Genomic DNA, 142,790 nt, shown 5'->3' with positions numbered 1-142,790 from the left:
GACTATAACGCACAGCCTGTGCTCTGCTGTATTTCCAGCCTTTTTCTAAAACGAGGTGCCGCGACTTTGAATTCACCACGGCGGAGCTGTCCCTAAAAGTCTGCGTGTTTGCATCTAACCTGTGTTCTCATACGAAGGACAGGACACACAAGCTTGGCTCTTGCTGGAAGAGGCTTGGGAGCGTTATCTGCGTATGAAAGTGCTGAATTTCACAGCACCAGGAGTGAGATGAGGGTTGTCATTCGCACGGATTCATCAGGGGGTCAGTACTTGGACAAACTCTTAACAAGAGCTCTTGGTGCTTAGGATCTTTGGGAAGCTGTGGTAATTCCTACTTAGGTGCTTAAATATAGATTTGAGAGTTAATACTAGGCAACAGGATTTGAATAATCAGAGCTAGCTGTTTATATATGTGGGTGCTTACTGAGAGTGCTCGAGGCGCGGTAAGAGAGCCCAGGTGGCAGCGCTTGTATGTTTTTGGGGTGTTCGCAGCTTGGTAGTCCCAAAAGAGTAGCCTTGCAGGAATTTAAAGCATTTCTGACGGATTAATCAGCTGGAGGCATAAAAATCACCCCTTTTCTTTTGCAGCCCACAAGATAAAAGCTGTCTACGTTGTTCAGAGCGGAGCCGGTGCTGCAGCTACTGATTCCCGTGCTGGAGTCATTTGGGCTTTTCTTGTGACGGATGGTTTTCCCCCTCTTGCAACTGAGTAGGTGGCATTACCTGTAAATGGACTCTGCCTTGGACAGATCCTAATGCTAAATGATGTTTATTATGTTCTGCAGTCCTACATTTCCTTCTTCATGCACGAAGCAGGGGTCTTGTTAACGGGCTGCTAATACGCTGCCTCCCTGCCACCTGCACTGGGAAGTTGTTTGGCTTTTTGGAGGGGCTTGGGCAGTTGATGCTGCCCTGAAAAGATGGAGCAGACTGACCTGGAGGTGTAATCGTGGGGAACATTGTCTGTGGACTCTTTTGAGGTGGAGGTTTTTTTTAGCGGGAGGAGAACATCTTGCTGAGTGGAGATGGCTGAACTGCCGCGGAGTTGCGCGCGGAGGCGTAAGGGCTCCCCGTTGGCGACGGTGGTGGCTGTTGGTGGCACTGTGAGTGATGGTCGCGGCTTCTCCAGGTTGGCTGCTACACTGTGAAGAAGTCCGAGCCCCTTTTTCCCCCTGCTTTCCATCCCACCTGGGCAGTCTCAGTTCTCCACCCATCCGGTGCTTACCGCAGTGGTTCCAGAGGGTCTCTGGCCGTCTGGGAGGAGGAGGAGGCACTGGGGTGGGTAGGAGACCTGGCAGAGGGCAGTGACCCCCCATTGGCAGACCGAGGGAAGAACGGGGGGGAGCGGAGGGGGCCCGTAGTGGGGAGAAGCTCAAGGCATAACATTTATTACCTGCCTGTCGCTGTTCCTGCAACTTCATTTCTGCTTCCCAAGGGCCGATCTTGCCCTGCTCTGCCAATGGTTGAACTGGTTATTGAAGTTCAGTTAAATCCAAAGCACTTGCTCACAACCCGGCTTGAAGCCAGCTCTGCGTTGGCCACCTCCTCAACTGGACAAGTCAGAAACGGGGCTGGAAAAAAAATCAGACCTCTCAGAGGTGTCCAAAGGGAAGGGCAGGAGTGAGTTGGCTGAAAACCCCATGAAGGGCTGAATAATTTATTGTGTTAATGCAGCGCAGGTAAATGCCAGCCCCTTGGGTTGTGCACCAGCCCAAAGCTCATCTCTGACATCTGATGGCACCTTCAGTCTTCTCAAACCTATTTGATATGAATGATTTGCTAGAAATCGGACTTGATGAAGCGCTTTTTGCCACGCTATGGAGCAAGCATGAGTGTTTGCTCCCCAGTGTGGTATTAGGAAGAAGCCGGAGCAATGATTGTATGGTTTGGTTGCAAGATTATGTGTGCTGGGATTTCAGCTCTTGGCATTAACCCCTACCAGGCAATTATATCGTGGCATTGATGTGGCCTGTGCCTAACAGGGAGGTGGTTCTCCCTGAACACTTAACAGAGCAGTGTAAAAAAAAAAAAAAAAAAAAAAAAAAAAAAAAAAAAAAATGACAGTGGCTTAATTTAACACTTCTGACCCAGCAGAGGAGGTCAAATGAATGGGGTAAATAGGGAGGAAAATCTTGAGCGTGTTCCCAGACTGCATTCAGTTTTGCTTAAACCATGGATTTTTACATGAAGAGGAGCATTAAACAGGTCCTGGACTGCTACTTGGGTCCATTTTCTTCCAGTGCTTATAGAGATATTAAAAATCCAGGATGAAGCTAGCTTCTCATTGGAAGCTTGTGCTGTGATGAGAAGCCTGAAGCATCACCGCATTTATGCAAGAGGGGTCACGGTGTTGCTTCCAGTGAGGATTGAAAAGTAAATAGTCTGATTTTATTTAGGTGTGGGAGGGTCGCTTAGCAAAACAACGCTAGTGGGCACGGAAGGACGATTTCTGAGATCGCAGGGCCTGGTTTTCACCAGGGACACACCTGTGGGGTGCTTTGGAAGCCTGGCTGCTGGCGGGGGTGTAAATCCCACCCTGCGGAGAGGCTGCGGCGCTCTGGCCTCATGGTCTCCACAAGATGTCAGTGTAGATTTATTGGATTAGATAGAAAATCCTTGTGCTGTTCCCCCCCCCCCGGCAGATTAAAGCAAAAACTGTTTTAGAGCGGCACAATAGGTTTGATTGTGCCCTGGAATGTGTGGCCCGTGGAGGAGCGGTGTGGTGAGCGCTGGCGTCTGGGGAGGGGTGCAAGTGACACCCCAAAATGGGAGCAGAGCTCCTGGCAAAAAAGGGGCAAGGCTTTGCTCACATCAAGGTGCCCTAACTCCCTCGGGGGTGAGTTGCATACGTGTAGCATCCAGTGTTTCACTCGTGCAAGAACGTGTGCTCTATATTTACTCAAAGAAAAGCTGGAAGCCTGAAGGAAAGCTAGAAGGGCCGGCCTGAGTGGCAGGAAGGATCTGAGGGTGGTGGGGTCGAGCCATGTGTTGGAGAAGCTTAACTGCTGGCATGTGGTATCCAAAGCCCGCTTTGTTTCTTTACCTGCAAAAAGTCGTCTTGCAGCCTTGAGCAATGAGCTGTGCCCCTGCGAAGAAACCAGGATATAGCATCCAGCCCCGGGGAGTTCCCCCTTCGCCTTTTAGCTCCGTCGCATAGCAGTGCCTGCTTGTCAGATGAAGTTTTTAATGCCTGTCGAGGTGAATTCAGATGGATGGCAGCAGCCAGGGGGGTTTCGCCGAGGGAGAGGGTACGGAACGCTGGCAGTGGTGGTGGAGATGCTGACCCAAGCCTAGGTCTGGCCCTGGGGGGGGGGGGGAGGAAGGAGTTTCCTGAGCCAGGCTGGGCTTCTGCGAGCCCCGGTGCTGCTCCGGGGGCGACCCTGCCCTGGCCATCACTGGGCCACCCGAGCTTCCCCCGGGGTTGCCAGCTCCTGGCTGCTGCGGCCACGGCGAGGAGAAGCAGCAGCGTGGCCAGCAGCCGTAGGGTTCAGAGCCAGCTGCCCTCTCTTCTCCCTTGCAGCCCCAATAAAAGCCAAATGCACGGCAGAAACCACACCACCACCACCACCCCCCCCCTCTCTTCTTGCAGCTGGGCTGTGGCACTGCCCTGGCGTGGGTGGCCCCGCTCCCAGAGCCGCCGAGCGATGATTCATTTACGGTCCCTGGAGCTGCACCCTGTCACCCGTGAGGGAGGGGAGGGAGCGAAAGGTGACGGTATTTGTCAGCAGTGGCAGAAATAGCCACGTTTCAGATTTCACTGGGGAGGCAGGGAGGGAGGGAGGGAGGGAGGGAGGGAGGGAGGGAGGGAGGGAGGGAGGGAGGGAGGGAGGGAGGGAGATCAAGGCCAGTGCGGTGCTCAGCCCTGTTCCCCGGGCTGCCTGGCAGCTGGGAGGGGAAAGCAGCACCCAGTTTTGCTGATGGGCAAGCATTTGCCCACCTAAGTTTGCCCGAGAGGATCCCAGCCGCTCCGTAGTGTTTGCGTTGTGCAGCTCAGCTAGAGCTGGGGGCGCAAGCTCCCTCTCCCCTCAGTGCAATGTGTACCAGCTCACGCTGGGGACAGCTGAGGCTTCCTGGGGTTAAGGGGCTCCCGAGGAGGCACTTGTGTTTTCCTGCCCTCCGTGCCACGGCAGACCCTGGGATCCACCTGAGCAGTGGCCACACTGCATGGTTATTCTTATTTTTCTGCTGGCAAAGGGGTTTTGCCTGTTGGAGGGCCGGACGCTGCCCACACGCTTGGCGCTGGTATGGGCCAGCGGCTGGGATGTGCTCCCGGGCTGCCCAGGACAGGGGATGCTCTGCAAAGCCAGGCAGCTTTCAAAGATAAGGGATAATTTTACTTTTCAAGCTGATTTTTAAGTAGTAGGAATCCTGATGCTCAGCACTGCAGCCACGCAGGGTAAGGGAAAAGGTGCAAACAAAACAGCTGCCCGGATTTGAGGGCGAAGCTGTGAGCTTGTTCCTCCGGTCAGCGATTCCCCCCTGAAATCAATGGGGTTGCTCAAGCAAATTGGCATTTTTGGGTATAAGGAGACTTTACTGTGAACTCGCCCAAAGCCTCCTTGGTGAGGGGATGTTTGCTTAGTGCTTTCCAAGGGGAAAAATGGAACTAGAGGCACATACCAGAGCTGCTCCTGAAAGCCTCCCAGACCCTTAGAGCAGAGTGTATTCCATTATTTATGTATATATATATATATATATGATATGATAGCCATAACATAGTAGCAAATGCAGAATTATTTTATAAAATCAGATTTTATAAAGCTTGATTTATAAACCCACAAACTATAAGAGAAAAAGGGAGGAAATGAAATAAAATATAAGGAATACTTCCAATGTATCTCAATTTTAAGCAGAAAATGAACAGTTTGGCAGCATTGCTCTCAACGTGATCAGCGGCTGTGTTTTGCTCAAAAAGGCCCGGTGATCGTTGAGCTTAAAACCCTGGGAAACATTGCTCTTAGGAAATTATTGGAAGTTACTTTCCCCCCCCTTCTGAAAGCAACTTAATTTTGCAATTTTTGGAGAAGGGTTGTTTTGGGACAGTCACAAGGCCTCAGCGTGGCAGTGCTAGATCAGATTGGCAGCGCTGCTGAGCGGCACTATCCAGACCCGGATTGTGCCGGTATGGTGAGGGTGTAAATTCGAGTTTCTGATCGCTCCAAAATCAGAAGCAGCCGCCCGGCGTGCGGGAGGTTGGTTGCCTGGACTCGGGGCTGCAGCCAGATCGCTTCCTCGGCCGTTGCAAGCCGTGTGATTTACTAACCGCAGCGGTGAAGGGGGGTGAAGGGCGCCTAAAGCCGTCCGAGGCACCTCCACGGCTGCGGCGGGTCCTGCCGGGACGCCGTGGGGAGGAGAGGGGCTTCCCGCCGCTCTGCAGAGACCAGCCGTCCTACCCGCTCTTAATTTTCCTCTCCCAGACCTCAAACATCTCCGGCTCCTCCGTAAAGAGCCTCCTGCGGGTGCTTCAAAAGCAACAGGCAAGCTTCCCCGCTGCAGGGGCTGCTCAGCTTCTGTCCTCCCCCTCCATAGAGCAAAGACCCTCATCCGGGGGGCGTTTGGAAGGGTGAAAAATGAAGCTAGGGCTCCTTTCCCTATCTAATAATTTTTAAAGCCTTGGTGAAGCAAGCTTGGTGGTCTTTCCAGGTGTTGGCTCAGCCAGAGCCCAGTGCTGCTGGTTGTTACTCGCTTAGGGAAGCCCTGGAGGCCTGACCCTCTGCGTCCGCGGGAGCTTTGCGATTAATGTTCTTGCCCCCAGCATCAATCCCTGCGCGAGGCGAGACCTGTCCCCTGGTTCAGGGTGTGGGGCTGGGCCTCCCCGCCATCACTTTCCTGCCGGAGGAGACTTTGTGGCTGTGCATCTGCCAAGGAGAGATGTTGGAGGGGATGGACCTCCCACCGGGCTGCAACAGCTCCCTGGGTACGTGCGCACCGTAGAACACAGAGCTTTGGTTTGAGCGTAACTGCCACCCGAGGCAGTTTTTCTGCAGTGTGGTGATAATAGGACTGACCAAAACTGTAGCTACAACACCCAACCCCAACGTTTTGCTGCCGTGAACCAAGGGGCTGGGAATGGCTGCCTTTTCAAAGCCTCACCCTCTGCTGGGTCGCACAGCGGTTCATTTTCTGCGTGGAAAAAGCGCTGGTGAAGAGGGGAGGGGAGCAGGCCGTGCACTCTTGAGGGGGCACATTTCAGTTTGCCGCCGGGCAGCAGATGAGGGGGACTTGGGTGGGCTGATGCCCACCCCACAGGCCCCCCCAGACCTCAAGCCGTGGCATAGCTGGCTGCATGCCCACCGGCTCAGGGTTATAGCTCCTGCGGCTCCTTGACCCGGGATTTCACCAAATTTTAAGAGAAACCTGGGTTTCTGTCTCGGCAGTGGCATCATCTGACAGTTGGAAGGGTCTGCGTGAGGCTTGTTCCCAGTTCTCCACGGCTGTTGGCAATAACTCGTTCTTTGTCTCTTCTTCTGCAGCACATCCCCCAAATGGGCATTTAATCCGACGCCGACGGAGGAAGCAGGCAGCTTTCACTCACCTTATCACCACGGCCGAAGTATTTCAACTGTGCTGGGGTTCAGGGGGGGATTCTGCATCCCCCCCTGAGCTGCCCCCGGGCCTCCTTCACTTGCCAGAGTGCCATGTCAGGAGCAGGAGCAGGCTTGGGCACGGCCAAGGAGGCCAGAGCTGGAGCTAGTGCCTCGTCTGTAGGGGATGTCCCTGCTCCTTCCCAGGGTCTGCAGCACCTTGAGACCCAGCAGTATCACCTCCGGCCATCAGCCAGAGCCAAGGGGTGGGCGCTGCAGTTTTCCCTCTCGCCCAGCCCTGGGACAAGTGCTGAGACTGTGAATCAGATCTTCTCCCTCCTCCCAGCAGGTGGAAAAGCGGAAGGAAAAACCTGGTGCCTTCCTCCTCTGGCTGGGATGGGAAGGAGAAGCTGTGTTTCCTCCCCACTGCCTCATAGCTGGAAGGAGGAGGAGAAAAGAGGATGTGGGAAGGGAGAAGGGAAAGGCTTACGGCGTGGGCATCCCCATCAGCGAGCACAGTGGGGTCCACCAAAACCTGAAATGGGCGCACAGGGTGCGCAGGCTGCGGTGTGGCACCCCTGCTTGTGAAGAAAGCAAGTACCGAGTCGTGCAGTAACAGTACAGGGCAAACTGGGAAGGCGACCCGGAGAAAAATCTGTCCGATCTCTGATTGTGCTAGGGGTGTTGCTGGATGTTATTTATAACATTTCATTATTATGATTTTTACTTGTCCCAGTTCTTCCCAGCTGGAGAAGGTCACTCAAGACATTGCTTAAGGAAGAAAATGGAGTTAAGCTGGTAAAAAAGAGCAAAACTCGCATAGGTTTGTGGGTTTGTTGGTTGTTTTTTTTTTTTTTTTTTTCTTTTCATAATTTTGCCATTCTCACTTTGGTGGGCACTGAGATTTTCTACACACCTCGCCCGAACAGGAGCCGAGTGTCGTGGTTAAAAAGATAAGGAAGGGCGGAGCGGTGCAGAGATATGAAGGTGAGTCTGGGTTAATGCTTGCCAAATTAAAAACAAAAAACCCAAAAACCCAATTTCTGGGTGCCAAGCGCCAGGGAATGTGCCTGCCAGGGTGGTGGGTGCTGGGGCTGTGGCAGGGGGCGAGGGGGAAGCTGGCTGAGGGCGCGGAGCCCCTGCCCATCTCTGGGGGTTCCCCGGGGCGGCGTGAGAGCAGCTTGGGGATGGACAAACAGCCCTTCCACCCGGATGGGGTGGCTCTGGGCACCCCGCGGGACACGCTGGTCCTGGGGAAGGTTTGCTTGTGGCAGCAGCTCTCGGGTTACGGCCGTGGCTCCCCTCTGCGGTGCACGGGAACGGCCGTGGGCGCCGGAGGAGCGCCCTGTGCGTGGCCAGCACCGTCTTCCCGAGTCAGGAGGAGTTACTGCTGCAGAAGGAGACAGAATCAGGCGTGAAATGTGAAACATGGGGAGACGTTAAAATCCTGTGGCGAGTTTCGCCTACTTTTTTTGCTCTCCCTGGACTTAAAAAAGAGAAGTTGAGGGGCTTGAGGCCTTTACCTTGGGCTGTCGGCGCTGAACCTCCCCAGTTTTGAGCATAAGCTCCCCACTTTCCTGTGGGCTGGTGTAACAGTGTTGGGTGGGATGAGCAGTGCCTCCCCTGCTCTGGTAGTGCGACCCTGCTCTGGAGTAAATGACTGCAGCGGCTGTCAGGTAGCTGCAATAAAAATTAAATGGTTCTGTTAACACACCTCTTCTCACTCCGATTCTTATAATTAGGCCAGATAGAGCAGCAAGTGATTTGAATAGTTCCTGCAGCTGCCCTCGGACAGCCTTTGCAGCAGCAGTCCCTGATTTAAATTGGGCTTTAATATGGGCTATTGATATGGAAAGGCATCACCCTTTTCTGAACCGCTTGCTAGATCGGCTCATCCCCACAAATGGTGACACATGGTTCTACTGCGCAGAAGCCAAACATAACAAACCAACACATAACTCACGGCATCTGATAATCCAGGTGATGTAGGAGAATAATTGCCCAGAAACTTACAGGAAGACACTTGAATGCTGGGGGTTTTTTTGATGGTGACAAATGAACTGTGAGTGTCAGGCTGCATGCCTTGGCTTTTTGCAGTAACGGAGATAGGTCTGAGCCCAGGACAGCTGGGGCTGAGTGAGTTCAGAGGTCCCCGATGAGGGTTTGCCTCTGGGAGGGATGTGCTTTACTCTCCATTAACAAGGTCCTGCATGGAGACAGCGACGCTGCGCTGAGGCTGCCCGTGCTGCCCCGTGCCGCCCTACAGCTCCTCAGTCCTCCACCTGCACAAGAGCCGTCGTTCACGGCTCGTGAAGTCCCAGTGAGGTAACATAACCCTCTGATCTGATACCATGCGAAGTGCAAGGTGGGTGGCTTATTAATTTCAACTGGAGCATCTTTTATTTTTTTTTTTTTTTAAAGAAAAAACAAGCAAACAAGCCAAACATTTGGGATTTAATAATTTCCAGCAATGGAGAGCCCGCAGCATCGCTGGGTGAGTTGTTGCGGTGGTTAATTGTGCTGATGAAGTCAATGGAGTTACTGTAAACTCAAGCTATACCAGCGTGACTGAATACAAAATTTGGCCTAGTTACCCGAAAGGAGCAGCGCTTTGAAGTCTCTGTATGTCTTTAAATAAAATAATTCTCCAGCAGAAGATGTGGAAATGCAAAACTTTGCCTCTAAAGCATGCTACAGCAGTCAGTTGGTCTCCAGTATACTACTGGAATATTAATACAAAATCTAAATTGCACCCATGTTGAAGACAGTTAATTGGACTTCTTTTATGCATAAGCCTGTCTGTCGTTGTTAGGGCTATATTGCTGCTGGCTGTGATAACATTTTTATCTGTTAACTTCCAAGCTGCTACGACTAACACCAGCTACTCATGAAATGAGTCAGCTAACTTTCCTTTTAACCGTTTGTTCAGCTCCCTGAAGGTGTTATGAATGTTGTGGTATGACAAGCTGGTCGACACTCATTCCTTTAAAGCTTATGTGGCAATTTTATTGTCACAATAGGCTTTCTAAAAAATGGGGTCAGAATTTTGCAGCCACTGGGCAAGAAACATTTCCCGCCTCATTGTGAAGACCTGAGTGAAAACAATTGTTTTGATTTATTTAAAAAGCATCTTATGATGAAAATTGGTGTTACAATACCCAGGCATTTTCTGCCACAGGAACAGTTCTTACAGGCTATCTGAATTATCCAGAAACTGCCAAGGCAGATCTATACTCAAACTGGATTATAAGGAAATACACTGCAAACCACCGCAACAAATCATTATTAATCACAACCAATCGGAGTGATTAAAGCTTTGAAATCTCTCCTGAAGTTGCATTAATGAATGAGAAATTGCCTGTGAATGGCACTGTGGTTCTCAGTCCCAGGGAAATGTTGTGGCTCACGTCCCCCCTGTCGCCCAGCACATTTGAAGGTTTTCCCCTGAGCTGATGTCCCAACAAACGTCTTTTCCCTCCTGGGTGAAATTTCCACAGGAGGACTGGGGACATTTATCCCAAGGAAAGAAGGAACACTATAGCTTGCTACACCCTAAAAAGATATTAACCCCTATAGACTAGTCACGCCCTTACTCAGGTAAAATATTTTCAGACTAGCTAACTTATCTCTTCACATGTAAAATGTCTGTGGTATTCTTCTTAACTTCCTGTGCCTAACTGTTGGTGCTAGGGTTGCTATACATGGCCAAGAAGCTATGCTTTCCCACCCCAGATGTGAACAGAGAGCTCCAGCATGTATTTACCATTTTGCATACTTCACAGAAATATTTTGAAGCTTAAGAAGTCTCTCAGACTATGTTTGTTTGGTGGTTCAACAACGTCCTGTGAAAATGCTTGCAAAGGGTTATTCTTTCTGGTCCATGATGATTTACTTATTCCTCCACCCCAATGTTTGCTTCACGCTGATTGTAAGGGTCATAAAAACATGGCACTGAAATGCATAACTTTCAGGGGCTGCTTGCTCTCTTTCCTGGGAGAAAATGAGGACTCGCACCCCAGAGGAGCCTCCCAGATGGAGAATGGAGACTGCTCTCCCGGGGCTGCAGGAAGACGCAGCTGTGCCAGCAGCCCGCTGCCACCAGTGCTGACTGGGACTGGAGGGTGACGGATGCTCCCGGGGATGTCCATGGCTGACGGCATCTGGAGAAGGCCCCGTCAACCCCAATCCTTAATCTGCCTCTTGAGGAGCTCAGAAAGGCTGAGGTACCCGGTGGGAGGTGTGTGCATTTGAGCCCTCCAAAGACGGAGCAGGGTGGCGGCTCCTCCGCGCCGGTGTGAACCTGGCCTGCCTGGCAGCAGCCTTTGGTGACGTCCCTGCGTTTTGCCCTCGCCCAAACCAGGCAAAATAAAAACTGAAGCCCCCCGGCTCCCCGGGGCCCACCGGTCCGTGCCCCCTGGGAGACAGATGGGAACGCCGACGGCCTGCTGCAGCCGGGAGGCAGCGGATGTGCCTCCAGACGTGGTGCACGTGCCTGGGAGAGCAGCGGTGCAACTGCCGCGTGGTGAATGCCAGATTACCACGTTCTGGGATCCTTCCCCACATACACCCACTTCATATACTTCTTTCCTGTTTAGAGGGGAGATTATCCCGGCCCGTAAGCTTTGCGCAGGTCTCCCCTGTGTGGCAGAGGTGATGGTGAGGATGCCCAATGTAAGGAAGCCTGTGCACCACAGGACCCGTCCTCCGGGCTTGCTCCGCTTCTGAGCGCCCTTGTGAGGACACCTCCAGCTGCTGCGCCGCGATAAACCGTGTCCACACCGCGCCTGCAGCGCTGGGAGCGCCCTCAGCTCAGCGGGGCTTCACAGCCGCTGGAGGAGGCGCTCGTGGGAAGAGGTGTCAACACCTGCTGTAGGGTGCTCCCGTATCTCAGCACGGCACGGGTGTCCCTCAAAGGCTGGGAGAGGTGACCCAGATCCAGGGCACCCTACCTCCCCGAAGGGGGCTGCCGCGGAGCGGTGCCGCTTGGCGCAGGCGCTGTCACTCGGATTAGTGACAGGAACGAGGTGGTAGGTGTGTTTTATGGAACGAGGTGGTAGGTGTGTGTTGTGGTTTGGGCCTGATCGGCAACCAACCCCCGCAGCTAATCACCCTCCCGTCCCCCTCCCCACCTGGGAATGGGGGAGGGATTAGAGGGGTGAAGGGAGACTCGCAGGCTGAGATAAGAACAGTTTAATAATGGCAATAAAATGAGAACAATAACGATGATGGGGGAAAACAAAAAGAGATATATAAACAGGAATGTACAGCGTAATTGCTCACCACCCGCTGACCAATATCCAGCCCATTCCCGGCCAGCGACCCCGAGATACCAAGATCCCACAATCGCAATCCCGGAAGCGAGCGAGCTCCTTCCCAGCCCCCCCTTCTTTATATAGTGAGCATGACATTCCATGATATGGAATATTTCACTGGCCAGTTAGGGTCAGGTGCTGTGGCCATGCTCCCTCCCTGCTCCCTGTGCCCCTGCGCATGAGCAGGACATGGGCAGTCGGAGAGTCCTTGAAGTCTCGGCAGCAGCTGAAAACATCAGTGTGCTATCAGCATTCTTCCCATACCAAACCCAAAGCTGAATCCAAAACACAGCACTCATCTAGTCCCTGAAAAGGAATATTAACTCTATTTCAGCCCAAACTAAGACAGTGTGTTTTATGGAACGAGGTGGTAGGTGTGTTTTTTTATGGAGCGTGGCTTGAGCGTCGCCGTGAGTGCCCACGCGGGAGGATCGCTCCGCAGTGGGTCAGTGCCGTGGGGGGGGGGCTCACCCCGCTGCTCCACACGGCTGCAGCCCCCAGGATCACCCCTCTGGCTCTGGCCAAAAGCTACGCGAAACCTCTCCTTGCTGGTGGTGCCGGTGTTGGTGAAGGAGGCGATGAGCTGGGCTGATAGTTGTGTCTGCTGTAGGACAATAGATAAGCAAACATTTGAGGAGGAAGAAACTAGTGAGGGGAGAAAAAGAACCTGTATTTCTCACGGTATCAGGATACAGGGGCTTGGCTAACAGGCCGGTCTGAGCTGGGGCTGTTTCAAGCCACGGTGTTTTAACAGGGCAAAAGGGCCAGCTGGTCTTGGGGACTGATCATCCTCCTCCTTTTGTAAAAGTTGAAGGGCTGTCTCCCCGGTAGGTCTGCTTTGGTTTAATACTCACCTGAAAGGAATCAGGAGTGCCTCCACAAGCACCTAACGCTTCTGTGAGTCTGCAGTTCATCCCTACAGACCTGCACACGGTTCTGAGTGTGTCAGAGTTTCAGCTCGTGGGGTATCGCAGAGCATTTTCTGCTTAACTTTTTACATAGTCTGTGCAAGAATTTCCTATTTTTACCCTCAGCTGTTACTTACTGAGTTAAAGGGACGCACTTGCTGAGGGTTTTTCATCCCTGGCATTCATCCCGGGTTACCTGGACAGCCTGAGAGCCTTCATGTTTGCTCTTACCTTCGCGAGCCCGTGTCCCATGGTATACCTTATCCCAGAGAAACCTGGCACCCGGCCCTAGCACTGATCCTCCATTCCTGTAAGCAGCTTTATGGTTTGTGTGTTCGAGGCTGTGTTCTGCTTTTCTACCTATCCAGTTCCCAGACACTCACCGCTGAAATGATCCTCTAGCTCTGAGCTGACCACGAGGTGCCGCGTTCAGCAAACGCAGGCTCACTGTTCAGAACCCTTCCCGCTGCCTCTTGGTGCAATAGCACCTTGGGAGTCAGTGTCTCGCTTCTAATCGTGAAGAGTCCCATTCGCAGCGGAGATGATGTTTCTGGCACTGAACATAGATGTCTTCTGAAAAGTCTCTCCTGCTCTTCTTTAATCTTTTCCTTTCCACCTGTGCCGGCTGTGCCTGCTCCGCTTCTCAGTAGGTACTAGAAGCCCGTGTCTGAAGAGTGCAGGTGAGCAACGGCATAGTGCATTACCTCTTTGCACTTTCTGTTATTCTTTTATTTCATTACGATTATTAAACTGCTTTTATCTCAACTGACGAGTCTCCCTTTACCCCTCCAATTCCCTCCCGCACCCCCCGGGCAGGGCGAGGGGGAGCGAGCGGCTGCGTGGTGTTTGGCACAAACCACAACGCTCTTGCAAAAAGCTTTTGCTTCTTGTAAGTGAAGCAGATCTTTGGAGAGCCAGACACTGCCAGGGCGCGCGTGTTTCCACGTGGACGGTCTTCCACACCATTTTCTGTAAGCTCGTTCTTGATGCTTCTTGCTGGTGCCTCCCTGGACCCTTAGTTTGTACCCCCTTTCTGCGCACATTGCTTTAAAGTAGCTCTTCCTACCCTCAGGTGAAGACGGGAGAATAATCCCGCTGTGGTCAGTGCATTCCCCGGCTGCTTCGACACCCTGGGCTCCCTGGCTGCTGCTGTGAGGTTCCTGCTCTGCTGGTCGCCCTGCCTCCCCCTCGCTCTTTGCCCTGACTCCGCTTCTGATACGAAATCAGCGCTCTCTGTTGGCAGATAAGCTGAGCCCTGCGGCAGCGTGGTTAATGAAGATGAGTCTTTGTTGTAATAACAGGCTAATAGGTGAAGGGAGCACTAGCTTACCCTGTAATGCCAGTAACCAGCTAACTCCATCTGCAGCAATTCCAAACAAGAATATTCTGGTCTCCTAAAGGCCACTGGTAATTTTGACTATAATCCATGCAGGGGGATCAGATTTTAAAGCACTTGTCAATCTTCTCTCCCTTTCCACTGACACCAGCCCGTTTTCAGGTCGACATATTAATTTTTAAGTTGCTATTAAGTCTACAACACTGGCATGGCATTTTGAGGTAAATTGAGTAACAGAGGTTGAACAACGCTCACAGATTACTGATTTATGTAGCTTTTATCAAGGCAAAGTACAAAGATGCTTTTAAATAACAGTCTTTTATTAATACCATCAATATTATTATTACACGGTACTATCAGACATACGGTTTTACGTTTAGCTGTGAATTTGTTTTACAGAAAAGAAGATGGGTTGCAGTTCCAGCTGAAGATTTTTCGGGTTAAGAAGTGGTGTTGTATATAGAATGGCTGCTGCCTTTGGTTTCTTGTCTGGAACGACGCGATTCACCTGCGTACAAAGAAAAATAAGGGCTCTCTCAGTCTTCGCTGCTGTTGGGCACCTGTACGTCATCTCAAAATTTAGCAATAAGTGAAAGTTTTCCATCCAGAATTGGAGCGGTGGTGCTAGCCAACACATTGTCTTCAAACACAGAAACTGCCTCCGAAGTATCAGTCGATACTTGATGTAGATTGGATCAAGCATTCGACAGGCCTCAAAAAAAAAAAAGGCAGTTGATTGACAACTGTGAAGGCAGATTGCTTTTATTTTTTTTTTTAATACTGCTTTGAGGAAGGGCTTGCTCGGTCAGTGTCCTGTCAGTGGTGTGCCTAAAGTCTGCGCCGCAGCCAAAGCCGACCAAGCCTTTGGCTGTTGTTGATGAGCTCTGGTGCCTGATTCTGTGAGGCTTGGGGTGGCCCTCGGGGACGCAGCGTGGGCTCCTGAACCAGCTGCACATGCCTCCAGCAGCCCGCGGGGAGGGTGAACTTGGCACCCCCCTGCAGAGGCGTGAAGGCGACTCGTGTCCAGCTCAGCACTAGCTCCTCTACGTTGTTCCCACCGAGTCACAACAGAGGGCCACTCAGGTCCCCCCGCCTTCTGGACCGGGCTTTGGGTAAGTGAATTTCCTCTGCCTGCTTTCCTTCCCCAGCTACAAACGGAGGGGAAGGTGGTTGGCAAGGACCTAAGCATTAAGTTTTAGGTACCTGAGTCACGGCGGGTGACTCGTACCCACACGGTGCACTGCTGAACGAAGCCGCACGCCGGCTCCTCAGCGCCCATCTCCCCAGAAGCCTTGGCCAGCACAAAAACGACTTGAAAGCCGCTCTTCCACCTTACGACTGGGAAGATTGCAGGTACTTTCCCCTTTGCCTGGAGATATTGTTAGAAGGCAGCAGAGGCCTGTTTTACCGCCGTAACAAGTTAATTAACTTCATTTTTTCCCCAGCCAAGCTGAGCAAGGGTTTTGTGCAAGCCACATGCACTATATTGAGAAACAGGGCTTTTCTCCCACGTTCTTGCTGTGCCCGCAGTGATATGGCTAACAAAAGCTGTTGTCTTCTCAGAAGGGAAATCATACTTCTGAATTATTTCCAACGGCCTAGGTTGCTCTTTTGGTTTCTAACTAAACTCACGGCATTAGAAGAAATCCCCATCGCGAATTGCCCGCTTCCCTCACCAAGCCCTTGTGAATCATCCACGAGGGAACAACGTGGTGCCGCTACCGTGCTGAGCGCAGCAGCTGCCAGGCTGCTCTCCTCGTCTGCTGCAAGATGATGCCCAACATGAGCATCCAACAGCTTTCCCGGGTCGTTCATAGGACGTCCAAAATTTTTGGCCTTTTTTTTTTTTTTTTTTTTTTTTTTTTTTTTTTTTTTTTCCCCCCAGTTGATTCAAACAAGATATGCCACCACGGTTTTGCAAAAATGGTTTCCAGATACTTTTTTCGTAGCAGGGTTGCCTGTGAAAAGAAGTGTAAAAAGCCTTTGCAAATCAGGAAGCTTGTTCTGGGTGCAGTTGGTGTAGGAAAAAGTTCACTCGCCACTTTTTGTGCTTGGCTCTGCCAGTGCAGATTCAACATCTCGCAGCTTCGATTCCTGCGAAGCACTCTCAAAATATTTGTCACAGACTTCTTTTGCTCGAAATCTACAGGAGCAGAGCAAGCTGTGCAACACAGCATGCCAGCATGCTTGTGAAAAATCCCTTCTGGATGCCTGTCACTGCTCTGCTTAGCATTTACCTTTGCACTTGCTATAGCCATTTTCTTGACCTTGCGTTTACCTCCATGGCGCTTACCCACTTCCTTGCTCAGCTGCAGATCTCGTTGGCTGGCTCAGACATCGCTGCACATGCAGCAAGCTGTCAGCTAGACAGTAACCCCACGGAGGAAGAAATGTGCTGATTTCATCTGACATTGGCACATGAATTTGATTAAAATATCAAAGAATGAATCCATTGACGTAGGTGTTTTTGAGGACCTGCTTGCACGACTTCACAGACGTTACTCAAATAGATGTTTTTTTCTGATCCCCATAAGAAAATCTTGGGTTTGATGATGGAGGAGGAGTCGCTACCCATGCTGTAACAGCGGTGTTTGGGATGAAGACTTGTGTAACCGATGTGCCAGTGCTCCACAGCTGACGTTTTGCAAACCATCCGTCTGGCCACTGAGCTACTCTGGCTGCTGATTTCACAGCACCAGCAACCACTGAGCATCCTTCCTCACCTGCCTCTGGATCAGGCTGAAAAAACAAGGAGGGGATGAAGGTTGACCTGGGCAACTGCTTCTGCAGGGACTTTCCTCTGGGTTGCGTTAGGCCACAGAGTACTGTCTTGTCCCCAGAAGAAACAAGAATCGAGGTGAAAGATTGTAATGCAAACCCATAATGCTGCAAAACTGCAGTAAGGCAAAGACGTATTCCTGAAGATCTGTCGGAAAACCAAACAAAAATGAGAGCTGTTCTGGTGAGTCAGAAATATCCGGCCACCACTCTCTGCAAACTACAGCCTTTGATAACCAGTCAGCTACCGAGAAATCCGGTGTACCCAATGGTGAGTCTTACCACCGTCTCTCAGCTACCAGATATCGACGGCTTTTTAGGAGCAGGATATCTTTTGGGGCTTCTTTGCCCTTGCCCTCTCCCTGTTGTCTTCGCCTTTTCTTATCCCAGTAGTTGGGCCCATTCTTGAGCCACTTTCCCACCCTTCACAGAGGCCCCCGTGAGATGACCAAACTTCACTCTCCCTCCCTCTTTGCAAGCTGCCAGATGTTCAGCACCAGTTAAACAACGTAGATGCCAACACGGTAAGAGAAAAGTGTGAAATGCAGTTGTTGTCCACTGGTCAGTCCGCAGGTTGACAAGGCTGGGCTCTGTTGGTGACAAACCAAGTCACCTCCCCAGCCTGGGGGCTCTGGGGAGGGTAAGTTCTCTCCTCGCCTCTGTGGTTTTTGGCAGGCTGAGGTAGGAACCCTGCCTGGTTTGGGGAACTGACTTTGAAGGGGTTTCATGCTGCTGTGCTGGATTTCGAGTGCGGCTCTGGAGGAGGCTGTACTTCTGTTTCACACCCTAAGTGCCCTTCTGCTAACAGGGGGTGGAGGAAAAAAAGGTCTAGGCAGGGTCAGACCAGTGCCTGTATTTGCACTCCTGATTTAGTCCCAATATGAAAAAAAAAACAAACCCCAAACCAAATTCATTAGATTCACATGATGGAACGGCAAAGAAAGTGCCTATTTATGGAGTCTGAGGAGAATCCAGAGAGATGTGGGTTGCTGTTATTTGTCTGAACGGCGCCTCCTGACATCACGAGTGGCTGGAAATGCTTGTTCAGGAACAACAGAGAAGAAAGCTCTGCCTGGCTGCGTTAAAGCCTTGAGACAACACTTTCGACATCTAGAATTGCATTTCTTGTCTTTGGTGATAGAAGTCTTATTTTGCAGGCAGTTTCACGTGCAGAGAGGGTAATGGTTTTCGAGCCTTGTGAGAGAAGGGTCTTCCTTGCTTGTTTGTAAAGTGACTTTTCAACCACACCACGTCGATTTTACAGAGTAAGGTTAGGTGTATACGTAGAAGAGGAAAAAAAAGAAAAAAGCTGTTAAGAAAGATTTCACTAAAAAAAAAAAAAAATCATAGGAAGATATTGGTTGAAAGGAAGACACATCTGGCAGATCTGGAAAAGTAACAAGCAGTCCCGCTTTTCTACACTGAATTTCCTGTAATGTAAAAATGCAGTTTTGAACAAAACTACACAAGTCTCAAGTTTTTAACAAACCGACATATGGCAAGGAATTTTTAAAAATTCATTTTTGTCCATCCTCCATTTCATTTTGACTCCCGAGTCCTTCTCCAAGTGCCTATCCAAACACTCAGTGGCCACCACTGCTGTGGCAGAACACGAGGAGGAGAGGCCGAGGGGACCTTGGCGTTTATTCAGGTGGGTCAAGCAGAGAGCAGCTGGCTGCCTGATATGTCACTTCACCGAGAGCTGCCAGCCCCTGGCACCCCTGTGCCCGTCAGTCCCTACGTCGTGCCCGGCTGGGCGGGACAGAGCACCGCTGGGTGAGGGCTCCTTCGCCACGTCCAAATCTTGCATCTTTCTGCCTCACAGCCCGGCTTTTGGTGCAAACGTGGCTGGGGGGGGGGGTGGGGGGCTTGCTCCGGGCCTGTGGGTGCTGCGGGGCAACGTCAGCCGTGCCCCACGACCGAAGGGGAGGGACGCGCTGCCCGGCCGACGCGTGGCAGGGCGCGGGGCGCGGGGCCCGCTCCGCAGCGCGGGCTCGACCAGGTGAGCCTGTAAACTTTGGAAACGCAGGATTGCTTCCTGCTGCCCAAGGGGCAGGAGCGCTGGGTGCACTCGCCCGTCCCGGCTCGGCACGGCACGCGGCGGTGGGGATGTGCGTGTGGGCAGGGTGAGCCCCCCGGGGAGACGGCCGCCGGGGCTGCCCCTTCCCCGCGGAGGCACGGCTCTGGGATGGCAGTCTTTCAGTGCCTTTTAAGTATTCCTGTGGGTTCTTTGTCTTGCAAAAGCTCCAATTCGGGACACACGTCCTCTTTCTTCATCTACTGGCCAAGGCAGTTTATGTTTCATGCTCATTTTCCTCCTTTCTGTTATTTTCCTTTCCTTTCTTTCCGGTTTTCCCTTTGTTGTGAATTCTTCTTGTGATGTCCCTATCCCCCACCATTTCCTTCCTCCCTTGTTTCTCTCCGCTCACCCTTCCCCTTCTGCCCCTTCATCGTGTTTCCCGTTCTCCAGCGGCTCTGGGACCCGTCAGAGAGGACGAGGAGTCCCTGTGAGTCTGTGCCTTAGCGAGCCGATCCCCACCTCAGCAAGGAGGGGATACCAGAGAGTCCAGCTGCTGCCCGAGACTCTACTTTGGTTTTTGTTTGCTTGGGGGTTTTTTGGGTTTTGGTTTTTTTTTTTTTCCGACGCAAGCTGCTTCACCAGCCGGCAAGGTTGGTAGCCACAACTGGAGCAAAGAGTGAAAGTGGGTGGCTTGCAGGGAGCCACTGCTCATTGCTTTGCAGCTGCAGCAGCATTTCTGTAACGAGTGGGTGGACGGATCTGAGCGGTCCCACCACTTACCCCTTTGCACCCAATGCCCTCCTCTGCCTTGAGCCCCCTCCTAAATCTCATCGGAGATTCCCATCTCCTTCTTGGATAGAAGGAGAAGGCCCCAAGCTGCCGCCTGCCATGTGCCTTCCAATTATTGATCACGAGGCACGAGCTGGTCTGATCCTGGGTGAGGTTCACTATTCGGGGCTCGGCAGATGCAAACGTAAAATTGAAACTGCTGGTTGCTCTTCTTATCTGTTTTCAGGCCGGTGTGTGGTGCGCCTCTGCCTGGAGGCAGAACCTGCCGCTGGGACCGTGCTGGTTTCAGTTTCATCGGTATGTTCTCCTCGCAGGCCCCGGGTAAGCCAGGGTTGCATTTGCAGCACCAGATCTCAAAGCACTTAAACTGTTAACCAACCGGGTCGCAACGGACAGATGGGGTTTTATACCCATTTTACAGAGAGGTAAAAAAAAAAAAAAAAAAAAAAAGCACAGAGTTACTGTGTGTTACAAGGAGAAAGAGAGTGTAGCTGCCTGGAGTTGTCGTCCTGCTGTGGACATCGATGCCCTGGCCGGTATTTGTATACTATGAACCTTACCCATTGAGCACCCTGCACAAACACTGCCTTCTGCTATGTGTTAGTCACCAGCAGCTGAGGAATATGTGCATATATGTCAAAATACTGTCGTACCGTTATTGTCTAACCATGTTTGCATCTATATAAATCCAGCGTAAATTGTATATAACGATAGCATGCATATGCATTTGTGTAGAGTATACATAATGCACTCATTTGTATGCAAATACAGTTGTATACATATATAAATATGCTTTTCAAGCACGAATTCAACAATGGAAAAAATGTTTGTTTTAAAAACTAAGCCTTTATTATGCCTCAGCCTCTGTGCTGATTCTGGCTATAAACGATTTTTCTTGTTGATGACAGGTAGCTATCAGTTTTCCAGGGAAACAAAGGAAAAGAAGATGAAATAGTTGTCAAGCATTGCATTGTACCGTGCCATGAATTTCCCTTCCTACAGGCTGAAGAGAAACCACTGAAATATACCGTAACTGTCAAGCGTCCTGTTTTCAGTTTGTTGCTCAAACACAATAAAATTATTTAATATACAAAAGCTGCCATGCGAAGCCAGTCAGTTTTTCCTCCAGCAATATATGAAGGAAAACAAGAAATGAGAAACGCACCTGAAAATGTTGAAACATTGACCGTAGGATGTGGGAGAATATTGTAATAGATCATATTTACGACAAAACAGAAACCCAACACCCTGGAAAACATCCACACCACTTGAACTGTGTTTACTTCCAGGCACATTGGCCTTTGCATAGGGGTGGGCCGGGTGATTCAGCTGAATCTGAAACCTGATAAACTCTTGCCTTCTGTTTTTACATCACAGCCAGTGATTGCACATGACACATTAAAACCAGATATCACTACGCCGACACTACCTTTGGTATTTATTGTATTGATCCTGGTCAGGATAATTCCTCGGGCATGTAGTGCTTAGGTCTTTCACCTCTGGATGTGTCTACGTGGGTGCAACAGGATATGTGTGTCCATGGGAGGTCCTGAGCCTGGGTTGTGAGGGAGTCAAGAGATGAGTTTGTCTCAAATGTTTTCTTCCGTTTACTTTCTTCTTCTATTTAGGACCTGCGGCAGCAGACTGTGGCTCCCAGTAATGTACACCTCAGTTGTGCTCGGTCAGTGAAAATGGCTTTGTCCAAAGGCTAAGAGCCACACTTAATAGGAATCTGAGCTGCATTAATTGCAGCAACCAGTAAAGTTGTACTGTTCTTTCTTTTCTTTGACTGGAAAACATACAAGTGCTTCTGACATGAGCTCTTGCACAAGGGAATTTCAAATTAAATTTCAATTCCTTCAAATAGTGCAACCTACAAATGGTTTCCATGAAACCTTGCCCTCGAATCTTAATTGTTTACATTTTTGCAGATGCTGAGAACAAATGAGGTACGAACAACATCAAAGGAAATTGTCAGAAAATACATGGTAAATATTTTAACTAGTTATTTTTAATAAAAAAAATATTTCAAATACTAAATTATCTGTTGATTTATATAACTAAATATTTGTTGCAGCATTTCTTTTAAGTCAGGACTGTCCAGCCTCAGCAGCCACTAGGTCTGCAGGGAGATTTTGGTAGCCCAGCCCCCAGCAGCTCCAGCTCCCAGCCTGGGGGGCGCAGCCCCACCTTCGCCCCTCTTGACGGCTCCCTTCCACCCTTCCTCCCGACAGCAGCCCCCGCCCAGCCCTCCGGCCGCCCTGCGCCGCTGGGCTGTGATAGAGAAATTGGGGAAGGAGCGGGGAGTTAGCTGGGGGTTGTTGGTGTCCAGCTGGAAACTCGCTGTCGGTTGCTGGTGGTGGAGAAGAGCAGGAGGAGGAGGAGGAGGAGGAGGAGGAGGAGGAGGAGGAGGAGGAGGAGAGGAGGAGGATGCAGCAGCCCAGCTGTGAGGGTGAGGAGGTGAAGGAGACGGTGTCTGGCTGTACGGGCAGATCTGGCACCTTCGGTCATGGTCCCGCACCTCCCCGGAGAAGAAGGGCTGGGGGGCCTGGAGGTTTTCTGCAGGCTGGAGCTGCACCCCCCGCGCGAGGGTCTGCAGCTCTCGACTCTGAAACGCGCCCCGTGGGGCGGGCGGCCAGCCCTGCTTTCGGGCACACGGAGGTACCCCCAGCAGGACCTTGTTGCCTCTGTGGGGAGCATCCCGGCTCTCCCCGCGGTGTGCAGCAGAAGGCGGACGTGAGACGAGGTAACTTCGAATCCCACACCAGCAAGTACCCCGACAGCTCTTTGGGGACTTGAGTTATTTTAGGCCTAAGGACCGGGTATGGTTAGACCTGGCTCCGAAGTCTGTCTCTGTCCACGTGTCCTCTGCGAGGCTCTCTGCACATTACGTGAGTTCGTGGTGGCCCGGTTTCCCCTCTGCAAAGCAGGACTGATCATTTTGCCTTTTTTTTTTTTTTTTTTTTTTGCCCACAGTGCCCGGTTAGCCTGTCAGCTCAACGCTGTGCAGCACGGCCTTTTCTTACTGTTTTTGCTCAGGAGGGCTGCAGCCCTTCTGAGGAGCATAGTGCTAGCGTACATTGGGTCACAAGAAATAACGCAGAAGTTTCTGCCAGGCAAGACCAAGTGCCGCACGTTTTGCTCAAACAAGTGGTCCCTTTGAGATCAGCACCATCCTGCCCGTCACGTCTGGCTTGCACCGAGCCACCAGACACTTCTGGACCCTGGAAAACCCCGGGGATGCAAAATCAGCGATTATGCGTTTTCCAGGCACTACGAGGTGTGATGGGTGGGATTTGGTGGCCTGAAGGCAGCTGGCTGAAAGCGGGTCTGAACTACTCGGGGCAAGAGCCTGACAGCCCCATGGCCAGCGAGCTCTGCCACCCGAGGTGCCGAGTCACCCACGGAGGGGAACGTGTTTTCCCCCCCCATTGACCACGGCCCTAAACGTGACACCCACCTCTCCTTGGGTCAGCCGGACCCCCACCTGCCTCTGGGTGCCGGGTAAGAAGCCTCAGGCCAGTTGGGAGAGCGTCAGGCACCTCGAAAGCCCTTAGCTGGGCAGTGCAGATGCCCTGTCCGCCCGGGCCATGTGCCCACCCTGCGGTGTGGGGAGGATCTCAGCAGCCCCGGGCTGGGAGGGGATGTGGTTAAGGTGCCACACCACCCGCCGGGTGCCCAGGCTCATTGGAAATGCGGGCTGCAAACCAAAGTCAGTCCCTTCGGAGAGACTGACGTGGTTTAAGCCCAGCCAGCAACTAAGCACCACGCAGCCGTTCGCTCACTCGTCCCCCTGCAGTGGGATTCGGAGGAGAATTGGGGGAAAAAAAAAAATGTAAAACTCATGGGTTGAGATAAGAACAGTTTAATGACTAGAATAAAATATGATAATAGCAATAATAGTAATGAAAATTATTATAGAAAAAAGAGAGAGAGAAACAAAACCCGAGGGAAGGCAAGTGATGCACAATGCAATTGCTCACCACCTGCTGACCGATGCCTGAGCAGAGATCCTGGCCAGCTCCCCCCAGCTTATATACCGAGCGTGACATCCCATGGTATGGACTAGCCCTTTGGCTAGTTGGGGTCAGCTGTCCTAACTGTGCTCCTTCCCAGCTTCTTGTGCACCTGCTCGCTGCCGCAGCATGGGAAACTGAGAAATCCTTAACTTAGGATAAGCGCTACTTAGCAACAACTAAACCATCAGTGTGTTATCAACATTATTCTCACACTAAACCCAAAACACAGCACAGTACCAGCTACTGGGAAGAAGATTAACTCTATCCCAGCTGAAACCAGGACAGAGACATGGGAGGTGCTGAACTCCCCCATCCTTTCTCAGAAAATAAGCTTTTTCCCAGCTCTTAAGATACCAGGCGCAAACTGGTATTTCACTGTTGCTTTTTGCTCTGTTAAAACGTTTGTACTCTCTCAGTGCACACATACATGTGGAAAAAAGAGCTGTACATAGAGTACGAGTGCTTTCAGCTTCACATAATCTCCTGCTAAATTTGATCAAACCCTCAGAAAGTGAATTATCCAGACAGTAGTAAAAAGACAGCACAGATCCTTTATTTTGGCTGCCTTGAACCCAGAATATGAATAGAAGGCTCCGCTTTATTCCAGTGATGATAAAAGGCAATCTTCAGGTCTTTAATTTGAAAAAAAAAAAAAAAATACAAGTTGATGCTGAGGATGATAGAAGATATTGTATTGTAGAGGAGTGGAAAATGGGAGCAGGAGTAGGAGTAGAGAAATGAAAAGGTGGAGTGTGGGAGGAGGACTGTGGGAGTAGAAAATGAATTGTGGTGCATCCATCAGCATTTCGGCATTGTGGGAGATGAGATAAACTCAACGCTGTCATTTGTAGATGCGGTAAAATTTCTCGTACTGAGCCCTCGGCGTGCCGGTCTGTTTTAGGAGGAGGGAGCCCCCCTCCAGCAGCCGAGGGGGCTGGTTTTGCTCACGGCGGTGGGTCCGAAGGGTGGTCAGTGGGGCACCGGGGCCGTGGCGGTGCCGGGGGGGCGCCAGGGCATGCAGCTCGCTTGGCCCTCCTGTTGTGCACAGCGGGTGCGCCGCTCGCTCTGACCCCAAAATCAGTTGACGTGAAGGGCTTCGGTCCCCGAATACTCGACGGAGAGCAGAAATCCCCCGAGGAACGCAGACGATGGCATGCGTGTGGACCGGGGCCTCACAGAAGGGCTCGCTCGCCCCGAAGCCAGCGCGGACGCCCGGATTACTCATCCCAGGAAAGCGCGCGGCGTCGTCCCCTCGGCCTCCAGCCCTCCGGCAGCCCTGGGCCCAGCCGTGGGCGTGCAATAGGCAACCCCCCCCTGAGCAATGGGCAGAGCTCACCCCTGCCTCTTGCGCTGTGAGTCACTTGCCGAGCGAACGCCGCGAGCTGAAGGCGCCGGCTTTACGGCGCTCTCCCTCCCCGGCCCTCAGCCCTGACTGCAAACTGCTGTCTGCATTCACCCCTGCGTTCCGAGCTGCAAGAACGTCGGTGACAGGGGGCACAAACGTGGCAGAGCCCTGCCGAGGAGGGGAGGCAAGCGGGGCCAGGGAAGGGCAACCCAACCCTCCTGCGGCAGAACGAGCTGGGCTCAACTACAAACACACCACGGCTTCCTAAAAGCCCCAGCACCAGCTTTCTTCCCAGTTTTCACAGTTGGCATCTGACAAAGGAAAGCTATTTTTTGATCTGCGTATACCAATAGAGGTCAGGGGATAACGTCTCTGTTTTTGACAAAATGAAAAAGCAAGGCGTGCAAGATTTAAAAAAAAAAAATCCTTAGAAGCAAGCCTGGGTAATAAATCCATTTCCTTTAGCAGGATGGGTTCCAGTCTGGCCCTTAGATTTTTTTTTTTTTTCAGACACCAAGGAAAGAAAATGTTTCAGTGTTCTCGGGGACTTCTTTTGTTTTGCCTCCCATTTAAACATGTCCATTCGCCGCGCGTCCCTGGCTGCTTCTCACCATTATATAATCTCTGCTTCTCCAAGGCAGGGTGCTCTCCCCTATTGCAGGGCAACTACTGTAGTCGAGTTGTGTAACGCTGCCGGATAAAGCTGTTCCAAGCTGAAACGTGGCATGCAAGTTATTAGGTTGAACTGGGACTAATTTGCCTTTCCCTTTTTTTTTTTTTTTTTTGAAACTGAGGAAAAAAAGGGGTTTTTTTTCTAAAATCTGCGGGCTAAGCAATATAAATTTGTGGGTTGACTCCTCTGCAGGATTTGGAAAACACAGAAATTACTTAAAGGCAAAGCAACTCTGAAATTTGGCAAGCAGCCAACCTATAATAAGATATAATCACCTTTCGCATTTATTTGGAAAATAAACATGACAAAACCAGCGCTTTAAAATTTGATCAGTTGCTGTGCACTTATGCATATGTTGCACTAACTATATAGTTAGGTATCATTGCAAGTCTTAGAAAGTGTTTTCATAATAGACGGTATGTGTATGTAGATGTATGATCTGTCACTAAATTACATGCTGTGGGCCTAAATCCAGTCTTACACTTTCTCCTTCATTATTGTTACTCATTTTTGGGAAATATTTTCATAGGAACAATGAACCACGTTTAAATAACATTAACGCTCTCCGCCTCGATGCAGGGAGGAGGGAAGAGCAGCAGGTTTGCTGGCTCAGCGGTGACAGTTACCCTGCTCTGGTAGTTCTTTGACAGGCGACATCAAATGCCATGGCGGGTTGTGAATTCTGTGATTTATCAAGCCATGTCTGAAGCATGTTTTTTGCAAGCATTCCTCCTATTGAAAACAAAACAGATTTTCTAAAAAGTAGGGTTTGCCAGTTTGAACAAGGTGTTGAGTCGCGCCTCATCCCTGGGATCGTTTCCCGAGTTTAAGCAAGAGTCTTCCTTTTAATTTTAAACAGAATAACACTTCTGTGCTGCCTCGAACATGTACCTCTTTGTATGTTTATGGGCTCGGGTGGCAGAGGCGGCACGTCCTGCAACTGCTGCCTCTCTGGAAGCGGGGAATACAAGCCTTACTGAACTGTGTGGCCTTGGGGTTTGCCCGGAAAATATAAAGTACGTTTAATAGTTGACACAAAACGAAATTATCCCGAGCTCCCGTGACTGTCCACGGAATAAAACACCGCCTCGCGGTGTGAAAACACGCTCAGCCAAAGGGGAGGTTTATCACTTCGGGAGGCGCGGACACTTTTTGGCGAGGAGCCGGCCTGGGAGGGAGGGAGGGAGGGAGGCAGGGAGGGAGGGAGGGAGGGAGGCAGGGAAGCTGTCGCAGCCCCCGGTCCCGTCCCCGCGGCGCGGGGGCTGCCCGGACCCCCCCGGGGCGGGCAGACGGGCGGTAGCGGCGCTCCACGCGGGGCCAGCGCCGCCGGGCTTGCTGGTGAGACCCCCCCCCCCCCGAGCACCCCCCCCTTTTTCCCCCCAGTCGTCCCGCTGCAGCCGGGGGATGCCCCCAGCCCCCCGCCGATCCCCGAGGGCTGCAGGCACCGGGGCCGTCGGTGCAAGCGGCAACGCGCCGCCGGCAGCGAGCAAGGCAGAAACACTCGCGGGGGCGTTCTCCGTGGCAATCCTTCCCCCCCCCGCAGCTCCGAGCGGAGTTACTTCCTGCGCCCTCCGCAGCGCTCACTCCCCGGCGGGGCAAGGGAGCTCCGAGCCCCGGGGCTGCGGGGGGGCACCGCCCCCCCCCCCCCCCCATCCCCGCCGCCGGAAAACAAAAAAAAAACCCACCCCGAAAGAGCACGGGGGGTACCGGCACCCTCCTGCCAAACCGGCCCCGCGGCGGGAGGCGGGCGGGCGGCGCGGCGCTGCCATTGGCGCGGCGCGGGCCGTCCCACCCCGCCGGGAGGAGGAGGAGGAGGAGGAGGAAGGCTGGAGGCGGGCCCGCACGGGGCGGTCGTTCCAGTCGGGTCGCTGCTGCTGCCGCCGCTGCCGCCGCCGCAGAGGGCAGGGAACCGGGAACCGGGAGCCGGGCAGGGGCAAAGCGGCGGGGCCGGAGCCCCGAGGGGGAGTTGTCGGCCGCGCCGTCGGGGCCGCGCCGGTCCTTGGCCGGAGCCTGCATGGGGCGGCGGCGCTGAGCCCGGCCGCCCCCGCCGCCGCCGCCGCCGCCGCGCTCCCGCCCCGGCCCCGCCATGGCCGAGGCCCCGCAGCTGGTGGACATCGACCCCGACTTCGAGCCGCTGCCGCGGCCCCGCTCCTGCACCTGGCCCCTGCCGCGCCCGGAGTTCAACCCCCCCAGCTCGGCCACCTCCAGCCCGGCGCCGTCGTGCGGAGGGCAGCCCGAGGGGGCGGCCGGGGCCGCGGCCGGCGCTTCGGGAGGGCTCAGCGCCGACTTCATCAGCAACCTCAGCCTGCTAGAGGAGAGCGAGGACTTCGCGGCGCTGCCCCCCGCCGCCGCCGGCCCCCCCCCCGAGGCGGCCGCCTGCCGCTGCGGGGACTTCCCGGCGCCCGAGCCCGGCTGCCGCCTCCACCCGCCGGTGCCGCCGGTGCCGCCGCCCGTGGCCGGTCTGTCGCCGGGTCCCGTGGCCGGGCAGCCCCGCAAGAGCAGCTCGTCGCGCCGCAACGCCTGGGGCAACCTGTCCTACGCGGACCTCATCACCAAGGCCATCGAGAGCTCCCCCGAGAAGCGGCTCACCCTCTCCCAGATCTACGAGTGGATGGTCAAGAGCGTCCCCTACTTCAAGGATAAGGGCGACAGCAACAGCTCGGCCGGCTGGAAGGTGAGGGGCGAGCGGTGGGGGGCCCCGTCGGAGCGGGGGAGGCGCGGGGGGGGGGGGGTTCGGCCGTGCTGGGCGCTGTACGCGCTGCCGCCGGTCGCCTGCGAGCGGCCGGGCACGCTGCCCCCCCCCTCCCGCCCCCCCGGGCTGCTCGCTGCCCGCCGCGCAGTTTGCAGCGCTCCGGCTCCATGCTTTTTTTTTTTTTTTTTTCCCCCCCCCTTTAAAATTTTCACTTTTTTTTCCTCCCCACCCCCCCCCCCCCCCCCAAAAAAAAAAAATCTTACGAGAATAAAGCAGTTCCCCCCGCCCCCCCGCGGTGGGGCACAGGAGGGGCCGCCCCCCCCCCGCCCTCAACTTGCTGCAATCCGCCTTCCCCCCCCCCCCCCCCCCCCTTCTCCCCTGCCCTGCCCCGCCGAAAGCAAAAGTTCACGCCGTGTCACGGCGCCGTTCCCCGGGCGAACGCGGCGGGAGCGCCGCCGCCTCCCGCTCCCGCGGGGCTGGCCGGGGGGGGGGGGGGGGGGGGCTGGGGTTCAACACCTGTGTCGTGGGGGGTGGCCGTCGGGCGCTGCGGAGGCACCGCCGCGTCCCCTCGGAGAGGTGGGGGGGGGGGGGGGGGGGTGTGTGGGGGGGTGGGGGCCGTGCCGACAGCTGCCCCGGCGCGACGGGGTTTGCCGTCGGGCGGCGGAGAGGGGACAGGAGCAAACAGGGATGGGGAAAGAGCGGAGTCAGGACAAGGGTTGCAAAAATACCGCGTGTTTAATGAGTAAGCCGGTGTATTTGTCCTGATGGCTTTGTAAAAGTTGGGTTCCGGGGAGCGTCTTTCTCCTGCGAGAAACGGTGGGACGGAGCTGCCCCCGGCAGCCGGGGCAGGCTGGCACCGGTGGCCGGTTGGCGATGGGGGGTTTGTGCTCAGCCCGGAGCCGAGCCGTCGGGCCGGCTGCCCGAGCGCTGCCTCGCCCCCGGGGACACCCACACACCCACCCCCGCGGGGCCGCCACGTCCCGGAGAGGGGCCCCGGGGGCCCCGGCCGCCCACCCGGGCTGCCGGCGTCGCTTCGCGTGGGGCTGTGCGGCCACCCTGGCCCTCGCCCCCCGTGGCGGTGCCAGCGCCAGGCCTGTGGCACCCACCAGCTCCGCGTCCCGGCGGGTGGCGAGCGCTCGACGCGCTGCGAGCAAACCCCCTTCCTCCCCCTCCTCCTCCTCCTCCTCCTCCTCCTCCTCCTCCTCCTCCTCCTCCTCCTCCTCGGCCTCCGGTGAGACAGTGTCGCCCACCAGTGTCCCCGCTCGCTCGCGGCGGCAGGGCGTGTAGTTTCGTGGCACTGTTGCGCGGGAGCCCTGTCGGAATAAGCTTTAGCCGCCCGTGTAGAGGCAGAGCCTCTTCCCCCCCGCGAGGGATTAGGCGGTGGCGATAAACGTGCGAGGTGCGTGCACCCGGCCACGGGGTGAGCGTGTCCCGCCGTGTTCGTGACTTCGGTCCGGGTGGGGCCAGCCAAACCCTTTGCTTCGCTTTCTAGCATCTGTAATATTTGCCTTTTCTGAAAAAGAAAGTGTTGACTCAAATTGTGTATTTATATATTTTCAGTTGCACAGCTAGCAATGTTTGTTACATCCAATTGCTGTAAATTTATTTGTTTTTTTTTTTTTTTTTTTTTTTTTTTTAGAGGTGAGCAACATCCTGCTAAGGAAATGCAGATTAATCCTAAACTCATTTTTAGCTGAATGCTTTTAAAAGTAATTTGTTAGTTTCTATTGATGTTTGACTAAAAAATTTAAAGGATAATTCTCTGAAGACGTCTTTTATGAAAAGCCTTAATAGGAGTGGAATGATTGATAGCTGACAACTTTTAAATAAGGTAACTTGTCACTTGAAAATGCTGTTTTTTCTCCAGCGGTATTTCGGCCTCCTTGAAAAAAAGCAAGATATATCAATTTCAGAATGAGTAGAAGAGAACTGAAAACCAAACAAACCAAAATTAAAATCAGAGAGCCCCCGAATTCAAGCGAGCAAATAGGAAACTCTGCTGGCTGGGTAACTTATTAGGTGCTTCCTATTTTATTGCTGCTCTTTGTGTGGTGCTTCAGCAAGGAAGAAGTCTCGCACTCCTGGTTCTGAGAGGGCGAGCTCCTTCTGTGCCCACATACCTTCACTGTGACAGGGCGAGCCGTTACCTGGGTGTTTTTTGGCTGTGGTACCCTCTGGCAGAGTGCAGGAGGTACCCTGCCACTGCCAGCGGGTGGATACACATGTACTCTCCCACCATAATTAAATAGTTACTGTGCTCTGCATTGTACGCCTTGCCCTAATCCCTTCTTTCGGCCGCGTCACTGCCAGGCTGCTCGCAGAGTTACACGCTTGCAGATTTCACGGCCTGAGCCAGATAAACGCAACGTTTCTTACCCACCTTTTCAGGTTTAGTCACGGGCAGCCACTGGGTGTCAATGCTAGAATTGATCTGGTTGAGGCGCGCGGCCCGTCTGCCTTGTTCATCGCCATTTATCCACGGCTCAGCCTGAGTAGGGATTATTTTTCTTTTTTTTTTTTCCCGACTGGGAGCTGTTGGTTTGCTGGTGCTCGGGGGGGCCGGGGGGGCCGGCTGTGGGTGCGGGCGTGGGGCTGGGAGCGAAGCCGGAGTGCGAGGAGGAGCGTGGCTCCAGCGAGGGGCACAGATTAGCGCGACTTTGCTGCTGACAGAGGGAGCGCGGGTTCGCCGCAGAGCCTGGCACTGACTTGGGGCCGGGAGTACATTGTGCGCGGGCGTTTCGCAGCCAGAGAGGTGGTTTGTTGTTTTTTTTTTTTTTTTTTTTTTTTTTCTTTTTGCTCTCCCTTAAATAAAGCTTCGAGACACTTCATCATCTCGTTGGAGCTTGCATATTTGTAAGTGCAACAAGGCACCTTTCAAATTATACACAAAATCCATGAAATACACAAGAAATTAAAAAGAATGTGCCCTTTCTGCATAGTGTCAAGGCTGTGTTTCTCACCCAGAAGATGAGGGCTAACTGCTCTAATGCTTGTGAATACATACTGCCCTGATGTAATACCTGATGCTGAGCTGCTTTTTAATTTTTTTGATTGAATAAAGAAGTTCAGCGGTGTCAACATTATCCATTAGGAGCTCAAAATAGCATCCAAATTCTTCCAAGTGAAAATGGCTTTTTAAATAAGAGTAGAAGCTGAAGGTGGTAACATAAAATTCTTAGTAGCAGCTTGTTAAAGTAGGTAAAGCCGTTCCCAGTTACACATGCAAAGTTTATTCCAGACTTCCCGAGCACAAACTCTGCTTTGTGAACAGCCCCCCGGTCGAACTCGAGGGGAGCAAAGTCCGCGTGACCCCCTCTGCGCGGCGGCGACCTTGAGCGGAGCGCTGGAGATGTGCTCTGCCAGGCCGGCTGGGCTGCTGGTCGGGAGCGAGCGCGGACAGCGACCGGCGTCGCTCAGAGAAGGCTGAGCCACAGGCAAGATTCGGTTCAGAGACAACAAAAAAATTGTTGTGAAAGTTGCATGGAAGAACGAAACTTTTCTCCTACTAGCAGTCAAGTGAAAGCAACGGTCTTCCCTTACCTGTGCTTGTGGGAGACGTGGGGCTTAAGAGAGTCTGTAGTCCTCCAAGAACTTCACCGCAGCTGTAGATAACTCTTCTTTACTCAAATCTGACAGCTTTTTGGCTAATCATCATACATGAAATACAAAACGTAAAGCATCTCTGTGATGTGCGTATTTCATGATGTCTTTGCTGTGTGGTGAGACGGTTGAGATGTATTGTGTAGGAGCTATGGCAGTTAAGCTTCCTTGGATGGTCTCCTCCTTTTAGCTGGCTTTTGAAAATGGGTTCTAATCAAAACCTATAATGTTTCTTGAACAGAAAACAGAGTTTTGGTGGCACTCATCTGGAGGTGGATGGGTTGTTTATTTTTCACAGTGGCAGGCGTTAAGGTTGCGTGGGTATTTACACCTCCTCAACTTCTAGCCTCAAGGAAACTTGGTCACCTAAATTTATTTGTTGCCGTTGCTGAAGGAATGAGAAGAGGTGATATCTAGCTGCAGAACGATGAATGGATGTCAGCCTGAAAGCCTGAGGACAAAACAGGCGTGGGACGGGTGCTTTGGGTCGCCTTACCAAAGGAATACTCTGCGGTCATGACTCTATTCTGTAGTGAATTGGTCGCCGTGCAAAATAAATTCTGGGTTGTGGTGTGTTTGGTTCGGAAGCCACACATAGTATGAAGTGTTTGAGAGACTGAGAAATTGAAGAATAATATTTACAGAAGTTATCCGAAGCTTTTGAGTTTTAGGTCAATGAACAATTTAAGTAGTGGAAATGTATACCATTTTTCTAAAGTGAAATGCATACCTCTTTGTGAGGTTTTTGCCACACATTTTTTTTCTTCTACGTGGAAATACCACAATTGCTTTGAAGAGTTGCTGTGCATTCCCTCAATTCTGGTTACATATCCGTAGGCATTTACCTTTGTCCCTTTCGGTGCTTCCCTAGGTGATTTGTGGACCCCCTAGCATCGTGCATTGTGTTACACATACATACAGCGCACACACATGCAAATGCATATGGAAGTATTCAGATTTGGCTTTCTCTTCCGGGATTCTGCCAAGTGAAATGCAGTTACAGTTATACCTTCTTGAGGCACGAGTAACAGCCTCAACAGCTGGAAGCTGTAGTTGCATCTCCTCCGCAGTGACGCCCGATCTCGGAACACTGGCCAGACCAGTCCCAGCCTCTGCCCACCTCCGTGTGGGTTTTCCTGCATAGCGGCTTGCATACCGGCTCACTGCCGCCGAGGAGTCCTTTGCAGCAGCTTTCGTTGTCTGTCTGTGAGTCACCAGCTTGCATTTCACTTAATTTCAGGTGCGAAAGTTCAGCTTACTATTTGCAGGTGCAAGGTGCTCTCCTTGCTTGCCCCCGGATCACTCACGGCAAAGCTGTATCGCAGTGCCAGCCCTTAACTCTTCGTTCCTTTTCAACTTCATTTTGTTTCTCCTTTTACGTTTGCCCTCTTGGCCTGAGCCCTCGCTTGAAGGAAAAAGCCCATTCTGACCTCGAGCCCCTTCGTGGCCGCCCTGGTTTCGGGGCGGTGTGTGGGCTTCCCTGGCCCCAGCCCGCAGGCAGGTTGCGGCCGGGAGGGACCGAGCTGCCTCTCGGCACCCGGGATGCTCAGGGTGCCCCTGCTGCCGTGTGGCCCCGCGTTCGCCGGTGGTTTTGAGCTTCCCATCAGGGCCTTGAATTACGTGCTGGATATGCTCCTCATTTTCCTTGCCCGTTTTCTATTTGCTGTGGTGTCTGTTCAGTTAATTGTACGGCTATAGGTAAGACTAAACACCAAAGCAAAATGCCCGAGTGGCTTTGTGTGCTGACATAATGAACTAAATTTTCCCGAGGTGTCTGACTTCAAAGAACTTCAATACAAAAACTGCTCTCTTTTCCACGATATTCCTTACGACACGCTCAGCTGCCGCCTTAGGATTATTATTTTTGTATCTTTTACACGGTTTCACAAGTTGTCAGTGAAGTTGGTGGTTTAGAGAATTGGGGCGTTTGCTGCGTGGGATGGAAAGGGGAAGCAGTGTCATACAAGGGGATAAAGATGTTTAGGTAAGGTGTTTGGGTTTAGTGGGTTTTTTTTAATGCAATGATGAACAATAACATAGGCAATATTTTGGGTGTTTTAGGTCTTTTGTCAGACTCTAGAAATTATGTACTCTTGAGATGTCTGTTCAGACCTTTTTCAGTTTCCAAGGCATAATACTACCGAAATATACAGTCCTCTGTTTACACAACTGGTGAATATTTTGTAAAATGAGTGCTTGGCTTTTGGAACAAAAATGCTGATACAATTTGCAGCCACAGATTTGTGAAATATGTAGGGCTGTGGCTACAGAGATTCAACCTTCCGCCCTTTCTCTTTTGGGAGAAAGTTCGTATATGAAACAGGGATTTCTAATGGAAGTGATTATATAACCTTGAGTAACGAATACTGAAGCAAGACATAGTGGAGATACCTGGTAAATAGTTTATTGTTTTCCTCTTTCAGAAAAATGTGGAAGACGGATATGCTTACTTTACTGTCAACTCCTGTGAAGAAGGAACTTCAAATTCACTGATGCTGGCTGCAGCTAGTCATAGTTAAGCATATTACCACATGCATACTAATATTTTAATTAATTTTGTAGCATTTTGTTTGTAAGTCTGGTTGCCAAAAGGGCGTTTAAATATTGGGGAAACACTGCTCTTTGTGATGATGGGCTGCACTTCATAAATGAAGTGCACTGGGAAGAGCCACATTTTGAAGAACAGCATCTCTGCTGTTCCAGAGAGAGCTTCAGCATGAATTAAATTGATCTCTGAGGACAAGTGCTATTCACATTTAAGTATTATTTCTAAATATACTTAGTAAATGTTATTCACATGTGTTCATCAAACAAAGGCACTCCATTCCTGCACTGTACTTTGTGAGATGCAGACATCTTAAGTTAGCAGTGCAGCAGCTGTATCATTAAATTTCTTGGTAGGTCTCCACTCCTAACGGAGGATGTGGAGGAATAAAAAGAATGAAGTCAGCTGCTTTTACTGGATTGATGATTATCTGATACGAACTTCATTAGGCCTCATGCTTGTGCTAGATTTCGATAGTGGATACTGATCTTTATCAGATCACTTAAAATAATACCCAAGGAGGCAGATGTGTTTGGTTTTGAAGTGCTTCTGCAGTAAATGATAAAAGTTTAGCAGTGCTTTGCTTTGCGGTACACGGGACCAGAAGTGGCTAGGTTTAAAAATGTAGTTGCTGAAAACCTCCTGGGGCTCTGACAGCTGCCACATCCGACAGATTAGAAATTTGCTGGAGGAGCGGAGGGCAGCACTCGATTTGCTCGGACAACTTACTGTTGTTAAAGGCATCTTGCGTCACTGCACAGTATCAATGATGTTATAGTTCTGTTTGAAAATACGTCTTATTCTAGAGTTAATTAAACTTAAAGGTACAAGTCTTCTCTTGTTCTAGCCTTAGTAACCTAATTTTTGGGAATGTTAGGAATCCATGCAGCTGGAAGTGCATCCAGTCCCGTTGCCGCTTCAAGCCAGCGTGCCAGGGATGGCTGTGATTGCATTTCTAAGCGGCCCGTGTCTCCTTGCGTGCTTTGCTGGTGTGTTAACTGCAGCCCAGGCTCGCGCTGGTGTGAGCCTGTGGGGCTCCTCTTCCATTTTGTCAAGGCTGTTTTTGTTGCATAGGTCTAAGGGGTGTGTGTACTGGGGAGAATGTACTGCGTAAGTGTGGGACATGGTCTCTAAAATAGTACTTACTCAGATTTGAATTCAGGTTGATTGCCAAAAGAGTGCTTGCAAGCAGAGGTGCCCTTAACCCATAGTACTTCCAACTAAATTATATCTCCTAGCTATTCTTTGTAATAAGTAAGAGGTCTTATTTAATTAGCATCTTCATTTTCTTTTTTTTTTTTTTTTGAATATCTATCATTCAGAGGCTACTTCATGCCAGGTCTCCATGCTTCTCTCGTGTCAGGATGCAAAAGGCTGAAGTGGGCTGCTCTGCTTCTTGGGTGTTGGTGTATCCCTCTAAAAATGTTAGAAACACACCCTCCACCCCCTTTTTCATTCAGTTAGTACCAGAACGAAACTTTCACCACGTGCAGAAATCAGGAAATTAAAAACTGTTTAAAATTAAACACGTGGTGTGTGTACACGAAGGAGTCATACACGTAAGAAGCCTTTGTGCTTTCCACAGAAGCTGTGGCTTCGGGGAAAGTTGAAGGCAGGAGATGCAGAGGGCAGCAATCTGCTGGTGAGGCCGATGGGCAGCAGCCGGGGCACCGCTCGGTCTCTTGCTCCGCTGTTGATGTTGCAGAGGAGGAAGGCAGCAGGTGGGCAGAAGGGATCTGTCTAGGATGGCCCGACACCGTCCTGCACCACTGCTCTTCACCTGGAGCTGCTGTTAAACCTCCGGGCTGGAGCTGGCCGTGCATAGGTGGGCAGCAGCCGCTGTGCGCAGGCTGGTTCCCTGCCTGCCCTGCTGCCCTTTCTGCTGGCAGATCCACCGTCTGGGGAATCCCTGCTCTTGCTGATGGTCTCTGCTTTAACGCCGCAGTGACATGTGCCTCCTGGCATAAGCAGAACTTGTGACTGTTTTGTTTATATGCTGACCTATTTAAATTTATACAATTTAATTAAACTTTGATTTGGTTTCTCTTTTTTTGTTCTTTTTTTTTTTTTTTTTTTTTTTTTTTTTTTAATTTTCTTCTTGGCAGTTACTGCGAGCGGGCAGCAGAAGGTCTTTGACTTTGTTTTTTTTTTGGGAAGGGGAGCTCTGGAGTGTTGGGATACAGATGTTCATTTTGTAGAAGAAAGTTGAAGTGAAAATTGCATGCTTTTCTCCCCCTTCCTAAACAAGGGCTATATGTGTAGTTCAGAATATGGACTCTAATTGTCCAAATGCTATTGGCAGTCTCGCTTGCAAATTCTTCAGTTTTCTTATGCTTAACTCCAGAAACTGTGACGTGGGTGGAGTTTCACTTACCCATCACTGACTTTTCACACTACGCAGTTAGATAAGACTGAAGCAACTTGCTATAACTGTGGTGACTTGTTAGACCGCATTTATTGTGCAAATGAGCTTACATCCTGCAAGATCAGCAGAAACGCTTAATGTTTGCCTGGATGGAAATTAATTAAAATTTGGCGACTGAAATTAAAGGAATGGATTTGTTGCCCGTTGTGTTATATGAAGCTACCTCTCAGTTCCCACAGTGGGAATTAGTGCAGTTGCAAATGTTTTTTTTGGCATGTGTGAATTTCAAGTCTGAGTCGGTGCTAAGTTCTGGCTTCTGTAGCCTTCTTAGATTTAAGCAAAACTTGTTTGGCTTCATCGGCTGCCCTTTAATATATGTTAAATGTATTTGAAGCCACTAACAGGAGTAAGGTTACTAACAATCCAAAAATACACTGTTGAGGTGGCGGTGGAGGCTGATATATTTGTAGCTTGCATTTGCTTAAAACTGATTCAAGTTAATCTGCTAATTTGAATGTAATTGTTAGAATAAAAAAAAAAAAAAGTACCTGTGTCGTACATATCTTGGATATTTATCCAGATTTAAATTTTGATTGCCAAAAGCGTACTTACAGACTGAGAGATCTTTAGTGTTTGCCAACTAAATTATATCTTATGGCGATGCTTTGCAATATATAGAAACTCCTAATTAGATATTCAAAAAATGAAGATGCTGTTATTCAGCGATGCTTCATAGCAGGCCTCCGCAGTTCTCCCCTGTCAGGATGTGAAAGGATTACGTGCTCTGTGCTCCTGCTCACTGTTAACATGTTGATTTCTCTTTCCAAAAATATTCTCTTCAAATATGAACCTTCAAATTAACTGTAATTATTTGCAACCCCCACAACCCCCTTCTCCCAGAAAGCCTGGCTCTGAAGGCATGCTGGTGGTGCGCTGAGGGAGGAGGGATTATTCCCGTTGTTGTCTCCGCTTTGGAAATGTGTGATTAGCAAGTGTAACGTGTAATTGTTGGGTTAGTCCTCCTCTTCTTTCCTTTCCCCCTTCGCCCCTGTCCCCTGGAGCAGTGCCCTGTGAGGCTCCAGCATCGGAGCGCGGCGGGGCCGAGGCCGAGGCCCGGTCCCGGCCGCCCTCCGAGGCCCGGGCCCGGCCGCCCTCCGAGGCCCGGGCCCGGCCGCCCTCCGAGGCCCGGGCCCGGCCGCCCTTCGCCGCCGTCCTCTCGGAGGTAAGCGCTGGAAGGTGCGACGAGGTGGGGAGGTGTGAGCAGAAAGCTTTTTTGGGAAAGCCTGGAGCCTGGCTCCTGCCCCGGTGCCGGCGGGGTGCCGCTGTGCAGATGTCTGTGGGCGCTGGAGCCGTGGCCCGGTGGCTGCTCCGTGTCGGAGCCGAGCCCGCTGGCGGGGTCCTGCTGAAATAAATGCTGCCGACTGTCGGGCCTGTTTGTGGACGCTTCTCTGTTTACTCCTCAGGTGTGAAGGGGAGGTCAGGGAAAGGAATCGTGTTTCCTCATAGCGGTCACAGGGAGACGTTTGTAGTGATTCACCACATAGATTCCTCACTGAAAGCAGTTAAGGTACATCCCTTGGCCTCTCCGGAGGATGCCGTGCTGCTGCCTTTATTCCTCAGCAAGGTCTTTCAGTGTCTCTGGAGGTTCAGGTGAGGAAAGCAATGCGTGTGCTAAAGTGAAAGATTCATGATAGAAGTGTTGTTCCAAGATAAATGTTTATTGATTAGATTCATTACTATTACTACTATTTTTTTTTTTTAACGCAGTGAGCTTTGTGGTGATGTTGAGGAAGGTTAAATTACCAGAGCCAGATCTGGTTCAGGTATTTGCAGTTGCTGTTTGCCTGTTGCCACTGACATGCTTGTCCTACTTCAGCCCTGCCTCTTCGAGCAGAGCTCTGCTCAGCTGACAGATCTGCAGCTCAAACCAGAAGCTATATGAAATTCAGGGTGAGGTTAGAGCAAATTGTGTTATATAATTCAAACATAAATAAAATTGCAGTACATATTTTTATCTAGCTAGATATATTTAGATCCTGATCAATATCTAGAAATCTATAGTGAAAGAAGCAATACCGAAGTGGTGTGTTTTTGTTTTTTTGTTGTTTTTTTTTTTTGGTTTTTTTTTTTAGATGTGAAAACCCAGAGTGTGACTGCATGTTTAACACAGACCAGCTTTACTTTTTTGTAGTTGTGGTATCTTGGCCCTGCTATCCTTGGGGTGGCATTAAGGCAGAGCTGGAAGGCACTTCTGTGTTTTAAACAGAGGTGGCACAGTCCTTGGAAACGTCAGAGAGAGATGGAGAAGGCTGAAACAGGAGCTTTCCTTTTCTGCTCAAGTTGGGGGATTAATTTTTTTGCCTTATTTCCTCTCTTTCCTTGATGAATATACACAGCCTCTGAGTAAAACTACGGTGTCAGATCTTAATGGCTGAGGGTTTGCTTTTGCTGCAAGAGCCGAGTGTCTCTCATAACACTGTGTGCATGTAATGCTGGTCTAAGGTCTGGTCCCTGGTGCTGTTGGTGTGTTGAGCCCTTATCAACAAATGTAGTAAATCCAGTAAATGCCTTCTTGAAATAAAACCAAGGACGGGAGTTTAAAGCAGTGTTTTAAAATGCAGCCTGTTGCAACTGATTTTGGGAAAATAAAGAGATGCTATCTTAATGCAGACTTTTCCGTGCTTGTTCGGAAACTTGAGTCACTGTTGAATAATCCAGTTTGTTCAGTCTATGAAAACCTGATACTGCACCCTCGCCTATTTCTTCTTTACAGTTCTGTGGCAATGACATAGTAATAAGTATTAAAAGAAGAAACCATAATCTTCTCTGCTTGCAGTCCAAGCCAACGCTAGTCATTCCCTGATGCTATGAAGTCATCTTTTGCTTTGAGGTTTCTAAGACTTTGCTTCAAACGTCCGCTCCGGGTGAGCGGTAGTGACATTAGTGAGGGAGTCCTGGTGCCCTCCCACTGCCTCCGACCCCTCTTCGAGGAGACCAGTTCTGCAAAGTCCACCCTGTCCTTTGACAGTGATCCCTCCTTCCCCCTTCTGGACCTCTGGAACAAAAAGGAAGATGTAAATGAATTTGCAATGATTGCACAACCTGCTTATGCAATGAGGCTGACGTGGTAGCGTGTACATATGTAGAAAACGCCTTTTTGTAGAGATGACATTAAGCACAGTTTCACCACCTTCTCCCCAAAGATGAGGGCATCTGCATTACTCGCTTCACCCCCTGGTTGGTTAACCTGCATATTAAAATGTACCAAATATTCAGTTTCTCTTGACTGAGGTTTATTGTTGATGGAGCAAAAAAATAAATTGATTCTTGTGGACTCTTTATTTGGGAAGGAGTTTTTTAGCTTGAGGCCCAGAGTCCAGGCATTTAAGGTTACAGTTGTTAGTCCTGGGGCAGTGTCCTGCACTGGAGTGAGCTTTTGTACTGTTAGCAAAATCTGAACCATCTAAGCGTGTGTGTTGTTTCTTTTTTTTTTTTTTTTCAAACGAGCGATGGAGTTTCAGTTGGAGGCATCATGCGCTAGTCCAGCAGGTCCGTGAGTGAGTGCTCATCACTCCTTGCAGCTGGCAACTCAATTCCTTACTTCCTACAGTTTTTAATTTCTCTGGAAGACGATGTGCAGCGTCGCTGACTCCTGTCTTTTGCGTAGAGGCGGGGGACTGACGGCACGGTGCTCTAACTGCGTTTTTGGGGCAGGCTGATCGGTAAAGCTGCCTTGACACTTGAACGTGGTGCAGGCATTTGTTTTGTCCCTTCCCTGGCGAGTTACCCCGCGGGTCACGCAGGCTGGGGGGCAGTGCTGCCCTGGGAGCCCAGAGTGGGACCGCAGCAGAGCAGAGGCGTGATGCCCCTCACTGCACTCCCTCATCCCCTCAGGGCTGTCCCCTACCTCCCTGTGTCCCGAGGGGACCTGTGAGTGACCTGGGGGGCTGCGGCAGGGGCTAGGGGTGGCTCCCTCAGTGGATGCTATTACCGAGCAGCCTTGGACATAATTGCTCATGCCTTGGAGCTGGGGGGGGGGATAGACCTTCTGAGGTTTCTTCCATGTCTTCAGCTGCACAGATTGACATTCATCTCCTGGGCCTGTGGGAAGTTGCTCTCCCAGGTAAGAAGTGCAGTCTCTAGAAATTGGGTCTATCCCGTCTCTCCAGAAATGGCTGATGCTGTCCCTAACCTGATGTACTGTGGCTCTTGGCCTGACCTTGGCTGGTACTTTTTTGCTTATGTGTAGGAAAATAAACCTTTTTGTCCCTTAGTTGCTTCCCTTCTTTCTTCTGTATTAATTCCTGGTAGGTAGAACAAATAAATGATGATATCTTCATACGTAATGTTTACTGCTGATGGAAAGAAAAATTCTGCAAACTAAGCAAGTAGACTGACCTGACGACTCCTCATGACAACTGCCTAGTTTAAGTTAACATTAAGAATATTTATATCGTAGTTTACTCCTTAGAGGCTAATAGAGTGCTGCTAGAGTAATTTTCAGATGAATCATGCCATCTGCCATGCATGCTTTGCTGTTTCAGCAGTAGGGGAGGAGAGGGAATATATAGATACAGTGGTCTGAAACACTATGTTTACATTCACTGTAAAAGTAATTTAACTTTCAGAGCATTTTTTTTTTTTTTCTAGCAGGCATTTTATATTTTTTGCTTTTGTTATCAGTTTCACATGTGGCTCCAGCATTGATATTGCTCTTTTGAGTGGTCAGTGCCAGACTTTGCAGAGACTCACAAGGCACAGAGCATGCTTGATCTGGCCTGCTAGTAAGTGCAAAGGGACCATTGCAAAGTCCTTCTGTGAAAACACAGTTCAAATGTTGAGCCTTGGGATTACCAAACTGAGCCAGCTGTAATTTGCACCCCCCCAAGAATAAATAATAATAATAAGAGTTGTAGACAAATGAAATGGGAGCAGGTAGCTTGACATTGTAGAGGGAAAGGTCACCCGTGGAGTGAGTCTGTAGGGCTGATGTTCAAGACTTGTTCTTCCAGGAGCTCTCCTGAGCCAGGGGAGGAGCATCCCCAGCATGCAGCAGACTTACCTGTGGGAAAGAGCAAGCTGGTATTTGAAGCCAAAAATTAATAACCACAGTGGAGCATTGGACATGTCATGGCCCATCTTGTGTTTTGTCCAGGAGCAATTATTTGGGAGACTAGCCAATCTGTTAGCAAGGTTCATGGGTTTGCATTTGGGTTTGGAGAGGAATCGTAATCTTGAGGAGTTTGTACTTCAACCCTATTCCATCTTTGAGAACAGGCTACGATATTAGATAATACTTTAATTATTACCAGGCAGAGTAAATTCTTCTCTTCTAATGTATTAAAAATTTTCCCTTGCTGCTGTCCTAAAGATCTATTTTTCTCATAAACTGATTTGGCTGGTGAACTGTTGCACCGAAAAGCGCTAATAGATTTTGTGCTTTGTTCATGTCATTAAGCTTTTTACAAGAATTTTATCTCATGTGCTTGGTTTTAGTGCCCTGACAAACCGTATTTGAAGAAACTGAGAGCAGAATATTGAAGTGCAGAGCAATTAAACTGTTTTCTCCCTTTTCATGCATTTCACCCATGCCCCTCAAGGGAATGATATATCTAGTAAACTCCAGAATTAATTATGTGAGGTCAGTTGAAGGCCTGAACAATAGCATGCTCTCAATTTCAGGCAAGAAAGACAATTTTTAAATGCCAGGAATTAAAAGCAAAGGTTCCTTGCCTATGGAGAAGAGTTATTGCACCAGATACTGAGCTGACATGCAGGCAAATCTCTGCTACCCTTAGATGAGGATTACTTTATGCCCTGAAGCAAATGGGTTATTAGTTCTTGTAATTTTATTTTAGCATGTTTAACAACAGATACTGTTGTTTATAAAACCCATTTAGTCCCTTTTTAATCACTGCAAGTTATTTTCCAGTAGTTGTCCCGCAGCCATGGGTTCCAATGGTTAGTTATTTACTGAGCAAAACACAGCATTTGGTTGTTTGTCTGTGTATTTTTTTAAGTCATTCTTTAATGCCTCAGATTAGAGGTTTTTTTTTTTTTTTTTTTTAAAAAAAACAACCATAACAAAAGGAAAAAAAAAAAGGACCTTCTCCTCCCTCTTCATTCCCCAACTCTTCAAATACCTGTAGCAGCCCCTGCATTTTGCTCTTTACTCTTTGGATTCTCTCTGTTATATCCTCGTTTCCCTTCACTTTTCCCTGGCTAATGCTGTTGCTGATGTGAAACACCAGAAGATAATCCTGGCAGATTTTTTTTAGCTTGGGCTTTGTGCTGCACCTCAAGGCATTTACTGATAAATAGGGGCCTTGTATTATGGGGTGTATAAACAGGAATGTGTGACTACCCTCTGCATTGGATTTGAGAATGTAGGAAATAGCGGTGGTGTTGGTGGTGTCATGGTGCTCTTAAAGGAGGCAGTGCTTTTTCTTAGGGCCAAGGGTACCATGGGGGAAAGGCTGGCGAGCTTTCAGGTGTGCAGGAGGCTCTTTGCGTGTGAAATAAAAGCTGTCAACTTCAAAACTATGTAGCTGAGAAGAAATATTTTAATTTTCAAAGATGATCAGAGGAAGAGCATCATTGGCAGGTGTAGAGAAGGGGCACCAGGGGAGGTGGAGGGATGAGTGGCTTTCCCAAGGGAGAGAGAGATGGAAGCTGTTGGAGCTTGGAGATGTTGGCGGGAGGGGAGGAAGAGAATAACTCGTCATAATTATCGGCAGCATTGCTTGATCTTTTCCTTATTTTTCCTATCTACTCCTGGGGCAAGAGCTGGTATTTGCTGTGTTTTTTTCACTGCCAGCCAGCTGCTGTGCCATGCAGCACAGATACGCAGCAGACAAACTGATGCTGCAGCCTGTCCTTTGGAAACCAGGATTAAGTGAAAGTGCACCAAACATCTTAATTTTCAAGCTATAATCCAGGTTGAGACAGAGGTAAGAAACATTTACACCAAAAATCACTTGCCAGGTTAGGTGTCTTTATCTAGGCATGTTGTGTAAAAGTAGCAGCAAACAATGCGTGCATAAAATACAGCTCACACCAAGGTCTTCAGGCCTTTTACGTTAGCCCGTCTGTGACCCAGGGCAGTGCTGTGGCTGCGGAGATTTCTTCTGAATTAGAAGTTTCCAAACTGCTTCAGTTCTGCTGAACAACAGGGTTTAGTGACACACCAGCTGAATTTGCAGCTGTGTCCCAGGGCGGCGTTTCATTTTCACGAGCCGGCTCTCGGGGTGGCATCCCTGCGGTGGCCCAGTGGCTGGTGTCCTTGCCCAGTGGCATCACGCAAGGCTGGGGATGGGGACTTTGCAGTGCTGCCCTCTAAACTTTTTGGGGTGACTGACTTAAGTCCTGTCTCCCTTCCGTGCTGGAGGTCAAGAAAACCGGAAAGGAGAATTTTGCTCTTCTGGACTATGCATGTTTGGACACATGTGGATGGCCCATCTGCTCAGAAAGAGGGGTGCAGAGCCTCAAGCCTTTTCAGGTTTGTTGCTCAGTCCCAGCCACTGTGCTGGGATCTTTCAGCATCTTGCAAAAATTCTGTCCTCTCCCTGCTAGTCGCTGGGACGCAATGTAGCAATGCTGCCTTGCACATGGGGGTAGTTTTGTGCTCTGTCAAGTGTGTGTCTGAAATGGGGTGCGTATCTATCCATCTATCCATCTGTATCTGTCTCTATCTATCTATCTATATGCCACTTTCCAATGCATTGTGAAAGATTAGGCATGAGAATGAGACAGTGATAACATTTATGTCTTTCTGCCTGTAGGAGCATTGCCTCTTGCCTCTGATTAAGCCAGTGTTTAGCCCGTGAACACTTCTTTCTTTTAATGCTAGGAGATTTGCTATTAGAAGAGATTTTGCTATCGGGGCTGGATGGCATAAAGGAAATACCTGACTGACTTGAAAAAATTTGAGTAGTCTGTCCCTGGGAGAGTCCCTTGCTCAGGCCTATCCCAGGGACAGATGAATCATGCAGAGGAGAAATTGCAATTGCCAACCAAGGCTTTAAGTTTGTTGCTGTTAAGTGACTGTTAGATGAGCTTTGCTGTAGGAAACGTGCCTTTTCCTAGAAATGTCTTTTACATGGTCTGAATTATACTGAAATATGAAGCTTCCTTTTAAATTTAAGGAAAAAAAAAATCAGAGGGCAGAATATGCTTTTGTTGTCAGAAACTTCTAACCAGGTTTATTGCTTGTGCTGCTGATTCGCTAAGTACCAGTTATACTGAATTTTATTATATGAGGAATAGAAATAGAGTAGCAAAACATATCTGTACTGATCTGAATATTCCCTCTCCCCGTTAACACCTTTTTCCCTCTGCCGTGTAAATCTCGCATTGATGTTCACATAGGTAGCACCAGTAAGAAAAGTAGATCTTGCTTACCATTTAAGATTTGTCTTTTCATCTTCTGCTGGCAACCACCTAAAGATCATATGTGTAACTTCTTATGGGAAGGGGGTTGGGCGAGAGTCTGATGAGGTTCTGAGATTCCTCTGCAGCATTGAAGCTTCAAAGTAGGAAATAGAGGTTTCTTCTTTGTCCCTGACTGTTTAGCTGGTGTGTAGACCACAGTCCTCTTCTGAACTCCGGTGAGGTTGCCTGAAGTTAGAAAGCCTAGTAGTTGCCTTTAGTTAAGCCTAGTGGTTCCTTTCCATGTGTTGACTTTTGTGATTCAAAGTGCCTCTTCGTGTTGCAAGGAAAGCCCTCGGGTAACAGGAGAAGGGAAAGAAGACAACTGAATATGAAGAGGGTTATGTAGTCTGTTTTTAGCTTAGGAGGCTGGTCTGTGTGGGATCTGTAGTCAGTGAAGGTGAATAGGTTCCTGCTCTAGCTATTCACAAGGAGAAACTTCATTAGGTGTGGTGAATAACTCCCTAGGAAGGAGGCAGCCCTTGTGAGCATCCCCAGAGGTCCTTTTAGGCTCAAATTATGAGACACCATTAGTTTAGGGAAAAGGCTAGAGGATGGTTTTGAATGTTGACAAAATAACCTCATCAGATTCAAGCCTGTAGCCCTGAGTGCACAGGAGTAAGATGGTATCTCAGATGATGTTGTTTCCAGCTCACGTGAGGACTTTGTATTTTGGCTCCTGGAGGAATTGGCCCAGTTTGCCCTGTTGTGCAGGTGCTGGGAGCGTAGGAACCTCTGGGTTTCTCTCTGTATAGGCTATATTTCGACAAACTGAATTGGAAACCAAGCTCTGGGCATCATCTTGTCCATACCACGGTGGCCACTGAAGGACTGGTAGGAAGATTCTCTAAGAAGGATTGAAAAAGCAAGAATCTCCTAGTCTGTAGAGAAGTCATGGGTGTCACATGCAGTAGCAACAGTCTGTTCCTCCAAGGAGGTGGAAAGGTGACAGTCTGACATGGGCTTTAACCAGCGCCTGACTCCCTGCCTGCCAGCACTGGGATGTCTTAACTCTGGTCTCTTAAAGACTGAGCACAACCACACAATTCACACATAGTGTAGGTGTGGTTTTCTCAGACAAACAGTATAATTTTCATGCATAGGCAGCCTGAGAAGGTTCTCCCCCTTTTCCATTTTGAAAGCAAAACCAGGCATGCAGAGCAGTATGCTGTGCATCCCAGTTGCCTGTGATGAAATACGCTCTTTGAACCAGCAGTGGCTATGATGTCTATCAGTTTCTGGCTTGCCCGCTCCCAGGACAGGCGTAAGAAATACCTGAACTGTGTTTTGTGCTTCTAGAAAATCCGCAAAGGCTGCATGGTTTCAATATGGGGATGAAGGCCATAACGTGCCAGTAACCTCAGCAGGTTGCAGAGAAGTTTCCTCATACTTGAGAACAGTAGAGTTTTGAAAATCAAAGCAAACAAATGTGTTTTGGTTGTGGTGTTTATAAGAAAAGGCAAGAGAGGAAATGAGAAGACTTTGAAATGTGAGTTAAATCGTGAGTGCCATGAATTGTTATCTTTTTCTTGTTTTTTGCTTTGTAAAATCCTGCTTTCTCTTTCTGAGGCTTAGTGAGGAAAGTTTTACTTTCTAAAGAGAAGACAATGTGTGTCACAAAGAAAAGGAATATTTTAAAGATAGTAATCTGCTATGTAATGGAAGGGCTTGTTATGGAGAAAACCTGCAACAGTAAGACCTTACAGGATTTCCATTTAGTTCAAAAAAACAATCTTTACCTGGAAGTGTGAACTCTTCAGTAACATTGTAAATGCGGATGAGAATAAAATAGTGTCCTGGTTTGAGCCCAAAGGGCAACTGAGCACCACACAGCCGTTCACTCACCCCTTCCCCTCTCAGGAATGGGAAGGAGAAAATGAAGCAGAAGTGTCTCAGGAATCCAGTTATGGCTCGTCCATAACGGTCACAGGCAACAGGCAGACTTGCTGCTGGAAGAAAAAGAACCATCGTTTTAATTCGAACGCTAACAAAGACAACACTTAACAGACAAGGTGGGACAGTGAGAAGTGCCATCGCATCCAAAACCACCTCCCCCCCTGCCCCTTCTGCCCGGGCTCAGCTCTACTCCCCATCTCTCCCCCTCCTCCCCCAGCAGTGCAGGGGCAGGGGATGGGGGTCACAGCCAGCTCCTGCTCCTTCCTGCTCGGGAGCGGGGGGGAACGCCGCCCAGCCCTCCCCTGCTCCCCGGGGCTCCCCTCTCACTGCAGACAGGCCTCCAGGGACCTTCTCCGGCATCAGTCCTCCCCACGGGCCGCAGCCGTTCCCAGGCTGCTCCGCCGTGGGTCCCCCCCGCGTGTTGCTGCCCTCCCAGCGCCGAACCACCACAGCGGGGGCTGCTTCTCCCCTCAGAGTCCCGGCCTACTTTAAGTGTAGGCGCCTGTCTCGGTGTGGGCTCCTCCCCAGGCTTTAGGTTGACATCTGCTTCACCACAGACCTCCGTGGGTGGCAGGGGGGTGGCCCTGCCGCCTCCCCACGGGATCCAGGGGGCTCTGCTCCGGCACATCTCCCCCACGTCCTTCTCCTTCCTTCCACTGCCCGGGGTGTTCGTCCTTCTCCCAACTCCTCCTCGCCAGTCCCAAACCCCCGGGTTCCCCTTATTAAACACGTTATGGCAGAGCCGCAGCCACCACCACTAATTGGCTGGGCCCTGGCCAGAGCTGGGTGCGACTTGGAGCCGGGGGAGCTTCGAGAAGCTTCTCCCCGGGGCCAGCGCTGCAGCCCCCTCCCCTGCTACCCAAAACACCTGCACCACAGGAACCCAGCACAAATAGAAAGATACAGAATTAAATGAATATTATAAGCAAGCTGCAATGAATAAGGAAGGCAACTTGCTGTGAATTGTATTTAAGAAAATGGCTATTCCCATGCTGAAAATTAAAATAATAAAAAGAGTTAAAGGAAGAGCTTGTGTAATTCAAAGCCTGTGTGCTTTTTCCAGCTTTGTTGTGCAATACTAGGTATGACGTCTGTCTGCAAGTCTTGTCTTTAGACACATGTATTCTTTTCCATGATTTTTGGGTCAGAAGGAAAAGAGTTTTTTGCTCTTACTGGTATTGGCTAGAAAAGAGCAGACTTTTGCTTTCAGGAGCAGTGCTGTGTAATATCATTGAACATGTCTGTTCATATCACAAGCCAAAACGGAAATCAATTAAAAAAAAAATCCAGAAGCTTAAAATGGACCATTCTTCCTGCATTTTTAAGAGTTGAATTCCAAAGTGTGAAAGGTATTAAAAAATTCCAAATGTATCTGTGGGCTATTTATAAATCCCAGTTTCTTGCCATTCCAAATGCTGGGTGCTTGTTCTTCCCTGTAGTGTTGTCATCGAAATTGTTTTGATTTGTAGCAATTTTTGAAGTGTAGCTCTGATGTGAAATGTGGCCCCAAAATGATGGCAACTTTACTCAGTTTAGAAAAAACCTTTAATGAGTCACCAGGCAGTAATGAATTCAACTTCTGTGCTCCTTGCTGTAATATTCATTGTTATGGCTAACTGTCATAAAACGTCATCAAAAAAGAGAAGGTTCAGGTCAAGAGTTAAGTAGCCTCGTTGGGATCTCCTGTTTTGCTCCTGATGGGTAGCAGCTTGCTGGCCAGTGCAAGCTGTGTTGTGGACCTGGTGGTCCCCAAGGGATGTTGTTTAGGAGGGGCCAAAGGGTGCTGTGGAGTTTGTGGGCCATGTACTGGGGGCTTGTGGTATTTGGGGGCTGGAAAGGGGGTGCAGATCGCGGGGTTGAGGTTGTGCCTGTGGGAAGCTGTGTGGGACACGGTGCGGGGAGTAAATCCGCAGGAAACCATGGCATGGCTTGTTGTGCTTGCATAGCTTTAGCGTATCAACCTTTCACACGCCAATATTTTCACTTATTTTGACGTGTATTCGTATTTAGGGCAGCTGGGGGGAGCAATTGCAAGCAAAGGCAACCGGGAATATATCCGCAACCGCCACAAAATAGTCTAAAGCCTAGGGATCCCCAAAAGGAGAGGGGTTTCGGTGTCTTTGCTGGAGGTGGTGGGGCAGCTGAGGAGGAGCACGGGGCAAAGGAGAGGGCTGGAGCTGCGTGGGGGCTGGTGGTGGAACCTGGAGCTGAATCTGGGACTGTGAGTCAAAGTCCCATGACTCCATTGCAAGACCATTAGTCCTTTTAAGTAGCTGCCTTAAGGGCTGCCAAGAATTAAGGCTGATGGATAGCACCAGAACAGAACTCGAATTATTCGGGGTTTTCAGCTAGAAAGCAGCATGGGGTGGAAACCAACACTACAGTGTGTGTCTCTGGCAAACTCTGGCACAGTAAAAACGTGCATGGGAAGAAAAAGTCCGACATGCTGCAATTGTAGCTCTCAGTCCTGACCACTGTTACCCAAAAGATCCTGAGGCTTTAAAGGTCATGATAAATTTGAGTTACTGAGGCATGCGTAAGAAGGTGCAGAAAGGCTCTGCAAGAAATGGAAATTGTTCGTTTGTGCATTTAAACTGTACGCTTAAAAAACTTGCAATCAAGAGACAGCACTTGAAAAGCAAGTTTGTACTTTTATTTGCATTTTCAGTAGAGTATTGGACTTCTGGTCACAAAGAGCTTAGTAGTAATCGATTACCAGTTTATTAGCAGTAGTACTCCGGGAATTAACATTTGCTTTTCATACTCCAGTCTAAAGCATTAGTTTACAATTTGTCATTCTACATATAATGCAGAAAAATGTCAGTTTTTTTTTTTCCTACAATGAAATATTGGAGCAATTTTATATTCTCGGTACATGTTATTTTAATTCAAAGAATTTTTCATTCTTTGTATGTCTAACGTCAATTACTGTGTATTTCAGATATGCAGAGTCATAGAGCTTGCAGTTCTTTCAGACAGATATTTCCCCTCAAAACAATCAGGGCTGTCTTTGTGATACTCACCCCAGATTTTTTTCCTTTATAGTTTGTGCAAATACTGGTCTACTTGTGTTTTCTGCTATTTTAGGTATTTTAAAATATTTTTTTAAAATGGATGCTACTTAGGACTTTTATATATAATTTGCTTATGTGTTTTTATATGTTGTTCTATTCTGTATTATTTTTTTTTCTGTATTATTCTGTTGTTTTAAGTGTTCTATGTATGTAGGCCACTCTCTGTGTGTGTAGAAAAATACACGTGCTCCCAATTTGAGCTTGAAATAGCCATCTTAATATGTCTGTGCTTTTTGTCTAAGAATGTAAAATAATGATGTTTATTTTCTTCTACTGGTAACAGTTCTTTTAGTTTGCAAATGGTGTAAAGAGCGATTGCACCTTGCTTGCAATACCCCTGCTATTATGTATTTCTGTGTTAGGTAGAGGATGAGCATATCTGGGGTGTCATCTGTCTCTTAATACTTTTCAATGGGACAATTTGTGTGGTTTGTATGTGGTGTCTGGGCAGACCTGCCAGAAGTAGGGCACTATTTGCTTGCTAGCAACGCACGAATCAACTCTGGAGTTTACAGCCAGAGGCCCTAAGCGTGCAAACGCACGACTGAGCAGTTGTGAGCACTGGAATCTGATTAAAGGCAGCTGCTTGGGAGCAAAAGTGCAGGCGAGGTTAGAGCCTGGACCTTTACCTCAGCTCAGGCAACCTGTTGTTTACAGGAGCGAAGTGGCGGAATCGCTTTGGCAAAGAGGCTATTTGTCACAAATTTCACATTCTTTGGCTGTTTGTGTAGTATTTTTTCTTCTGTATTTTTTCCTAAGTTATTGTTTTTGCAGACCATATTGAAAACATGCTTCTTTTTCTTTTCTAATTTGATTGTAATAAGGGCTTTGTTAATCAAAAATAAGTGCAATAAGGCAGAATGACTTGGTTATTTTTACATTTTCCTGTTTAAAAAAAAAAAAAAAAAAGCCTCAGTAAGTGAGCCACAATGAGCTGTGATGTATTTCCTCCATCAGGATGGAAAATAAGCCATTTATTATTTCAGCTCTGACTCACAGTGAACCTGCTGACACTGAGACATTTTATAATCATAAGGAACAGGTTAGGGCAGTAACTTGGACGCCAGGCTGGGGATTACCTACTTATTACAGTGTTTTACAACCTGGATGCTTTAGGTTTTCTGGCAGAATGTCCTAAACCTCACACTAAACACCACGTTGTTATTGTACAATTACTGCTTGCAGGTCTTGCTGTAGGTGGTGCCAGCTAGACAGATGCCTTCATTATAATTATCCTTTTTACTATATATAAAGATTTCATCCCTTTAATCCATGTAAATTTTACAGCTCTTGAAAGTGACACTAATAGTTATACTTCTCGCCCTTCCTCCTTGTCCTACGTTGTTCCCAACCTGACTGAGGCTGGGTTTGCTCAATCCAGAAATGGGAGATTTCCAAGGAGAACCCAGGTTCTGCGGGGAGCGGCGCTGATGACTCAGTAGACAGTGCTGGTGGTCATTGCACAGTCCCCTGACACGGTTTGCAAGAACAGCAGTGCTAGCTCCAGCATCCTGGCCAAACTCCAGCTGAATAATTACTTTCTGCCTGCCTTAAATTCCTCTGCAGCTTCAGCTGGAGAAGTTGAGCTTAATTTCCCTTCTTATAAACAATCCCATAGTGTGCAAGCAAAGTGGCTGCTTCGTCGCACCTTGGAGGTGACTATTTTGACATCGGGTGAGTGACTTTATCCTTGCGCTTGTGTATAGCCTGAGAAATGTTCTGGTGCATTTTTGAATGATAAGTCCTGGCTTTCATGCTTTGCATTCATAAAAGCATCTGTCCCATCATATTTGGTGCTTGTATCAGCAACTTCAAAATACACGGCCTTGGAATAAAAATAATCAAAATTGGAGTGTTTGACTGGCCAAGCCGAATCCTAAAATGCTGCTTTTACTTTGAAATGTGTGACATCATCGTGTACTCTACTTTTTCAGTAATAGCCTGTGAATACTATTGCAATTACCGATAAATGGGGGCATCTGTGAAATTCATGGCATTTTGATAGCCAAATGTTGAAAGATGGCTGGAAAAGGAACATTTAGATCCTCATTAGTGGATGAGCTAAGACTCTTCCCACATAGCTATTTAAGCATAGTAGGTGGTCTCTTGCTCTTTGATAAGCATCACAGTGGGCAACCTGTGACTGGATCTCTTTAGTCCACTCAAACCCACAGCTCCACATGTAGAGTGAATCAGACAAATAGGGAGTTAGGTCCGAAAGTCACGTCTACTTTGAGAGTGTCTTCAAAAATAAGACCGTAGCCGGTGCTCTGCTCTGGACCTTGGTGTTCAGACACCCTCATCCCACCATGCGGGGAGGAAGGCTGGCTTGCTCAATGAGAGGGACCAGTCCTGCATGCAGGTGGGTACTGTACCCCCCACCACATATGGGGGCTCTGCCAGTATTTCATTATGCTTGCCTCGAGCAGCAGAGACTGGAAGTCTGGTGCTCCTGAGAGAGGAGGTGGCTGGTGATTAAATAGGTTGTTTTTTGCTGGTCAGTCGGTTTAATCTGGTATCTGGCTGGTGTGTTCCCTGAGCTGCACAGCTGAAGGACTCTCGTGCCAACTTGATTTTTGTCAGTGAATCACAAACGGAGTGTGATTCAGATGTACCCTTACACCTTTAACACGTGCAAAAGTTACTCGCGGGAGACAAACTGCAGGTAGAAGAACTGGTTGACATGGCTGAAGGTCTTGACCCCTTGATTTTGTGTGGGGCCTCATGTGCACAAGAGCTTGAATTGTTTTCTTTGGAGGCAGATGGAGAAGTTAACCTCAGAGTTAAGTTTATGCTGAGATTTGCTGTTGATTTCATCTGACAGTGACTGATCTTTTACTTGTCAGATATTGAGTACATATACTAAATCAAGATTCAGTGAGACTTCCTATGTATATAAGAACTGCCTTTTTGCCATTTATTCTCCTGAAGTAGTTAGGCTTGCATGATCCACTCTTAAACTACCCCTTAATTGCTTCATCCCGTCTCTTCTTGATGAGGAGACTACTCATGTCTTTTTGAAGCCTGCTACTTAACAGCATTCTGCAGTTAACCGTCAAATCCTCTATTCAACACATATTTTACTATTTTGTCTCTTCCCTCCCTGGGTGCTCAGAAAGTACACCAGTGTTGCCGCATTTCTGTCTCACAATATTGGATATATGCAATATCGGATGTTTGATGGGAGTCAAAGTAATTGGTTGCTTAACCAATGAAGGTTGCCCACTTAGCCGTGCAGGGTAATTTGAGCAAGGCATCAGTAAGACTGTTTGATAGGTTTCCATAGAAAATTCTGCTTGGCAGTATGTTTTTAAGTCATCTTTAGGGAGTATGTGGTACTTTATGTGTTGTCAAAATCGAGATGCAAGAAAGCATACGGATTAAAATTTAGCAGAGAGTCTGATAGCTTCAGGCTTCTTGGAAATGGTGAAACTGGAGGTGCAAACAGTTCATCATATTAGCCCAGGAACTTTCACTAGCTGTGTTGAGGTTCTAATGTGTGTAAGAATGTATGACAGCTGAAGGCATAGAAGTTCTGAGAAAAAAATCTGATGGTGAATGTGAATATGCAGTTTTTCTTAATAAGTAAATGTTAATGCCAGGCTTCATAACTTATTGTATGATAGAAGAGGCAAATGAAGTTACTGGTCTCCTTGCTTTCCTTCTTTTTTCTTTTTTTTTTTTTTTTGAAAACAGGGCAGCTCTGTGTATGAAGTCTATCTTTTAAGCTGCTTCTGCATAAATACATAATCTCTGCATATTTGCATGCAGAAGAAACTGAAGTATGCTACCAGTGTAGTTCTTAAACTGTCCAAGGATCCAAAATCTTACCTGTTTTTTTGTAGGCTTGTCAGCTCCTAGTGCCATGGGTCTGCACAAATCTTCCCAGATGAAGAGGAAGCACTAGATTTTAGGCTAAAATACTGCTATATCTAATCTGAAAAATCACAGTATGGGAAGAAGTTATACAAAATACACAAGTTGAAAGGGCATGTGGGCCCAAGGGGGAATTTATATTATGGACCTTTATCGTATGTAGCATGTTGGTAATCTGTCATTTACTTTAATGATTTTTTTTTTTTTTTTTTTTTAAATTTGGTCTGAACTCATGTTGAAGGGAAAAATGGAAGGTTTTGAACAGAGTGTGTGTTGTTTGCAGAACCAGAGAGCTTCTCCCAGCACAGGATTGACATGTGAATGGCACTGGAGCTCCTGTGTGAGAGACAGGTAGGAGGTTTGGAAATAGAGTTGTAGTCCGTAGGTGCTTTCTTTGGAGTCAAGTGGATGTGTAAGTAGGAAAAGTTGTCTGATTTAGAGTAAGAAGTTACCCTTGTGTGTGTATCAACAAAGAATATATAAATAGATGTTCCTTGGGAGTTACAAGGTGCTTTTTTTAGTAAGATGGTTGTGTTGTCAAAATACTTTGTATTTCCTTGCTGTTGTTACTGGTCTGACTGCAGCACTGCATTGCATGTTTGTTACCACAGGTCCTTTCCTAGGCAAGTCACATACCTAGCTAAGAGTTTTCTGCTTGGTGCTTTCCTTTAAAATTCAAAAGACAGCTGCAAATAATTATTCATGAAATAGGAAAGATGTTACTGCACATGTTTTGGGAGAAAAAGTTTTGGGAGAAAAAAGGGATAAAAATGAGACTTGCAGGACTAAATTCTAGATACTTAAATCCAGGTTAGTAAAGAAACATACAGGCGTTACATCTTCTTTTAGATGCACAGTGATGGATAATGAGCAGCTTTATAATCGTAAAGCAGGAATTTACTGATGATTAATTCTGCTTTACATGTGCCAAGCATCTTTCTACTACAGTTATTAGATATTATTAGCTTCACACTTACTATGAAAGACAGGTTTAAGGCTAAGAATGAATTAAATCCTACCAACCCCATATTCCCATCAATTTAGCAAACTAGATTTGTATTAAGCTCAAGTATGTAACCCTCTCTCAAGCCATTTACTTTACAATAAGAATTTTTGTTTAGAAACTGAAGCTGAATATATATGTATATTTTACCATATATTTCTGGGGAAAACTGGAGAGGATTCATTAATAAAGCTTGAATTTTTCCTCTAAGAACAACTGTTTATAATTGGACCATTTCTGGATTTGTCCTACATAGGGACTGACAAAATTCTGTAAGCAATATTTTACTACACCCTCTTTGCGGTTGTTATCCCAGATATTTAATATGAAGGGTCTTTCTAGGAAGTATATTATTTAATTAAAAAGATGACAGTGAAATCACCGAGCTCACAATGCAGAGAAAACCGAAACCATAATGTGTCAGAAACCGTGGTGTGATCCTTATTGCCCCTGGGTCTCCACTCGCACAGTTTCTTTGAGTGATTGCTTGTTCTGTGAGCCTACCTCTAAATATCCATCTAAGAAGCCTCTACCCACCAAGGTGATATCCATGGAAAATCAAAGAAGGCAGCAAAAAAAGTCTTAAACACTTGCACTGTATGAAGTATTTAGGTGTTTTGAGTCTTCTTTCTTTCTGGGACATGGAAACAATCCTTTTTTTTAAAGTGCAATGCCTGTACACAACTTTTTTTCTTGGATTGAAGAGCTCCATTGCTTTGTGCAACTGTGCCCTATATGCCTTTTTTTTTTTTTAATTTAAATTTACAAAATGGCTTGTTCTTCCTTGCTACAGCATTCCTGTTACCTTCCCTCTGTTACAAAATGCGCACCCTGAAAAAGCTGCTCCCAGAAGGAGGTTCTGCACTGCAGCTAGCAGCTTTTTCTTTACAGGTGTTGGGAAATGGACCTTCTAATGGTGGTTTCTACAGAGCTGGGGTGAAAACACCTCCCTGCATCCTTCAGTACCAGCCCTTGTGCAAGTCATGTGGGGATGCCAGGGAGCGCTACGGCATGGGCGAAGCTGGCAGGGTGATGGCTGCCGGAGATGTTTGAGCCAGAGGCTGCAAGGACCAACCTCATGCCTAGATGGCTTATTTTACTTCTCCTCCACACAGCCCTCTGCCACACTGGGAGGAGCAGCCCGCAGTTTCGTGGGAGGAAATCCTTCTTCAGCAGCATCAGTCATCACTCCAGCTTTGTAAGACTGCAGTGAAGGAAGGAAGCCTGACTTGCAGTCCTGGTGCTTTTGCCCCATCCCACTGTCTCCTCTTCCCAAGGCAAAGGAACCCCCAGCTTGATGCTTCCTTCTCTGCTGCAGCAGCCTGAAAGTTGCCTGACCATGATTAAGTATTGCAGTGGGGCAAGGAGGAGGATGAATAGCTTCTGTAGAAGGAATGTGGCTTGGACAGATGTGGTTAGTTGAGTCTGGGTTTGGGAAGATAGAGGATGGGCATGCTGCAGTGGGAATGTATATGAGGTAGATGGATGGAGGATGCCATCCTGCAGGGAATTGAAAACATCTTTTTAGGGCTGTTCTCAGCTTCCTACTTAGCAACCTGATATTGCTACCAGATTCAGTTTTGCCCGTGCTGTTGAGAAACCTTGAGCTGGTCCTAGGCAAGTATCGGTCACACATACTTTGTCTGATTGAGGGGTTGATGCCAAAATTGCTAATTGGATCAGGAAGTCTGGGTGTGCTTTTTTCTACAGCAATGTGTGGGCAGAATGCTCTGCCTCCTGCTCCCGTGGGTGACTGAACTTGCTGGGTTTTATAGCTTTGAGACTTTGGCCTCTATCACATGCATCAGTATGAAAGTGGTGCCAAGCTGGAGCTTCTCAAAGAGGCGTTTATGTGGGGAGGCTGAGTTCAAAACCACCCTTGGAGTCACTGCCTGCAGTATCATGCTCAAGGGGCTGTAAAATATAAGGGAAGCTGTTACCAGAAGTATGAGAATATGCACAGTCTAAGCCCAGTGTTTCTGCTGCGAATGGACTGAGCGAACAGGAGTTTTGACTGAAATGGGGTAGGGAAACACAAGTGAAGGTTGTATTTTTATTCCAGTATATATAGGTAAACAAATCAGAAACTCTGCTGTTGCCAGGATGGGCAGCTTTTAGAGGATTTTAAACTCATGTGTATATTGGAATTTCAAAACATATAAATAAATGTCATGGAGTTAGAAATGTGGAAAACAGGATAGACACATGACTGAGTGTTTATGAACATCTGTCTTGTCCCAGACCTGCAACACATCATGTGATGTTGTTGTTTCTCCTCCAGCAGAAGGTGAGGGGAGAGAGAGCATGGTCATCAGACAGGAGTGAGCATAATTTGGTTTAGTGTAATAAGAAAACCTTTCACAATCATCTAAAGTAAAAGTATTTGTTTTTCAAGGGTCCTTTTTAGTTCATTCCTTATTACACGATTTCTGTTTAGTCAATGTTTAATGGTGTTGGAGACTGCAGCAGCTCTCAAAAGCACTCGAGTCCCTTGGAAGCCGCAAGTCTGTGTTTTGGTTTGGCAGATGCATTTCTTTAAAGGACTAACTTGTTGCCGTTGTTGGAAGTCATCTTGGGAGCCAGAGAAGTCCTTCCTCTATGGGAGGTGGTGCTCTCCCGACTCGAGCCAGAGAGAGACGCTTGAATTCCTCACGTGGTGCTACAGCGCTGCGGAGCGGGGCCTGCTGCGAGCTTCGCAGCAGCGCACAGCCAAGCGAAGCAGGCTTTTCGAAGTGCGAGACCTTCTGTGAATGCCAACGTCCTGCAGCTCTGTGCCACCCAGGACTTCGGTTCCCTGAAGATGGTAAAGAGCAAAATACATCTTGTCCTCCTCTTCCCTCCGTCCCCCAGAACGTGTAGCCCTGAGAGGCCGGTTGCCGGCCGGGGCAGGGTTCTGGTCTCGGGCATCATTTCCTGCGTGAACCTCTGCCCTCCCGTCTCAGGGCACCATAACTCTGTGGCCAGGCTGTCACAGTCCCTCTTCCTGCGATTGTTATCCCGACATCTCCCCCCCCAGCTCGTTTTGCAGCACAGTGATGGTGAGCGGCGGGAGGAAGGAGTGGGGAGGAGCTCCAGTCCTGAAAGGATTTCTCCCCCCTAATCTTGCGGTCCGTGCGGGGGAAGCTGTGCCTGGCTTCCTCACCCGCCGGGGAAGGCCCGAGGTGGAGGGAGCAGGCGGGCGGTACCCCATGGCAGGGCATCCGTGGGATGGAGCTGGTGAGAGTGGGAGACCTTCCACCCATCAGGCCTAATGTCAGGATTAAAACCAATCCATCAGCCTGCACTTATCCCTGTCTGCCTTCAGGCTCTCTTCTCTACCTGACTGCAGCCAAATGATGCTTGAAAAGTGAATTTCGGAATATAACCATGTCCTTCAGTGAATTAGGCCCCAGACCCTTTTACTCCGGTCTTTTCTCTGCCTGGGACCTATTGTATTTAGGGTTCCAGATCAAGGCATGCATCTATCCAGTGAAACACCTTCACATTCAAGCAAGGACTTTGAATTTATTTTGTAGAAAACATGTAATAAAACTTAAAATAGATGGGTAGCAGCAACACACTGAATTTTCAAGATACACACGTATCTTCATAAATATTATATTTTCATTTTCTTAATTTGTCATGTTAGATTAAATGAATAGCAAATAATGCTAATGGTTTCGCATTGGGCTCCTAAAATACGATGTAGTATTGCTGTCACTGGTGTGCATAAAATGCTTGCTAAATTTTACAAGCTGAGAGTCTTCATCAAGAAGGTGCTTGCTGCTGTTGAAGCTTTCAGTCATATTTCTTGTTAAGAGGAAGAAATCACAAAAATATTAAATAAAAAAATCCCATTGGCTATCTTAAGAAAAAAAATGCAGTAAGGGTGTCTGGACTTTTAGAATAAGTTTCACGAAAACCATTATAACTTTCTTAGAAATGATGTCTTGTGTATACTACGTCAAGTCCTAGAAGCAAGGAGGCAGAATGAGGCTGACTTGCATGTGCAGGCATGTCTGCAAATAGCAATAAGGACAGAGTTCACTTGTCAGCTGTGAATGGGGCTTGTAAAGGCAAATTAAAATACTATGGGTTATTTAAGTTAAACCTTTGGTTAAATATGAAGTTGGAGCAAATGTGATACACAAAAAGCAATTGAAAACACATGCCAGGCAAAAATATTCTAGAACTTGTGTGTTGGTATGAACATTAGATGAAAGTAAGTTATGTGAGCCTGCCCCTGCTTATTCCTTTGGGAGTGGAGAAGGGGAAAAGGAGGTGTTACCAGCTGTTGTGCAATATAAGTCTGCAGGATGCCGCATCCAAAGATATATATACACACACGTATAAGGAAATACATATTTATATATATAAAACGTTAGCGTTTTGTTGCTAATTTCTGTAAGACATGTTTATATTAAAAAAAAACAAAACAAAAACAAAACAAAACTAGACCATAACCATTTAGAATGGCCAATGCAGAAATCGTTGTGCTGCTGCAAAGCCTGATGCTTTAATTGCATGCAGCCTTTAGGAGGCAGGTAACATCTATGTGTTAAAATCCTGTTTCTGCAGCACTTATTTTCAGGTCACAGATGTAAAAGTGGAGCAAATGCGTTGTGTCATTGTCTGAAGATTAAGGTGAATCAGACTTGAGACGTTTCTATTGGTGAAGAGGTCTTTCATTTTTGTAGTTTTACTGCTAAGTTTCCACACATACAGTTTCTTTTTTAATAGAAACTTTTGTTACTCTCATCTTTTCTCTGTACCATGGGTCACAGTTATTTTCAAGCTCCTGGCACATAGTTTAATAAAGCCCATTTTCTTAGGAAGTCACTGAGTAGGAAACACTGTCTGAAGGGTAAAACTTAGGCCGCTGTGCAATACAAGGGGTTGTTTTCTGTTCTTACGGGGGTTGCCACTAGATTTAATGCATAGCCCGGGAGAACTACTTTCAGTAATGTCTACATAATTAACTTGGCTTTAGCAGTGTGAATGGTACGAAAGTATCCTAAGACCTGATTTCATGCTTAATCCGTTTCCTCTAGTCACTTATCACTTGGTTGTGAAGGACAGAAGATATTCTGGAAACAAAAAAAGTCATGTTCATGGAATTGGAGGAAGGAAGAGAGATTTTTGCTGGATCGTGGGCCATAAATAAGAATACACTATAAATTTTGCAGGTAGAACAATCTGCAGTGCCAGAGCAACGATCACATGCAGCGTTTTAAAGGAAACTTTGTAGGAAACAAAGCTTCAGTGCGTGGTGCTGTTAATGAAGCCACTAGCTGATATGTCCAGAAAACGAATGCCCACTTTGATTTTACCTTCGGAGTGTGGATTTCGGATACCTAAAGAAGAAAACCTCTTGAAGATAAACCAGTCCTCTCCCCCATGACAGTCACCGTGGTTTCTCGGTGTGTAGATCCTTTCAGTCTCTAGATCCATTATGACTGGTAGGAGAAGCCTTAATGGGTAGGTGTGTGGGTGTATTTGGGAGGAAGACTTGCTTCCAGCCTAGGACAGGTAGCACGTAGGCTCCTCGGTCTCTTTGCGTAGCCTGGTGGGCCGGGGCTGTCAGCTCTTTGGGTCACTGACTCGGTAAGCCTCTGTGCCTGGCACAACAAGGCCCCTTTCTGCTCAAGGTCTCTGGGTGCTACTGCAGTACAAATATTTAACGATAAAACATTCTTATCTCCCGCCAAAAATCTGGCAACATCCTTATCGAGATATTATTAAATTGTCAGTTCAACCATATGCCGAGCATTTTAGGCGAACAAATGTTCACGCTGGCTCTCGCGCCATACGTGAAGACTCGGAGAGAGACAGGTGGCCGTGTTTACACCATCGAGTACTGCCCGGTTCCTTACATACAAAAAGTGGCATTAAGTGACTCTTGCTTTATTTTATAGCAGCTTAAAAATTTATGGAATTGATACGCTTGAGACAATGCTAATTTGATTACTCTCAAAACGTTAAGTGTAGGTTGGTGGATCCTACATAGTTTGCGTATTAAAGATATCTCTGCAGTGCTCATGAAAAAGAAATGAGAAAAGTAAATTTATCAGTCCCTCCCCACAAAAAACCCCGCCCTTGGCAATTAAGGTATGGTTTAAAGTTTAATAGTATTTTTTCCTTCAGAGTAATTGGTAGAAAAATGCCTTCATCCATAAATTTCATTACTTTTAGTCTTTGCCATTGATAAATACTCAGGAAAATCCTGGTGCTTTTTTAGACACTCTCTTCAATCTTTTCATCCGTTTTCTCCAGATGATATCACTTATTATTGCACCTTGGTTCTTGGAATACATGGGCTTTAAGATCCAACAAGTAATTGTCAACTCTTTCATTTTATCTTCAGTTTGTCTTGTTTTTAGGAGTGAGAAATGGGGATGTTATTCTGTCACTGTACTAACATTTTTTCCCACACTTTTATTCTTGGAAGGTAGCCTGTCTGGCAAAAAATCAAAATAGTCTGATTTTTGTGAACATGCTTGGAATTTTCTTTCAAAAATCTGTAGTAATACTGCACAGTCTTAGCTGTGGTTAATCAAAATGGTATTTTGATTAATTTCAGTGCTGAAGATTTTTTTTTTCTCTCATATGGTCTTGCTTTAAAAATAAATTAATAAATTAGTCCATTGTGAAAGCTATCTACTATGACAGCTATTTGCATTCCTTTCATTAAGAATTATATGGGGGCTTGCTACAGCTTGTGGGATTTGAATAATTTTTTTTTTTTTTTTTTTTACTGAAGGATAGACTTTGTATCAAACTTCTGTAATGATAAATGAGAGAAGAGGGAGATGATATTTCTTCTCTCTTGTCTTTATTTGTTGATGGCATTTGAATGCACCGGGAGGTAATGAGCTAAAAATGAATTAAAATTTATACTGAACATTTTCTTCAGAAAAAGAAATGCTTTCAGAATGCTTAATGCAAATTAGTTTGAAATAAGTTGCTGATCTGTCTTTATTGTTGGATACTGCTTTGTAATAATTCTACTTTTTATGCCTGTGTAATTTCTTCAGGAAAGAGAAGTTCACATGCCAAAAAAAAAAAGTTTATAAACATCAAGGACGTTAATATTTGCAACCTTTGACGCTGTTTTCGGTGAGCTCCCCTTACTCGAAGCACTAGTTGCCTTGCCGATGTCCTCATTACCTTTTTGACCCACGTATTCCTTTCTCTGTAGTCTTTCTTTTGCTGGAGGGAGAGCCCGTGACCGCAGAGCTGTCCCGCGGCTCCCTAGGACCAGGGCCGGTGATGCCCCCTAACACCTGCCTTGCAGTTTGAAGATAAAATAGTTGGGCACCCCCGCTGCCAGTGCACCCCACCTCCGCTCAGAGGAGAGGCTTGCTGCCCTTCTGAGCAGAGCTCCTCCGATGCACGCTCGTAGCTGCCCGGGCCAGCGAAGGGTGGTTGAAACTTCATCCACACAGCAGCTGGAATCCAGCTCGCGGTGACTGCGTCTGAACACCGGGCTCCTAAGTAGCGAGATGGTAACATCTCCTCAGCCCACCTGCCCTTCACTCCGTTCTGTGCTCTACGGGGAAGTTTTTGTTTGACGACTGTAATCTGCAGGGAAGGTCCGTCGTCTCGCCGAAACCTGCTTCAGAGCAGTGTAAACCAAAGCTGTGCTGGGCCAGCTCTGTTTCAAGGGGTGGGCAGAGTACATTGGAGCCGCAGTGACACAGTTTTGGAAGGCTTGGACAGTGATGAGTCAGTGTCCGAGATGTTTTGGGAACATGAGGCCCCTTGTAATTTTCCATTTAAGTTTTTGAAAGCCTGTTGTGCTTTTCCTAAAATACAACTTGTCAAAAGAGCACAGAGGCAGCGCGGATCGAAGTGCTGTTTAAGGCAGGGTACGTGACCATCCCTGCCGCGGGCAGTGCTAGAGTCTCCAGGGTCTGTAAGGCCACCATTGGTGGAAATAAGGGAGAGATCACAGAATCACCGGCTGGTTGAGGGAGGAAGGTACCTCTGGGAGATCATCTAGTCCAGCCCCTTGCTCAGAGCTGGATCTGCTTGGGCTGTGCTCAGGACCAGGTCCAGCTGGGTTTTGAATATCTCCAAGGGCAGACGCTCTGCAGCCCCTCTGGACAGCTTTGCCACTGTCTGAGCACCATCACAGTAAAAGTGTCTTTTGTTAAAACAGGGAAATGGTGATCCCCTAGGGAAAAGGGGAGGTAGTGCCAGGGACCGATGAGGCAGTGCTATGGAAGGGGATGACCGCTTTCAATTTTGCTAAAGGATCTGAAGCACATTTCAAACAAATTGGAGATCACTGCTGGGAAGCCAGAAGCTCATCTGTGTTTGCACTGTGTCTTCAGTCATGAGAAAATCATCATGCTCGTGTCCATTCTCAGCATGGTTGCAAAGGCTGTGCAGCCCTGTATCCCTTACTGGGCCATGCTGCATCCACCCTAACCACCTCCTCCGCCCTCCTCTATCTATCGCATCAGATCTGAGTGTCTCATCTTCGCATTCAGGGCCTCATTTCACCTACTGTTATTTTCCCTTCCACTTTCACTCACTCCTGTGATGCTCACTCCAGCCTCCAGTTGGCCTGCAGTGCCTGTCTCCATTGCCTGCTTAATGCATCTGTACAAAACGTATTTTGGTGGTCTCTGGAGAGAAACCTTTCACAGAGCTGCTTCATTATCCTCTTTCGAAAGCCTATTTCAAGTCTTTGTAGTGTTTTAAAGACCTTGGTAACAGGCTGGGTGGCTGGTGTGCTCCTGGTGCTCCCTCGCAGGCGCACGTTCCCTCATCGAGTCAACACGCTGCGTCCATATCACTGGTTGTCTGTTGGTAGATTCTCCTACCTCAGGTTGTAACCCCCTGCCTGAGGGGTCACTGTTTTTCTCCCTTTGCAGAAGGCCCAGTAGAAGAAGACTCAATCCCTGTGTTGACCTGGTAATCCAAAACACAAGAAAATGATGATAGATCTATGATGTAGAGACACGATGTGTTACCTGGGCGAACTTGGATGAACAGCTCCCTTGTGTAGAGAGCCCAGCGGTCCAAAGGGTACAGCCAGGTTTAAGGATTAAAGTGAAAACATATAATAGGGAACAACCGAAAAATCTTAAGTAGTCTTGTGACGTGACCTCTGTTAGATGAAGAGGTCTGAACTCTTAAAAATGCTACAGCCTGGCCTTGGTTCGGGTGGGAGGGGAACAGTTGTGGGGTGATTTGATCTCTGCAAAGCTGCTCTGCATCAGTTTGGGCAGGATTATCAAGGAAGGTCAGCCAGAGGAAGCCCACAGAAAAAAAAAATAGATCAGGGTTGCGTGCTGGGAATTTTGGCATAACTCCACGGGTCTGTACTCCGGTGTGCTCCCGTGCCTGGCTTTTGGGTAGTCATCCCAATCATCCTCGTGCTTGTGGTGGCAAGAAGCTGCCTGTGGTTGGGCTGGAAGCAGGGAAATGTGGTGAAGCTGCTGGTGGGTTGATGCGGCCCTGTTGGCCTTGGTGTCGTGACCAGCTGAATTTGGGGACCATTGGTGTCACCCTGTCTTGTCTGTGGTGGTGTTTTTAATGCAAAACACCAACCAGTTGGCAAGATTAGGTGGCTGTGAGTCCAGTGACTGCTGTTACAAAGTTTCTAGAAGATGTTTTTCCCCCTTTGGAGAGGTGTAATATAGGTGATGTCACTATGTAGCGAAAGTAAGTGGTCTTGTTGCATTAATATAGAAAATGAATTTTTCTTTCTTCCTTCTTATGATGTATCATATATCTGTGGCCTAAAGCAGAATGGTGTTCTTGCTGTGATTGAGATAACTACAGAAGTAAATGACACTGAAGTTAAATGAATTAATTTAAAAGTAAAGTCACCTTTATAGTTGGATATAGAAAGATGTCTCATCACAGCTGTGCTTAAGAGTTTTACTAGCAGTAAATCAAACTTTGGGATATATTAGTAGTCATACAGACGCAGCGGCAGTTAAATGTTGGCTTTGCATATCTGAGCTCTTTATAAGAATTGCTCTCCGTTATGAAGTAACTTCTGACTGAACTGAGGGTTAGTAGTGCTTTGTCATTAAGATTACTGTTACACTGATGGCTCTAAAATGCTAGTTTTAATGTATGTAGTATTTTTAAAAGGTTGGAATTTCTAAGAAATATATTTTTTTCTTGTTATTTTTATTCTTATTACAATGCACAGATGCAAAATTAAGAAAGGTGGTGGAAGGTGATTCTTTTGCTTTTAGAAGTTAAGCATATAGGAGCTCACTTGCTTGTCTTCAGCCACTCTATGGACAGGAGGTTTTAGAATGAGTGTGAAGCTGCTGCTGACCTCCTACAGCTGGTATTTGCATTCAGATATATGCTTTGGGGGTCTGTCTTCTGCCTTTCCCCATACCAAAGGAAGTAATCTTCAGTTTATCAGTTTTTAATCTCATCCAGTTTTGCTGAACTTCAGCCCCAGGTGAGATAGGATGGGAGCAGTATGCAATAAAGTCTTCCTTGATCACGTTGCCATCTCTTCTCTTTAGCAGGGAATCTTCTTCCCACTTCCCTTGAAATCCAGAGCTTCTGAAGCAGTTAGCATTTCTGTTGGGTCCAGCAGGACTGCAAACTTGTCATTTGGTTTTGGTTTGTCACTGAATAGCCCTTCCCATGCTTATCTTCTAAAGAAGAAAATAGCAGATGGAGCTGGGCTGTTCCTCACTGATCTTTATGCCTTTGCAGCTTTTCTTGTGCTCATGTAGGTAGTTCCCTTATTCCTTATTTGAACTGTGCAAAGCTGTGTGTTTTGTTGTTCTCATTTAGTCTATTTTTTCAAGAAAGAAAAGAGAAGATCTTTAAAGAAAAAATATTCTTTTTCAACTGTGATAGAAAGTTTCAACTACTTTTGTTTGACAAAGCTTTGGATTGGCGTGTAATACTGCTTGTCGTGAGTAAGCAGGTTGTTTAGTAGATCCAATGAACACTTATTTAGATACAGTAAGTATTTGTGGCAGAGAGCCCTGCCTGTGAATTCAGGCATATCTCTTGGCAGCAGTAATCTGTAAGGTCATCCGCAGATTCTCTCCAGTGATTTGACCTGCTCAAAAAAAAATGATATAGCCTGAGCATTAATTCAAGCCTTCTTGTGTGTGTGTGTGTGTATGTGGGGGGTTTTAAGAGAAATTTGCAATGCAGCTTAAATAAGCTTTAAACGTGTTGAAGTAACAAAAACTGCACATGACTGCTCAATGTGAATCAATGTATTTGGTCGAAGTAAGATGAATATCATGGCACGCCAGTAGAACGCTGGAAAGTGGATGAATTTCTAAAGTCATCAGCTTAATGCATTATTGTTGACTTTTTGGGAGGCAGAAACTAAGTTTTGGGCTAATTGTCATGTGAACTAATTATATGTTGAGAATAGTGTGTACTCTAGACGGCTGCTGTGGTAACATCAACAGCTTTGTTTTTTCTTGAAAACTCAGGATTGTAAGTTGGAAGCTTACGCTATGTCAGAGAATGAATGAACTTCAGTGTGTGGCTGTGTAATTATTATAACTGAACATCTAGGCATGCACTGTAGCTGCTGGTGTTATGAGGTGCTGAGTTTGCTTTCTGCTCCTCTTATCACATTCCTTTGGGCTCTACTGAGTATGACTAAGCTTTTAGTTTAAGCCCCGATTTTTATGCTGTCTCTTAAGCTTAAAAAAAATAAATTTCTTAACTTCATATACAGAGGGAGTTGTGGAGGGGAAGAAAGGAAAGGGAGGACGTTCTTTGCTCATGTGCCCCAGACGGTAATGCTTTCTGTTATCGTGAAATGTCATTATCCCATTCTTGTTTCACTTCTCCTTCCGCCATATCCATATTACATTTTTAAGTCTTTTATGCAAAATATGTCAAGCCAGTTATTTAATCATCTTAACGGAAAAGTTTGGTCTTGGTTGAGTGCTGAATTTAAAAAAAAAAAAAAAAGTACTAGCTTTTTCATCTCATGTTAGAACTGTTAATGTGTGCCTGCCTCCTATCAAACATCACTAGCTTTGCATAATCTTTACGAACAGTATTTATGTATGTGAAGTTGGCCATTGCCAAGGAAGACAAGCTAATGGTGAGAAGGTTGTTGAAGGCTCTAGATTCTAGGGGTTGCGAGTGCGTTGACTGAACACGCCTTTTAAAACAAGGATCTGTTTTCTACCCTTGTTTCAAAATATCCCGGAATTCTCTATCAGGTCAGTAGCTATTGACAGTAAAAACAACAACAAAAAATACAGTAGCTGTGGTTGTCTGTCTGGGTGAGGTTGTCAGAACCAAACAGAGCCTTGAAAGCCGTCCATCCCAAAACTCAGGGATCATTTTAAAGAAGGTCAGTACCGTCCAGGGCGCTTTGCTTCCGATTCCTCTTAAAAAGGGGGGAGGCGGAGAAGTAACCCGCAGGTTTTACATTTCTCCATCCCTGTTGGTCAGAGGAGTCTCAGAGGTCTGTTCCCGCCGCGGTGCTCCGGGCCCCGAGGCGTCAGGTCCCTGTGCCTCAGCTCCCAGGGCGCTTTGGAGGTGCCGGCTGCGCCTGGGCAGCCCGGGAGAGCTGACCGGCACCCTGGCATCTCCCGCCTCAGGCGGCAGGGACGTTCCCGGGCCCGCTCCCGTCGAAGGGGGCCGTGCGGTTTGGGTGACGCGGGCCGGCCCTGGGACGTGGTTGCGTTCCCCCCGGTCTCGTGTTCCGCGGCAGCTCAGGCTTCGGAGGCCCGGGGTTAGCAAGCGTCTCGTGTGCGGGGAGGGTAGGACCCTGGGGAGGGCCTGCGGTGTCCTGCTAAGTGAACATCCAGTTTTTGTTTGAATTTAACTCTTATTTTTGGAACCACGGGTGACTTATTCTTGGAACCCCGTTTTTCAGAAACCCATCTGCACGCAACGTTGCCAGGATTTCTGGTACAAATATTTTGTCATTTGCTCTTGAGACAATCTGTTGTTTCAGTCCTGGATGAAGTTTTGTAATATGTTGCTTGAGATATCATGGAAAAATATCTAAGTGGTGGTGTAATCTTCTAGGTGAAAACACAAGGTTATAAATTTTTTTTAGTAGAAAATTGATTATTTGCTTTTATCAATGAACAAAACCTATTAACTTTTTTTAAAGAAAACCACCAAGTCTCTAGTGCACCCATTCTTTCGATTGCAGCAGTTGAGTTAGAGGTGAGCCACCTTCTCTTTTTCAAGGAATATTTAGGGTTCTTACATTTGGTGCTCATTTTGCTCCATCCTTTCTTACTGACTTCACATGTTCAGAGCTTTCATTGTGCTCAGAAGCCTGTTTGTTTGAATTCTTTTCTCCTCTAGAGACAGAGCTCATTCCCTTCACCAGTACCTCCCTTGGTATATGTACAAAATCATGCCTTTGCTAGACAACAACAGAGCAGAAAAGTTCATAAGAACTTTTAGAAGTTGGACATTTCAAAACAAGACTCAATCTTTACTTTTGAATGACAAGTCTTATTGTTTGTCAGACTGCTGGACAGTCTGGCGATGCTGGACAAAGCTCTGCATTTCCCCTGTAGATATGTGTACAGAGGTAGACGGTACTTTTGTGTGCTGTTTTAATAAAAAATGGCAGTATGCTACAAATAAATTTCTTAGGAAACCTCATCTGAATACTCTGAGTCTTACAACCAACAATGTTGGGTTGTTAGTGTGGACCCTTCTGGTGTTACCAACAATGTGATCTCCCCTTGGGTGATCATGTAAGGGCCACAGGAAGATGTTGTGGGATGGTTGCTCATGGTAACACATCACGGGAAAACTGCTGAAATTCTGTTTATTGGGATTACTTTTTTTTTTTTTTTTTTTTTTAACTTTTCAGTCTTCAGATGTTTGCATTATCCTTCTCTTTTTGTTTTTCAACCCCAAAGAATGAAATGGAAAAGTCCCCTAATAAGAAGGATTTCAGAACTGTTTTTTGTCACCAAGTGGGAAAGAGATGGAAATAAATGCACTTGCTGTGGTTGATACTGGTGTGTAGACGTTTCTCATGGCTTTCCTATTTAATTGACAGTCTCTGAAAATTTAAATCCCCACTAGCAAATGGTTTAAGATTTCATATGAATGGGAAAAAAAAATTCTCAGTCTTCCAAAATAGCTGTCCGGAGGTAAATTTCATGGAACCTGCAGACAGGCAGGTCCAAAACCTCGGGAAGCAGCTCCAAGTTGCTACGGGAGAAAACTCTAATTAGGATATAGGTCAGCTTTGTGTGTCTGGGAGAGCTGTTGCAGAGTAGGTTCCTAACTGTAGAGAGAGAATCATCATCTCCTGCTCCAAAACTGGAGCACGAGGCGGGTGGTTGCCAGGTTTATTTTGGCAGAAGCAGCTTTGGAGGTGGTGGCTGATGCTAAAGGTGTGCTAAGAAAAGCTCCTTCCCACAGTGAGTGGCTTTAAGTTTGAGAAAGCTTCGCTTACTCACAGAATTCACGTGGAGTCCTTAAGAATACCGTTCCTTTTGGTGCTTGCACCTCTCCCCGTTCCTTTTGCTGGGCCTAGGAGCAGGCAAGTGGTGCTCATTGCCCAGCCTTTGCCAAGCAATTCTTTCTCCTCGTGCTTCGCTTGCTCTTGTTTTGCTCTTTTGGATACCACGCACCTGGCAGGCTTTCAAGTGCTGGTAGCTCCTCTGCGCAGGAGAGGTGAGCAGGTCTGACAGCACGTAGCTTTGCTGGTGTACTTAACTTTCACTTGTCTTCTCCCTGCAAAATAAATAAATAATTGACGCGTAAAGGGGAAAAGCGTGGGAGGAAAAATGTCAGGAAATTCAAAGGTGAAGCTATTTCCTCCCTCAGTAATATTTTTCTTCTGAGTGTTGTTTCTTCTCCTCAAACAATGGGGTGAGTTTGAATCCATTCTTAACTATCAGCCTTGCCATTGTTTATTCATAAATCCTTTCATGTGTGTGACAGGCCTCAGGAAAACCCCACACTTCCATTGTGAGTCCTCTGGGCAAGCTCTCCGTAGTACAGTGCCAGTACAGCAGGGTTCCAGTCCTCCTTTGGGGACCCCGGGTGCCAGAGAATTAATATTAACGGTGAAGCAAATGATGTGCATGATTTAAAGGTGTAGGCTGTGAAATTTGATAACTCTGGCAGAGCTTTGCTTTTTAAAAAGCAAATAAATAGCCCAGATACTCAGAACAAGGGTTTCTGATGTTAATTACTTAAGCGTAACAGTGTTTGCTAACTTCTTCTGTGTGCTCATGTGTATGCACACACTTGCATTTGGGGGAAGGGGTGTTTTGCTGAAACAGGTGAAAGTTCTGTAGTATAAAACAGGAAGCAGATGGGTACTAATTAAAGCCCTGTTGATGATAAAAGGGCGACTGAGCTTTTGAAGCAGCTGCTTTCCTAATTTTATATATAGCTGGTATGTACTTTATATAAGAGCCAGCCTCCCCACACTTCATTGTTTTCGTGAAGCTGGAGGAAATGCGTGTGCATGTGCGTGCGTGCTGCCGTGGCTGAGGGATGGCGCTTGCAGCACTCGCTGTTTGCTTCCTCCCCTGTGCTAGAGAGAACGGGGTTTTCCGAAGGCTTGACAAAGGTGCCAGGCATCTTTTCATCTCCCTCCTCTTCTCCCTCTGCCTTTCCACACACGAGTGGGCACTGGGCTGGCGGCAGCACCTGTTAGCAGCGGTGCGGTAGATAAGGGAGGGCAGCTTACTGCGTGTCGTAGGTTTTTGTGTCTAGACTCATCGGGGAGTAGCTGCGTCTAGGAGGGAAAGTTACTCTTCGTGGCTGTTTGTTACTGCTCTGTTAGACTTTCACAAAGTGGTTAAGAGAGTCAACAACCAAAATACTACTGAGGGTGTCAGCCTCCTCTGTGTGTGACCTGCGATCGTCATTATGGTCTTAAATCTTCATAAGTACTCTTTATACTGCCCTTACTGTCTTTTATCATGGGGCTTGTGGGATGGACAATAAACTCATCTTCCAAAAAAGAAGGGAACAAAAAGATTCAAGCATATTGTATCCAAATGCAGGCAAAGGAAAAATAGCACCAAAGCAGAGCAGATCTTCATATGGTAGAACTAGCTGTGTTAATTGTAGTGTTTTAATGCCCTCAACAGAAAATGGGTGTTGGACATGGTGAAATAAATGGTAAGTTTCTGTTGGCTTGAGTGGCGTAAGTTTTGTCCATACCTCGAATCCTTGAAAACCTGTTTGCTGGCAGCTTTTGCCATTGGGAATCGGTGTGGGGGAATTGGCTGCTCCGTCGGGGCAAGTGCCAGTGTTCACTCCTGGTGTCGCTGATGTCATCATTCCTGTAGAAATAAAGTAAACCTGGCGTGGTGGGCAGGAGAACACAGAGGAGGAGGAAAGTTTTGGTCAGCGACGGGTTGAATCTGGTAACGTGCAGCTTCAGGGGATGGCAGGGAAGGCGTGGAGGAGGAGTACCTTCTGTCTGGGGAAGCCCCTGTTGCACTGACCGCATTTCTTAGCGGGCAGCTCTTGGGATTCTGCACTGTGTTCAGCTGAAGCTCTCATAGGGATGCTCTCTGGGTGTTGTATTTGAAGAACTGCCTTTCCATTTTGAAGCTGCTGCTGGGGCTGCAGGTTCCTGATTTCATTGGAAGCATAAAGAGCTTAATTTGGGTGGCAGCCTCTGCTCCTACCACCCCGTAAGCCCATGACTGCCTTGGAGGAGCCAGACAACCCAGCGTGTTCAGGGAAGCACTGTTTGGTTCGGCGGCCGATACTCCTTCCCTCAGTGTCACCAGGTGACTGATACCCACTGTGGCTCATTGAGCAGCTACGATGAAACTGCTGTCCAATATGAATCATGGTCTTTAAATCCTTCTCTGTTAATGCTGTTGGTGGGGGTTATCCCCCATGTGTTTTTTCACTCTTGTGGGAAGATGACCACAAACTGGCGGAGCTTCCTGACCTGGGACCTGCTCTTGCTTGTTCCTTGCATGTGAGGGGCTGATAGGTTTTTCCATAAGAATGATCCCAAACGCCTCTTGCCCCTCATGTCAGGAATGAGAGGAGGCAACCCACGAGCCCATCTCCTTCCCTGTCCCTTGCTAACATTGCTGAAGAGTTTGTGGGTGTCCCCTTCCAAACTCTGCGCTCCTCTGCTACTGCATCTCTCCCTGGCTCCTGGCAGCGGAAACAACCGCCCGGTCCCAAAGTGCATGGAAGAATGGCAATGTTGCCTTCTCCATTGGTCAGTACGTCTCCTGGACGATTTTCTTACTCCACAGTCATCTGGGTTGTCTGCGTTTGTTTATGGGCTCTTTGAGTTGTGCTGCATCACTACAACCAAAACTATTTGCTGGAGTTTACCAGGTGCCAGAGCCTGGTCTGGGAGAGTTTTTCTTCATGCACGGACTGCAGGGTTATGAGTTCTCTTCAATATTGGTTTCTTAGATGTTCTGGTTTTTATGACCCCTCAGTGTTTGTCAAGAAGCTGTTGCTGTTTGAGTGTACTTTGACATTGTGCTTGTGTTAATCTCCTCTGGCCTTATCCTTTAAATTGGCTTTTTGACAAAGTCTGGGGGCTGGGTTTAATCTTAGGTGGTTCTTGCTCTTTTTCTATAGTCAGCAACTTAAAATTGTCTATTTTCTTCACGTGGTACAGGTGTATTTAAGCCAGGATTACAGGAAAGCCAGTGTAATCAGAGGGAGAACGTTTGACTGCCACTACCTCCGCTAACTGCCTTCTGAAGGATTTTACAAGTATTTTGGAGGCCCTAAGAGTCTGTGGGCTTCAAGCTGAGAACAACTACAGTAGAAAGGATCTGAGTTTGCCGATAGACTTTATTTAAAAAATTTAAAATCTGTCTGGTTAGGGCTATTTGAGAAGTGGTCAGCCTCTCTGTCAATGCAGAGTAGTCATGCAAGCTGATGCAAAAGCTGTGGTGTGCCTTTAGCCGTGCCAGGAAGCAAACACCTTGTCACGGCTGCTCCCTGACAAGTTCTTTCTTAGGGTTAAAGGCCTTTAAGCCTCTTTAAATGTGTTTCTGTGGCTTTTATTAGCTAGCCATACTGCACAGAAATTGCTGCTGCTGGCGGATTTGTATGAATCACAGACTTCTCTACAATTCTCCTTAGGGGTGAATGTGTATCTGAATGCTTTGGTCGATCACTCTCAGTCTTGAATGTTGTTACGTTCGAATACTTAACACAAAAATAGACAGAAATAGGTGATAATTATTAAAAATTTCATCTTTTCTGTTTAAAATACATATTTTTTTTTTAACAAGTGCTACAGAAAACAGAGAATTGTATTTTCGCTGTCAAAATTATTCAGCTACTACTCTCCTTGGAAAATCAGTCAAATGTGTTGAATGTATATCCGTGTGTGGGATGGCTGCTGTTGTTTGAGCAAGATAACTCTGAGTTTCCTTATCAGATGCCCCAGAGATGCTCGGCGTTGAAGGAAATAGGCAGCAGCGGAGGAGTGAATGAGGGGTCCTTGAATAATTGACGGTGGAGGAAAAAGGAGGATTGAGGCCGTGGCTGCTTTGCCAGTTTCCATTATTTGAGCCTGACATTTGCAATGTGTTTTTAAGTGGTGGGTTCTGAACTCAGCTGATGCCTTGAGAATTTCATTAAAAGGAGTGTCCAAGGGATTACTAGACTTTGTTAAAACAGTAATTGGTGCCCAGATATCTTCAAGGTACTAGGTTCAGATCCTTCACTCGTTGCTCCAAAGCTGAGTTTTGAAGGTACCTTTTTTACAAAGCCAGTCTTGGGAAAAATGTTACTTCAGCTCCCTCTCCTTCCTAGGTAAATGAGGAACATGTAATTAAACCAGAGTGGTTGTTAATTGTAGTCCTTTTAAGAGGTACAAACTTGATCTTCTGGCAAACAACTAGCTTGTAAATGTTGAGGTCAGGACTCTGACCTGTGAGCAGATTATTATTCTATTACCTTCTCTGGTTTTATTACTTGTATTCCAGGGGGCAAGTGGGGAGTAAGGAAAGAGTAAAGGATGGAGAAGGGGGATAGGGTAGGTAAGCTTTCCGATTATTATTTAAGGCCAAGCACTGTGAAGTAGATACATCCAATATTGCTCAAGTGTAAAAGCAGATAAGCTGCAATTATTTATGTTTACTCTCAACTTCTACCACTGCTTTTTTGAAGCTTCAGATACCAACCTTGTCAGACAGAGGCTCCAGTACAATATTGGTCTACTGGAGAGGCTCCTGTGTAACTTTGTCAAGCTGGCACACTAAATTTAATTTAAAATAAAAGTAGAGAATGGCGATGCCTCTTGTCAAACCTGGCATACATACAACTGGTGGTGGGAGAGAAATGGAAGAAGAATTAATTGATGTACATGATCTTATCTTTGCCCCAACCATTATCGTCCAGTTGGCAATAATTTGGCTCAGCCCAATCCCCAGTTGCTATGTTTCATGGGCTGACACAGCAATTTTGGAAGTTTACAGCTTGAAAAGGTCCGTGAGCTCTTCTGATTTACAGACAAGCAGATCTCTTTCTTGCATGTCTCCTTGTACTTTATTTAGTCACCTCTTGAAATCTGGGGATGAGGGTAGGAGTTCTGTTGTTGCTGGTTTGCCAGAAATGTTCTGCAGGTAAATTGGTAAATGTGTTCCACCTCCAAAAGAAGGGTATTTTTGGATGGCTGTAGCGCACTGAGGTTTGCTTGGGTAGACTGTAGATGTCTGTGGGAAGAGTTATCTTGCCAAGCACCTTTATTTTTGAGTCAGAAGTCTGTATTTTCCTAGAAAATTAGATCTTTCAAAGTTCATGTTAGGGGGATCCAAAATAAGGTGGTTTTAGGTGGGGTCATTCACTCTGCCTTTTGAGAACGGAAAGAGTTGGGGGGTTGAGCCTGTGTGCTTGGAGGGCTTGAGGCATGAATATGTTTTGTCAAAACTCAAACTCTTATATTTTGAAGATACGTTGTTCACAAGGATGGCCAAAGGAGAACATGTAGTGAAACAGTCATATTTCTTCCCTTTTGTTTGTTGGGATTACTAAGACTTCTCTAATGGAGGAGAGGCAGAAATTCTGCTGCATGAGAATTGAATGCTTGAAAGATAACGTCCAACTTCACCCTATAGAAAGAATTTTTGAGAAATTCCTGAAATGTGGTTCTGTAATTTCTGCTTTGGCACAGAGACTGCTTTGTATGAATTATGTGACTTTTGGAATGATGTCTCTCCTTTTTCTAATCCAGAGGGCATATTAGGAGTGTCATGATGGGTTTAGTAATCATATCCACAGCAGACCATGATCCTGATGAGCAGTGGGGATGGTACGAAGTTCAAAGTCTGTTTTCTAACTCTCTGCCTCAGTGTCAGGGTGAACGTAGGCAAACAGTGCCTCGATGGGGCTCTGCCTATTCCAGCTGAGTTACCTGTAATGCCTGGGTGCATTTGAGCTGACTCCAGAAGAACTTTGTTGGTTTTATTATGATTCCAAAACCAGCCTTCAGCAAATATGGTTACTTGACATTCTGCTCTTTTTTTACATCCTGCTCCTTGCTCCTTTTTATTTGTGTTTGTTCTGACCATGCTTGTGAGACAAATCATAGCTGTGTTTGCAGGTTGCAAAGCAGTGTAAAATCATGAATTATCTTCTTGCTGTTGTAAGTCAGCAGTGGACAGGAAGAAAGTTGAAAATACTGAATAGACAGCATACTGCTGCGTAGGCACTTAATGTTGTTACAGTGTGATATAAGGTAAAATACTGCTTATTTCCTCTTTGCTGTTCAAAACAACCTGAAGCATGTTATGACCAGGGTCTAAACAATAACTGAAAAAGTAAAAACAAACGTTTTAACAGAGAAAGGCAAGGCCTGCCAAATATTCTGCGTAATTTATGACTAGATGAATAATCAACAAACAAAATACTTGAAAACACCTGACTTTCCGGGGGAAGACTTTAATTTCTTTTTAAAACAAAGTGAAAATGTGGAAACATTCCCTGTAATATCTTCAAAACTGAAAATAATCCAAAAATGAAACAAGAGCAGCAAGGCCTGCAGTGTCTCCTGGATTTTGCCAGCAGTTTAATAAATCTGTAGGCATAAACCCGTAGATGTATCAATGACAAATTATTATAAAACTTCATAAACAAACTTGGCTAGATAAATAATACTGGAAAACATGCTTCAGTAAACACGCTTGCTTTTTTCTGTTTCATCCTTGTTTTTAAAGAAGCCCTTGTGTGATCCACAGAATAAATAACTTCCTGTGTCTTGATAGATATTGCAAATGACAGCTCCTACTGCTGACATTCCTGCTATTTTTAATCTGATGTAAGTTTGTGTCCTGTTTTTAAAAAAAAAAAAAAAAAAAAATTAAATGAGTGCCCCATTCTGACCTAGCAAGCCAATTTATTAAAGAAAAGAGCTTGTGCATCTTCAGAGCTGCACAGGGGACTATGTTGGTTCTTTCTCTGAACATCTGCAACAGGGAAAGCTAAACTGTGGTACGTAAAAGAAGCAAAAGTTGTCAGGAGGCAGTTACTGTGCAAGTCCTTGCAGAGTGTCTTAAGACTTTCCTGTTGCAGCCCTTTCAACTGATCAGGGCATTTTAGCTCCCTGTCTCAGCTGTGCTTTTGCCATACTGCTTTATGCATGTCTGGGGAAAGCTGGAGGAAGGCTCCCCTGCCTTCCTCCTCTTCGAGCAAAGTCGCAGGAGGGATGGGAAGCCCGTGGCAGCCTTTGTGATTGCAAAATTGGATGCTGCAGCCTTTAAATCTGAATAATTAGCCAGGCAGGCTCAGGCTACTCAGTTACTTGTGGGCTTTTCACCGAGGAAGGATGGGAGTGATGATGGTGAAGTTTACACCAAGCGAAGACTGTGACCTCTGGAAGCAGGGAGCCTAATCCGAAAGTTGAGAAGAGCTTTTTTGAGTTTGTGGGATTAGCGAAGGGGAATGGGTGGCTTTTCAAAACCAGTGTTTTCTTCTCTGACCTGCTGAGGGCAGTGGAAATGTCCTTCCCGGGACACCTCCTGTTGCACCTGGCAGTCCCCAGTGCTCCCAGAGCCTCCTTCTGCCAGGCTCTGCCCGGGAGAATGGGAAAATGAGTGAGGTCTCCTCTGAGCAGCAGCGCTGAGGCCAGTCTCCTTGTGTGTATCAAATGGAGAGAAACTGTAATGGGGGGAGATTGATTAGACCTAGCTAGCAGGAGAAAAAATAGCAACCAAGATGCCCAACAAAGCTTGTTTTTGCATAAAATCATCCCACTCTGGGAGCTATCTTAGTTTGTGTCCAGCATGGTCCTGCTGGCAGCAGGTGTGTATGTAGAAGGTCCCAAGCCATGGCGGTGCAGCTTATCTTCCTTTTTATTGTCCTCATTGTAATATTTTATTGTTTTTAAAAAAATGGATGTTTGGGAATGGTGATAAATGCTGATGCACCTGAGCTCTTGGGCTTTACTGTTAATTCAATTCTTGTCATTAAAACCATGGCTTTTTCTTGTCTTTTTCACTTTTCATGTTTGGGAAGGAGGAGAGAGCAAGTAAATACAGAGCTGATGGTTTAAGTCACTGTTGCCAGATGACATTCTATGGGAATGTGGACTTGCCAGTATGTAGATTGTAAATAGTCCTTTGATTTAATAAGGGTCGGTTAAGTACAGAACACAGCTTACAGTAGTGAAGGAATAGGAACGCTTCCAAAATGGGTGTGAGGAAAGAAATTACCCTTTAGATTTCCCTCCTCTGTGTGCCCAGCTTGCTCTGAGAAATAGTACTCTGGCTCCTTCCGCCTGCTGAAAGCTGTGAGCGTGTCTGGGGGGTGACTTGGTTCCGAGTTGGTGCTATGTGTTTTCCAAGATTGGGCGACTGTGACTTTAAAACCAGTGGTAAAAACCGGTGATGAGCGCCAGCGTTTCTTGAAACGACAGCCTGGAGAATGTCACGGAAAGCAGTGCTCAAGAGGAAGAGGCTGGCACGAACAGTGCAACCACCCGTCAGGAGTCCTCTGAGTCCTGAGACCCTCTTGTGAGAAAATAAACTAAAAACCCTTTTAAGTACAAACCACACCTCATGTGAAAGACGGTGGCTGCAACTGGCCAGGCAGTGGAGAGGGCCAATGCACACTGGAATGGAGCTCAAGGCTCTAATGAAATTTGGATGGTTTTTTTTTGTGGGCACTGTAGTAGTAAATCATGTTATATAAAATATACTAGACTATAGGAGCAAGCTTGAATTGGAAAGAGCTCTCCCAAAGAGAGTGTGCTGGTGGTCTGGCATGCTTCTCTGGTGGGGAAAAAAAGTACCAAGGCAAACTGTGTTCAAAGAAGCTCAGTAGAAACACAATACCTAGTGTATGTGCTGCCTCTTTAGGATGTACAAAGGGGAGTAATTGGCAATCGGTACTTGCTTCTTGTAACTTTGGAGTAAAGAACAAGTATGAAAAATGGAACACAAAGAAAAATGGCTGCATTAGGCAATATCCTTTATCTATGTATTTGCAGATGATGCAGTAGTTTCAAGAGGACTTAATTATGATCCTGTTTAAGCTATTTTAATAACTTAAGAAATTATTTTTTCTGCTAATATTTTGTTAACAATAAAATGATACGTTATTTTCTTTTTATATGTGAGACAGATAAAGGGAGAATTGGATAGAGGAAAAATAAATAATAAAACCAGTGGCTTTATACACTGGGCTATATGCACGTACAAAAGAAACTAAAGGAAAGAGAAATGTCCCTGTCGTCTTTCCTCAGTTTCTCTTGGTTACTACAGCAACATCAGATATTTACAACATTAGGTGAAATCCAGAGGGTGGTTGTTATTTTTAAGCTGACACTGTCCTCTTACAGATGTGAAACCTTCAGCATCTTTACCACTAAATGCAGTAAAGAGTCACTAAAACAAACAAAATACCCTGCTCCACTCTGGTTTATTTTCCTTTTTGTAGTTTTGGGGACTATACTGAAATTTTGCTAGCCTATCCTTGCACTTGCTGTAGTCAAAATAAAGATCAAATGCATAGCGAGATGTAGCGTAAGATACCATTCAGCCTGTAATTGGAAGGCTTTGCCCTTCTTTTTACAAGACTTGCAGTTTCCTTCAGCCAGGGATTTCCTGTGGGGCACAGCTAACCCTGCTGCAAAGGAAGCTTGCTGCTTTCATTGACTCTTTGTTTCTGAAAAACTAGTCTTCAGTGACGCCCATGTCCGGAGAATTTGAGTCCTTTCCTTGCTAGAGGAAAATGCTCCCTCTGCTACGCTAGCACAAGTGTAATAAGGAGATGTGTGATGTGTTTGGGGTTTGTTGTTGTTTTTTCAATCTACACGAAGGCTCGGTCAACCCAACTTTTGATGTTATTGTATCTGTACATCCCCCTTCGGTATGTTGCTTCCCAAAGTACAGGCAGGCTCGGTGCCTTCCCTGCAGACAAGGAAACCCCTCTCTGCTGCCCTTGCCAGGTGAGGTGGGGCGTGGTAGGAGTTGTGGGTGCAGTGCTGCAGGTGCTCCTGGCTCCATCCGGGGATCCACGGCTGCACACCGGGAGCTGCTCCTTCCCCGGTCCCTGAGGAGAGGTCTGTCGTCGGGCGGCGGGCGTTGTTGCGGGTGAAATGAGGCCTGAAGCCTCTGGGGCCACGGCTAGCCCGGGGGCAACGAATGGGGCAAGTGTCGTGGGTTTAGCTCATGTCTCCCGTACATCCTGCTTGGCTTTTGCCACCCCCAGTTTTAACTTATTTTCCACTGCTGTGGGTAGCCCATTGCTTGTAAATCCATCAGGTCATGACAGTCATTCCAACCCTGTAGGTTATCAGAGATTTTGTCAACACAAATAGTCTCGATCCGTGAAGACGAAGAGGAGATGTATGGCTCCCTAGAAAGGCATCCGACTGAAACCAAACATCCAGGCTTAGCCCTGCTTGTGCCTTTACCTAGGCAAGTGGCAAGTGTCTGCTTTGGTCATTATGCAGGGCTTTTAGCGTGTAGAGCTTATGTGACGTCTAAGGCAGGGATCTTTCCAATTGTTTCACTTATATCGTTGAAGCTTTTGGAGTAATCATATCAGTTTTCCCAGTTTTTCCTTTCTTCTCCCCCCCCTCCCCCCCCCCACCCTTTATTTTATTTATTTTTTTATTTTATTTTTTTTAGATTATTGGAAGTTGTCTGCCTGTCCATAAAGGCCAATGCAAAAAAAATTAGCCCTATTTTCAGACCGATGCTTCTCACCTCTGTGGTTTGTGCTGAGCCTTTGGCCTATTTCTCACTTTATTGCTTCTTATTAGTGAGAACGTGTTTCTAGTGCTCCTTTTAAGATGATCTGCTGGTCTAATTAGTATTGATATATTTAGCATGTATACACATTTGTACCTCTTCATTAGAGCTAATGAATGTCAATAAAAGGCAGCTTAGTTTTAGAAAGAAAAAAAAGGGGGAAGCTTTTTATAAACAGTGCTGTAGTCTTTGTGATGAATTGGGTGTAACCGTGGAGAGTGGCAGAGGTGAAACAGGCTGTCTGTTAAACAGGAAACGAGTGATTAACATTTTTTGTCCTACTGATCATAATTATTCCCACTGGCTGAAAAAAAATAAACACCCCGTAGTCTCTCTTTACTATAGTCGCAGAATAAAATTTTAAGTTATTAGTCAGTCTGGCATTGTATGGATGAACTGCTGCTTTATTACTCCAAATTTTTATTTATTTATTTTAATAAACTTTGCTTATAATTGTGATTCATGATTTCCTTGTAATAACCTGCTTGTGCCCTGCATTCAAGGACAGCTTTGCCTCAAACTGTTAGTTGCATTCCTGGTTGCTGCGTTAGAGCCTGCAGTGAATAATTGTAAGAGGGCTACCTGCCCGTCACGAATCACAGCAGCCTTCCTCGTGCCTTATTGCACTGCAGCTAATTTTAATGGTTTTAATCCCTTTGATGAGCACACGTTAGCCGTGGTGCTAATCTTGGCTGCGCTGTCATTCAGCGTGGCATTGGCATATCTGCAGCTGTTCTCTTCCTTACTTTTCTTGAACAAAAGATACATATTTCTTGTACACGTGATGGCCTTTATTCTGCGGGACTGTTTTGAAAGACACACATTATTTTTTATGTATATATAAAAATATCTATATAAAATATAGATATTAATTATATCCCTGATCGCTGGTGGTTCACTAATTGAATCCTTTATCAGCTTTTCTGTGGTAGCACCCGGGGCTGATGTCAGGGCACCCAGGTTATGCACGCATCCTTCTGCGTTGCTGTTTCTGTGTTAACACGGTAATTGCAGCAGAAGGTGCTTGTGAAGGCCAGATGTGCGAGAGCACTTAAAGAGGAAGGAGAAGAGGCCCGAGTTGCAAGGGCATCCTGACTTCGAAATGTTCACCTTCAGTGAGGCCTCAGTGCTGGCCTCCTGGGTCACTGGTGAACTTGGGAAATGCTTCTTCATCATAAGCTGTACATGCACATATGTTTATGTTCCATATTTGTGGAAAACAGAAATGTTTATTTACAAATATAGAACCCTTATATTTGTCAAACACTTGTTTTCCATCTGTTGGAATAGGAGGCTTACAGCATCAGTTTTGTAAAGGCAGCATTAGAATTTGTCTGGATCACCAAATACATAGTTATCCCTGCTAGTTTTGAACTTTCTTCACACCTGGTACTTATTTCTTCCCTTATTTTCTACACTTTACAACTTTTGTTTTATCCTGATGGCTCTTTGCATTTATGTATTTATTTATTTATTTATTACACTGTGCTGTATTCTTCTTGTTGCCTTTCTTTTAGCCCAGAAAGGCGATAGATTTTAGACAAACCTGTGGGCTGTACTGGCTTCCCAGATTATTTTTACCAGAGGGAAAGGAAGTTCCATTTGACAAATCCCTTTTAAAAATCTCACAATTTTCATATGCATCTTCGTCTGTTGTTTTTCCTAATCAGTGTCACTTAGTTTCCTTGGCTTTGAAATGCTAGCAAATGTTTATATATTTGGTGTATGCCGTGTTGAAGTTATATCATGCCTATGGTGGTTCTAGAAATAATTGTAGTTATAAAATGGGGTATTGGCACTGATGTAGGTGAAAGTTATCCTGGTTGTGGCTCTGTCTCTCTCTTGGAGGTACAGAAAACATAAGGGTGGTCATAAGAAGTTTTGGTTGGGGTCATCACGTGTGGAACAGTATCCAGGTGTGTGCTTGCCCTGTGCGTATACTTCTCATACTATGCTTTACCTTGTTCATGTTTTTTTCACTCATTCTTTCAAAATGCCCATGTAGGAAAAGTAGGTAGATGTTGTCGTCTCATTAGAAATGTCTGAACTGCCATTATGGAAAAGGGCTTCAAAGGAGTCTGCCTAGAGTGAAGAGCAGAGCATCTGAGGATAGCAGTTGGGAATTACTCAAATAGTTGTCAGTAGAGTTGCCGGTTCTGACACGTAAGTATGCATAGCCAAGTCCCTTAAACATCAATGTCTGGAGCCGTGCGTGTCTTTTCTGTTACTACACACCATGTTCCAGAGGAAAAAGCTCCAGTGGCTGTGAAATCCCATCCAGTCCCTGATGCCACGTGTGGCAATAGGATACAACCTGGAGAATGGCCAAGCTCCTTTGGTGTCCAAAATTTTTCAGTCTTCAACAGGTATGAGAAGAAAGTGTAGGATAGTATAAATCTGAGGACTTAACTGCAGAATGTGCAGGACATAGATTAATGCCACTGACGTGTGTCCCCAGGGGACCCCTCTCTGGGCAGCAGAGACATGTGTAGTGACCATATAGTGATAACGTACAGTCTGTCCCATTCTTGTACGTTCGTGCGTGCAACGAGGGATGCATTGCTGAGATTTTATCAAATGAAACGGTCTGTGAATGTATCTCGGTGTTTGGAGATGGTGTTTCATGGGTGATGGTCTGGGAAAGTCTCTCACTACGCTACCATCTGTAATGAAGAGCACAGAGAAACAGTGCAAGGTCCCTCTAGTAAGACTGAAATATTTCTGCACTTTTTCCAGCTGACACTTCTTAACTGTGTAACAGCGCAGGACAAAAATGAAGTCAAACAAAAGCATTCCCCTCTCCCCCCCAACAATCCCCCCCAACACTACCCCCACCTCCCCCCCCCCCCCCCCCCCCCCCAAGAACAAAGGACCCAAAAAAGCATGACCTGTTTGGGAGGAAATCCTGCCCTTCCACCTTCATGCAGCTGCAGGTGGCAATTTGCCAGCATCTTCTAAATCTGACTCTTTGACCTGAGGCTAAGTGACATGCTCTCTGTACGTGCTCCTGTCTGGCAATGGAGAAGGTTTCTGAGCTGTAATCAAAGAATTCTACAATTGGGTGGCAAAGATAGCTACGTCATTAGCATATGAAGCCTCTGACACTGCAGGCAGATGTGCCGTTGTGTTGGTGAACTTTGTAGTATCAGGAACCATTTTGAGAGAGAAATGAGGCTGAGGCTGTTTTATGAACAAATGTGCTACCTGTTGACCAAGTGCTTTCGAGTGTCCAACACTAGCTCTGAGGAAAACTCAAGCTCCATGCGCAGCGTCTACGCCTGAACTTCTTGTATCTCGTAGTCCATTAGATAAAACAGACAGGATTGCCTTACACCAGCCTGTTGTACCAAAGGAAATTCTGGTACGTCTGGAGTTACCAATGTTCTCTTTTCTCCTTAGCCCCTTCGCCCTGCCCTTGCAGACTTGGCGGGATGGTTGGAAACCACAGCAGAGTGGGTGCAGGCAGTGTCACGGTTCCAAGCAGACCCGCTTGTTTCACCAGGCGTGGTCTAGCTTAGCCCTGGATCGATGCTATGTGGTTCCACTTGCCACGGTTAGCCCCTGCTGCTGCTGTCTGGCTGTTAATGCTGAAGTGTGCTGGTGAACTCCTTGTCCTTTGTATACTTTCCCAGGAGGTTTTTCTATGACTTCTTTTTAGAGTGGTGCTTGCCACTGAGGCTCCGATAGGAGGGTGTTCTGAACGTCTGGACCTGCTGTAGAGTCCCCATACACAGACCTTGAGAGACAGGTCTGATGTCCTCTGCAACAGCGTATGGAAATCCTGGGGCCTTCCCTTCTCTGCTGCAAAGCTTTTGCTTTGGTGGGGTCTCCACAGAGGGACTCTGCTGGTTCTGAATCCTGCTGTAAGCTGTCAGTAACAGGACACGCTAACACAGCTGGCGCACGTGCTAGTCACCATTGATCCCAGCAGACACCTCTCAACAGTCATGTTATTTGGTGGATCTCTGAGCTTCTAATGCTCCTCAACCCTGACTTTTTTGCTAAGCATGTTACTATTGCCATATTCTTCAACTATCACTTAAAATGAATAAGTAATCTCCCCCCTTCCCTTTTTTCTTTTTTTTTTTTTTTTTTTTTTTGAATTGTGATTATCTTAGAGGGTCATGGAAGAAGCAGTCTTGAGTGTTGTATAACCCGAAAGTCTCTCTCCGGCTTCCACGTTGGTTTCAGACATTGTTTGGAGAGATCTGAGAACTGCAGTCAGATGCTGTGGCCCAGCCTGCGTTCGCAGCCATTTCAGCTGATGGCAGTGCAGGCTGACCAGCAACACGTGTAGGCTGTCCCCTTGGATGAGCTGTAGGAAGGAGGGGACTGCTGCGATGTCTTCTGAATGAAAAATTGGTGGGCAGTTAGAAGACTGTTAATTTTAGTAGAAATGTTTGACCTCTGTATTATGGAAGCATTTTTGCTCTTACGACCTCCCTTTTTGTTACGGCTGCATCTGCCTCCGCAGGCCAACTCTTTCTCCCTTTGTTGCTAGTTCCTGGTGAATCCCTTTTCTGAGATGCCGCTTCATTGCAGCGCACCTTGATAGCAAGTACAGTAGTTTTTGTGAAATGCACTGCCTGTTAGATCCATTCCTTGCTCTCCCTTTTGGTGGCCATCGCAGCGCTGTGGCTGAACGGCTGCGGCTTGTACCCCCGTGTGAGGGTAGGAGGGTGGGAGAGACCAGGGGCGCTCATAGGTGCTTTTACAAAGTTTGGGTCTTGCAGCTCCCCGGATGCTCACAGATCTGCAGTTAGGTCCTGCTTGGAGAGGTTTGCAGTGGGGTTAAACAGGAGCTCTGCAGCAGGAGCTCTGCTCTGCTCCCCTCTCCCTTGCATGCTCCAAGGGCCGGGCAGGAGGGAGGGTGGCCAGCATGACTGTCCAGTCTCGTTTCGGTAAGTCCAGGCCCACAGTGTTGTCAAGTTTAACAAAGCAACTGTGGTTTTGGGTGTTTCTCATTACTAAAACACCAAAATAATTTACTGAAAAAATAATTAAATACCTCAACTTTAGTCGTAATAGGTTTATGTTTTTTTTCAGCAATTAGTCAGGTTAAACTTAAGTTGCATGTTTTATTATGAATATCTCAGGTTCAAGTGCAGTATTAGATATCAGCAGAACTATGTGCACTCAGGGATTAAACGCCTGAAACGTTTATTTCTTTAATTGTTCAAAAACATAAAGCAGTTTGAGTTGGGGTTTTTTTTGTTGCTTTGAAGAGCAGCGAGCAGGGCATTCTCGCAGCGGTGCGGTTCGGCTGTAGGAGACGTTGGAAATGCAGCTGAATGATAACAACGTGCAGATTCAAAGGAATCATTTCCTTGGCTTCAGGAGTTTTATTAGCTGGTATGTGCTCCCCAGACTGCATTTAGCAGATATACTGGGTTTGCATACTTTGGCTCTTAAATCAGCGAGTAGCAAGAGGCATATCCACAGTTCCCAGTCCCCCCGCTGAAGTGTGGCACGAAGTCGGTTCGCAGAACAAACAGGAGCAGAGGCTTTCTGTGCGTCGTCTGCCGGGCGGGAGCTCAACCCCAGGAAACACCCCACAGGTGGCAGCAGCCCGGCCGCCGTCCTGACGAGGGTTTGATAAAATTCCAGCACGGATGCTCTCGGAGGGATCTGGCATGCGTCGCTGCTGCTGCGCGGAAACCCGCCGCAGAGCGCGGCCGCTTGCTTTTCGCGTCATTCAGGCCGGGGTTTTGGGGAGGCTTTTGCTTCAAAGTCCTGCCGAAAGCTGTGGCTGAAGGCGGCTGGTGGCGTGCCGGGGCTGGTGGTGCCGCCGAGCGCGCTGGCCGCTGACAGCCGCGCCGCTTCTCCCGCTGCCAAGATCCACTGCCGAAACTATACTTTTTTTATCAGGTCATGTTTGCGTCTGGCAAAGATTTGTAGACACAACATCATTAACAGCAGTGCGTATTTTCACAAGATCTACCTCTTCAACACTTTTTCCAAGTTAGTAAATCATAGCTTCTTTAATGTCCTGCTGGCTGCGTGAAAAACAGGAATTTATGTAACAAGCTCTGGGCCGCAAACCTTTTCCTGTTAGGAAAATTTTTTTTTTCAGTGCTGGCAGAGTTAGGAGACAGCTCTGTTACTCAAAGAGCGACCTCAGATGTCCTCAGTACAATAATACCAGATTATAACATTTTTGATGACTAAGGAATAGCAGCAATTTCTTAAATATTTAACACTTCTGTTGCAGAGAGGAGGGAACTGAGCCTTAGCACGGTATTTTCTCTGCCTGATGTTTTGTGTGTTTGCTATGCCTATTTTGATAGTAAACACTAAGCCTTAGCCAAGTGGGTATGTTTACAAAATACAGTAAAAAAAAAAAAAATGAACTGGCGCAGGAGGTTTTTTAATCAACAGATGTGCAGAACAACTTTCTTGCGACATTTCTGGGGCTGGACTCGTGTCAGCGAGCCCTTCGGCCGTGGCCCTTGGGCGAAAACAATGGGGCCGGCCCGGCCAGCCTCCCGGGGCTGCTGGGGAGCCCCGGGGCCATGGGCAAGCCCAAAGACGGATTTTCAGGCTTACCCTGCCAACACCTTAGCTGCACCTGGTGAAAATACAGTTTCAAGGCCTTCCCTAATGCCCTGGATAGAGGATGAGATTTTGATTGCAGGGTTACCTGCAGTGAGGAGTCACAGTCCTGCGTTAATTAGTTAATGTAAGAATAGTTCCCTTTCAAAATTGAATAAGGAGGCGCTCAGATGGTGGCTGGTGTTTGTTTAACTGGGATAATGTGTTCAGGACAGTTCTTCGGAGGGGACGGAGAGGTTGAGAAAGGCTTTTGAGGCTGGGCACGCGGTTTGAGCCGTTGCCGTGCTGGCGGGGCCGCGAGCGGCCGTGTTCCGCCGTCCTCCGCTGTCGGGGAGCGCCTTGCGCCCCGCTGGGGGTGAAGCCGCACGCCTGCGCGGGTGGTCCCGGCTCACAGCTGCCCCTAAGGCGTTCGGGGCTGTAACGCCTCCTTGCTGCCCTCATCTGCTGCAGGTCTGCTCCCCAACCCCAGGGCAGCCGTGCCCGTGGAGCGCTGCGGGTGGCCAGGCCTGCTCCGGCTGACTGACTTTCCGTGGTCCACAACGTGTCGTGGTCCTCGCAGGGAATCGGAGCCTGTTGCCTCTGATTTGAGCCGGGCCCCGTGAGATGGCTGTTCCCACCTGGCATGCCTCCTCCTGGGCTTTGCTCCTTGTCCTCAGTCAGCTGGACGGATAGGCAACGGGGAAGGATGCGCGTCTTTGAGAAAGCGGGTGTATACAGGAGGACAGATGGAGTAGAGGAGGTGGAGGAAGACATTTCTGGAGATGCTGCTGTCGCAGGCACCACTCTGGGTCGGGAAATACAGCAAAAGCAGCCAGAGAGCACAGCAGTGGCTGTGTCCCTCGTCCTCTGGTTTGCCTCGCAGGGCACGCAGAGCTCCATGAGCTGTGTCGTCCTCATGGTTTGTGCTGTAGTGGGTCTTGGGGGTCAGCGTAAAAGCTTAAGAGAAGACAGATGAGAGGAAAAAAGTAGAAAAACAGGAAAGGCAGAACAGGTTTTTTTGCAGGTCTGGCAGCCATGTAGTGTTTTGAGGTAGTTGGCCTACTGGCTTGCTGGTCAAGATCAGCCTTACTACTGCTTTCTAGAAACAGTCGGTCCATTTTTGCTCCCCCAAGTTTTTCTCTAGACAAATTGCTAAAAATGACCGAATGGAAGGGCAGCTACTGCATCACTGATTTCCCTGCCACTGAGGTCTAATTTCTGTTTTATCCATTCCATGAGCTGTTTTGTGGTTGCCTCCTGCTTGTTCTGCATGAATTGCAGTCCCAGCGCAGACCGAGGGTCCCCACGTAGGCTGTGCTACAGTCCCACCCTCCTGCCGACATCTGTTGCTGCCTATCTCCGCACTCTTTGAATTTATGGCCTTTTATTAGCAATTACGTCAAAATATAGGACAACTTTTCTGTTGATATAATGTTCTTTACACATGCTCAGCAGAGAATTACATAAGGAAAAATTGTTTATCTACAGCTTGGTAATGCAAAGGGTGGTCTCTTGTTAACAGGTCAACCTGTGGACTTGGATTTTGGATTTTTTGAATTTTTAATTTTTTTTTTAAATATATTTAAGAACAAAACATGAAACTCATGGCCAAGGAGATATTGAAAAACTTCAGTACCTCTGGTCAGACTTGGCACAAGATATCTTGTGCCCTGAGGTATTAGAAGAGTCAATTTTGCATATTAAAATATTGATTTTGAAAGAGAAAGGTTGTTTTAAGACTGGGGTTTTCAATGCAATTTTGTCTATGCTGTTTGCATTCCTTTCTCCCTTACGATTTCTTAGGCATTTTGTGATGTTTTTTTATAAAACTTAGAACTTGATCCTTAACTGCTTTTCTATATGTGTTTTCTCATATAACGCAAGTAATATAAACCTCAGCAGTGCTCAGTGGAAATATTCACAGGCTGGCGTGTTTGCAGGGTTTAGGGATGTGCCGGGTGAGACCCATATAAGTACCATAGAACAGGATCTAGCATTCCTGATTTTTGTGTAAAATAATAAAAAAATAAACCTCAACTCCTTAGAGTGAAGCCGATAATGAGATTTGCAGTCTTTATCTTGGTCTTCTCGTATATTTTGTCTCCTTTATGTGGAATTTGTATTTCAGAGCATCTGCTTCGGTATTTTATTTAACTTTTTATAATGTCAGATGTGGTTGGGCCATACGACAGACAAATTGACACGGCAGCTCTTTGCGAGCTCGTTTCAGCCAGTTCTGAGTGGTGAGCTGATAAAAGATGTTTCCAGGCTGGCATGTTTCCCCATTTCGTGTTTACCCCTATGTTTTCTAACAAAATGAGAGTACGTTTGCAAAGGCAAATGTTAGTACGCTGTAAAAGATGCATGTGTTCTCCATTTCTTACACCTTACTTTGTTTTTCAGAATTCAATCCGTCACAACTTGTCTCTGCACAGTAAGTTCATCAGAGTGCAGAATGAGGGAACAGGGAAGAGTTCCTGGTGGATGCTTAATCCTGAAGGAGGGAAGAGTGGCAAGTCTCCTAGAAGGCGAGCGGCATCCATGGATAACAACAGCAAGTTTGCCAAAAGCAGAGGCAGAGCTGCCAAGAAAAAAGCATCCCTTCAGTCTGGTCAAGAGGGAAATAGTGACAGCCCCGGATCGCAGTTCTCAAAGTGGCCTGCAAGCCCCAGCTCTCACAGTAACGATGACTTTGATAACTGGAGTACATTTCGACCTAGAACTAGCTCTAACGCTAGCACCATTAGCGGAAGACTTTCTCCTATTTTGCCAGAGCAAGATGATCTTGGAGATGGGGATGTGCACTCCATGGTATACCCATCATCAGCCACCAAAATGACTTCCACTCTACCCAGCCTTTCAGAGATGAGTAATTCTGAGAACATGGAAAATCTTCTGGATAACCTTAATCTCTTGTCACCTAATACATCAATGACTGTGTCCACCCAGTCTTCATCTGCTACCCTGATGCAGCAAACACCAGGTTACTCATTCGCATCCTCGACCACAAGTATAGGCTCGCCAAATCCAGACTACAGGAAATTTACGTACGCTCAAGCTAGCATGAACTCTTTGCCCCAGATTCCTATGCAGACTCTTCAAGACAGTAAATCAAGCTACGGATCGATGAGCCAATATACCTGTCCCGCAGGACTTCTGAAGGAGTTGCTGACTTCGGATTCCCCGCCGCACAACGATATCTTGGCATCAGTGGACACTGGTGTTCCCCAGGCTGGTGGCAGGGCGCTGGGCCAAGGTGTGCTGATGGTCGCCAACTCGGTGATGCCAGCTTACGGCACGCAACCGCCCCACAGCAAAATGCTGAACCCCAGTGCCCGCCCTCACCAAGGACACAACCAGCCAACACCTGCGGTTAATGGTCGTGCCTTGTCACACACGGTGAACACCATGTCACACACGTCAGGTCTAAATCGCTTGTCGACGGTGAAGACTTCGTTACAAGTGCCTATGAGTCACCCGATGCAGATGAATGCTATGAACCCGTACGCCCCTGTTACCAGCTGCAATGGCTACGGAAGGGTGGGGATTGTTTCCCTCCACCAGGAGAAGCTTCCCAGTGACTTAGATGACATGTTGATTGAACGGTTGGACTGTGACATGGAGTCAATTATCCGTAATGACCTTATGGATGGAGAAACGTTAGATTTTAACTTTGACAGTGTATTGCCTAACCAAAGTTTTCAGCACAGCGTAAAGACAACCACACACAGTTGGGTGTCAGGCTAGGATGTAGTAGGAGGTAAGCTGTGCTTTTTACAATAAATCTGAAAAACAGCTAAAGGGAAAAGAGATGTCAAAATGCTTAAAGTCTGGGTGGTCTCCTGTGTTGGCATGCGAAGTGCCTCTGTTACAGTCAGTCGTTTTCCAGTCCTTCGTTAGTTTGGAAATGAGGTTTGCACCGGTGCATTAGGACTGCCATGTACCGACTTCTGTTACTTCACGTGGAGCACTAATGTCTTGCCGTTGATATTTTAAACAAAAAACTTACTGGTAACTAGCAATTAATGAATATGGTTTTTTCCCTATTTAAGGTATCTTAAAGCTAGTTTGAGCATATTTTAATAGATTTAATCTTTTGGAGTGAATGTTAATTTGTTCTTTTTGTTGTTTTTGTTTTTTTTTTTTTTTTTTTTTTTCTTCCTAGGCTACGGTTAAATTCTCCAGACTTGTCTGACAGCAGGAACTGAGAAAAGCAGTACAAAGATGTCCTTCACCTTCCTTTTTAATTTTCTTGACAAAGCTGTGCGCATGCACTAGCTTTTTTTTTGGGTCCTTTTTTTTTTTTTTTTTTTTTTTTTTTGTCTTTTTTCTTCCTTTCGTCAGAGTTGGCAGCAGACAGAGTATTTTCCTGTACAGGATGTTTGCCCAAGGTTTGCAGGTTATGTGCTGCTGTAGATAAGAACTGTGCCATTGGAAATTTCATTACTCTGAAGTGCCAAATTCACTACACCATATAATCGCAGCAAAGACTCTTACTTACATCATGTTGTGCTTTCGGTTTTGTACAGTATGATCTGTAGAAGAAGAATTGTTTTTTAAGACTTTCTGTTTTGGTCCAAGAAAAGTTTATAAACTTTTGTAAGAATACTGTGATGATCTCATGCCCTGAGTAAGTTTAACTTTCCTTGATGTTACCTGTGTTTTGATGAGTTGAGATAACTGTGGACTTGCCTTGCAGCAGTACTAACTGCATTATTTTACTCAAAATTGCCACACATTTCATATGGGAACAGAATAACCTGTTAAATATGATCCTACTAAACTCATTGACTATTCAAAGCAAACAGTAGGTTAAATGCCATTTGATAAGTTACCTGTATTCATGTAAATTTATGCAAGAATATATCTGGATTTCATTGTCAGACTAATGACTTTATTGTTGGACTTAAGATAATTTTTGGAATACTTTCCAAGCTATTTTTCTTATAATTAAAGTCTACTTTTGTTATATAGGCAACTTTAAAAAAAAAAAATAATCTGAGATCTGGCAGCATTCATAATCTCTTCATTTTGTACAGTATTTTAACTGGATTAAGTACATGTTTTTATAAATTTCCCTAGCACTTGGGGGTGCTAATAAAGGAAAAGCTTAATAAGGATCTTGAATACAAAACATTTCTGTCCCTTTTTTTGTTGTGTGATGTATAAATATAGACAACTTTATGTTTAGGAAATATTTAATCAGTTTTATATATGCATTTTTAGAAATGTCATCTGCTTCTACTATCATTTTAACTCTGACTACCACAAAGTGTTAAGTATTCATTGTTAGATGCTTGTACAATGCTTCACATTTATATTTATTTCATGGAGGTCTCATAATGTTTGTGCACTCAAGAGCAGGACCTTTTGGATAAAATTAATCATTCTAATAAAATTAATGATAAAATTGTAATTTGTCTTAATTAGCACTAGTTTTAGGGTTTGACAGTGTTTCTGTTGTAATGCAGTACCTCTGAGGAGGCAGAAGTGCTACTTTTGAGTGGGAGGCTAAAACTTGTGTAATGCCCTATTGCAGGACAAAACGTTACTTTTTCTTTGAAATAAGAAAGATAAAGTAAGTGGCAAAGTTACACAAATGAATGAGCTTTAGGGTAGGGGAGAACATTAACGACAGAGGCCTTACTCCTGGAGAAAAGCTTGCTCTTGTTGGAGTAGGCACGCTGACAGCTACCGGAGTGTTTTCAGGACTGGGTCCTGGAGAAATGATTTCCGATTTTCTGTCATCGTGCCACGTGGTTTTTATGGGTATGTGGATAACAGGCCTCACCTGTCTTTTCACTGATTGCTGCACATCATTTGTGTTGCAGAAATCCTTGGAGCTTGCTTATGCGTTGACAGGAGGAACAGCTTTGGTGCTAGGGCTGGCTCTTGCGAAGAAGGGGAGAAATAAATGCTGTTCCGCTGGTTTTTCTTTTGTCTACTTAGCCCACAACTGGAAAATGTTTTAATTGAAACTTATCTTCCCTGTAGTGATGGCGTATGGCGGAGGAAGGAATGGGATGTGCCAAGAAAATGAAGTTTAGTAACAAGCTGTATATTTAATGATCCTGTTATGACTTTCCTAAGGCTCTGCAATGTATTTGTTGATGTGCTAGCATTTAGCTCCCTGTTGGGCTTAAATCACTACTAATTACAGCTGGTCCTACTTTTTTAGATATCCTATTACAGTTGTCAGCAGTTCCAGAGGCTGATGTTAAGCTGCCCTGTGATACAGGATCTCCCCCAGTGTGAAATTGGTCTTTGAACTTCTGTCGAGCAAAATGAAACGTTCCTAGTTCGGAAGCCTCCGTGCAGCCGCCTGCTTTTCCGGGCAAATACCTCTAGTAGCGTCTTCCCCATCAAATCCTTAGTCTCTGAAACGGGGTGGTAAATCCTGGCGGTGGAGCAAGCAGAGAGCTCACGTCTGGGTTTCTGAAGATCCTTCTTCCCGCTGCGTGTGCAGAACTGATCCCAAATGGGCACCGATGTGCATAGGCCCAAGTAGTCATAAAATTCACCTCTGCATGCAGAGCAAGCAGTGCTTACTGCTGTGCTCCGCGGGGTTGCAGCTGAACATGCTACATTTAACCATATACCTCCTGTTTATTATTTACTGCTACTGTATAAACTACCTGTATACAGATATTTTCTTAATTTCCTTTTATGACTATGAATACCACAAATGTAGCCGTTCCTTAATTACAACAGTCTGTAGGAAGCCCCTTTTAATTATCGTGAGAAAGCAGTTGTAGATAATCAGAGGTTTGGACTGTGTGGTCAAATTTATTTTCTTTTTCTCTTTTTTTTTTTTTTTTTTTTTAATTTTTATTTTTTGTGGTGCCATTCTAGTATTTTGCAATTGTAATTCTGGAATACTGTGAAGTCTGGTGAAGGGGTATGTTGTCTGCCTTGAAAATGAACATTATGTGACCTCTAGTAATAAATCCTTTTTCAGTAAAAGTACCAAGTTTCTGGAGTAACTTAGTTTGTCAGAATTGTTGTAAATGATTGGTTTGTGAATTGTGCAGATGATCTTACCTATGCAGCCTTGTTTTTGACTTTTCTCTGGTTTGTACTGTTATTAAAAGTTTATTGTATTATAGAGCTGTTCAGATATTTTAAATATAAAGATGTATTGTTTCCATAATATAGCTATATGATATATGTTTAGGTAGTAGATGCATTAATTGGAAAGCTCTGCTTTGATAAACTGACAATTTGCCTACACTTATAAGCAAAAGTCACATTGCTTATCATTGGCTTAAGTCAACAGAGCAGCCCTAAGAAGACAAGTTAAAATTGGACCAATTATAAAACAATATAAAATTTGCACTTGTTAAACCACTGGATGTATGTTAGTACTTTTTTATTTTTTTACTGATTTGAAATTCCTATTTTCATTATGAAATTGCTAGGATCCTTAATTTATGACTGATTTAAAATAAGGTATTCTCATTATTATTATTATTATTTTGGTAATCATAATGTAAAATGCAGCATGGTTTATGCAAGCAAAAAGCAAATTACTCGGCATTAAAACTGGCCTCCTTTTTGAGGGCGTTCCACAAACCAGCAATATTGTGAGAGATTGGCATGTACATACTGCTAGTTCTGCTTGCGAGTGGTGTGACAGCTCTTCAACGCTTCACTGCTCTGACTTAGTCACATTGCAGAATTAAAATTCATACGTGGATATTTTCAGCAAAAGTGCCTGATGTACTTCTACAGACACACGAGAACAATCCCTGACAGTTTGTTGTATAAAGCCATAAATGTATATAAATTATGTTTAAAAGGTTTTGTGTCCTTTCTTGTATACGGAGAATGAGATTTGTACCAGGATTCTACTTGTGATTAGTAATCCTTCTGCGCAGACGTTGTCGTAATCACTTTCCTTACCGTGTAATCTTTTTAATGATGATGGTCCCATTTGGACAATCCTGATGGCATTAGCAATTTTATACAGAAAAATACCTCATGGTACCGAGTCTTGCCTGGCGAGGTGGTACCATATTAACGAGCAAACACTAACTGCGGAATAGTTCACAAATTTTCCATTACTTGGTATAAAGGAATTTCTCTCTCTTGGCATTGCTTCTGGAATTGGAACTGTAGCAGGTACAGGAACCTAATAGGGCTGTGTTACCGGTGTTTTATCACAACATAGCGTGCTAAAAGTAACTTGTTTACAAGTCTTTGAGACTAAACGCAAGAAGAATCCATGCCTGACTCTGGGGGCTCCTGAGGGATCCTTGTGTGGAGACACTTTGTCACTGGAAGCTGCGTCAGGCAGCGCCAGTGTTGCCAGTGCTTCGACGAGCCGAGTTCCGAGAATGACCAAGTCCTGAAATACTTTCAGAATGGGTATGTGTAAGTATAAGCTCTTAATAAAATTGCTATGACATGAGATGGTCATTAGTGTATCAGAATGTTATGTAATGCATTGTTAAAGAAGAAGAAAAAAGGGATGCTAACAGCCATCAGACCGCAGGAAAGAATCCGTCTTTTGGTCCAAATTGCCTGTGAGGTTCTAGCGCTAATAAATGCGGGAGCGAGCCGTCTCTGGAGGGACGTGCTTCTCTTTCCTCGGCTCCCCCTGTTAAAGAGAGACAGTTCGCAAAATCCTCTTGGCCCTCTTTTCCCTCGGTTTCACCTCTTGCCTTCCTCTGCCCCTCCTGCCTTCCCGAAGTACATTCCTTTTCTTGGAGTAAGAGTTTTTTCCTGTGCTGAACTTCTGGGCTATATAGGCCAACCTGCACAGTGCTGCTCCTCTTGCAGCCGCACTTCACGCTGTGGCAGCACGAGCGCCGATGTGAGTAGAGAGAGCTGGAATGTCTAATTTTTTCTTTTATTATTTTATTTTTTTTTTTTTAATTTAGTTTGTGTTTCAAAACAGAGCTGGAAGAAAGGAGGAGAGGCTGCCAAAACAGACAGCCAATAACACCCACGCCACGGTAGTCTTGTGAGGCCCAGATCCCTGCTTGCCTGCAGGTGGGGAGGGAGAGGGGTGGCAGAGAGCAGGCTTTAAATGAGTTGCTGGCAAAAATGCCAGTTTGATCTTAAAGTGAGCAGAGGAAGACCTAAAGCGCATGAAAGAACGCATTGAACATAAACATAGAAATATTTAAAGATACTTAAAAAATAATTTCCCCTTGTACTTTGCAGTTCCATCTTTATTTTAGCTTTGCCCTTTTCCCTTCAGTGTATGTTTTGGAAAGGGTTTTGCACGTTAGGGGAAGCTGAAGATATCCTCACTCACGTTTTGAAAAGCCTGACTTCTGGAATGGGAGGGTTGTAAGATCCAAAGATACTCTCTCTGGGTGTTCACGAAGCCGTAGCTGGAAAGGATGCACATCTAATTGGTACATGACTAGTTATGCTGCCAGGAGAGATAGTCAAAGCTTGTCTTTTGGGACGGGACCGGCTAGCAATTTATGCCAATCTGGCAACAAGGGATTTGAATCTGCTGATCAAGCACAGAAACCTCAAAGCATCCTTGTGCTCTGAGTCAGTTCTAAATCAATGTAATAAACATGTTTTTGTGCAGAAACACGGGCTATCATGTCACATCAATAGACAATCCAATTAAAAGTACAAATAGCGTTGGACGTTGCAGCCTTTTATCGTGCAGCTGGTGTGCAAAGATGGGTTTTGTGAAGACCCCGAGAAGGAAAAACTTGCACTGTGGTCATGCCCACTGCTGGAAACGGCGTGGAAATCCCGGTTCATTACCTGGTGATGTTTTTGCCTGGGGTGATATTCTGGCATGTGCCAAAACGATAGCTAAGATGAGGAGGCAGGGACAGCATGCCATCTTATTTTATTTTATGTTTTTCTAGTTGCTGTTTGACTCCAGGGCATTTGGAAATTTTGCATGTATGTTTTTTTTTTTTTTTTTTTTTGTGAGCAAACCTCTTGCGTGGGTGTTTATCACTCAGATGATGGGAAAAGGGACGAGGGCTTCACGCAGTACAACTGAAGGAGCGCCGCAGGAAGCTTCTGATAGGTAGAACAGGGCTGTGGGGTGAAGAATCTGACAAGGCCCTTGTTCATAACTTGGAGCTTCAACATTTTACATCCTTGCCGTGTGCTCGGCTATAGTTGCTCGTGCCATCCTTAAATGAAGAGGCCTTTCCAGGCGGTTGCCCTTCCTTCTCAGTGCCCTAGAGTGGCACTACCTGAGCAGGCAACTGCCCAGAGCTTGCACAGGTGCTTTGCTGGGTTTCCACAGAACTCGGGGGTTTGGCAGCAATTTCTAAATTGTTTCTGGAATATTCAGTCGACTTCAATTTTGCTGAAGTCAGGGGAGTTAATGGAAAAGGCCATTATAGAAGTGCATGCATATGCACTGGAAAGGGAGGGGGGATGAGAAATTCTGCAGGTATATTGAGGTGTTTCTGGGATGATGAAGCAGGGCAAGTGGTTGCTTCGAAGGGGAAAGGAGGCTGGATTTCTCTGGGGTAGGGGCTCAATGCAGCAAGAAAAGAGCTTCCTTTCTGTTAGATTTTGAAGTTCTATCTGGTAGCAGCCACAGATGGCGCAACAACTCGGGCCAATTTTTTGCTTTGGAATTTTTGACCAAGTGAAAACGTGACCAGCTGTGAAACCGTGTGAGAGCTGGAGTCTCATTTCAAGAGTCCAAGTAAGTTACCACTGCCTGCTCCTCCTTTCTTCCCGCTTCACCCCATCAATTTAGAGCACGTCAGAGGAGTGTTGCTGTTCAGGTTGTTTGTTTGTTTGTTTGTTTGTTTGTTTGTTTGTTTGTTTGTTTTTTTCTGTTTTTTTGTTTTGTTTTGTTTTTTTTACCTTTCCACCCTGCTCCGAGGAGTCAGGCTAGGCAAGGCCTGTGTCCTTCTTTCAGCCCCAGCGGTGATGGCTGTGACGCAGAACTTCTCTGTGTCCTCCTCCTCCCTCAGCCCATACAACAGGCCTCTTAAATTACCACCCAGATGAGCCCCAAAGCAGATTCACTGTGGCTCTCCTGCTGGGAGACTTCTAAACTGAAAATAGGCTGGGGGGGTCCGGGGGAAGGGGCTTGTCCTGGGGCCTCGCAGCTGCTCCACCGCTGGCCCTCTCCCGTCCTGCCTCCGCGTCCCTTACCCCTTGCACTGAGCCTTGCTGCTCTGCAAGGCAAGGCTTTCACGGGAGGGGTTTCTGCAGCCCCGATGTCTCATTCTGCTGGTGTAAACCCATGCGCCTGGAAGTTTATTTTCAGCATAAAGGAAGAAGTGCAGCCCTCCTACCTACAGACTCCTTGAGCAGCTGGCTGTCTTCATCTCAGTGGTCCTGTTGTGGTAGGTACAGCAAGCCAAGAGACTGCTGGTGACTGGGCAGCATGCCAAGTGCATGGGGCTAGTGTTCACTTAAAAAATAACATCAAATAATAATATTGGATATAATTATATTGAACATAGTGGACTCCAATCTAGCCGCTGGGAGATCTGTTGCTTAAAGAGGACTGAGTGGCAAATAAATGAAGTTTTAAAAAAAAATAAAAAATGGTGGTAGTAGTCTTTGCAAGGGCTGCTAGCATGGTCAGAGGATCTGGATTTGGCTTCCATGCTGGGTAACCTCACAGAATGTGTGATACGGGCTTGGCAACAGTGTGGAGTGATGGGGGAGCAGTGGCCTTGTCCTTGTTGGAAGGCTCTGTGCTTCACAAACGTGGCTGGTTCAGCAAGCACGGGGACATGGGTGATCAATGCACCCTGTCTGCATTTTCAGTGGCTTCAGAAATTTTCCTCACTGAAGTTTCTGAGACAACTGGGATGTAAGGGAGGTCCTCTCACTGTCTACACTGCTTTAAAGGGTTGGCCATCTGACTGTGAGTAGTACTTGGCTTTTCCAAACTAGAGAAGCTGCCGCTGCCTTCGCTCGAGGATCTGTGCTGTTCGATGAGTTTGAACAGTGATCAGCAGAAGCAGTTGGTGACCTGAATCGCTGAGAGCATCATTATACAGGATAGTGGAACGTCAGGCTGTGCAAAGAGCTGTGAAGGGGTTTCAGGATATTTTGTGAGTAGCTGATAATCAAGCAGATGTGATTAAGTGTTGATAAATGTGAAGTAATGCAAAGGGGAGAAGGGAGAAGTGGGTCTAGTTCATATGGATGCATAATGAACCCCGGGTGAGGTGCTACACCATGAGAAAGATCTTGGAGTCATTGGAAGGATTTCTCGCAAGTCTCAGCTCATGATTAGCTGTGGACAAAAAGACATGGTAGAAATAAGAGTAGGAGAAGAGCATGAAACCTCGGTTGTGCTACTGCTTACATGCAAAATGCACCTATATCATAAATATTGCATGGTGTTTGTTTTTCAAAGAGGGTATTGCTGGGCTGCAAAGAACCAGGAGCAGAGACTAAATAGAAGGAGGGTTGAGTGAGGGTGGGTGTAGATGAGTGAGGTGGTAGGTGTTTATAAAATTGTGGATGCTGTGGAGAAGGTGAATAGGAAATGATTAATCAGTATTTCTGGTGACACAATTGGGGGCACCCAATCAAATGATCAGGCAGTAGATTTAAAACAAACAAGAGGAAGTACTTCTTCACACAGTACATAATTAAAATTTGGAACTCACTGCCACGGGATGTTGTGGAGGCCAAAAGTAGAAATGGATTCAAAAAAGGAATATACAAATGAATAGAAGACAGCTCCATCAGTGGCTATTAAATACAATGGTCCGGATGCGGCCTCTAGCTCAGGAAGTCTCGAAACGGCCTGTTTCTGGGAGCTTGGAGCATCTAGCAGGGAAGGGATTACTCGGTCCGTGGCCCGTTCCTTACCCTCTCCTCTCCTACGCATCCGCTGTTGACCGCGGTCAGGGACCGGACACTGGCCTGAGTGGGCCTTCACTCTGACCTGCCCGTGGTGTCTTACGATTCTTAGTTGTGCTGGTGAGAGGTACAGCCAGAAACAGCTGCCCGACACCCTTCTGCGAGGGGGTTTCAAACATCCGCTTGTCCCTGTTCAGGTCCCTTGCAGTGGCCACGGACTGGCTGACTCCTGTGTTGAGAGAATTACCTGGTACCTTTCACCGAGAGGCATCAGCCGAGATTATGTTCTCACCGTAAGAAACTGCAGTCTGACAGATGCAAAGTACCTGCTTAGATCTGTAAGCTTTTAGGGCAGAAAAACACGCACAAGGAAGACTGGCCAGGGACAACTAAAATTTCTGTTGTTCTCAGGGAGCTCTTCCCACGCAGCTCTCTGGAGGCTGTGCTCAGGGTAGCGATCGCATAGTGTGTTACAAATCCCAGCCTCCCTTCTACACCCAGGACTAAAACACTATTTTTTTTTTTTTCTTTCTTTCTTTTCTTGGCAGACAAGGGGTTAAAGTAATTCACGTGGGCATATGAAAGCCTTTCAAAGATAGTCAACAGTGATACTGGACAGTGAGTCTAGCAGAACCAGTCCAGAAGTAATGGTGTGTCTGGGAGCAGCTTCTTCAGTGCTGACAGCTGAGGTCAGCCAGAAGAGAAATGTGTGTGAAATATGCAGTTTTATCTCTTTATAAATATTATAATAATGTAGAATGGAGTTCCAGTGGAGGAAAGAACAGCGTTTTCTTACTGGATCCATAGTTTGCGCTCTTTCCTTTGTATGTTAACAGAATGACACCAGGCTTACTAAGTCGCTGTAGCTGATTAAGAAATGCTGACCTAAAGACGCAAGAAAAGGTAAGGCTTGTTATCCTGCCTGTGGCTGAGGCAGCCCTTTATAGGACTTCATGTGAAGAGGCACTGAGCAGACACTGAAACCGAGTCTCGAATGCCAGCATCTATAAATACTGGGTGAGAGTGAATTTATGCTGTAGCTCACCAGTCAACATGCAGGAAATCACAGACTTCACTCAAGTGCTGAAAATATAATGCTAATGGACTGCCATATGCATTGCAAACGGAGCTCGCTTTCCTTAGATCTGTGTCCAAAGCTGCTTGCTCTGCGAAGCTTTGAAATGTGAAGTCTGATCAATGCTGACTCTTCTCAAAACATTCAAAAAGAATTTTTAAGAAAGCTGTCACCTCTGTATATTGCCCTTCAACAGCGAGCGGTTGTTTTCTCTAAATTTCCACCATTAAAGGAAAATGGAGATCTCTAAACCTCCATAAACGCAACCTGCTGGTTGTTTAAATTATCTTAATGTTTGGCACATCAACTCACTGAAACATGGACTTTATTATGTATTTCCATTTGAAAAATAGACAACCATGTGTTTTATAAAGCCCCGGTTAGGCTTTTTTATCAAGCAGATCCATTCCCTCTCCCCTGCCTTTCCTTACCCACCTTCTCTTTGCCAATCGGTTTGGCAGTGGCTCAGTGACACCCAAATGGCAGGTGCGGTGTCACAGACTGGGCATCCAGAGCTCCTTCCTGTTTCTGTTGGCGTCTGTTAGCATTTAGCAGCTTCTCTTTTACTTGCTTTTATTAGTAGTCACAAGGTGTGAAGCATTTTCCAAACATGATGAAAATATTCCTGTTCTGAAAAAGCAGGCAACTGACAATTTGTAGTAAGCAATGGTTTTTATATGACTGGTTTTGAAAGGCTGCTCTGTCTCTCCTCAAAGTTTCCTAGGTTGTCCCGAACCCTGTTTTGACTGCATTAGCCATTAGCAACGTTAAGATATGTTGAGGTCATTATGAGAGCTTCAGGAAGCTGCCACCCACCCTGGAAGCTGTGCAGGATACTCTGAGGCTATTGCAAATGCAAAGTGAAACATGTGAGCCTACTTCCTATCAACAAACTTCATTTGGAGGTGATTTGTATCAATTTTTTTTTTTTTTTTTTTTTTTTTTCCCTCATGTGCAATGGTCTGGTGGTATTTATACAGCTGGTTACTGGGTCTTTATGGAGAAGTGGTAACTTCTATCAAGCAGAAGTTATGACTTCTTGCACCTTTGGCTGTGTAAACGGAGCCCACGACCTAGCTGACCACGACAGCTCCCTTACTCACCGCGTTTCTGTGCGTCCTTACAATTTGACCGAGGAAGGCCTCATCATTCCCTGACTTGAGGGGCAATCGCATACCAGCCTTGCGGTTGCTTTTTTTTTTTTTTTTTTTGCGCCTTAGTGAGCTGGGTGACGATACCGAGCTGTTTCTGGCAGCCAAGGGGGTGAAATCCAGCTGGCAGGTCTGCCGGCGCGGGGTCTCAGGCCGGCAGGCCAGCTCGCTCGGCGCGTCGGGTGCTGCGGCGCTGGTGGCTGGAAAGGGGCTCCCTCGCGGCGCGCGCCGCCGTGCCGGTTCTCCGTCCGCTTTGGCAGCAGCGCCCGTCGCGGGCAGCGGGTAGGGCCGTCTCCGATTCCGTGTGCCCGGGTTCTTCGAGGCTTTGGTGGCGCAGGCGTGCCGAGCTGTGCTCGGCTGCTGGGAGAGCAGCCTCCAACCTCAGTGGCACTGGAAACCCTGGGAAGGCAGCATCGGTGTCTGTTGGAAAAAAACGACCCACTTCTCTGGGGGACTCTTATTTTTTTAGGGAAGTACTGTCTTAAAACTATAAAAGTGTGGTATTTAAGGTCCAGATGCATTTACCACGTCTGAAAATTATTTGCTTATTGCGCAGATGAGAATGGATTCTGATATATTAATAGGAACAGGTTTAATGAGGAAGGAGGGGATTTTTGACTTATTTTTTCTGAAGAAAAGACAAAACCACGGCTCTGATCAGTGAATTTAAATTAAAAAAAAAAAAAAAAAGTATCCCTTCATGCTCTTTTCGGTTATAGACAATACTGAAACACAATTTACCTATACATTTGAACAAGACACGTTTTAGTTATTAAGTTTGTGTGGAGAAATAGTCAACTTGGCTTTTAGTATGACACAGTCCAAAAGAAACCCAGTAAAGTTGAACACAGATATAAATGTAGTCCTTGACAGATGATGGAAATCAAGGGGTGCTAGGCTTTCGGGTACCTGTTTTTTATCATGCTCCTATGGCCCTCCCCTCTTTGAAAAGATTTATATTGGTACTTATCAGCATTATATATGGCAGAGTGGGGCCCCACTGGGCTGGGTGTTGGAAAAACCTGTTCCAGGAAATCATCTCTGATTTGCAGCCTTTATGGTCTTTGTTGTAAAAAGGGAAGCAGGGCGGGAAAAGGGAAAACAAAGAAACGGACTGAGTAGCATGCTGACAACCAGTGTTACGACCCAAGTCTTTCATATTTGATTTTGATGTGTTTAGCAAGAGAGAAGCTAAATGAGCAGAAAACCAAAAGGACATGACTTGCAGAAAGGAATGGAAGTAAATGAAGTGGGATTGGGGAAGAGGAAAGAGCCAGGTGGAAAAAGAGAGGGTCAGGAGCAGACTCAGTTGCTGGTCAGTACAGAACAGAGAAGTGGGCAGGTTACCGGGCATTCAAACCAGCGGCTGGGCGAGGTGTGTGTGGTCCGAGAGTCACTGTGGTGCAGAGAGCCAGCAAAAATTCCTGGGGGAGCATCATCTCGGTGGCACCTCCGGGCAACGCAGCTGCCCAGCCCGTACGTCCTCTGTGGCAGTGTATGCACTTTATGCCAAAGTTGATAAAGGAACACAAACCAATGAGTTTAATTTCATAGCTGAATGAGTAACTGCATAGTATTATGGAGTGTAGTAGTAGTCCGATGTAAAGCGAATAGTCTAGACTACATACGGAAGGTGCTTGGCCACCAGACAGATGGGAACTGTGGGCTCCCAGCTCGTGGAGGAGTCATTAATGGTATTTGTGTGGCTGATCAGGTGTAAACCATGAAAGTGAATACGTTGTCAGTCACCGGGAGGGTCTGGCACCAGGTAGAGCCATTCTCAGTGCAAGTGTGGTACTGGTGGAATCGAAATGAGGCAGGTGGCAGTGGAAATGGGAATTTTTCACACCTGAAAGCAGTCTTTGAAAGACAAAATGTCGCCTGAGTCCATAGGACTACAAGCAGGGATGTATCTTCCTGGGGTTTGTTTCCAAGACAATGTTCTCAGATTTTGCTAAATGCATCTTTGCTTGCTGTATCAGCTTCTAATCTATTCCCTCTTTGCTCACAGGGTCAGGGTGAAACAGATGAATTTGTGGCATCCAGGTAGGCAGAATCAAGAAAATGGTGGGTACACGCACACCTCAAAGACCCGTTGCCAAGGCTGTGTGTGGGGCTGGTTTTCTGCCCCTCTGTAGGGAAACTGGAAATGGGATTCACAGAACCAAGTGCTGAGTTTTGGGATGGGGCTATCAGTGGTCTGTGCAAACTGGCACTCATCTGCAAAAGCAAACAGCTGAGACACACCTTTCAGCTCCAGCCAAACCCAGCAGTGTCTGTGGCTCCACGTGTTAGTGACTGCAGGGCGTAAGGCTCTGGCGACTTGTCCCAGCTCTTCTGCTGACCACACAGGGCAGCTGCTCAGGGAACCGGCTCAGGGAGCTGATTCAGCCCAAAAATAACTTGCCAGAAAAGAGGTCCTGGCGATTACGGAGTTGGAGAAGAGCAGCTGTGGCTAAGAGATGGAGCTGTGCTAGGCTGGTACTTCCTCCACAGCGAGCTGCAGGGATACCCAGGCATTACTATCCGGCCTAAAAGGCAGGTGCCGAGACCTACACCCCTGACTGTGCTCATGAGCACGAGTGACAGAGAGCACTGACCAAACAAGGAAGCTTTCACTTTTGTGAAAGCCCCAAAGAACCATGCTTTAAATATTACTTTGCCCGTGCATGCTACATTTTTTTTTTTTCCTCTGCAAAGCCAGATCCTTTAGACTAAGAGAACTCCAAATGGTGCTCCTGGTCTAGAAGCTTTGAGATGATTTTTTTCTTTTTATCCTTCTACCAACATATTTCAGTTGAGTGAGCTGGCTGGAAGCTGAAGTGCTGAAGCTGAAACCTTAAACTGGAACACAGTTGTGGATTTAGCAACTTAATTTTTCCAATGAATGCCATTAATCCTGCCTGACATGGGGTCTAAACTTCTTCCTGGCATGGAAACTCCCCGGTGCTTGTTGTTCCAATGCCAGGTCTGACATGCCCTCTCCACTCACTCTCCCACCTTCTGGTGGCTCTGGTCCACAGTTTAACCCCTTAGAGAAACCAGCAGAAACCAACTGGGAGAGTCTGGCACCAGGTAGAGCCACTCTCAGTGCAAGTGTGGTACCGGTGGAATCGAAATGAGGCAGATGGCAGTGGAAAGGGGAATTATTCACACCTGAAAGCAGTCTTTGAAAGACAAAATGTTGCCTGAGTCCCTAGGGCTACAAGTGGGGATGTATCCTTTGCCCAAAGGGGAACCCTCTGCAGTATAGAAGGATTTCTAGGAGGCCCTTTACTTTTAGACATGGATGGATCTGTGCAAAGTAAGACTATCCGTACATAGTCTGATCCTCAGATTAACTCACAGCCCCTCATAGTTCTTTTGGAGAAAAAAAATCTGTTTGGAGGTGAAGACCGGGGCTTTTTCTCTCCATCCCATCTCTAGACTGTGCAGCGTTGTTCCTTTTTTTGGAGCCCGTGGTTGGTGTACAGTGGATTTCACTTTCAGAGAGTTCAGCTTCTCCTTGCAGTGATCAAGCGCTCCACAACCAGGTGTAGCAAGCTGCCGTTCCCAGCCTAACAACCTGCTCGAGCATGGCTTTGTGATGAGGCATGAGCATGCCCACAGCACACGATACTTGGAATAGGTCACTGTTGAGATATTTTGCTGTGCTTTTATTAAACTGGCTGATGTCCTCAGTTTGAACTGTCTGGTTCTGGCAATAAAACTCAGCAGCTGTGAAGTCTATCAGGTGCTGAGGGACCTTTAAGCATAGGTTAAGCCCGATGTCTTTAAGTCTGAGATGTTCAGCTTCGGAGACTTCATGCTATAAAACCGCATTTGTTGGAAAATTTAAGCTGCTAAATCCACAACTATGTTCCAGTTTTAAGGTCTCAGCTTCAGCACTTTAGCTTCCAGCCATCTCACTCTCAGTTGAAATGGGCTGGTAAAAGTCAAAAAAAAAAAAAAGAACAAATGACTCCAGAGCTTCTATACCATATCCCCCAAAGCCATGGCGCTACCTACCTATTTCACAGGAGATATTAGGAGCTTAGTTAATGACAATTTCTAAATATTTTGAGGGTTTCAGATGAAAATAAATATGTATGCATATATGTTGTTCCTACAGAGGCCACTTCCTTAAGCTAGAGTTTCCCTCTCACCTTTGTGCACGCAGTAGAGGAGAGGTCTGTGTGTACAAGAGCCTCACACAGGAGAACTGAAGGAGGCCTTTGGTCATTCCCTGATATTTCTGGGGAGCTGAACTGGTAAATGCAGCAGGTGTTTGAGCTAACTCGGAGTTTTGGGCTCAGAGCAAACAAGGGGGAAAAATGTGCCTGAAAACGCCTCAGCTTGCAATAAACTATTTTTTTTCTTTGTCACCTGGTACTACAGAAAGCGACCAGACGTGTTCTGTTCTGAGCAACTTTTCTTAGTAACACTATCCTCTCTCTCTGTGGTGGCTCGACCATTTGTCAGTGGATTGGATTCTTGGTAGGCAGCTGTTCTTATTTGGTATAACGATGACCCAACAAATCTGAGCTCTGTGCTGTATTGAAGAACAGATTTCACTTGATAGTTTGAAAATAGTCATGTCACTTTTTATTTCTTTTCCCAGTGCTTTAATATCTTTGTTCCTAGGGCTGCCAGGACAGTGAGAGTCCCGGACTCAAGCTAGCATGGACAGTTTAAGCTGATTGTTTGCTTCTTTGTCATACATGGAACTGTAATAGCCCTTGGCTGGGTTTCAGAAAGCAAAGGTGTGCAATTCTGTGGCTGCTCCACCCCGGCCAGAGACGAGGGAATTATTCTACCTAATTTACAATAGCGAGAGCAAGCATTCCCTCCCACAGAGTTGCAACACAAGACGTGAACTGGCCTAGCTAACTCCTGCTTTTCATTTGGCCTCTGCTTCGTGCCAAGGCGGAACCTGAAGAGCAGAAAAACAAGCAAGTGGTGTGAGTGTTGTTCTTAGAGATGTTAGGTTGGATTTTGCACGTATCTTCTTCTAAAATCTCAGTTTTTACCAGGAGCATGGACAAACCAAGAAGAAATGTTAGCAAGACCTTATGTCTAGTTACTTGTTGCTTGGCGAACACCCCAGCAGCCTAGATCAAAGTGTACTGGAGTGAACAGATATCTCTAGCTTGCTCATTGCTGATCAAGATCCAGGAATAAATATAAAAACTGTGTGTGTGTGTATACATACACACGTGTTATACACATATTTACGTGTGTGTACACAAGCACATGTACAATGTTTATTTAAGTCTGCATAGCATAGCCACTGTTACGTGACAATAGGCAGTGAACAAAGACTGATGCTGTAAATAAATGAAATTGCTCATGTGAAGAATTCAAGCTGTCTTGAAAGAAATTTAGCCAAGCGTAATTTGATGGAAGGTCAGAAGGAAGCACTGCAACAGTCCTGCTTGCCCACCTGCATAATGCAGGTCATGGGACTTGTCAAAACACAAAGGCACCTTCTGACCCCCGTTTAGATGCCACTGCTGAATGAAAATCTACACTTCCTCTTGGCATGTTGCCTCAGTTAATCCAACCCCCAGTTAGGCTAGGTGGGTTCTCTCCCATCTTCGGATCTCTACAAAAGGGGGTATCTAGATTCAAGTTTGTTTCCCTCCACCCCAGATTCTCTCTCTGGTCAGTAAAGGAACTCTTGGTAGGCACTTTTGGGGTATCATGTATCTCATCCAAAGTTAGACATCTAAAATGGGTGTAGGTGAACTGCATTCTGTAAGACCCTATTTTTGTTTGTTGACTATAAAGGGAGTCTGAACTAACCAACCCTGCTGAAGATGTTGCACCAGTTGCCTAACCTCTGCTGGCATGGTTTGAGCTTGGTCGGCAATCAAACACCACGCAGCCGCTCACTCCCCCCTTCTCTTCCAGCGATGAGAAGGGACAAATGAGCCAGGCTTGGTATTCAAGATGGGACCGGGAGGGGCAGATCACCCATTATGGTCACGGGCAAAAGGCAGACTTGTTAGGGGAAGAAAAAAGAACATACATTTATTACAGACACTAACAACACATAACAGAGTAGGACAGTGAGAAGCATTGCCACATCTTGAGAACACCTTCCCCCCACCCCTCCCTTCTTCCCGGGCTCAGCTCTGCTCCCGATATCTCTACCTCCTCCCCCAGGGGCGCAGGGGCAGGGAATGGGGGGTGCAGGCAGTGCTGCCACTTCTCTTATCTTCGGTGAGGGGAGTGTCCGGAACTTGTTACCCCCTGATCCATCGTGGTCCCCCTCTCACAGGAGACAGTCCTCCACAAACTTTCTCCAACATGAGTCCCTCCCACAGGCCGCAGCGTTCCCCACACTGCTCCGTCATGGGTCACTAACTTCCTCCAACTGGATTCTCTCCCACAGCTGCAGCCCTTCCCGAGCTGCTCCGGCGTGGGACTCCCCCCCATGCTGCAATCCTCCCAGCACTGAATTACAGCAGCGGGGCTGCCTTTTCCCATGAGACCCCGGCCTTCTTCGGGCACAGAACCTTGATTATTCCAAGCAGGAGCAATAGGCCATAAATCAGTGTCTGCTCCACCGTAGATCTTCATGGGTGGCAGGGGGGGGCCGCCCTGCCGTCTCACCACAGGATACAGGGGGGTCTCTGCTCCAGAACACCTCCCCCCTCCTTTCTTCCTCCGTTCCTCTACTGACCTTGGTGTTCACGCAGCTTCAGCAACTCCTCTTCACAAGTCTGACTGCCTGTCACCACGTCCCTTCTTAAATACGTTATCGCAGAGGCGCAGCTGATGGGCTCTGTTTTCCAAACAGAAGTGGAGCTGGCTTAGAGCTGGGGGAGCTTCGAGAAGCTTCTCACAGGGTGCCGATCCGATAGGCCCCTCCCCTGCCACCATAAACCCCACCACTCGCTCAACCCAGGACATCTGCCTTCAGTCTTTGAATCTTGTCCTCATATTTTCTGATAGAGTGGACGAATCTCTGTTCTCTGGTAAAGTGCCGTGGTTTTCTCTCTTAATCTTCTTTGAGAAACAAATTGGGGTGATTGGCTGGAATCTTCATAAGGCCCATCCTTAAAGCCCTTTAGTAATTTTTTGAGTTCCTCTTGACATCAGAGCTGGGTATGCTGAACCAGCAGTAGTCATATGATTCCCACCATGGATTCAGCACAGGTCCATGCAAACATCCAAAGATTGCGTTTGTGTTTTGGCCAAAGTGCAGCACTGCAAATTTGCTATCAAATCATCACCCATGATCTATCAGAGTCGTGGATGTCTGAGGGGATCCTCTGGCTATGGAGCATCCCTTAAGACAGTTGCTTGATGATTATTGCCATTGACATGTTGACAATACCTGTTTTGATTAAAATGATCATACATTTTATTGATCTTTTTCATTTTCTGTTTTCCTGGTCCCAGTGTTAGTGCCCATTAAAATACTTTATGTGTAGTTAAGCAGTATTACCACCCCCCATTACCTCTGTGAAAAACTCTGTCATGCTAAGACATCAAATTTGATGGGATTTATTTTCCATAAATCCATGTTGATTATCATTGACTATATATAATCCTACGTTATTCTCAATCTGTTTGTTAATTACTTTGTTATTTTACTAGGGTCAGACTGACTTCCTCTCTTTTCCCGTTTTCTTCTACCCTCAAGTGTTGAGGTGTTTTGAAGTCCTGATGAACCTCTGTCCTCAGCTCAGCTTGCCTAGTACCTTGCCCAGTGCAGCACTAATATTCTGAATGGAGTCACACAGAAATTATGGCACGAAGGAGTCAGAAATACAAGCATTTGGACTGTCTTGATTATCTTACACCACAAATATCATTGTTGCTTCAGAGTTGTAGTGTTAAGGGTTTTCTTCCTCCGGTAGTGTGAAAATGTTTGGTGGGAAGCTTGGAAACTAGGATTTAGAAAGGGACAAGTGATTTCAAGAAAAGTTGCTGTTTGTCTCCAGAGTCATAAAGGTGAATAGTTTTGACAAACATTTAAGCCATGTATGGACTGTCTGTATTAGTAAAGCCTAAGTCAGTGGTTCCTAAATTGTGGTTTGTGGATCCTAATCACCTCTGAGGACATGGTAAGTACCCTTTGTGTTTCACTGACACACCAAATTTGCCGGCTGCAGTGTGATGTCTTGTCTTCTATGGGGGAGATGCTCTGATGCTGATGTGTATGCTGGGAGCGGCCCACCTTCTTCAGCCCCTTTGAACACTGACCCTTCACTCCATGGAACACTCTACTTTGCGCAAAGGATCACAGAACACTACTTCCTTCTCTGACATACCTCTCAGACAGCAGATATGATGGCCTCTGCTAGTAGACCCCTTATGGCTCTGAAATGGTCCATGAGAAAAAATACCCAGGGAAATAAGTGTGTGGAAGAGCTGCTTGGTGGTTGTCCTAGGACCTGTGGATGAACTCTTAAGGGAAATGAGTTGAGTGTCCTTAGCTGTTTAGTTTCAGTCACAGAGACTTCTGCAAAACAGACCTAATTATCACAGATCCGTCACTCAGAGGCACTGAAAGACATTGCTGTTTGCTGTAAAAAAAAAACGGTGTGGAGCAAGATATACTGCTAGGTTTTTGGAGACGTAATTAAGAGGCCACCTACAATGTGAACAGTCCCAATGAAGTTGTCAGAGTCACTGCCAGAAGTTAGACAGTGAAAGCCAACCTGGTTTATGTTAGCCCATTGGCTACATTAGTTTATTGTCTTGAAGTTAAATCCTTCGCAAAGGATTTAACGATGTTGTAGATACTGGATTTTTAGTTGTGACTTTGGTTTATACCAGGCTAAAAAGATTTTGGAGACAAAGGAATAAACCTATAAACCTGTCTGACTGGTTGATCTCAGAGACGGAACAACTATCTAAATGAAAAATATTCTTCTAAGGTTATTTTATGATGGAAATGGAGTTGTTTAGTGGGAGGAAATGGATATTATCCGGTGGGAGCTTTTGCCAAGGTCCTTCCATTTTTCACAGAATCAACATCTTCCTAGCTCTAGGGAGAGGTACTCCACCGAGCAGGGTTATAATCCAGGAGTCATTTCTCTGGGAACAATAGGAAATTCAGAAATGTTGAGAAGCCTGTAGAGGGAATAGAATATTTGCTCTGCAGGATAGCTGTCTGTGAACAGCTAGGGAGCTCTCCGTGGGAGGCTCCGGACGTGTCTCGGCCGGCGGGATCCAAAGCTCCTGTCACCCTGAATGCCTGTGCAGCAGGGTGCCCTTGCCAGCTGGGGACCCCAAGTCTGGAGGGGAGCCCCTGAAGTTGGACCCGTGTTGTGCGAGTGAATCAGAAGGACCATGCCCACAGTTTGGCAGAAAGATCGAGGGCTAGCAGGGAGAGCCTACCGGTTTGGGACAAGGACTTGTACCGCCTGGGTCACTTCTAGCTCACGACGTACAATGTTGATTGCCACATCGACATCCCAAGGCAGCAGATTTTAGCTCGGATGGAGAGACGATGGAAAAAGCAAATCACACAATGGGAAGGGTCATTCAGGGGCTCCAAGAATCCGCTTTGAAGAGCATGTTGGTGTCTGGCAGCTAATACTTTGAAAGCCTACCTTCACTTAAAGAGTGGCTTAAGACCACCTTGATGCTGATTTTCAAACAGAGTAGCAGCTAATAGTGCATGTTGGGAGAGGCAAGATGAAAAAAAAAAAAAATGCACAAGCCCTTTAGAAATGGAGGGCTTGCTGGTGTACATGCTGCTCTGCTGTGAATTTTATGTCTGCCTGTAGATGAGAACAGGAAGCAAGGCTTTGAGTGCTTTTGTCAGAAAACCTCAGAGCTTTTGATGGTATTATAAATGTCAAGTATATTTTAAAAAGGAGGAAAGTACCAGACTCTGTTCTGTACAAGACAATAGGGACTTTATAATATTACAGGAAGCTGCATGTGAGAATTACAGAGAAGTTAAGGTCTGTGGTATTAATGCACTGTAATAACCAAGCTCTCAACACATTCAATTTATCCCTCTTTCAGTATATTCCCAGGCACATGCAGTATCACAGTGGTCGAACTGTGGAGTGTAGACTTGTCATTTAAAAAGCACTTAAAGAGAATTTTCCCCCAAGTTCCGGTCCTCCTAAGTGAAAAGGTTAAAATAAAGCAATCAGGACCAAGCTGTTATGCTTGTTTGTACATCAGATAAGTTGGTCAGTAGAGAGCATTGTCTTTAGCTTCTGGTCTTGAAAAATTGAAAGAAACAGCAGTGTTAGGAGGACAGAGAGGAGGAAGGTAGGCTATTTCTGAACCCTGCACAAGAGGTGAGCTGGTAATTATTCATATCTCAAAGACATTTGGAATAATCAGGGAAGTAAAAACTTCTACCTCAGACCTCGGTATGTGCTGCACATAAAAAGCTAAGATTACAATATGCTTGAATGCACTGTAAGAAGCTCAGAATAAGAAGTGGCCCTGAAAATACTTCAGCAATCTGCCACTCCTTTGCTGCTGGCCTTGTATTAACCATCTATGATTCTGTCTTGACTGAACTGAAGCAGAACCCATTATAATCCACCCAAGACTAAATTGTCTGTAGATAATTGGTCAGTGGAGAAACTGAATTATAAAGTACAAATGTATCCATGGGAGAATATAACAAATACATTAAGGAGTCCTGTACGAGTGTTCTTTCAACCTTATTCAGCAGCCTTTTAAGAGTGTTTTTTTTTTTCTCTTCTTCTTTTCTTACCATAGATTGTGGTGGAGAAGATTTCTAAGCCGATAATATACATGGCCCGAAAACACTATGTTAAACCTTTCAGATTTTTTTATTATTTTATACCAGTAGGCCTATGTTGACTGTGTATAAAGATGGATATGTGAAATTTTAAAAAAATTTTGTTGTCTTTGTAAGCTAAGAGAGAGAATAACAAGTGGTGTGGACTATCAGAGCCCACTAGGGCTATTTCTAGGCTTTATTTTCTTGCTGTTTATCCAGTCTAATGAGTAGCAGGAGAAGGTATCCTGTAAACTTAGGGAACACCTTGCCATTCTAAAAACATTCATTTATGAGCTCAAGCAGAAAACCCCCTTTGTCACTTTTTTCAAGTATTATCCTTTCCCACTAGCATTGCTAGAACATGCTAGCTTTCCCAGACCAATAAATATGGGAACAGTAGATGTGGTGAGGATAACATTTCCTGAATTACTGGTGAGCACAAGGCTGAGCTGTTGCTTACGGCTGCCTTGTGTTCTCACCATAGGAATAAATGCCAGTCTGCGTGGCAGGCTGCAGCATGGTTCAGGGCCCCCCAGGGATCCTTTTCCTTGTATAAAGATTGTTTCTGACTATTGGCTTTTTTTGGATCACACCCCTCTTTGGAAAAGAGTCTCGGGGGATGCCTCCTTGGTGGACTCAGTTGCCCACTCTGCCCTGCTCCTTGGGCATTTGTCTGTCCCTCTTGCTGTTCCCCTAATGATCAAAGCAATGCCCAGAAGGGGATTTGCCAGCTTTTTTCGGACAACTTTCTCAAAGCTTGTTTGTCTCTGCCCGCGTCCGTGGTAATTTATGGCAGCAATGTTCCCAGGTCTAACCCAAAGCCTACAGCAGCCGGCAGCAAGCCAGCGGGTCCATTCATTCCTGCAGCGAAGTGGAAGCGCAGGCATGACGGGTCAGGGCCCAGGGACTGAACATGGACATATCAGAGGGAGGTTCCTGCAGATCGGTGAGGAGGGGACCCTGCAAGAGAAGCAGTCACGAGGGTAGTGGAAATTGGTGTGAATTGGAATTGCCTTCCCAGCTGAGGCCAGCGGGGCTTGATGGCGCGCTCATCCCACATGCGTGTGTAAATGTTTCTCTGAACTGTGTCTTCAGCTGGTAGGGGAGCAAGAGGAGAGAGTAGAAAAAAGAGCATAATTTTCAGAAACTGTTTTGAAGTATTATAAAACTAGCCTTCTTTTAAGTCCAAGAAGTTAAACTTCACAGAAGTATTTTGATGATTTACACTTGTGGGTTGAGATTTATCATGTCAGCAGCTTGCACTTGCTTAGTATTACTTTCCTAACTGTGCTGAATCTCTATATCTTTAGGTTTTATTAGTCAGATCAAATTCCTGGTGCCTGGAGTAGGATTTGTGTAGGCAAAGAATGAGGAAGATTGAAGTCTGGGTAATCATTATTATTTCAGCTCTGCTTTCATGCCTTCAGAGGTCATAAAAATCATCCCTTGCTGCAGATATTATTTTTTCACACACTAAAAGGAAAGATTAAAGTAGGTTTTCCTTTTTTGTCCTGGACTCACCGAAAGATTTTCAGGAAGTATATTTCCCTTTCTCAAAACAAAACCACTGGGTGATTGAAATGCAGGGAATCATTTTCATATTGTTCATTTCCCACTGCAGCTCAAACGATTGCACTTTGGAGCTCCCCAGATCACAGAGATTTTGATAATGTTAAAGATATGCTCAAGATCCAGTCACCCTTGAGTTAAAAGGATGCAAACTGTGTCTAGCAAACATGGCATTTCCATAGGAGATTTGAATTGGTTTGCTTTTGTAGTGCTGTTGCAAAACAGGCACACAGAACCACCTCACAAGCAAAACAGAGGCATCAAAAAGACAATATACCTTCCTTCCTGAGGCAGATATTTCAGGAGTTGGGGAAACACAGCTTCCTGTGTTCTCACACGGATTTAGATAATGAAACTCTTGACTGATTCAGAAAGAATAGAGCATTACACAGTTGCTTGAAAATATTACTATGTTATTGTACAATGTGCTGTAGCATGAAACTGCCAGATGTAGTGAAATCTTCTGTGTACATGTCCTGGAAAACAATCATAAACCCTGAGCTGTGACTGGTCTTTCTACAAAGTACATAGGCTGGGAAGGGAGGAGCTGGAGAAGAGTGGCAGATGGGGGGGGGGGGAAAAAAAAAGAAAGAGATGTAGCAATAATGAACATAAGTTAGATGTGATTGGTTCATTTCTATTCTTTTAAAGATGTGATTATAGGTGGGGCTGGTAGCTTTGATTATCATTAAAGTCATGTGATAACAGCTCAGTATTCTGTTTTAATTATTACTCACGTTCTCAAGGTTCAGCTGATAGGCTGAAATTTTCAATGTGGTGTGCTGCTATAAGGTAAGTATGATAGTCAAATGAGGCCACAATGTCTTTTTTTTTTTTTTTTTTTTTTCTTCCCAAAGAAGAGTTCAAGAAAAAATAAGTCAAAATTTTAAATCACTTTAGTGATTTTTATATAGATATATTTAAAATGCTCTCATTTCTATGCTTCACTCTGCTTTGTAGCAGAGATTCAAAACGCAGTAGGAAATGGTTGTTCTTCTATCAAAGATGTCCCTTTTCCATGCCTCTGAAAATCTCTTCAGGCTTGATCAAGTTATAAGCCATGTGAAATCTGCATTTTGCACAGACTCGAGGTAGAAACTTGCAGGTCTTTTTAGAGTTGAATCTCCTGAAGATATCTTCCTCACTGGCCATCTTCCAGCCCTGGCAATGTCCTCGTGTGCACTCTCCATCCCTGCAGAACATCTGAGTCTATGGCAGGCTGGAAAGCATCTCCTATGCCTGTGTCTTGAACTGCTGTGGGCTTAGCAGGGAGCAGCTCCTGGAAGGGAAAACGGGATGGAGAACAGCTCTCCTGTTTATGGTCTTTTCCTGGTATGGAGGAGAAAGTTGTCTTATCCAAATATGAGGGGTTTCAAATAAGGACCTCAGCAGGTAAAGGTGACCACAAGGGAGAGAATCAGTGTTGGGAGGTTGAATAGAGAGAAAATCAGTTTAGGTGAACAAAGAATTTAGCAAAAAGGGAGGTGGGTGAAAAGGCAGCTGGGGTCAGGTATGTGGCTGAAGGAAAAGGGAGGCTGGGACTGACTGAACAAGTAAAACTGGAAACAAAGAAGGGGAGGGAGATGGTTTGGAATATAGACTAGGACCATTGGGATGCAGAGGCATGAATTGGGTAGATGAGTATGGTGTAACTTGAGCCAGAGGTAAGGAAGATAGACAGGGACAGAAGCATTTTGGAAGGGTTTGGAGGAAATATTGGCCGATATATTCACACTTGTCTTCAAACCCAAAATTCCAGAATTTTATCAGCTCTCTTGCTATTGGCAGGTCATTTCTGTGCTATTCAGTCTACATAATTTCCACTCTGTCACAGTTCTTTAAAACCAGACTTATACTGTTCAAAAGGGAGAAAACTACAAAATTTCAAACTTCTAATATCTTGAATTCTAAATGATAATGATATTATCTGAAGGGTCATGGTGTGTAATTCTCTACCCAGCGTATGCTATACTGTACAGATAGATGGGTTCATCTCCAAATTTCTTTCAGTTCAAAAGCAAGATGAAGTGAGAAGCTAATGCAATAAAAAGGATCAAGAAAGTATGTGGTAGCAGTGGCTACACACACGGTGATGGCAGAGGTTGCACAGGCCAAGTCTGGTTTCTACACCTAAAGAGATGAGCAAATATATATATATATATTTTTTCTTCCTCCTGAGTTACTGCAAACCTTTTTATCTCTGTGAGACAGAGCTGGAAGCAGCAAAGACCACTCACAGGATGGCCATGAGTCTTCGAGTCAGAGCAGAACTTAAAACTTGATGTTTGAGGTCCATTTGGCCCCAGTGCCATAGAAATGTCCAGAGTCCAAGGCTGGGTCTGTTCTTCCCCACATGAATGAGGAGAAGAGCAGGAGCCTCTTCTCTTTGGACAGGAGACCTGGGAAATGTTACCTCCTTCTCAGGGTTCTGATGAAAGATCCACTAAGCAGGCATGCTGTGCTGATTGTACTTCAAAATAGCCACCTTTTTTTCCAAGCATGCGAGAACACGGAGAACCGTAACCACTCCTGCTAGTGTGAATTTGGCAGTACGATCTCTGAACACCCGAGGGTTTCTCAGTGCAAGATGGCAATTCTGCAGTACTTCGGGAAAACAGCAGAAAATGCAGGCTCTGACTGGAAACGAATTCCTAGACCTCTTGAAATATTTTCATTACAGCTGATACATCTATGTAAGAGAAATGGGAGTTTTTGTCTTTCGCTTGGTACATGTCGGAGCCTTGCTGGAAAGCGGAACACAGCACGGCTGTTATCAAGAGACTCGAGTTCATAGTCAGTTGAAACATTTGATGCAGGCGGTGGTAAGCCGTGCTGAGCAAGCATTGCATCAGTGGTGCCACTCGTTGGGCTTGCCTATTGCCTCTCAGCACCAAGCCTGAGACAGCTTTTGGATAAACAGCTTGTCCTGTCTTTGAGGGCATTACCATGTCAGGTTTCTACCTGAACAGAAACAAGACCTTGCTGAAAAACAGCTATTGAACTTGAGTTAATGACAAAATCATGAAACTTTAGAGCAATTACAGTCCAAAGATTGTCTCTGGACAAGCCAGCCAGGGTAAGGTAAGGCTGCACCCGTGATTTTCTGGTGGGCATGTGAGTCTATGGAAGATGAGTTACCTCTAATTTTAATGGGGGTTTATGCTAGCTAAATCTGCTGTAGAACGAGGGTCCATGTTTAATTTTTCTTCTTCCATTTCCTTTTTCTCAGTTCAACAGAATTAGAACTGATGTGCAAAGTGCTTATATTACTAGGAACAACACTAGGAAACCCTTTGTTAACCTTAATTTCCCATCTAATGTTTCTCTGCAGCGTCAGCCAGTCTCCAAGGAGATAAGGTTGTTGACAATAATTCCGAATTGCTATGTAACTGTCAGATTGTGAAGCTTCTAAAGAGCAATTTTTTAATTTTGCCCCTGTTCATTTGTTGGTAGTTGGTGTTTTATTTTCTTTTCCCCAGAGATCGTGCAATATCCAGAACTTCTCACATCTCTTGAATGTTAAGTAAATGACAGACCTGAGTTTCCTGTATAAGAAACAGTATATTACTATCAAAGCCTAAATCCAGCATGTTGCTGAGATCTTTCTTTAAAGCCCTGAGAATCCTGAACTTTTTAGGTATCCAAAAGAAGGTGAGAGCATGCAGTACCATAGGAGTTATACAGTCAGTTGCAGGATCTAGAATTCGACTTTTAGGATGAAATTATGCAGAAACAATACTTACCAGCACAAAAATCTGAAGGTGTCCAGCATGATACATGGTCCCATTTCTGGGCAGCGTGGAGGTGGGTTTGAGAGTCCTTGTAGCTCTGTGGTATGTGCCCAGAAGAAGTGCAGGTATTCTGTGAGTGTCAAACTCTCTTGGTAATTACACCACCTCAAAGCACTTGTTCAGTTTTGCTGTTGATGAAAGAACCTCAACAGTTCGTGAAGGAAGTGTCTGACTCAGTGAAACACTGACTTTTAAAATGTATTTGGATCAACAATTGTAACCTTCCAACAGAGCCCGTGTCATTTTCCTCACTACCTTCTCTCCTACCTGTGGTCCCTGCTCTCCAGGGCTGTTGCTGTGACTTTCATCATCCTGACAGGAGGGAGTGTCAAGACTTTGAAACTATCATATTTATTTTTCCTTCAGGAATGGTAAGAAGGTGGTCTGCTCAAGACGTTTCACCCATTGCTGAGGTATGAAAGCAAAACAAAGGCTCGAAATAAGAATAGGTCTCATCTCTGTGGCAGAAGAGCTTTTCCACCCCCTGGAAAGGTGACAGGTGAAAGCACAGGTCTAAATGGTCATTCAAGCTCTATCCAACTCCACGAAGGGAAGGTAACTTCCCAGGAGCTACATTTTATGTGAATGAAAACACAGTCAGGTTAAACATTTTGGTATTTTAGCTGCTCTAAGCCATTAGGTAAATGTATGAAGGCTGGAAAATTCAAAAGTAAGTTTTGGAACATCAGCGCAGTCTTGAAAAAGAGAAATAAAATACATAAGAGCATGAAAAGAAAAAGAGGCAAGGTAAGGAACAAAACAAGGTATAAATATTCCTTTGCTTCACTCCTGAAGGTAAAAAAGTGAGGCAATTCATAGAAACAGTGACTCAGAGCAGTAATGATTAGTGAAAGAAATAATTAGTTTATGATTAGCCTTTTTTTCCTGTGTGTTCTCATGTTTGGGTAAAGCATATTGTTCTTACAAATGTCGAGCGGACATTTATCACATCCTCTGTCATAATTATTAGTGACAAGTCAAGTCTGAATGAAAACAAATGGAAGAAGTAAGTGTTTATCTCACTGTGAATTCTTTCTGATAATGTCTCATGAAATTCTTTCCATCTTGTACTTGCGGGAACCGAGGGAGCATTTTGGCCCTGGGGCATACTGGGTGTATTACAGTCATTAATTGAAAAGAGCATTGCCTTTAACTCCTCTAACAGTAGAAAAAAGAGGACAGTTTCATTCCCAGGAACTTTGCACATCTATTGTTTTCACTTTTTTTTTTTTTTTTTTAAATTTGAATTGCACTTAGTTGAATTGTACAAGGTACCCGTTTAGTCCTTCTGTCGTGCTCATAGGACATCCAGAAGTGTTGCCAAGTTTTATACTGGTAGAGTTAAACCTGGATGATTTTCCTCACAGTATGATTTTCCAGACAAGGAAAAGTAAAAGAGGAGCTGGAATTCCTTCTGATGGGTATTCAGCCTGGGAGGTGTGGGGCTGTGTTTTGAGGAATACTCCGGTGCCCTAAATTGTGAGAAGAGCCTCTGGCACTGCTGCTCGTTCACAACCCTTTCTGATAGTGGTGCATTGATGCTGGGAGTTGTGCTGGGTATCAGCAGAGGGAGGAAACAAACCCATTCAACAGAGAATGGGATTCATGTTATTACCCTGTGTTTGCTCCTAAGACAAAGAGGGCTTAAAGGGGGGGACCTGCAGAAGGGCCTTGTAATGGTTACTCCTTTTGAGGTAAAACGCTAAGGACCCTGAACCGATTCTTCACGTCTGAAGCCAACTGGCCCTGGGGCAATCTGAGTCTCACAGAGAAGGACTCCAAAACTGTCTGAAAGGCAACTGCTTGTTTTTCTGAATGTTTCAATAACATGCTTGAGGATTTTATTCGACTTTTTTTTTGTTTTGTTTTGTGTGTTTTGATACTCTAAGAAGGTTTACCTTCGGTACAGGCTCAATCAACATTTCCTGTGAGTTTGAGAACTGCAGTACATGAGCACTGGGTAGGGTGTCTGATAATGAGGCACGTACTCGGTTGCTCTTTGTGCTGTTGAGTGAGAACCACTGGAGATCACTGTATGGAGCACTGACACACTGTAAGTGTTTGATTGCGGGGAGATTAGGTGAGTCTCCCCGGGATTTCATTACATCTTCATCGTAGGGCTGCTTGTCAGAACGTGCCTGTTGGACTGGGGGAATACAGAAACCGGGGGAGAAGAAGGCAGCTCAGAGAAACAGCTCATGGTTTGGGCAATGAACCCCAGCGACTGGCTGTTAGTCTGCTTTGAAAAGGGAGGGACAATTTCACAGGCAGACTCAAGAAAGATGCTTTTCATCTACAAAATATGCCAGAAAGGAGAGTTATCTTTATCTGCTTTGAAACCTATGAATCAACACGAAACAAATCAGCAAATGGACAGATTTCTGTGGTGACTGCTCTAAAGCCTAGTGCCTTAAACCCTCTGCAGTTCCAAAAGTCTCAGGAGCTTTGTTTGGACTCCTGAAAGTTGAGTGCACCAATGGTAAGGAAAGGTCTCTTCTCTTCTTAGCATGTTAGAAACATCCTTGGTGTCCTTTCAGACTCCAGCAACGCTGACTTCTAGATGCCTTGTGATGGGGTGGGCTTGCTGTGTGGGGATGGGAGAGTTGGGGGCCTGAGTGTAAAGTCTGAAACTTCAGGAAAATCAAGCTTACACTGTAAGCCTGTGATTTAGATGGCAGTTTGAGCAGGTTAGGTGGAGATAATATATCCAGAACATGAACATAAAATTTGAGTCCTGTCCAGCACAGTGGGTTGTTGTGTGGCAGCAGGACCAAGTAGGTCAGATAGTCTGTGGGTGATTGTGGTTGGACCCCATCATACGTCTGTGGTAAAAGGACTCACCTCTGGGACTCCGTTGCTTGTCTTACTGCCTTGGGACCTCTGTATAACCCTACCCATAACATCGTTCTCTGGTTTGGAGTGGGCACTGGTTTGCAGGAATTTGGTGCCAGTAGTATGCAAAGGCAGTGGGAGCTGGTTCCAATATTTTTTTCTTGCATGTTTTTTTCCTGGCACTTCTCCTTGTGACCTTGCCTGAGAACAGCCTAGCGATTCCTCCCCCTGCACTCATTTGCTCCCGTGTTCAGTGCCTTGAAGGTGTGTCTCTGTGACTGGTCATGCAGCTTTGCCAAGCCAAGGCCAGGACCTGCCTCTGGCCCATACGGCAACGCAGGGGGAAACGTATGGATGCACCCTTGGATGCTGGTGTGGAAAGGGGCTCTCAAGGCTGGCAGCCGGCAGTTAGAGAGAGTGTTAGAACAGTTGGAGCCAACCAAACCCTCAAGCAGTCACATGTACTTGGGGCTGAACAGAGGTTGAGCATGAACCTTTAATCTTTAAAAGCCAGCTGCTATTTAGTTTGCTTGATTTTGGAGAGGTTTCCTCAGCAGATGAAATTAATTGGGAAAAGAAAGCAAAGTCTTCTTGTTTTAGACCACAGACACTCTGGAAAAAATATGGGAAAGACAACTATTTGATGGTGAACTATGTGAGGCTGAAATCAAAGGAATTTGGGGAGCAACAAATCTGGCCGTAGCAGCAAGTGATGCTTGGTGAGTCTGTGGCATCACACCAGTTTGAAATGGACAGATCCATATTTCAGGTAATACATTACATAGCGGCCCTTAATCAGACAACTTTCCTGAGCTGAATGAAATGAGATTACTTTCAGGTCACACTGCTTTCTCTTTAATTTTCCAGACCTCGCTGAGCTGAAAATACAGTAAAAAAGAGTTTTTTTGCGCGGTGTTTCAGCATTTCCCTCCCAGTCTGAACAGAGGAAGCACAGAAGAATGGGAAAATAAATAAAATCAAGTAAGTTTTTCTGGAGGATCAAAAGAGTTTAATTTCAGTTTTGGGGAAGAAGTTTGAATTGCTTTTTATTTTCTGTGAGTTTATTTTCCTTCCACCCTGGCTCTGAACACTGTGTACTTTCAAGATAACATTGTTCAAAATCTTATGAAATTTGCACATAAACTGTCTTAAATGAAAAGGAATATTTAAGTTTGGAGATAGTTGTAAAGTGTCATGATCTAATTACAATAGCATTTTTGAAGGATAACAAGCGTCAAAAGAAATAAACTGGATGTTATGGAAAATAAAAGTAGGGCCAAGAATCCAAGGCTAGCCAGAGAAATTAAACATTGAGGCTTTTCCTTTGGAAGGTTTTAAGTCAGTTTAGTGGTGGTGAAAAGTGCCAGATTCATAGCAGAGGAAAATGATGCCTTTTATTTATTTACAGGCAAGGCTGGCATGCGCCAGTGACAGCATCTCTTCTTTAGACTATCGCTCTGCTTTGACACTCGTCTGAACTGACCACCAGGAAAAGCAGTTGAAAAGTCCTTCTGTCTCTCTTCCCTTCTGTCCTCTGAGCTTGCCAACAGCCTGACTACACTTTACTTTTGAAAGTGGTTTTGATCATGTGGATCTATCCATCAAGAGCTACGCCGAGACAAACGACTCTTCGCATTCAAGTCCAGGAACAGCTGTCAGATGGTTAACAAAAATTCTCAACTTTATTTTTTATTTGCACGCAAACTCAAATGCCTGTGGATCAAGGGATGAACTGGGGACAAAGTTTCTTTTTTTTTTTTGGAGCACACAGTTCATGCCTAGGTTTATTCACAATGTATTTCCCCCATGCTTTGGGAATAACAGGCAAGGGTACCCTCCACAAATATTAGCTGCCCTCCAGCGAGGCAACATGGTGAGGCGTCTAGTAAAAGAAAGTGGAGGTTTTCAAACTGCTTGTAAAGAGTACAGATTTTTGATGGCAATAAATGTCTCTTAGTTCTTCAGAGCAGCTTTCTTTCAGGGCTGAGCTTTCAAAATTGGCTGATGCAGTAGAATCTGCAAACTTTGTACAGTCCCTGTGGGACTCATTGTGGGAGTCCTCAGGTGGTAAGTTAAGTTGGAAGATCAGGAACTGTTCCATAAAATATAATTTTTTCATGAGGTTTTACCTCCTACTGAATGTAGAACTGGGGCTGAATGAGGGAATTCAATTTCTGTTGGCTGTTCAGTAAGTAGCTGAAAAGAGGGTCCTTTCATGGGACCCCAGTTTCAGCGGTGGGGCTCGATCGCAGGGTGAGGAATGCCTGGCTGCCTGGGAGCCTCTTTAAAACCCCCCTCCTCTCTGAAACACACGGTTCAAAGCACCCTGTGAGTCATGCAGAAGGTGTTAAGGAGTCAAGCACGTCACATTTTGAAGGAGATTCCCCAGCCTCGTAGGCTCGGGCTCCACACTGCTCGCTGCTGAGACGTGAGGCCAGAGATGCTTAATACCTTCACACCATTTGGGGAGTTGCATGCAGTGGGGTGGAAAAAGGCAGCGTCCGTCTGCAGCTGCAGATGACACAGCTTTGAATCACCAGGGCTAATGGGATCCACTGACTAACGGGGTGTTTCCAGGAGGCAGCCGCTTGCCAAGGAGGTGAGGGGAGGGAAGGTGTCTGTCGGGATCTTGTCTCTCTGTCTCTGGCATGTGGTACCATGGGTGCTGTGAAATTTGGCCTGGGGTAAGGCAGGGCTGTTGCACAGTCACTCTCATGTCTGGGAGTCCAGGGCCTGGGTATTAAAACAAAGGCTGGGGAGGAAATGGTGATCTGGTTTGAAAATAAAACACAATAAGGCATTGCGAGGAAAGACCGGAGGGGAAACCAGTGCTCAGAGGCCTGTTCTCAGATGTCTGAAATCAAATTCCTAGGAAAGGGAGAAAAATAAAGAGCAGGGTGAGGGAGATTTGGGAGTTGTTGTGGCCCTGCTGTGGGTGAGGGAAGGGAAGCTGGGGTCAGGGTTTGCTTTGCCGGCTGTAGCCGGGGGCACCCCCGCTCCCCACGTGAGCAGCCCCCTCGGGTCGCAGCCCCTTCCAGGAGAGTCCGTGCATCGCAGAAACCCTGCCAAGCTCCCCGTGACTCGCCGCTTCGGGGAATTGCTTTTCTCTCTTGAGCAGAGACAAGGATTTGCTGGCGGGAGCTGCCGGTTCCCGCGGGTGCCGTTGCTGGCCCGGGGTGGCTGGCCGTCTGCGCACAGAAATGTCACCTCTGGGGCCTTTCAGCAGCAAGAGATGGCTCCCTGCAGAATCCAGGAGGAAAACGTGAAGGTGTTCCCCCTGCCTCTGAGAATGAACTTGAAACGGCCAAAGGAAGACGCACTTAGCACTTGCAAAAATGTTTGGTTTACTGAAAAAACCCCAGAGACAACAGCACTTCACTGGTTTGTACGGAGGTTCTGCACTGATAAAGGACTTGCCAGCTTTTATGCACTGCCCCACCAATCTAAATTAATTTGAGATCTTTGGGACTGACTCCAAAGGTGATAAAGTCGGTCAGCTTTCATTTCCTCTCATTCTTTGATCTCTCTCCTGAGGCTGCCTTCAATGGAACGTAATGAATTGATTTTATTGTTATTCTTGATGATGAGATGACACGGCCCCAGTGGGAATAGAACAGAAATCATGAGGGGTTTTTTGTTCTTTTTTTTTTTTTTTCTTTTCTCCAAAGAAGATTTCAATAATTTTAATTTATTGGGACTATGTTTTAGGGAGGCTGCATTGCTCTCTGCTGATCTCTCTTCATTCACGTGGACGCTGGGCTTTCTTTGTGAGGGGTCTATAGCTGGGTGGTGTGAAGCTGGACCTCTGAAACTCTACAGTTGCTGTTGTGATCCATCCCTCCTCTACTTGTGAAAGACAAATATAGAGAGTGGCTGTCAAATCCACATTCACGTATTTCTGTGACAGCCAAAATATATTTTTGTTGAGAGAAGAATGTGTTTATGCGCTGTCCATATAGACCACGTAATCAGATAAGGAATTTTAAACAGTCTTTACATGCATTTTTTCCACGCACCCTATAGAAAACTTACATAACTTTTTAATATTTCCTATTTTCATTTTTTAAGATTATTTAACAAGGTCCACTTGTAGTCAAGTCTAAATATTTGTCCCTCTGGACCCTGGATTTTGGCTGGATGACTTTGGCCCTAAAGCACATCATTATAACCAATGTCAGTAGGCTGAATTTTTGGAGATTGTCAGTGACATTAAAGAGCCTGGCAGCTGTCTGACAGCCAAGGTAAAGAGAGTTTTACAAGACTGGTATCACTCTTTTGAATCAGGGTTGCCATCTCTACTGGCAATTTAGTGAGGAAGACTTTTACTCTTCCTGCCTCTGAGACAGGATCTCTTTGAGCATACGGAAATGTCTCCTCCCAGTTTTCTGACCTCCCAAGAGAAAAGAAATGTCTTCCAGCTGCCTTACACTTCTCCGAAATGTGCCTGTGTTATGCCATTGTATACAAGAATACCTTTGACTAGTTAACTTTCCAACATGTATCCTTTAGTGTTTTGGCCATATATTGAGTGATAAGGAAAACAGTGAACCTGAAGACTTCTGAAGGCTTTTTTTTTTTTTTTCTCTCTCCTCTTCAATGTGGTGATAGCCTGAGATTTCATAAATGCTGAGACTAGTGGGAAAAAAAAAACAAAACCAAAACAAACCAACAAAAAAAACCCCTACCAAAAAGCCCATTATCCCAAACCAAATCAGTTTCTTTGTCCATCCAGTGCCTAGTTCCACACTCCTGTTATCTGACCTACTATAAGCTCAGGTATTTGCAGTAATAATGGTTGCTCTAAGACTGTCTACACAAGGTACAATAAATGAGGGGATTAGTCAGTCCATGAATAATTGCTTAAATGATTTAAGTATTTAATAAGTATTGAATTATTTAAATGGTTGGGTATTATGTAACCAGCTCCTCCCACCACTTTGCTCTGAGGTAGAAGGATCAATGTAGGATTCCTACTCCTGTGTACCTGCCCGAGCTAATTCTTCAGATGGTAATGGCTTGTAACCTTATCCAGGAACAAGCTTTACAGCTTGTCTTGCTTCCTCTGCCTTCGCTTCTTTGTGGATGCTTTTGGTAGGTCTCTGGCTGTCTATGTGCAAAGAAACACGCTCTGTCCTGAAAGGAAAGGAAGCAACACTGCCCTCGGGAAGGCCTAAATGGAGCCACAGAGGAGCTGGTGTGGAGCACCTCATCTGTTAATCAATGCCTACCTGGGTGGGGCCGTCCTGAGTTACAAAGCTCCTGGTACTGCAGGCAGCTGTCTTTTCACAAACTGACAGTGCCCCATCTTGGAACTAATTTAATTCTTTACCCCATTTCTGTTGAGAGGCTGTTCCAGTCTCAGTCCTCAGATTTCTTCTAATCACCAGTCTGGATATATCCAAGCCTGATTTACATCCAAACCCAATTTACATCTTTGTCCTAACGCTGCCTTTTATCCTCAATAACTCTGCTCCTTGCCTGGTGCTTTCAGTGATATGTACAGACAGGAAACATAACTTTTCTTTTAAAGTCAACTCATTCGATGGACATTCCTGTGTCTCATTATCTGAGCCTGATTTTGTACTTCAGTACCTCTTCAAGGTGAAACTATCACTTCTTGGGCATGGATGACTGAATCAGACCTGCAAACATCACTTTTCTACCCGTTAGAAAGCAAAAGAAATTTCCATCCACATCAAACGTAAGAACTATTAGGAGTGGAATAGAGAACACAACATCTTTATGTCACTGTTTAATCTGGTGACTTGATCGTGCCTTGAATGCTGTCCTGTCCAATACTGTGCATTGCCCATTTATATTTTCTATTACTGTCATTGTTTTCATTTTATTACCACTATTAAACTGTTTCTACCTCAACCTACGAGTCTCCCTTCACCTCTCCAATTTCCTCCCCCATTCCCGGGTCTGGGGGGAGGGTGGGTGAGCAGCTGTGTGGTGTTTGGCTGCTGACCAGGCTCAAACCACGACAAATGCTTAGTGCAGCTCTGCTCTCCTTAGCTTAGAAAGGGTGTATTGAAACTGAGAGTAGGGCAGCAGGGATGATCAGGGATTTGGACGGACTGAATACAGGGGGCCTGTTCAGCCTGGAAGAGAGGCCACATCAGAAGAGAGAGGTCTACAAAATTTGGGGAAAGTTTGATGTGGATTCACTATTCCTTGTTTCATCCTGCACAAAACTTAGGGGCCAAACAATGAAATTACTGGAAATCAGGTTCAAAACAAAAGAAGGGGATGATTCTTTATGTGATAGCAGTAAATGTGAGGAATTCCTTGATGGAGGACATGATAGATTCAGGGAATTTACACTGGCTCAAAAGTAGATTGAGAATAATTTGGAAGAAAAATCCATTGCGGGTTGCTTAATCGTCAAACCACAACTAACAAAGGAAATCCCCTGAGCTGAAAATGTTTCAAGGCTGTGAGAGTATCAGAGGGAAGTCTTACATGTGTTTGTCCTATTCTTATTCTTCCTGTTCTTACCCTGGCCACCGTTGAAGAAAGGGTAATGGGCTAGGAGGACCCTTGGTCTGAACTAGTACGGCCTTTTTTGTGTTCCTGCCATTCCATGCTGCACCACTGCTTTATGCCATGACAACAATTACCTGTTTCCTCTGGAAATACCTTGACTGACATATCGCAGGATCACATTTACTTTTTTCTCAGAGTTGCATCATTTGGTAGCTTAAGTCATCCTATAATTAACTAATGCTCCCTGCTTCTTCTCCTCCTCAGTCATCTCCAGTTAATGAGCTCTTAGCTTATGGTAGCAGTTCTCACTATTAGTCCATGAATATATGATCTTGTGTTGAGTAGCTTTGAATTTCATCCCATTTTTGTGTCTTCAGTCACCTTGCTTTTCCAGTTCTCGGCTTTGCAAGCCTCCCCTAGAAAAATGGGACCTGTCTCCTTTATGCTGTGAGAAAATATCATCAGCACACTTGCTCTGTATATCAAGGTCATTTACAAAAACATTAAACAAGATGGGGCCAAGGCTGCTCCCTGAGTAATGCTATTAGTAGCTTCTCTACTTCCCCTTTCATCAAAACTCACTGCTGTCTCTTCTTCACCTACTTCCTTCCCACTTTGAAGTTCTGCTATTTGGACCATGATTTTGCACAACCTGTGCATGTGGAGGACCTTCTGAGTTGGTTCTTCAAAGGCAGGTAGCACTGGGTTAACCCCACTCTACTGAAATCTGCTGCAGTCTCTCCATGTCTTTGACTTCAGTGCTGGTGGTGATGGGCCGGCACTTTATATCACAAAAAAATGCCACTCAGGTCTTTTTTGAAAGAGCAGATCTACTTTCATAGCCAAATAGTTGGTTTGTTTCCTGAAAAACATGGAAAACTACATTAGATTCAGATTATGGTATCTGCTTCTCTGCCATTTAGAAAAATGTCACGGTGGTGCTTACAACCTTTGGTTAAAACTTAATTTGATTCTGAACTACATTTGCCTACACGACATTAATTGGTGGGCTGTGGTTAAATCCAGGAGGCTTTGCTATCTCCTTGCTATGGTTGCATGTAATGTGAGGTAAATTACAGGAACACTATTATATTCCTGCAAGTTAAGATACGTTTTTAAGGGGAACACACAACCCTTAAAAAAAAAGGGTGAGTAGAACCTGATTATTTTGCAGATGGAGATGAGGACAGCACTTGTGAAGGTGTCATCCCCGGGGAGTGAAGTTCTTTTTGGATCGGAGTTGCAGAGGTATCTGTCACCTGAATGGGCATTTGGGTTTTGGAGACGATGGTTCCAGGGACCTGATTTCACTGAGAAGGGAACCCCTCTTGTGCTTGGATACCTGTTCTTTCCTTCTAGCCTTTTGGGTTACTTCCCTATGTTATGAGAGACGTTTGAAATTGCCTAATAGGTCTGAGTGTAGGTTATCTATGGACACATGGACTAGTGCTACTCGGACAGCAGCACTTCAGGGGTTTGCGTCAGAGGAACGTGGTAGCATAGGCACTTCCAGATGCCAATCCAGGTTTTTCTGGATGTTCATTTCCATGTGCCTCTCCTGTGGGGTTGCTCCTAGCTAAATTGCAACCCGTCTCTAACACTTGGTTTCTTAATCTGCAAAACAGGACCAACAAGTAGTTTCAATAAAAAGAAGTCAGTCAATGTTGCTCTTCATCTCAGCAGAATGTTCCCTGTTACTTGAAAAGTGCTTTAAAAGAAGAAAGTTTGGCAGACCTGGGGTCTGCAGCAAGGTGCTCACTCCCCAGATCCTTGCTTACAGAAACCAGACAAAGAAAAATTGACTTTTGATGGGGTTGCCAAGAGAAGTAACATGGGGCAGGACGAGTGATGTAGTCAGAGAGCAAATAGAGTTCTTTAAAATCTCATCCCGTGTCAGCTGCTTTTTTGGCAGGAATGTGTAACATAATTGTAGCTTTTACAAAAGTGAACTCAGTGGAAGTGTGGTTAAAGAGGTGAATGTTCCAGAAACTTGGTTTGCATGCACGAGCAGAGCTGCAAGACATCTGCCCTCCCAGCCAGCCCCTCATGGTCTTGCCTGCACTGCTCATTGTATGGACTCAACAGTGTGGCTCCAGGGAAAACTAAATTACTTGGAATTTATCAAAAGGTTGCTCAGTTACTTAATCATTATAATGGCTCACTTGCAATTTCCTCCAGCCTGCGGTATGCGTGTTTGCGTTTTACAGAGCCTTGAACAATGATATTCACAGTGATAATTGGATAGACTTTCCGTTGGCATAAATGGACAGAACACCACAGGTCTTAGGACGTGCACCTTCAAGTAGCAGTGCAGGGTCTAGAGTTTAAATCATCTATCTTCAGAGAAGGGGAATTTTTCTACTGTGTATGCTCAGTAATTAATTGCCGTGTGGCTGTTCATTGATTCAGTACAAAACCATCCCTTTGAGAACACTTGCATTTAATTTGCAGGAGTGTGATGGAAGCTGTTTACTTACTTTATCTATCATTGCTGATGTGCCTGGCAAGGACTGTAATTTTACTGTCCCCGGTTTAAAAACAGCTGTTTGGAGCACTTAGTGCAAGTGACACTGATTTCTAAACAACTTTAGAAACAGCATTTCTTCCTCTCAAGTCATCTGGTCAAGGGGGATTTACAATTACGCTTTCAGTGAATGAATGAGAAGGAATTGTGTTTTCCTCCTCTACTCATGGCAATGTCTTTTCCTCGTTGCTAAAGGAAGTTCCAGTGTGGTGGAGATGTCTCTTTGAAGTGTTACAATCCCTCAGCTAATACTTAGCACTTATCTCATGCTTTTGTGTCTGTAGATTTCCAGGGAGGGTAAATATTTTCACCTCTGTAAATGAGGCTGACAGAGACCTAGTCAAGTGAAGTGATTTCTGCTGGAAAGAAAACACACTCTTCCTGATGTTTATGTACTTGCCATCACCTCCAGCTTATTGTGAATCACAGCTCAACTCCTCCTAAGTGAATTAAAGTGGATGGAGCTCAGCACCTTCCTTCTGAGGTCCTTTATTCTTAGCTATGGTGAAGCAATATCTAATGGAAGCAAGCTTTGCAAGCAGGTGTAAAATTAAGTCTTACCTGTAAGATAATACATAAGCTTTGCGCATCAAGACAACTAGGAAATAAACGGATAACTTTAGAAACAGATGCAGTCTGGCAGCATGCTTGAGCTGTGATCAGAGAAACAGTGGCCACACGGGCACTGCCCTGGCTAAGGTGTTCGCAGGGGCTGCCCCAGTGCCTCCCCTCTCTCTCCTGGAGCAGATGGCTCTAAGAGAGACCTTCTGAGTCCCCATGGCAGCCCTCCTGGTGGTGTCTGCTGAGCTGCCAAAGGGCCTGGGTGGGTCTGGGATCATGCTGCTTGGTGGTGGTCTGCTACATGGATTTTGCTCTGTAAGAAGTGGCCTTTGACATTTCCTTTTACCTAGCACGGTCCCCTCTTCCATCTGTACCCCACTGTGACTCACGGGTAGTCTCTCTGCAACTCCACAGTGGCTGTAAAGGCCTTCCCAAAACTGTGATCCTATGTACGTTTCTTCCAGATAAAGAAGAGCATATGGGATTTCTTGCAGGGCTCTGTGACTCCTACTGGTGTTGGGCTGCCTTGGCATGGTCTGAACAGACACTAAGGGTCTGACACCAGAGTTGTGCATTGTGAGAAACACCCTAGGAGCATCTCTAGGGGTAAGACTAAAGGAAGGCAGGGAATTCTTCCCACCAGGCTCAGAGTGGACACCTAAGGACAGGGCTACGTAGGACAAGTGGGCACTTTCACGGGAAAGTTTTCCCGACTTCCAACAGTTATCTGCCTAGGCACTTCCTCAGCCGGGAGGGAGGTGAGTTGCCTTGTGCTTAATAGCTGTCAATAGGTTATATTTCTTTTTCCCAAGCTCTCAAATTTTTCACAAGTTTTGTGAACTTGTTCAGTTGCCTTTTAAACTGTTTAGCATCCACAGTAGCCAGTTGTGAGGACACAGCTGAACTCTATGTGTTTGTGAAGTATTTATTTTTGTTTGTTTTAAATCTGCCATCTACTAGTTTCAGAAAATGCTCCTTAGTTCTTTACACGTGAAGGGAAAAATTAAGAAAAGTTCCCTGCTTTCTCCATACCACTCGTGTTGTTATATATGATGTCATATTCCCCTTCAGTCCCTGTTTTTCTGGCCTGAAGTGTTCTCCTCCCCTTGGATATTGCTTATATAGAGGTCGCTTCATTATTTTTGCCTTTTTATCAGTCCTTTAATCTTTCCAATTCCAGTGTATAATTTTTGAGATGGAAGGGCCAAAATATGCTGCAGTATTCAAGATGTTGCTACACCATGATCATGTTTTGCTTGTGCTAAAGATATTTTGCATAGGCCTGCAGGCATGGGGATGCTGGGCTACAAGATATTCATGCGACTGTGAGTGCTATGCTGCACAGCTTTGTGTAGTCTCTGTTGGCTCTACCTCTCTTTTGGAGATGCCTGTGTGAGAATAGATGACCAGAGAGCACAAAATAAGAGAACGGTGCTTGCAGACTTCCCCACTTGGTGTAGCGGGGGACATGCTCACTTGGTAGGCAGAGGAGTCTCCTGAGACTGGGCAAGTAGTTGGTGGCCAGGGGATGAGGTGCTGCCGAGGGAATCGCAGCAGGACAGTGCAGCACACCTGGGAATTCCTTCTCACTCTGAGCAACCACATTTGATACCATCAGCAGTCTGTAAATCACTGCGGGTGCTGCTCCTCTGCTTCCATTTAACCTGTTGGGTAAGACAGATGGAACCTCTGCTTAGAAGTAGATAAAAAGATTTAATCCTCTCCACCGATCATGATGTAATGAAGTCGAGTTCCTTGCTGTCCCTGGGTGAAGTATAGTGCCCATCGATGTGTCCCTCTATAGAACAACTTCCTTATTCTTTCAGCTACTTGGAAGAGCATGCTGGGTTTGCTTTTCTTTTGAAAAAGACAGGATAAGAGGAAGAAAATGTCCCATGCTCGTGCACAGTGCTGCCAACTCATCTTGCTAGCTTAGATTTTGCTTAGTAAACAGACATTACTGTGTTCTGCAGCCCTGCCCTTAGAGATGAGGACCAGGCCAACTGTGCCTTGCCCTCATTAAACCACCATTTTTATAAATACTTGTAGTAATAACACAAATTAGGCACACCATCTTTTCTGCAAAGCATAGTATTGACTGGGGAAAAAAAGATTAGTGATTGAAAGTAAAGAATGAGCTCTGTGGTGAGTCAGCTGAAACTATTCAAGGGCATTGTAAGAGTTATTGTTCCAGATTAGGTCCATGGTAAATAGTTGTCAACACTAAGATCATTAAAGCCTGTTGGACTTATGCAGCAAAAGGCCTGTGTGGTCAGAAGAGAACATGCTCTTCACATTTCCTAGTTATGCCAAGGAAGTGTTTTATGGAAAGCTTCATTTAATCAAGATTTTATTCGATTGAGTATTTTGGATCACTTAGCAGAGCCCGTTTGGTAGAAAATCTGCATCGTTTCAGGTAGTGAAATTGTACATCTGTATGCATTCATCAGAGGATATCTCCTGGCTGAAACTATTAAAATTGATCCTGCTGGTGTGTTCCCTTTGAAGTCTTGGATCACGGGAGGGGGTAGCTCAAGCTCTTGGCCAATTCAGATGAGTGCGGGGCCTGACTCCAGGTCAGGTGGACCACAGCCCTTTTCTGTCCCTTTGTTTCTTAATACGTAAAATGGGACATACACATTTCTGTGCAGGAGAGAGTTAGTGCTGTTGCTCATATCAGCAGGAAATTACTTTTTTTCTTGACAGTTAAATCCACCCAGCTGAGGCCATTGCTGGGTGATTCTCATAGAGCTGCTACGGTGAGCAGCTGGCTGAGGTGGAAAGCCTCCCGCAACTACGGGGCCTCTGCTTTCCCTTTGCCCGGGGCATGCGAAGGTTGGTCATGCAAAGTCACCGAAGATACATCTTCAAGGCTTGTTTCCAGCAACTCTTTCCAGCTTGCCCATTCCTCTATCACTGCAGGGAGTGGGGTTTTGTTCGTGTGTGTAGCTTCAATGCCGCTTTGCCTGCCCAAAATAATGCCATACGTCTTTTTCCTACTATCAATCACATGTGTTCTCTAGACTTATGTACTTCCATGTAAATACAATGTGGCTAAAGGGCTTCTCTCACTCAGAAGAGCCTCGAATGTCAAAGCAGTAACTAGGAGTAAGTCACTGGGAGCTGCACTTTATTTTTCACCCCAGATGACACCTGCAGACCATGCCCTTCCTGGGTAAGAGGCAGGAAGTCTTCATAACCCAGCACACCAGCTACATGCTCATCTGTTCTGCACACTGTTAATGTGACCTTCCTAAAAACAGGTTTTATGGTTGTTTTGCACGGAGACGGCGGGGAGGGTCTGGCTGTAGGTTGCAAACAGCAGCCATGAGATGGGTTTGTCTGCAGTCTTGAGGTTTGCGCCGGCAAGGTTAGCACTCTTGCAAACTCACCTCTAAGTTACGAAAGCTTTTGTACAGTAACTTGTCATATGAGTTTGCATCCGAGCTGATATTCACAGATAGTCTGCCACACGTAGGAGCAGGTCCTTCCACAAACGTACTTCTTTTGTAACAGCCTCATCTCTACTGCTTTTCCCAGGCGTGGGATTGGCCTCTCAAGGCAGTTTTGTTTCAGCACCATGCCTTTCTCTTATTAGACCTTTTAATTTGGCAGAATCAAACAGCCGAGGCCTTAATGGGGACATTTTCTAATTTTCTTTTATTGCTGCATCTCTTTTTGCACCTGACAGCAGCAAAGGTATTTCCCTTGTGTGTTTTCCCCTGACAGAAATGGCTTATTTGTATGCTCAGGAGATACAGACCCTCAACAACTCATTGAAATACGCCTTTTAAGTGGCCTATGTGATGGTTCTCACAACGCCCTGTGCAAGAATTTCTGTTTCTACCAGATGACCAGGGTAGAAAAATTTACTACCTCAGGCTGCTGTCACTGCCCAAAACCCCAAGGCAGCTGCTGGCGGTTTGGTGGCCCAGAGCACAGAACTGGGAACCGGCTTCCTCTCTTCTGTTGTTTCACAGAGATACAAAGCAGGACTCATTTCTCATGGGGGCGAGCCCAGTGCTGTCAGAGCTGCGAGAGCACAGGCTGCTCTGGCAGAAACTTTTTGGCCAGTACAATCTCTCTCAGGAGGCTCTTGCGTCAGGCACAGATGCTGGACCACTCTGTTGTGAAGAGGTTGCTCCCACAGCCCCTCCCAGCCCCGCGGTTTGTGGTTTCTCAGGTCTGCTGGCAGTGAGAGGAGGAAATACACTTGCTGCTCAGCCTGCCTCCCCAGAGCTTGCAGACCTGGTCCGCAGACCTGAAAAAGCGCACGTGCTCCAGACAGCACGTTAGGGGCTGGGTCCTCCAAAACTTGCCAGAGGACTTCCCCAGGCCCTCGGTGACCGCTCCTGCCCATGCAGAGGCTGTATTTCAGCTCCTTTTAGCTCTCTCTTAGCAGCATAACTGTTTTTTCAGAGACATGCCCATGGGGTTTCACGGTGGCAAGAGGAGAGCTTGTCTTTACAGTAGTTGTCCTTCGTGAGACGGGGCTGGTTTTGTCATGCAGGGAGGGCTGGGGGAGTGTGGCACAGACCATTCTGGCAACCGTCAACATTCGCTCCTGAATTCCTAGGGTGCAATGTCGGGGGAGGCAAAGACACGATCGTAGCATCAGGATAGTCTCCTGCTCCACTGCTGAGGTGCTGGGGAATCTGTATTTACAGTGAATTTAACCTTGCCCTTTCCAGCTCCCTGGAGTTGCTTGGAAAGCTTGCTGCTGCTGGGGAGCCCTTTGCTTTACACGTGGGGTTGCCGTGTGTTGGGGAGCAGCAGCAAATGACGGGACCTGGACATTGCAGGGATACAGAGCTGCGCCTTGAGCGCTGTCAGGACATAGGGCTGCTTGGAGGTAGGGCTTTTCTTCAGGTCCACAAGCACCACATTTGGGATCGGGCTCCTAGTTTTACAAGTGGAGCCCTTCCTTTTATCTGTCCGTAGCAAAATGAACCCTTCTGTGAGGAAAAATCTATAATGCACAGGGTAAATTTTAGTATATGGAGTACAGTGCAGATATAGTTTCACCTACAGTCACTGGGTACCAAAAGGTTTTGTTCACCTATTATCTAGTTTTTATGTGACATTAGTGTCCAGAATCAGACTACAAAGAACAAGGAAAGGAAGGAAGAGTAGTGGACGGGTCTGGAGGTCTATTATGTTGCCCGTCCCAATCATACTGAGGAAATCCGGCCCTTTTGTAGCAAGTGGTTCTTTTAATCAGCTCTGGCATAGGAATCTGGGCATTAATTTTTATCTAACAGTGTGAGCAGTATGGGATCTGGGACAAAATGGGCCTTCACACTGGTCAGCCTTATGGCAGCAGAGAGAGAAAACATCGCAGATCAGAGGCAATAAAGGATGCTTTCCTAAAAACTGCTGATGTGAGGGACAGACTGAGATCTCTCTGAGCTGGGAAAAAACACCTTCAGCTGATGGGATGGAAGAAAGGGAGGAGGTGGGTCATTTCACTAACATAGTACTTTGTATTGAACAGATTGCTTCCAAGGGGGTACTATTTACCATGATCACTAGGCTTTACCATACTCTGGCTGTAGGAATGAATGGGTATGTTTATGCTAAAATGCTTAGCATATTCTAGCAGCTCTTTATAAAGATCATTATCTATAATTAGGTAAGTGTGTGTAACTGTTATTGCTCTTGTACTAAAAATTGTTGCAAATGGAGCTGAGGAGGGAGAAGATTATAATTTAGACATCAGATAATTGGATTTAATTTGCTTAAGAGAACTACTAGTTGTGGCCACTTGAAACAGTAGGTCTTAAACTCAGGAATAAAATGCTTTTCTAAAAGTGTTTAGTGTTGCTGTTCATATCTGTATCAATATTTCCACTAGAGATAAGTGGTTTTGTGTCTGAAACTTAGCATGTGAAAATGTCAGTCAGTGCACTGCTGAACAGAATGGTCCTGATTTTGTCTTTTCTCACAGACATCTGAAATTAGAAACATGCTGACGTTTCCTAAACTTCAGTTGGTTCTGCTGAACTACGGTCCCTTTTACACTGATCAGATTTCCAGGCAGGGTTTAGAGGTGCATTTGCTGCTCCCGTGTTCACAAGTGTGGTAACAGTGGATTCAGATGTGTCTCATAAAGGCATATATGAAGTTAGTGCCTGTTCCCTAAAGGCTGAACTTCAGCCCTCTGCACAAACCTGGACCCAGGTCAACATTCCAGCAACTGTTTTGGCAAAGGCTGTGCTGCCTTTACTTGCTTTCAGCAAGCAGTCACAAAAGGAATGTATCCATCCCCAGCACTGTCTGCGGCGCCGCCTTGGTACCCAGCTGCCCTTACCTTTCCTGAACCTGCCCCGGGACCAGCACCGTTCCTGTGTGGCATGGCTACCACAGGTGCAGTGTTCTAGCCTTATAACCTCTGTGATGGGGAGTGCTCAGGACTATGTGGACAGTGCCCCCCAAACTTGCCTTAGACATCTGCGTGGGGGTAAATTTTGCCCTTGGGCTCTGTATCCCAGGTCTGTAGCCTGTTCAAATGCCTTTTTGAGGCTCCTAATATCCTTCTTGCTTCCAGAAAGAATGGACTCAGCTCCCATTCGTTCAAAGCAATTATTTTTAAATACTTATACTGCTTTCTCAGTTTTGTCACTGAAAATTTATCTGGTTCTTTTCCGCTTTCTGTTTTATTCCGGCAAGTCTGGAGTTGGAAATTGACTGTTTGTCTTGGTTGAGATGTGAAATAAATAAAAAATTAGCTATGCTGTTTATACAGAGCTGACAGTGTTCAATATTTGAGGTTTAGCATTATCCTCCAGGTGTGAGTCAGTGCTGACTAAATAGTTGTTCATTTTCTTGGGTTCCTGTGCTGGAGCCTAAGTGCTGGAGCATGTGGGCAGTTCAGGCTGATGGGCTCCATGGATGGGCCAGCAGTAGATGCCAGTGACCCCCAGGGATGCTGGCTTGCTGCAGACTGAATCCTCTGCAAGCCTTATAGCAAGGACGCTCTCCTAATGCCAGAAGGAGTGAGAGATCCTGTGAACATGAACCCATAGTCTTCATAGGAGATTATTCCAAGGAAGGGGCCTATATGGACCAAAGCTCTGTCACCAGATAAGCAGGCAAGGCATGGCATGAAAGCCATGGAGGTAGGAGAACAGTACTTGCCATGGTGCCTTTCCCATCGTTACCACAGTTATGCATGAGACTTTGAAACTAAAAGTATTTCAACAAAGTTCTCTTGGTGTCTTGAAAATCATGGCTACTGAACCCAGCGAATCAAATCCTAAGCGTGCATACAGGATGGGTTCTGAGCTGTCTCCAGGCATGGGAATATGCTTTCCCTTCAAACCTTAAGCGTGTGCTCAGAACATGTCTTGGGGAAGGCTACTCATCCAGCAAGCAGGAAGAACAGAACCCTGCCAGTCAAAAGCATCCTCTCTCAGGTTCAAATCCTTCTCTTTGGACTAAGTAACAAGGTGAACCGTTGCCTGTGAAGAATTATGGGGTCAAGCTTTCTTAATCTTGCCCATTGAACATTGTACGAACGGGTTATGAGGAGGATCTGATCCTCAAACTCTTGTATCTCAGATGAAAACCCTGTTGAGCAGATTATAGACACACTCAACAGTTGACATGGAATAGGGGAAGAAGTGAAGAAGCTCTAGCTAGAAGCCCAGCCCGGAGTATTCGAAAGCTTAAGAGGACATGTGTTTAGTGTGTTCCAGCTCAGGTAGAAGAATCTCCTACAGATCACCAGGTAAGTAACCAATGAGATTTATGTGCAAAGATAGTTTTGAAAATACTACCTTTGAGAAAATTATACAAAAGTCTTCTGAGAATATATTCTGTGTGTATGCTCTTGCTAGCTTTCCCCTCCTCTCCCTCCCCGCTCAATAAGTTTTAAATCCAGTATCTAATTTCGATCAGATTCAGCAAATGGAAAGAAGTCTCTAAGATACCAGATTTCTTCAACGGGCCTTTACACTGTATAGCCTGGAGACCCTGTGTGGCTCCTAGAGCCATGTGTTTGCTCCACAGGAACAGGCCGATGGGCTCATGTGGAAGTCATGAGAGAGCAGCTGGACAGCTGGTGAGTGTATCAGTACTGACTGACCAGCAGACACATACTGCTGGTCCATTTAGCCTCTTAGGCTACGTCTGTCCTGCTATTACTGTGTTTATGTTTTATCTTGTTGGCTTCTACGAAAAGCGTTCCAGGTGTGAAGTAATACACATGCAGTATGGGTGGCAAGGGGACCAAGGTGCAGGACTAAGCGGGAGCTAAACTGTGTGATAATGGAAACAACCCTTATATACCTTAAGCACCATCTCTTTCCTTCGTGTCTCTGCTAACTTAAGTGAGTTCCAACTTGGCTGGTTTCCAGGTCCTTTTTCTTTAGACAATCCACGCTCCTTGGTCATTGCGTGTGCTTGGGGATGAGGATTCCACCAAAGAGTGGGATGCTGTGGGGTCAGACATTACAAAAATAGGCATTGAGTACCTTTGAGAATGTAGTCTGAAGTGAATACTGGGATAAAGGATGTGAATACAAACATTTAATCTAGAAAAGATGCTACATACTCCTTTTTTTTTTTTTTTTTTTTTTCTTTTTTTCAGCAATGATTTTGTAATGAGCCTTAGTGCCCTGATTAGGTGTGGCTGTGACAGGCAATGCTTCATCGTCCAGCCTGAGATATTGCAGCCTAACAAAGAAATGACTGAAGACACAAGGTAACTGTCTACTCCAGAACCACTGTGTATTACCTTCACCTGGGTAGAAGAGAGATACAACTGAGTATCCTTTTGCAATAGTCATTGTTGGCTTATTGGCTTGATTATTCTCCTTGGATATGTATTCACTCAACATATCACAGCAACCCGAAAGAGATTAATTACATGTATTTTTATATTCCCTAAGTGCACATTTGCATAACTAGCATTTTTAAATATTCATAAATACATATTTGCTTGATAGATTGTAGCGGCATCATTTGCAGCTTCAAAAGGGACCTTCACTTAATGAAACCAGAAATGTTAATAATTTCTTGAGGCTCAGACATATGATCAGCATATTGTGGCATAATAAATACATCGAGCATCAGCTGGAGCATGGTAATTGAGTGCATGCTCCTACCCTATGGCACATGGGAGGAAATATGACCCAGCCTAACCCCCTATCACTGTGGTTTCGTTGGGTCCTTTTTGCATTTGCTACAGACAGAAAGCAGACTCGTACATAACTGCCCTGGATCAGCTCATCTGGGCTAAGTGGATCCTACATCCTTGCTAGCTCTACTTTCCCAGTGACCAAAGCCTTGCAGGCATGCCACTGTGGACATTCCTGGAGAGGGTGTGTGTCCACATGGCACTCTGCACCCTCAGCCTCATAGGGTATGTCCACAGTGTTAAGCAGAAAAGGCCAGGAACGTATCCAGAGCATTGAAGCCACGATTGAGTCTGCCACTTAACTCATTCCCCGGCTCTCCTTTGAACCCTTTCAGTGATCTATCTCCAAGATACAGCCCCGGCAGAGCCCTGGGAACAGCTCACAGTGCCCACGGGGAAGGCACCAGGTGTGTGTGCCTTCAGCCTACATGGTTATCCAGTCCTGTATCAGAGAATCTCCTGTATCCTCAAACATACCCATATACCTTCTTGCCACCATGGGAGTATGGAGCACGGACTCTTGGTGCCTCTCAGAGTTCAAGGACCATCTGGAGAATGCTCTTAGTCACCTGGTTTAGTTTTAGGCAGTCCTGTGAGGAGCAGGGAGTTGGACTCGAGGATCCTCACGGGTCCCTTCCAATTTGAGATAATCTGTGTGTCTATGGGAGGTATAGGGGACCGCAGTGACAGAGATCCAGGGTCGTGTGCTGTGTAGCACAGACAGCCTGTCTGCAGCCGAGGGGCTAGTCCCAAAGCGTCGTGAGTGTGGGCTGCTCTGTACATCCATCCCTGCTGCAGCAGTACGGATGGAGTGGCTGAAGCCGTTAGCAGCCGAAGGGCCTTGTATCTCAGACACTGACTGATGTGCAGTTCCTCATTCCCCACCCAGCCTGGCTGCAGATTTATTTAATTCTGATTGCAGGGAAGTAGTGCTCATGATTGTTTTCAACCCGAGAGAGAGGGGGTTGTAATTTTTATTCACGCAAGCAGATCTTGACCAGGTGTTACAACCAGAAGGGCTTCCCCCTCCCCCTTTCCCTTTGCGTTGCTATATGAAGAATCTTTGCAGTATCAAAGCAGGAAACCTCAAAGCAGGGTGACAAGGAAGTTAACTCCTTCTGGGCCTGCCTGCGAGGTGATGAGTCAGATGTGAAGGGTGGTCCCTTGGCAAACAACCGAAAAGAAAAAACGACAGCTGTCCGCACCAGCTGAGTTTTGAGCTCAAGTTCAGGAAGAGAGGAGCATAAATTCATTGCACACAAGAAATGCCAAAGTTTGCACTCACACATAACAGCTCATGGCTGGGAAGTGGGGGCCCCTGGAAAGGATTAAGGAGTGGCAGACATGGCATGGGTCTAGTGGGAGCAGGATGCAAGGGGAAGGCAGAGAGATAGTGGTTTTGGGGGAGGGAAGGAATAACCCAGAAAGAGGGAAGGAGGATGATTCATGTGCATCAACATCCCTGAGCTCACGAAGAGGGTCCATGGTGTTTGGGCTGTTGGTTACATCCCCACGGGTGCATTTTGGGGGCGGTAGTGGCTGGGTGCTGCCCTCGGTGTAGCCTCTGTGGCACCCCGAGGAGCTGCCAGCTCACAGGGTGTTTGCCTGGGAAGAGGAAGGCCACAAAGAGGGAACCAGGGACCTGAGCTTGTGCGTGATCCCTCCTCACCAGACCACATCCCTGTAACCCCACTCTGCTGAGTCAGTGTGGGGCACGTGCATTTTAGTTTTCTGCTGGGTGATATTGCATAAACTGTGACATCTACACCAAATCAGATCCTCCCTGCCTTGGCAAGTGGGAAGCGAGGCTTTGAAAGCAAAGCCTATTTGGCAGGTTGCCCCAAAGTCAACCTCATGTCCTAGCACTGGTATTTTGAAACACTTCATAGCATCACATCTTATCAGAAGTGATCTTCTGACTTCAGTCCTTCAGGGCAAATTCATTTGGGGGTCCAAGGTTATTTGGGGCTCAGTAGTTGAGAGTTGAAATTCTTGTTGAGAAATTATTGTGGTTTGGTCCTTTGCAAATGAGAGCCAAAATGCAATTACAAGTATATAATTTTATTTAAAAATGGATACTACTTTACGGCTAGATGCCAGGCCCCACCCATTAGAGCATCTCCAGTCATTTATTTTGGAAACACGTAAATTCCAGCCAATCATAACAACAGTTTGATCACTGAGAAATAAACAAACTTTTTATAGTAGCTGAAAGCCAGTCTTAGCAGGTATTTGTGTTTGAATACATTTCTGTCAGGAACCTGCTGGCCTTTTGAACCTCACAGCAGAGAATGGTGGAAGATCCTGAGGCATCAAAGTTTCTGTCATTTGTATTTCACTGCTGACAGTTCCTTTTTAAAAGAATAAAGCCACCTCTATTTTTAATTGGAGCTGTAAAGAAAACCTACCCCTGCAGTTTTGGATGAGTCAAGATTGTGGTGGCAATGAATCATTAATATTAATTCTTGCTTCAGTGGTACTGAAATAAGCACCTTACATCAAACAGGGAAAGCAGCCTCACATGGAACAAGCTTCTGACCTGCCTTCAGCAAGGAGCAAAGGGAGAAGGGAATACTGAAGTGGATTTTTGCTCTGTACAGGTTTGATATCCACAGGAGAGGAATCTGGAGGCTGAGAGTTACCAGACCCAATAATTGATCTTTGCGTTCCCACTAACTGGCTTCCCTTTGGATGTACTCTTCATAATTTTGATGTGGCTGAACTCATGGGGGCCGTAGAGCTCTGACCCACCTCCCAGTGTCAGACCTGCAGCTGGGCTGGTTTTCTCCAAGGATTTAGGAAAGTAACTTAACGTTAGTTGTTCAGCATACCCTTTTGGGAAATTTTGACTTTTTTGGCCACTCAAAACCCTCCTAAATTCTTGCCTGAACAGATTTATTTTTATCATTAGCAAGTAATCAGGGTGCAAGATGAAAGCGCGCATGCTTATTCTTTCTAAAATGAGCCCTTATTAGGATAAGGAACTGGATCTGAATGACTTCATGGTGGAAAGGAAAAAGAGAGGCAACTTCAGTAGTTTCTTTTTCTTCTATTCCCAGCTATTAGTGCCAGGGCAATTTTTGCTGTTCAATACATGGAAGACAGACCAATTAACAGACCTAGATTTATAATCTTTAGTTATATTTTCAACCAATAAAATTTAGTACACCCGTCTAACCATAATTTCTAGGCCTGTTTATTGTTGAGAAATAGGATTGGATGACAATGTATGGTTTGGTAATGCAAAGCTTTTCTGAATTACCAGTCATGCCCAAACTAAGATTAAATAATTCTTCTTTCTAATTTT

The 142,790-nt window shown here is 46.1% G+C and overlaps 1 protein-coding gene across 1 annotated transcript; it reads left to right on the top strand.

The window, feature by feature from the left end:
• The first annotated feature begins 27,574 nt into the window (after window positions 1-27,574).
• FOXO1 (forkhead box O1) lies at window positions 27,575-95,271 on the top strand. The gene is made up of 3 exons (XM_042806055.1): window positions 27,575-28,378; window positions 89,265-90,621; window positions 91,027-95,271. The coding sequence occupies exons 1-2, from the start codon at window positions 27,791-27,793 to the stop codon at window positions 90,606-90,608; spliced, it is 1,932 nt and encodes a 643-aa protein (XP_042661989.1). The 5' UTR covers window positions 27,575-27,790; the 3' UTR covers window positions 90,609-90,621; window positions 91,027-95,271.
• Window positions 95,272-142,790: the final 47,519 nt, after the last annotated feature.

Source organism: Tyto alba, unplaced genomic scaffold (assembly GCF_018691265.1).
Source record: "Tyto alba isolate M040663 unplaced genomic scaffold, T.alba_DEE_v4.0 Super-Scaffold_45, whole genome shotgun sequence".
Taxonomy (NCBI): domain Eukaryota; kingdom Metazoa; phylum Chordata; class Aves; order Strigiformes; family Tytonidae; genus Tyto; species Tyto alba.
Note: the sequence above shows the minus strand (reverse complement) of the source record. Positions and strands in the feature narration are given on the sequence as shown.

What these genes read in the sequence shown, in the direction of transcription:
- FOXO1 (XM_042806055.1), top strand. Translation starts at nt 27,791, where the DNA reads ATGGCCGAGGCCCCGCAGCTGGTGGACATCGACCCCGACTTCGAGCCG. An exon ending in ACAGCTCGGCCGGCTGGAAG is followed by an intron (nt 28,379 to 89,264) that starts GTGAGGGGCGAG and finishes TTTGTTTTTCAG; the next exon opens with AATTCAATCCGTCACAACTT.